The following is a 123,795-nucleotide window of genomic DNA, read 5'->3' as shown; positions in this document are numbered from 1 at the left end:
TTTGGAAGTGGTCATACAGACAAAGGGACCCCCGGGTGCTAAATTCCTTGTTTCCTCTAACCTTGTTCCACGTCCCTCCAGGCTCTGCGTTTTCAACAGTATACACTCTAAAGTGTACGAATTCACACCGTTCACTTCGGCATTTCCCTACGTCACTGCTAGGCGGGGAGGGGGAGAAAAAACACAGTCTTGAATGACCCCCAGTGAAACAATGTGACAAATCCTGAGCGCAGGCCGTTCTGCAATTAGAACGATTGGCCCGGCCTCTCCGGAAAGTCTGTGTCGTGAAACTAAAAAGGTGGGGAGGCCGTCCTAAAAGCAGCTGTATGCGTAACAACTAAACGCGATGTCTGAACCCTGACCAGTTCCTGGGTGGCTAAAAAAACGGCATTTGGGGTCAACTCCCTGAAATTGTCACTTTGCATGCTTCGACCAAGTCTGAAGTTACCTCCTCAGCACATTTCAACTCTTGTCGCGCCAAGGTGCCGGCCCAGGATTTAACTTGTACCTTTTTACTTTTTCAAAATCCCATGCAGTAAACATTCCTCGGCAGTGAGATCTTTGGCGTGGATTCAGGGCTCACCATGATGTCCTGGCGTCATGATGCATCTTGACATACGTTTTTCTTTTTTTTAACCCCTACACGGGATTCGTTAGGCTGCGTGAATCTGTAGTGGGAAATGCTGAGCCCTTAGTACTTTAAATACTGCTCTGCCTCAATTTCTCCCTCTCCTTCTTCTAGAATACTAAGGAGGCATAGGTTACTACTTCATTGTTCTACATACCTTAACCTTTCTCGCAGTCTTTTAACCTCTTTGTCTCTCTGAGCAGGGTTCCAGAAAATTCTTTCTGACATACCTTCGAGTTCATCGAATCTCTCCCTGATTGCGTCTCACCCACTTTTAAACCCATCCACGGAGTTTCCGGTGTCTCATTTTATGGCATTTTTCGTTTCAGAAGTTCCACTTGGTTTTTATTCCAATGATCTGTATCATTTTCCATTCTCTGCTCCTCACTTTCTATTTTCCGCTTTGACAATCCATCATGGACAGACAAGGGCCGAAATCTCTCTCCTGACGGTAGACCTGTCAGTTTCTCCCTGTGGCCCTACCAAGTTTTGCTTCCAGTTTTTTGAAGCTAGTTGATTCACTGTATTCAACTTTGAAAATGTCACATGTTGCCAGTGATAGATGTCCTTTCTGTCACTCATAACACTTTTTGGTTTCGAGTCTGTTTTGTCTGATGCAACCCAGCTCTCCGTGACTTTCTTTTGAATGATGTTTTCCTGGTATCTCCCCTTCACCCATTTACTATAAGTTTTTCTGTTATGTGTAGTGTGTGTCTTATAAATGAACTTTTTACTCCCGTCTTTCACCCGGCCCATTTACTCCATTTATATTTACGATAATTACGGACACATTTGGACTTCTTTCCCCATTTTACTTCTTGCTTGCCATTTGTTCTGAATTGGTACTAATGCTCCCCCTCCCCCGTTGTTTTGTTTTGTTTTTGTTTGTTGGTTCGTTTGTTTTTTACTTTCACCAGACCACGTGAGAATATAAAGCCACCAGAAGTCCAGGCTGCTGTAGAGTTTTGACACATACACACGAATTGGCAGCAACCATTCTAAGGTTCATCTACCCAAGTTAAAAATACACACGCCTCTGTTTCAGCAAATCCACCCACAGAAACGCTTGTCCACACGCCCATAGGACACACGTACCTGAATGCCCAACAGCCTTCTTCGTAAGAGCCAAATCCAAAAATAATCCAAATGTGGATTATTGTGATCTGCAGTTACAATCATACAGAAAATACAACTGAGTGGCCAGAAAAAAAAAAAGGAATTAAGTACAGCTACACATACCAACTTGGAGGAAACTGAAAATAATAATGTGATGTGAAAAGAAATCAAACACCGAAGAATAGCCATTATATTTTTTCCTGATACAAAGTTTAAACCCAGACAAAACAGAACTGGAATCGGATTCACGCCCGGGGCGTAAAACCATACAGGAAAGCAAGACGGTGTCAGCACGGGGTCACTTCTGCCGGGAGGGCGCGGGTGCGACGCGCAGGGTCGGTGAAGGGACCGCTGGGGCGCTGGCCATCCCTTTCGTGACCTGGGTGAGACGGTCATTTCTGAGCCGTGTATCTTCGCGTGCAGTTGTCTGAATGGGTATTATATTTCGCTGTGAAAAGAGGGAAGAAAAGGAATATCGTTCATCAGTAGCTCTTTTTTCTTTTTTAATGTTTATTTATTTTTGAGACAGAGAGAGACAGAGCATGAACGGGGGAGGGTCAGAGAGAGAGGGAGACACAGAATCGGAAACAGGCTCCAGGCTCTGAGCTGTCAGCACAGAGCCCGACACAGGGCTCGAACTCACGGACCGTGAGATCATGACCTGGGCTGAAGTCGGACGCTCAACCGACTGAGCCACCCAGGTGCCCCAGTAGCTTTTTTTTCTACTCACTCACCATCATCTCCCAAACCTCCGCTTTCACTGCCACAGTGACATCCTTTCACTGAGTCATCTAGTCTTCAAAGTTGCTGTATCCTCGGTGTGGGTCTGGGCACGGGAGGTCACAGGGGGAGCTGGGCGCGCACACAGTCCTGGCGCTGGAGGGGGCTTAGCGAGGAGGAGGGGTCTCCATCATCACAGGGGGAAAGCGGAAGGGATGGACCCGGCGGGCTCAGTATAATTTAGGTGGCACATCATTCCCTTGTAAGAGGTGAAGGAGAAAAGCTATTTGCCACGTTGGGCAGCCCGGCTCCGGACCCCTCCTCTAAAACAGAGGCGTGGGCTTGGGGGGCGCCTGGGGGGCTCGGTCGGTTCAGCGTCCGACTCTTGATTTCGGCTCAGGTCTTGATCTCATGGTTTCTGGGATCGAGCCCCGCATCGGGCTGAGCGTCAAACCTGCTTGGGATTGTCTCTCTCTCTCTCTCTCTACCCGCCTCTCTCTGCTCCTCCCCGCCTCGTGCTCGCTCGCTCTCTCTCAAAATCAGTAGACGTTAAAAAAAAAAAATTATTTAAAAATAAAAAAACCAGTGTTTTAAAGGCATGGGCTTGGCAGTGGGGCTCTAGAACTTTCTTCGGACCTTAACTCTTTTGCCAGAGTTCGGCACGGACACCCAATATATAGAAACATCATGGCGGGGCGGCTCCATTCGGGGTCCCACTCCTGCTTCCCAAGCCCTGGACACATGTCCTCAGCGTTCTGGGGCTGTGTGGGCACAGAGTGTGGGCAAGGTCCGTGGCGCCCCCACCCCCCCACCCCGCCACCATGGCACACATAGCACTGGGAAGACACGAAGACTTTTACAACCTTAATTATCAGCTTCTGTCAAAATGCATGAGGAAAGCCCCTGCTTTGCCTGTAAGGGCAATGATATAAAGCTTCATTTATTTTTTTTTATTTTTTTTTTTTAAATTTTTTTTTTCAATGTTTATTTATTTTTGGGACAGAGAGAGACAGAGCATGAACGGGGGAGGGGCAGAGTGAGAGGGAGACACAGAATCGGAAACAGGCTCCAGGCTCCGAGCCATCAGCCCGGAGCCTGACGCGGGGCTCGAACTCACGGACCGCAAGATCGTGACCTGGGTGAAGTCGGACGCTCAACCGACTGCGCCACCCAGGCGCCCCTAAAGCTTCATTTAAAAAAAAAATTTTTTTTAATGTTTATTTACTTTTGGGAGAGACAGAGACAGAATGCGAGTGGGTTAGGGGCAGAGAGGGAGGGAGACATGGAATCCGAAGCAGGCTCCAGGCTCCGAGCTGTCAGCCCAGAGCCCGACGCGGGGCTCGAACTCATGGACCGTGAGATCATGACCTGAGCTGAAGTCGGACACTCAGCCGACTGAGCCACCCAGGCGCCCCAAGACCTGCATTTTAACGATAACCCAGGGCATCTGTGGGCACATGGGTGCTTGCAGAGCACAGTCGAAGGGGCTGGCTGCGCTGAGAGTCCAGGGGTCGAGCCCAGGAGCTCCCTTTGCAGCCAGGAAAGGCTCAGGTCTCATGGGAATTCCTGCCTCTTCAACACGACGCGCACACACACAAGCACACACACACACTCCCCCCCCCCCACATAGAGGCATGTGCACACACATACACATGCATGCGCACGCTCAGCCCAGAGGCAGGGGCTCCCCCCAGATCTCGAGGTGCGTGTCTCTGTGCCGCCCCAGGGACAACGAGCAGGTACCTTGGGCAGCAGGGAGGGGGCGCCGTCCCATCCAGAGCCGTGCCTCCAGTCCCCAAGCCGAGCGGGCCCCTGGCACGCCATAGGGGAGCCATAAAAGCTCGAATGTCTGAAGAAACTTCCTGAAATGTGGGCGCCCGGGCTGTCGATTATGGACTGACACCGAAGTGCCCAGATTCTGTGGCAGCCTTTTCACGTATCAGCGAACCTTTACTGAGACTCAAGCACGCACCTGGGCTGGGGAGAAAACGGTGGGTAAGACGTGACCCAGCCACGGAGCAGAGGGGACACATATCTTGCGTTCTTCGTGACAGGGCCACGCGGAGAGCATTAGAAACCAGATGTGCGCCCCAGGCTGGGAGCAGGAAACAGAGAGCAACAGAGTCTGGCCAGGGCTGGGGTGCTGGGCTTCCCAGAAACGGTAGTGTTACACCTGGGTCAAGAAGCAGGGGGAGGCTTTTTCCCAGGTCAAGAAGGGGGAAGGTGTTCCTGGTCGAGGGAACTGCCCACGGGTATAAAAAAGCACATTATATTCCAGAAGGTGAAAAGCCTAGTTTCTCTGGAACCTAGGTGAGCAAGGATCAAATTCCTCTTGGCCCCATTAAAAAATAAATTCCTCAGGGCCTTACAGAACAGGCTGAGGAGTTTGGACTTTATCTCGTGGGGAACCGGGGACTGGAGGGGGTAAGTAACAGCATTATCGCTGGGGTGAGCACATGATTGAAAGTGGCCTGGCTGCGATCGGTGGGGTAAGAATCTGGAATCCTGGAAATCTGTGACCACACCTATGCAACTGAGTCAGGACCGCCCCTTCCTTCTCCACCCTCTTCCCTGAGCCAGATAATTCTGGTAGGCTGGCCTTCTCTCCTTCTGAAGCCTCATTGACACGTGGCAGGCTAAGACGGGACAGGTCCTCTGGTCAGAGGGGAAGATTTCTTCCATTCTGTCAGGGAGCACTGGGGAGCACTCAGGGCAGGGCTTCACCGAGCCTAGAACCTTGTTGCCCTTGGGCACTTGAACTCGCTCTCGGTGACACAGAGGTTGCCCCCCCAGCCCCAAGAACCTATGGGGTGCTGGAGCCAGGTCCCACGGGCTTGCGAGTGCCAGCTGGTACCTTTTCCAGAATTTTATGAGCTGATTTTTTTTTTTAAAGTTTACTTATTTTTGAGAGAGAGACAGAGACAGAGTGCAAGCAGGGAAGGGGCAGAGAGAGAGAGAGAGAGAGAGACACAGAATCCGAAGCAGGCTCCAGGCCCGGAGCTGTCAGCACAGAGCCCGACCCGGGGCTCGAACCCGCGGACTGCGAGACCATGAGCTGATTGCCAAACAGAACCCTTGTCGGGGTGTCTGGGTGGCTCAGTTGGTTAAACATCTGACTCTTTTTTTTTTTTTAAATTTTTTTCAACGTTTATTTATTTTTGGGACAGAGAGAGACAGAGCATGAACGGGGGAGGGGCAGAGAGAGAGGGAGACACAGAATCAGAAACAGGCTCCAGGCTCTGAGCCATCAGCCCAGAGCCTGACGCGGGGCTCGAACTCACGGACCGCGAGATCGTGACCTGGCTGAAGTCGGACGCTTAACCGACTGCGCCACCCAGGCGCCCCTAAACATCTGACTCTTGATCTTGGCTCAGGTCATGATCTCACGGTTCGTGGGTTCGAGCCCCACGTCAGGCTCTGCACTGAAGCCAGGGAGCCTGCTTGGGCCTCTCTCTCTGTCTCTTTCTCCAAATAAATAAATAAACATTAAAAAAAAAGCACAGAGCCATTATTAAAACTTAAGTTATATAAACTACAGTTAAATGATCTAAAACAGAAATAACAAATACTCAACCCCCCCCCGCCCCCGCTTCCTAATGATCTACTGCCCCTCCATCATGCCGTTGAGGCCGTGTGCACCGCGTGTGGAGAATGGAGAGCCCTCCAACAGTGCGCTCCTGCACGTCCCCGCGAAGCGCCACGTTCAGCGGCCCCCCCCGTGGGAAGCCTGGAATCGGCCCCGGTGGGAGTACTGACAACAGCGAGATCGGCGAGGGCCGCAAGCCAGGGTTCGCAGAGAGCTGGGTGTGAAGCATTTGCCATCGCTACACCACTAACCTCCACCCCACCCCCCCCTTCGCTGGCTCCCATGAAAGCACACCCCGCCCCCCTCAGGCCTGTTCTTCACCCTTCTAGCAACACAACTACTCTTGGCAGATTAGCTCGCAGGTGGGTGTCGGGAAGGTGTGGGGACCCTGGCGGGAGTCCTGAACGTCCGCCCCTGAAGAGTCACTCAGTCCTGCTGTGGGGCATCTCCCCGTGCTTCCCACAAACCCCACCCAGGACCTCGCACCCCGGACGGCCTCCCGGGGCGTCTGGCAGTGTGAGTGCCCGAGCCCTGGAAGCGGGAAATGGCAGAGGGGCCTTGCCTGGTCAAGCCAACAACCCGCAAACAGCACAGCCTCACATTCTAGGTGGCAGGCGACCGTGCTGGGCGTCCCTCCAGGGTGCCCGGTTCCTGAATGCCACCGTGCGGCCGGGAACCCTCCAGGGAAAACTCCTTTCCAAGGACAAGACCGCGCCAAGCAGACAGCTGGAGGCGGCAACGTGCCTTCTGTCTAAACCAGTCAGCAACACTAAAAAGGCGGCCCCGTCTACAGACCGCCGAGACTCCTCTTGCCACAGATTTAAATTCTCAGGAATACCTTCGTGACCTTGGAGTTGCCAAGGGAGACGTGTCTCAAACAGGACATTTGTTTAAAACAAAACAAAAGAAAACCAAAACCAAAAACTAACAGAGAACCCCGAAAGGGGAGGATTGGCCAATTGCACTTTGCTAAATTCAAGGACGTCTGTTCATCAGAAGACAGCACCGATGGAAGAAAAAGGCAGCTCGCAGACGGAGGGAAGAAATCTGTCCCGCATAAAACTGACAGGGGGCTCGTATCCAGAATGTGCAGGGAACCCTGGGTCAGAAGGAAAAGACAGACAAGTGAATTGCAGAGCAGCAAAGGCACGTGCGCTTCGCGAAAGAGGTTCTCCAGATGACCCAGTTCGCCTGTGGAAAGGTATGCAGCCTCATTAGTATCCGGGAAGTGACAATTAAAAGTCACGGTGAACTATCACCACACGCCCACAAAGCCGGGTAGCACTTTGAGAACAGAATGACAGACGTTGGTGAGGACCCAGGACAACCGAAACTCTCGTGGGAGTATAAACTGGTACCACCTCTCTAGAAAAGAGTTTGGCAACACCTGCCAAGGCCGCGCACACACTTGCCGTCCGGCCCGGAAGTTCCCAGCGTTGCGTGTATTCGCCTGCCTGAGGGCAAGTACTAGAATGTTCCTCACTGCTTTATTCACAGCAGCCCCAAACGTCCTGCGGTCATTGACTAGGGTATGTTTACTGCATAGAATACTATGTAGCCGTGAGAAAGAACAGCCTTAGAACCACACGCTGCCGCGGACTGAATCCCACAAGGAAGCCAGGCACCATAGAGCGCATGCCGCACGAGTCCACGTGTGTGATGTAGTTCACGTGCAAAAGCAGCGGAAACTAGCCTGGGCTGGCGGGTCCCTCTGGGGAGGAGGCCAGTTGTAGAAAAAACACTCACCAGAATCCAAAGTTTAAAAACCAAAATGGTCCCCCGCCCCTTGCCGCACTGTGGACTTTTCCTGCTCTGCCTTTTGGAGACAGAGACTTCAAGGACGGGTAGCACGTCCGAGAAGCCCCTACCTTCCTGACCACACTGCCCTTTGTCAGCCACCGGCCGGGCAGGAGCGCTGGGGACACCAGAGTAATGATTTCATTTTGGCTTCAAGGAAGATTTCCACTGGCGACTCCACCTTTCATCTCTTTTTAATTTTAATCATATATCAAGAATTTTCATAGCACTCACTGTGTACCAGGCACTGTTCAAAGTATAATATTAATGAACTGATTTAGCGTGTTACGCATTCATTCATCCAGACCCCTGGGGACTTATAACAGTGGCCCCTGTATCGAGCACTTACTATAATGCCACTTAGTAAGCTATCAATTAATTCTCACATGGGCCCTCGGGAGGGGGAGAGGTTTGTTTCAATTGTTTCAATGAGGCAACAGTGGTTCAGAGAGGTTAAGTGACTTGTCCAAGGTCACACAGCTAAGTCAGTGACAGAAGCATTTCTCCAAAGCACCATGCTTAGACAGGTCTAGTGACCACCGTGAACCAAATAAACTTTCCAGACTGGTCTCTTAGGCCTCAATGCCAGTGTCATGAATCAGAATCACAGAGGTTGTTCAAAACCGGATTCCTGGCCCCACCCTGCACCACAGAGCCGGACTCCCCACCCTACACACAGTAGGCAAGTAGGGCCTGTCTGCAGATGGAGGGAAACCTGGCCGCCTGGGTGGCTCTTCCTCCAAGAAGTGTGTGTCTTTGGACGGTGGAGGAGGGTGGAAAGTGCCTCCCTCCCTCGCTCGCTTCCTCCCAGTTTCTGGGCAATGTTACATCTCCTCCTCTGGGAAGCCCTCCCTGACCACCCCAGCCTATACCCCAGTACTGCTCACCCTTTTCCTTTGCCTTAGTTGTCTTCTTCGTGCCTCAGGCTTTTATATGGACTAAAATGAACCATATGAAATTGCCCTTTCAATTTCAACGGTAGTTGAAAATGGGACATTTTATCCTGTCCAATGAATGTAAGCCTTTCTCTGCGGGGAATGCCCGAACACCCGGTCCCGGAGGGAGGGTCGGGGATGTCTGTTGTTCACAGCCTCATCCGCAGCCCAAGCCCAGCACCCAGCAGGCACCCAGGAAACGACGGGTAGGTGGGCTGGGAGAACCCGACGGCTCCCAAGAGCCGCCGCGCAGCAACACACCCCGGGCGCCGCCCCCGTGCCGCGCAATCCCGGGCACCTTCCCGGCCGCGGCGGCCCCGGGCGGGGTGGGGCCCGCCGTCATCCATTTACCAGCCTCGCCCCTCGGCGGGCGCGCGTTAATGAGATTAGCAATTAAAAAGCGAGCGAGCCTGTGGCGGCGGCGGCGGCGGCGGCGGCGGCGCCACCACAGGGCCGAGCGGGCGGGACGCGCGCGGCAGCCGCGCTCCGAAGCAGCCCCACGCCGAGCCCGCGGCCATGGAGAAGGCGCGGCCGCTGTGGGCCAACCCGCTGCAGTTCGTCTTTGCCTGCATCTCGTACGCCGTGGGCCTGGGCAACGTGTGGCGCTTCCCCTACCTGTGCCAGATGTACGGCGGAGGTGAGTGCGCCGGAGGGGGTGCGCGCCAGCCGGCGCTGGGCCCGTGCTCCCGGCCGGTAAACTGAGGCGCGCCGCTGCCCAGCTCTTCCCCCAGAGCCGCCCTCGTGGCGGGGGGGATGCTCTCTGCAAGCCCCCAATCCCATCCCAGGGGCGGCCCAGCGCCTCACACCCTTGCTGAGAGCCCTAGGAGGGCCGGGGAGCGTTTTCTCCCTGGGGCAGTAGTCTGAGCAAGCCTTCCCTTTACCTGGGAACAGTGAGCAGGAAATTGGCTTGCTCGACAGAAACTCCTGACACCAGTTTTCAAATCAGAAGCGTATTCCCAGCAGCGCGATTTGAAACTCCGGGTCAAAGGGTCTTCAGCCAGCTGTTTAAATCTTTTTGTTACAGCATTGGTTTGGGTTTGGAACCGCAGGTGACAGGACAGGCAAGTCATTGCAATTCTGTTGTTTCGGGTTTGGTTTGATTTGACAAGTGCTTCCTCTGACGCATCATGCACACTCACCAGCCAGACCAACACACGCACCTCATTTTCCCTTAACGTTACAGAGCGCCGGGGACACCTTCGTGACATGCCACGGAGCCTCTGTGCATGCGGTTGTCGCTTTGGAAGGCAGTGTGTCAAGAGGGGTTCAAGCCTCAGCATTGAACAGTTTTTCCTCCTCGGTTCCATTTCTAGAATTCTACCTGAAGGAAATGATCAGAGTTCTGACCGAGGGTGGAAGGATGGTCTCGATCTTTTTTTTTTTTTTTTTCACATTTTATTTATTTTTGAGAGAGAGACAGAGACAGAGTCAGAGCACAAGTGGAGGAGGGGCAGAGAGAGAGAGGAAGACACAGAATCCGAAGCAGGCTCCAGGCTCCGAGCTGTCAGCACAGAGCCCGATGCTGGGCCCGAAGCCATGAATCGCAAGGTCGTGACCTGAGCCGAGGTCAGTTGCTTAACCGACTGAGCCACCCACGTGCCCCTGGTCTCCATCTTTTAATAAGAGTAAAATGTTGGAAACTTCCTAAGCCCTTGGGGCACCTGGGCGGGATCTCACGGGTTGTGGGTTTGAGCCCCGCATCGGGTTCTGTGCTGACAGCTCAGAGCCTGCTTGGGATTCTCTCTCTCTCTCTCACTCAAAAATAAATAAACTTAAAAAAAGAAGAAGAAGATGAAGAAAAGAAACTTCCGAGCTGTCAACTAAAGGGGTTGGTTCAGTAAATTATGGAACATCCATGTAATGGTGTTCTTTGCAGCCACTAAGAAGGAGTTTTCAGAACTTTCGTGTAAGTTTTCTCCTGTCATATTCAGTGGAGGGAGGGGAAGCCAGAATCAAAATTGTGTAAAAGGGATGATCTCAGTTATGTTGAAAAATATGCCAAGAAAAGAGACGAGGAAAAAAACACTCCAAAATATTAATAATAGTTATCTCAGAGTGATTTTTCTCTGCTTTGTACTGTGTGTGTGCATGTGAGTGTGTGTGTGTGTGTGTGTGTGTGTGCACGTGTGCGTGTGTGTGATGCCTTCTATAATCAGAAATGTTTTTCACCATGAAGGACAATAAGAGATGTTAGACCAAAGGATTCACAAAGCGTAACCCGTGTAAGAAGGACCAAGACATAAAACACTGCTCCCCCTCCCCTTTCCCCACCAGCTCAAAAACAAAACAAAAACCCAAAACTTGACAAAAAGTCAATCCATGGAGTTGTTTGGTTTTTTTTTTTTTTTTTTACATAGCGAATCTTAACTCTCTGATTCCTTTATTAAAATTTTTTAATGTTTACTTATTTATTTATTTTTAATTAAAACAATTTTTAAAACATTTTTAACGTTTACTTTTTATTTTTGAGAGAGAGAGGGAGACAGAGTGTGAACAGGGGAGGGTCAGAGAGAGAGGGAGACACAGAATCCGAAGCAGGCTCCAGGCTCTGAGCCGTCAGCACAGAGCCCGACGCGGGGGCTCGAACTCACAGACCTCGAGATCGTGACCTGAGCCGAAGTCGGCCGCTCAAGTGACTGAGCCACCCAGGTGCCCTTCTCTGATTCCTTTATTCATTTGAAGGACATAAATACATTATAATTCTTCGAAGGGCCTGTGTTGCCATATGTTGTAACAGCTTCATAACTGACTTTTCAAAGAATTGTCAGCATGAGGTTTCCTCGTCCTGCTGTGCTCGGTACACCCAGCCATGAGACCTCTTTCCTGGCTGCGTGTTTTCCAGCCATCGGCCCAGGTGAGCCTTGCTGTCACATGGCTGTTTAATTCCTTGTTAATAACAACACCGTCCCCTGAATCGTCTGCAGGTGACACAGGTAGGCTGGAGTCGTTCTGGAACAGAATATATGGAGGGAGTTGCTGGGGACACCTCAAGCCCTCCGGGACCCAGAAAAGGAAAGAAGAAGAAACCCTAGGGGCGCCTGGGTGGCTCAGTCAGTTGAGCCTCTGACTCTTGATTTCGGCTCAGGTCATGATCTCACGGTTCATGAGTTCGAGCCCCGTGTCGGGCTCTGTGCTGACAGTGCAGAGCAGAGCCTACTTGGGATTCTCTGCGTGTCCCTCTCCCTCTCTGCCCCTCTCTCGCTCGCTCTCTCTTTCTTTCAACATAAATGAATAAATTAAAAAAAAAAAAAGGGAAGAAGAAATCCTGGGTCTGGTACATAGTGTATACTTGGGCTGGATGGGTGGATGGATAAATGCTGGCTGATGGATGGGCGGGCACGGAGGAGAGGACGGGTGGGTGGCCGGCTGGAGGCGTCCGAGGTGGGCAGGTACAGGCTGGGCCGGTGACACCCCCTTAAGCATAAGTGTCTACAGAATAAAAGACGAAACAGCTTATCCAGGCACAGTTAGGACTTCGACACCCGACACCGGCCCCTATTTCCACCCCATCGTCTGCTATCCGTTCATCTTCTAGTCCCGCCAACTATTCTGGACCACTTCTCTGTCCAGAGAATGGGTATTCCCTGCCTCTACACTTTGCACGAGGTTATTTCCTCCCCCTGGGAAGCCGCCGTTAGCCTGGAGCCCCCTTTCCCGGTCTCCCCCCCAGCCCCACGCTGTGAAGAAGCAGGGTCAGAAGAGGCGCCGGTGAGTATTTGTTGGACGGATGAGCAAGCTCTGTTAGGAAAAGCGCAGGAGACGCGAGGTGGGGTTGCCGGTGGTTTTCCCCAAGCCTTGCCCTGCCCGGCAGTGTCACCTGCTGATAGGTGACATATGTGGCCCCAAATCCAGGCCGTTTGCAGACCCGCTGTCTTCCCTAAAGCTAAAAGGGAAGTCAAGCACCTCATGAGAGTCTCCAGAGGAGTGTTTAACCTTCTAAATGACCCACCACCTCCCGCCAACAAAGAGCTTGTTTATAAACTACAGAGCCAGGCTGTGCCGAAATACTTCCCGGAATAAAACGGATTACGGGTCCGTGCGCCCTTCCACAGGGCTGTGCCTGTGACCCGGAGGCTTGTTCCCGTCCTGCCCTTCCGAGCCAGGCCCAGCACGAGGAATGTTAATTCGGAAGATTACATTCCGGGTACCAACCCCCGCCGTTCAGCGCCCCGGCGCTTGGCAGACGTAAAAGACAGCACAAAACCCCACCTTGAGCGAGTCCCCTGGCCTCGGCGACCGTGTCAGGGTGGGAGACCGTGTGGTTCCAGAACGGAGCCGGGACACGAACGCGCTGCGCACACCCGTGGGGAAACTAGATACCCCAGCGCCTGATTTGTACGTAAAGGCGCTCGAGTCGCGAAAGAAACAGGGACGCCTGAGAACAGTGGTGTGGCTGGTGGCAACGTGGACGTTTTTCCCCTAAGTCTTCTATTATATTTGAACCGTGAAGAGGAAGAAATCGGAGGACACCTGCCTGTGTTGTGGTTGGATGACACCCAGACTGGATGTCCCATGTCCCCCCGAAGCCCCTCCTGCACCTCCCTTCCCTCCTCTCTGGTCCTTAGAGCTGTGCGTCTCCAACTGTAGCCTCCCTGGGGAGCCCCATAAAGTGCAGGTCTGTGGCCCCTGCCCCCTGAGACCCTGACTCAGACCTGCGGTGAGGCAGGGACGGGATCTGCCTTTCTAACCAGCGCCTAAGGGGTACGGATGCTGCGGGGCCACGGAGCACAACTTGGATGAAGGTCAGGGTTGCTCCTGTGCCCCCCAGGGCCACCAGCTGCTGGGAGCCAGGTAGTCGGGTGCTGGGAAATGTTGATCAGCTGCCGGGGACAGGGTGGGGGGGGAGGGGCGGGGGGGAAGTAAGACCTCAAGTGTAGCATTTGATGATAATCGCAGTGCAAACGCTCCCTCCAGGGCTGATTTCACACTGTGATGGTCCCAGCAGGTGGCAGTGGCAGAGATGTGGGCAGCTGGCTCTCGTGCGTGAGCTGGCCCCAGCGGCCCCGCGCGCCCCTGCAGCCGCAGCCCTCCAGGCCAGCGCCTGGTCTGGGACCGAGCCACACGTATGTGCGCGCATGTGGGTGCCCGCGTGGGGCGGGAAGCTGAGTTTCAGGGCTTTGTCGTCTGTCGAACACATGAAGGTTCCAAGGTCGGCTCCCGAGGCTGGGTTCCGGCCGTGAGGCAGTGTGGTCAGCGAGTCCCTTGAGGAGCCACGTCTGGTGCCCGGGCTGGGGTTTCGGGACTCGGTGCCCCGGGAGACAGCAGCGTGCGAAGCGTTTCCGGCGGTCGGTGCTGTCACCCCCACTTAGAGGTGGGGGACAAGTCCAGAGAAGAAAAAGGGGCTCCTGGAGGTGTAGCTGGGGCTCAGGCCACTCCTGCACCCGAGCCAGGGCTCTCTCTAGGCCCCCCACGTCGGGGTCTCATCTTCTGATCCGAGCAGGCCAAGAGTGACTGCGGTAGATGGGAGTCCCAGGCCTGGACTCGCCGTGACTCAGGGCACTTTACTTTCCCGCACGGTCTGCTGTGCACGGAGGGGGCCTGGCCCAGCACCTGCTGTCTGCAGTGTCCCCAGGGGAAGCCCTAGGGGCCATAGGTGGCTGTCAGGCCAACCCCCTCTGCGCCTCTGCCCTCCCCCCAAATGTCTGCTGCCCTCCCTCTGCTGGGCGTACCCTGTACTCCTCATCCTCTCCAGGAGACCTCCTCCTCCCTCGGTTAAAAGGGACTCTGAAGCCATGTCTTACCGTGCACAGCACCTGGCACGTGGCTCAGACACAGCTCACCCCCGTCCCCCACGGTGGGGAGGAACAGCCAGGATACAGTGCCCACCTGCCCGTGGAGAAGCCTCAAACCCGTCTACACGTTAGCATCACCCGGGAGCTGTGAAACACGCCGACGTCTGTCCCTCCCCAGATCCTGATTGAGCCGGTCTCATGTGTGGCCTGAACATTAGTTTTAAAGCTCCCCAGGGGATCCTACTGTGCACGGGGATGAGAACCGCCGTCGTCTATCCTGTTCCAAACAGGAAGGAGAATAGAGAAGTACACGCTCAGCGATATAAACGTCCTAGGAATTAATTTCAGTCCTTCAACAAGTATTGAGTATCTGCTGCAAGCCAGGGGCAAAGGTGGTCATCGCCCTTAAGGGGGCGGCACCGTGGAAATGGCCCTTCGACAGGGGGGGCAGCAAGAGCTTCCGCGGACGGTTCTTTGGGAGGCTTCACTGAAATGACTCGAGGAAGGACTCACTGCCCGAGAGAACCCAGGAAGGCTCCCGGCCGTGGTGGCATTTCATCTAGGCCTTGACAGAGGAGTCCGAGCTCATCAGGTAGATTTAGGGACAAAAACCTTCCAGGCAGAAGAAACCCCCGTGCGCCAAAGACACAGAAGGGTATGCATCTGAGGGGAATGGCTGGAAACTCTACGTGGCCCGGACGTATGGGGTGGGTGCCGGGGCAAAGGCGGGAGGGGAGAGCAGGAAGGCGAGGAAGGTTCCAGCATGAACCCAAACCAAAGAACCCTCAATAGCTTCGCTGGGAAGTTAGAACTTCCCTTGGGGAGCAGAACCAGGATCTCAGGTGGGGAGCGGTACCCTCAGAGCCATAGTTTACAGAGACGGGGCCAGGGGCCGGGCCATGCTGGCACAGGGGGTGGGCAAGGAGGGGTGGGGGCAGACGAGCAAGTTTTAGACCAAGGCGTCAGGCAGGGTAAGGGCGGGGGCGGGGGGTGGGTACTTTTCATTTTTCTTACTTGTGTCTTCCTTCTCCGTTTCCCAAAAGTTGACTGGTGTCGACTCCAAATAACAAACTTTTGGGGGAAAGCCAAGATGGAAGGGGTCAATGAGGAGGAGGAGAAGGCCTTGGGGTGGAGGGGCGCAGAGGATAGGACAGCGCTCCTCAAAGTGTGGTCCCCACGCCAGCAGCTTCAGCCTCCCCTGGGGATGTGTGATCCGTGCCCCTTAAACTGAACACGTACACACCCCAAGAAGAAAAAAAAAAAAATCAGGTTAAAAAGTCCTCGTGTGGTTTGGTAGAGACCAAGGTGTCTAAGTAGGAAGAGAGCATGCGTCCGAGCAAACCTTCCCCTGAAAGTGGCTGCATCTGATTGTTTGGGTCTTTGTTGGTCTCAAAGGCCAGAGCGAGATTCGCGGACATAAATGCCATACAGAGAGAGGATTTTCTCTTTGTCGTGAGCCTCTTGGGAGCAGCAAACAGATACGGCGCTGGCCGTGATAATTAGAAAAATAAGCAGCAACGTGTTCTAGAAGGACATACGCGCGTGTGTGTGTGTTGGGGGGGGTCCCAAATGTGATACGTGTTCATGGTAGAACATTTGGAAAATTAGAGAAATATACAAAGAAAGAAAATACAAAACCGTCCCCAATTCCAGTACCCAAGGTCATGCCGTTACACTTTTTTTTCTTAAAAAAAATTAAGAGCATGTTTTGTATGTAATTTAGTGTCTTGCTATTTCTTACCTCACCTCTGACCATCATATCCAAAACCGTTCGATACTCTTTGAAGCTATGAACTTAAAACGGCTCCGTGCGGGTCCGTGGACATACGGAACAGCTTATGTACCCATTCTCCAGTGTGGAACTTCGTCTCGCACAACTTGCAAGCTGTATGTCTAGGTGGGAAATACATTTGCATCAGTGGTGCCTCGGGACCGTATGGCTCCTAGCACGAAGGGGGAGAGGGCCAGCTAGAGACCCTCCCCCATGTCCTCTGCTGATTACAAATGTCTTGAGCCTGCTCTTGACCCCCCGGAGGGTGCACCAGAGGTCTTTCTGGGAAGTAAGTACTTTTTGTAGATATCAGCCAACTTGTCCTTGTGAATGGCCGCTGGGGCTGCCCGACGCGGTGAAACCCCCACCTCAGGGGGGTGGGCTTCCCTGGCGAGAGGGACAGGCGTCCACCCTGCTAGAAAGGGCTGCTCTGTCCCCTGGGGTGCCCTTCTCCTCTCAGGGTGCCTCTCTCCTCCCCCTGCCCGATTTTCCCTCGGATTCTGGGAGATGGGCATAAACTTCCCGCAGTTGGCCACTCTGTCAGGTCTAACTTCTCAGCTGCAGGTGGGGCTGAACGACCGTCGTGTTCCGTGGGGCGAATCTTCCAGGCTGGAACACTCAGACCTGTGTCTCCGGACCTCCAGACAGCCCACCGTTTTTGCTCCCTGGTGCATAGGACACGAGAGCTCACAAAACTCAATTTTTCTTTTTTTTTTTTAACCTGGGACTAGTGGGGCCTTTCAGGAACGCAGCCAGGGAAGCGTCTGGTAGAATTTGTTACTGTTCCGGATGCTGTCTTGGCAGCCTTCTGTCCTGCGTGGTTCTCCCTAGAGACACAGGAAGTGCTTGGGCTTGCCATCCGTGCCTCATCGCCTGTCCTTTCCACTTTCTCCTTTCTCCTTGAGCTACAGGGTAATTTCTAAAGGTTGTGGGGTTTTGTTGTTGTTGTTTGTTGGGTTTTTTTGTTTTGTTTTTGCTTGTTTTTTGTTTGTTTTGCTTATTGCCTCCATTGGCTTTAAATTCACCTGCCGTATGTTTTTCATCTTCAGACATTTCTTCTTCTTCTTAGATTATCCTTCATCATCGTCCAGTGCTGTTCCATAAACACGGGGTCCTCTCGGCTCTCCTAAGAGAAGGTACTAGAAATTTGCTAACACATTTCTTCTGTTTCTCATGGCAAATCAATTTCAGAGGAAGACAATTGCTCTGATGCCTTAGAGTGGCCCTTGTATTTTGATCTACAGTGTATTATCGTAGGTGCAAAGGTTTCCTTCTGAAGGCTCAGCCTTTCTGAGGGAGGTGCAGGCCAATACAGACTTGCCCAAGGTCTATATTAATACAGCCACAAAACAAAGCGAGAGTTCAGAGGAATCTTGGATGAAATCTTAGCAACATGATGAACTGTACCAGGCCTGTCAACTCTCTCTGGTAATAGCTTCCCATATTGCCCACCCAAGTAGAACCACCATCAGAGAGCCACTTACCATCAAGCAGTCACTCAGCAAACACTTACTGACCCCCTACTCCATATCCGGCCCTGTTAGGGGCTGGAGATCCAACTGTGAGCCAGGCAGACCCCGTCTCTGCACTTGGAAGCTGTTTAGGGAAGTAGGGGTGGAGAGAGCGGTAGACAGTGAGCAGGGACTGTGAGGGGGGCACCCCACTTACCTTTGGGTGACCTGCAAAGGTTTCTGGAGGAAGTGATGTGCGTGGAAGTTCTGGTGAGGCCTGAAGGATTCTGTCCTGCCTCCAACAAATATTCCCGGGGCTCTGTTCTCTGCCCAGCGCCGCTCACTCTGTTCTGCACAGACCAGGGAGCAAGAACATCCGTGCTAAGGGGAGACAGACACCAACTAGTCAAAGTCACAGCAGAATTTCACGTGGGTAACTGCTCAGAAGGAAGGTCCAGCGGGGTGAGGGGTTGAAGGCTCACTGTGGCGTGGGGACTGTTGTCACTGAGGCAGACCGGGAAGGCCCCTCTGAGGAAGGCAGGTTCGGCAGAGAAATGAGAGAAGGCAGAGAGCGGTCCAGGCTGAGGGAACAGCCAGGGCGAGCGTGCAGAGGCCGGCCCCACAGGAAGGGCCCCGTGGCTGCAGCGGCGTGAGGGAGGCCACCAGCCCCATGCCGCAGAGGCCAGGGGCGGGAGTGCGGGTGTTATTCTAGGTGTGAGGAGAAGCCAAAGACGGTTTGCCCAAGTGGGAGGGCAGGGGGCTTCTCTGACAATAAGCTGTTGCGGGCAGCTGTAGAGCGGACGCGAGAAAACCACCAAGAGGACTGCGGCCGAGACATCATGGCGGGTGCTGGGGAGTTGGCCGTGAGCAAGAGTTCTCCAGGCTCAGAACTGTCTTTATATCCTCGGAATATGTGTCCTCAGTGACTGTGAACATCCACCTCACCCAGAGTGATGCAGACGCCCACGGGGCCGGGCCACCCGCTTGTCGTGACCCATCTCGGCTCAACAGGCCACCCTAGAACTTAAGGACTTAGAAGGAAGGATGGAATTAGAAAGTCGCCGAGCGGCAACCAACACGGAGACTGTTGTTCCCGGCAAGATTCCAGCTAAATCTAGAGGGCACAGGTCTGGTGGGCAATAGGATGGCTATCTCATCTCAGAATATCTCCCGGCAAGACACGGAATCGTTTCTAAGGGGCACACAGGAACTTTCCCCAGAGATACCTGGCAGACCCCACCTTGGCCAAGTGAGCAAAGTTAACCTGGCCGGGAATGGGGCGAAGCAGCATCACGTGCCTCTGCACAAAGACCCAGATCGCTTCAGGGTTCCTGCCAAAACCCAAAGTGAGGGACGTTCCACAGAATAACTGGCTAGTACCGTCCAACAGGTCAAGGTCATGAGAGACAAAGAGAGCCTGGGAGGCCGTCCTGTCGAAGCCGACAGACGAGATGTGACCTTAGATGCCATGCGTGATGGTGAGACCAGAGGGAGGGCAGGGGTGGGGTCGTTGGTCAAATTGCAATAGGGGTGGGGGGGGAGTAGTGGCTGAAACAGTGAATTCTTTCTCACAGTTCTGTGGGTGCCTGGGAAGTTCTCTGCCGGCTTCATCAGGCCTGGCTCTCATGGTGGCATCCACTGGCGGCTGGAAAGCCCTCACACGCGCGCGCTTGGTGCTGAGTTGGATGGGCCCTCGGTTCTCCTCCAGTGGGGCTTTTCATCCCCGGGTCCCCTGGACCGGCTTCCAAACGTATCAGCCTCAGGGCACGCACTCCAAGAGGTGGTGGTGAGGCTGTAGGGCGTCCTGAGGCCCAGGCTCTGGAACCATCATGGCGTCCTTTCCCCCACATCCTGTTGGACAGAGCTGGTCCCAAGAGCAGCCCAGATTCACGGGCGGGGGAGACAGGAATCCGTTCACAGGAGCAGCTTCAGGGAATGTGCGGCCATATTGAATCTCTCACAACGTGCCCCATCCAGACACATGGGAGTGAAGGCCTTTGCCTCTCCCTGATGATAGGGTCTCCTCATGCTAAGGCAGTGTCAGAGGTTTTATTTTATAATTTAATTAAATTAAATTAAATTTAATTTAATTTAATCTAATTTAATATAGTAAGCTTCACACCCAGTGCAGAGCCCAACACAGGGCTTGAACTCACAACCCTGAGATCAAGAGTCAGACGCTTAACCGACTGAGCCACCCAGGTGCCCCTCAGAGGTTTTACATCAAAGGAGCATGGGGAGCACTCCAGTGGGAAGAGGGTTGGTTAGTGGGCTTGTTTTCCAACTGATCACAAAAGTGATTTTTCTCTTAGCGAGATATATTTACGTGCGGAAAAATACTTTTGTTGGTGTAGTTTTATGAATTTTTTTTTTAATTTTTTTTTCAACGTTTATTTATTTTTGGGACAGAGAGAGACAGAGCTTGAACGGGGGAGGGGCAGAGAGAGAGGGAGACACAGAATCGGAAGCAGGCTCCAGGCTCTGAGCCATCAGCCCAGAGCCCGACGCGGGGCTCGAACTCCCGGACCGCGAGATCGTGACCTGGCTGAAGTCGGACGCTTAACCGACTGCGCCACCCAGGCACCCCTAGTTTTATGAATTTTGATGAACGTATGGTTGTATTCCCACCACCGAGTAACACCCCTTACTGTCAGCCCTCCCATTCCCAACGGCCCGCGGCCACAGGTCTGTTTTCTGTCCCCCCAGGCTTGCCTTTCCCAGAATGTCACATAAATGGAGTCGTACAGCCTGTAGCCTTTTTTTCTTTTTTTAACATTTATTTATTTTTGAGACAGAGACAGAGCATGAACGGGGGAGGGTCAGAGAGAGGGAGACACAGAATCCGAAACAGGCTCCAGGCTCCGAGCGGTCAGCACAGAGCCCTACGCGGGGCTCGAACTCACGGACCGTGAGAACATGACCTGAGCCGAAGTCGGCCGCTTAACCGACTGAGCCACCCAGGCGCCCCAGTCTGTAGCCTTTTGAATCTGGCATCTTTAACTCGGCATCATGCTTCTCAGAGTCTCCGATGTTGCGGGAATTAGTAGTCTGTTCCTTTGTACTGGCTGAGTAGTATTTCATCGTGTGGATGTCCCAGAATTTACTTATCCACTGACCCGCTGGATGCCAATTAAGTTGTTTCCGGTTTCCAACAACTCTGAAGGGAGCTGCTGTAAACATTCACATACAGGTTTTTGTGTGAGCATACGTTGTCATTTTTCTAAACACGCTGGAGTCAACTCGCTGAGCTGTAGGGTCGGTGAGTGAGTGCTTAGCCTCACAAGAAACTGCCAAACCGCTTCCCAGAGTGTCTACACCATTTTAAGCATTCCACTAGCGACGCGCGGGTGGGTTCCCCCCGGGGCCTCGCCAGCACTTTGTGCTTTCAGCCTTTTCTTACTTTAGCCGTTTCATCCCAAGAGGTATGTGGTGGCGCCTCATTTGGTTGACATTTGCTCGTTTTCAGAATACAAGCTGGTGTTGAGCATCTTTTCATGGGCTAATTTGCCATGCGTGTATTTTTTTGTACCTTCTTTGAACGGGTTTCTTTTTTTCTTTTTCATCATTGTTGAGTTTTGAGAGTCCTTTATAAATTCTAGGCACCAAGTCCTTTCCAGACACGTGTTTTGCAGAAGTCCCTCCCAGCCTTTGAGCTTGCCTTTTTCACTTTCTTAACCGTGCCTTTCACGGAACACCATTTTCAAATGAGATCTAACTCATCAGTACTTTTCTTTCATAGACAGTGCTTTCGACGTGGTAGCCAAGAGATCTTTGCCTCGCCTTACGGTCAGAGGGATGTTCTCCTGGGCTATCTTCTAGAAGCTTTATAGTTTTGAGCTGTGCACATAGGTCTGTGATCCATTTTGAGATTTGGGGGAGGAGGTATAAAATGGGAGATGGGGGTGGAGATTCGTTTTTTTCTGCATGTGGGCGTTCAGTTGTTCTGACATCACTCGTTAAGAAAATAGTGGCCGAGCAGATTCGCTGGGATCGTGCGTTTGGATACTCGGAGGATGGATAATGGAAATGACCGATGGGCAGGCCTCAAGAGCCCCCATGCTACCACCTGGGCACGGGCCTTGGATTTCCAGCTTCCCGTGGGCACTGGGCCATCAGCCTGGCCCTGTCAAAGACCTTGCCAGGCCTCCTGTGGTTACTGTTTAACGCCTTGGGGGAAAATGAGCTTTTTCTTAGAACCACTGAGGGTTTGAATGTTGCTGGGTTTGTAGGTGGCAGCCCCCTTCCAGTCCGAGAGCAGCCGGCCTCTTGGACTCTCTGTTGCTGAGAGGCACCTGGTAAGACGTCCAAACACGTTTCCCTGGGGCAGGAAGGGGGCGGGGCCTGGCAGTCATCAGAACAGAGTCCAGAAGTGAGAGGGTAGCGCTTGTCGTAGGCCCCCGTGTGAGCAGGGAGGACGAGGCCGGGAATGTGAGGCCCGGTGGTGCCACGCGCACGGCCGTGGCTTTCTCTCCACGGTGGGAGCTGACTCTGCCTGATCTCTGCGTGGCCCTGGTGCCAGCTACTCTCCTTCTGGGATCTCTGTCCCGAGGAGAGAACCGAACACGTGGACCAAGCTTGGTCCCACTGCTCTGTTGAGGATGGCAGGGACCCGGGCACTTGGGTGGCTCAGTCGGTTAAGCGACCGATTTCAGCTCAGGTCATGATCTCACGGTTCATGAGTTCAAGCCCGGCGTCGGGCTCTGTGCTGACAGCTCGGAGCCTGGAACCTGCTTCGGATTCTGTGTCTCCCTCTCTCTCTGGTCTTTCCCCGCTCATGCTCTGTCTCTCTCTCCTTCAAAAATAAATAAAAACATTTAAAACAAATTTTTTTTACATGATAGCAGGGACCTAGCTACAGCCCAGTGTCCGAGGACCAATGAAATGAATCTGGGTGTGTTTTCCAAGTGGGATGACGTACAGCTACACGAGGGTGACACAAATGGTCGTGTTGTGGTCGGGGGAGGAAAGCAGGCTCTGGGGCAACACGTAAGCACGACGGAGGCATTTTCGTAAATATTCGATGTTCACGGAAGCATACGTATTTCATTCTTTACCTGAACACTTTTGGAACCAGTTCCTTCTGTAACCTGCCCTTAATCCCTGCAGCTGTAATGTCAGGGTTTTATTTTAATCAGGAGTCCTGCCCTCTTCTCCTCTGGGACCTTTTCCCGGGTTCTCTGCCAAGTTGCTGGGAGCAGGGGGGAGGGATGAGCAGGACTTCAGGGAAGGAGGGGCGGGGCCCACAGGAGAAGCTTTGGGCAGAGCTGTGCAGGGCAGGGGTGTGGGGAGCCCCCAGCAGGCTGCCCGCCTCTGTCCAGGTGCCAGCAGTGGGGAGGGCTTCCATACTCCATCCACACCCCCTGGCTCCGTACTATCACCACAGGCTCTTATCTGCAGACGGCCCCGAGGAACTGGTGGGTTTTAAATTTGCGTTAGCCATAGTACTCTTTATTAAAACAAAATGTTAAGCTGAGGGCCACTGTATAAAACAGATACACATACAGTGGAGGTGCTCTGTAAAAGGAGATGGTGGCCTAGGCTCTGTCTGTTGAGGACCGCTTGTCTCCCCATGCGTAGACACCAAGCCCCTGCCTCTGCCATTGGTTGCTACCACAGAAGATGGAATAGGGTTTCTGGCAGAGGGGCTGGGGCAGCTGAGGCATTGAGGGAGGCACTCAAGGGGCTTGGGACAATGGCAGTTTACCACCCAGGATGGAAGTATTTAAAGTTTTTAACTGACAAGTCTGCATGTTATCACAGATAGATGGATGAACAGCTGGATGGAGAAAGAGAAAGATAGAAAGGATAGAAGGATGGATGGATGGACGGATGGGTGGATGGGTGGGTAGATGGATGGATGGATGGTTGGATGGTGAATGGATGGATGGATGGTTGGATGGTGGGTGGATGGTTGAATGGGTGGGTGGGTGGGTGGGTGGATGGATGGTTGGGTGGTGGATGGATGCTTGGATGGGTGGATGGATGGATAGGTGGGTGGGTAGATGGGTGAATGGGCAGATAGATGGGTGGGTAAGTGGATGGGTGGATGGATACTTGGATAGCTGGATGGATGGATGGATGGTGGGTGGACGGACAGATGGTTGGATGGTGGGTGGGTGGTTGAATGGGTGCATGGGTAGGTGGATAGATGGATGGGTGGGTAGATGGATGGATGCTTGGATGGGTGGAGGGATGGATGGGTGGGTGGGTAGATGGGTGGATGGATGGTTGGTTGGGTGGATGGGTGAATGGGTGGATGGATGGGTGGGGGGTGGGTGGATGGGTGAATGGGTAGATGGGTGGGGGTAAGTGGATGGGTGGATGGAATTGGATAGCGGGATGGATGGAGGGATGGATGGGTGGGTGGGTGGGTGGTTGAATGGGTGCATGGGTAGGTGGATAGATGGATGGGTGGGGGGATGGATGGATGCTTGGGTGGGTGGGTGGGTGGGTGGATGAATGGATGGGTGGGTGGATGGATGGGTGAATGGGTGGATGTATAGGTGGGTGGATGGATGCTTGGATGGGTGGATGGTTGGATGGGTGGTGGATGGTTGGTTGGATGGGTGGGTGGCTGGGTGGATGACGGATGGATGGATGGTGGCTGGGTGGTTGAATGGGTGGGTGGATGGATGGATGGTTGGTGGATGGTTGGTTGGATGGATGGGTGGCTGGGTGGCTGGATGGATGGATGGTTGGATGGTGGGTGGATGGGTGGGTGGATGGATGGATGCTTGGATGGGTGATGGATGAATAGAAGAAAATGGATACGTGACGTACGAGCGAGGGGAATGAAAGAACAGTGGGTTGTGGAAAAGGTGTGAGAGAGTGAGGGCAGAAGGATGGAGGATGAGTGGAGATGTGGGAGGATGAGTGGGTGGAAAGGTAGAAAGATGAATGGACAAGTGGAAAGACGGAAGGAAGGGAGGGAGGGTGGATGTGCATGGAGGTCAGGTGGGCTCCAGAGTTAAACTCATCGGTGATGGCCTGGTGTTGGCTCTGGACACCCGCAGGTAGTTTCCTGGTGCCCTACTTCGTCATGCTTGTTGTAGAGGGCATGCCCCTCCTGTACCTGGAGCTGGCAGTGGGCCAGCGCATGCGGCAGGGCAGCATCGGTGCCTGGAGGACCATCAGCCCCTACCTTGGTGGTGTTGGTAAGTGGGCACTCTCCTGGATCCTGGACAGCAGGGGGTGTGGGTGGGAGCCCGTTGTCTGGCAGGGCAGCCGGAGAAAGGGGCGAGCGCAAGGCCCAAGAGAGAGCCCTGGAGGGGGTGCCGCGGGATGTCGGCCGACGGGGGCTGGATCCCTTACCCGCAGGTCGGTGAAGAAGGGGGGGAGGCACACCCTCTGGGGGGGCCGATACCACACTGCTTCTCTTCCGTGAGCCACACCTGGCTCTTCTGTAAAAGGAAATAGCTGCCCAGCCAAGGAGCTGCAACTCAGTCTCCCAGCAACTACCGCTCTGGGAGCTCTAACTGCTCCTTGCTAATGATTAATAATGGCTCCTTCTCGGGAGCACCTACTACGTGCCGGGTGCCAGCCTGTATGATACCTGCACACGAGCTCGTGTTATCTTTGTCGCACCACCGAGGGCCCGTGGGGTGGCCCGTTAATGTCTCCGGTGCGGGGAAGCAGAGGGGCACATGGGTGGCGCGCTGGGCGTGCTGTGCATCCCGTGTCCCCTGAGTTCCTCCGAGCTGGTGCGTCCCCGGCGCCTCTCGGCGATGGTTAGTTAACCCGCCCTGCACAACCCTCACGTTCCAGGGCTGCCTGTGGGCGGGAGGAACTTTGGCCAGCCCTTGGCCACGGTCTCTTCCGCTCAGCCCGCCCGCCTCCAGCCGGGTAGGCAGGGAAGCAGAGCGGTGTTTCAGGAGCAAGGAGGGTGTGTGCTTGGCGTGGCATGTAGTCTCGGAGGCAGAAGAAGTGTGTCCGTGGCCTCGGGCATCATCTCTGAATCCGAACTGCCTCCTCATCGCGAAGGGCTGTTACTTTTTAACAAGGAGGTGTGTGGTTTTACGATCCGCCCGAGTGATCAATCGCGGAGGGCTTCTCAGAGGTGGCATTTGCTGCCTAATAGGAAAGATACCGGATGTGTGTGCCAAGCAGCGGCGCTGGTGAATGTTTAACGGCCAGCTCTCTGGGTGGGCGGGGGAGGGGAGGCCTGTTTGCGGCATCCCCTGATACCCGTGGTGTAAACACTTCCGCCCCGGCCAGTTTCAGACGGCCAACCAGATGTCCCCGAGGGTGGGGGTGGGCGGAGATGCGCCCGGTGGCTCTGGGTTGGCGGGCGGGGGGGGGGGGGCCGGTGTGGGCTCCAGGCCCCTCCACTCCAGACACCCCTCCACGTACCCCCGTCCCCAGCCACCGCGAAGCAAGGTTTGGCACAAGTGACTCAGCGTCAGGGAAGCCAAGGGGGGAGCACCTGTGACGTCTAGCATCAGGGTGGCACTTGTCAATGACGGCCTGCCTCTCATGCTAAGTTTGCTATTTTAATGCTTTTTTATTATGTATTTTTGAGAGAGAGAGAGAGAAACAGAGACAGAGGGCGAGCCGGGGAGGGGCAGAGAGAGAGGCGGACGCGGGAGTCCTCAGCGCGCGTCTGCCCCCTCCCAGGCCTCGCCAGCGTGGTGGTGTCTTTCTTTCTCTCCACGTACTACAATATCATCAACGCCTGGGCCTTCTGGTACCTCTTCCACTCCTTCCAGGTGAGCGAGCCCGTGCCAGAGCGGGCGCCGGGAGCGGGGCAGGGAGAGGAGAGCAAGGCCACGCCCCGAGGCGGGGGCGGGGGGGGCAGGGGTGAGGATGGGGGGGCGGCGGCCTCAGGGGCTTGGGGAGGCTGAGCACCCCACGCGAGCGGAGGGCTCCCGAGCCAGGCATCCACGGGACCCTGCCATTGTGGGTGTGTGCGCGCGTGTGTGCGCGTTTCTGGGGAGCGGGTTTCTGGCTTGCGTCACGTTCTGAAAGATGTGACCCCCCCCCCCTAAAGTATGAAGCACCGTCAGATGCTCCAGGGGAGGATGTGTGGATGGAGAGAGCCACCGAACCAGTAAGAGCAGGAGGACTTCCCCTGCCACGCCCCTCACCCCCACTCATGCCCCCTTCCCCTCCTCCTCCCCCTTCCAGCTCTGGTCGCTTGTCCTCCCAGCCTCCTGGCTCCAGGCGGAGCCCCCACATTTCCCTGCAGACCAAAGTTCTTCTAGAACGAGCGTCGGCACCCCTGTAACACAGCAGGGGCTACTCCCAAAGAGGAACACTTTAAACCTTATTTCTGATTCACGGCCATTGCTGACGCTCGTGGCAGAAAATGGGAAGGGGCCGAACATCGTAGAGAAGCGAGAACCCTAACTCCTCACTGAGAGGCGCTCTTTGTGTCCAAGCCGAGAGGAGTCTTCCCTTCTGCCGCCCGTGCTCACGGCTCTTCCTCGGCACCTGCCTTTCACTCTCGGGGACCCCCTCCCCGCTGCCCCCGGCTTGCCTTCCAGCAGCCTCCTCCGTCTCAGACAGAAGCTCCCCGGGGAAGACGCCACGCCCTTTGCCACCGAACCGGCCTTTGCAGGACAGACACTGTCCCCAGGGTCCAAAAGCAAGGCAGGGCCGACCAGGGACTGTGGATTAACCCCAACTTGTGGGGCCACACTCTGGAGCACTTGGGCACAGCCGTGAGCCTTTGGCGCCCCAAGGAATGCCCGGGTGAATGACTTCAGGAATCAGAACGTGGCATCTACACTCGGAAGATGCTACATCCACGCCCCACTCTGGCCACCCGGTCAACCCTACCCGGGTCGCCCCATGGGGAAATGCCTCGTGTGCATCCCTGACAGGAAGGGCTCTCTGCTCTGAGCTTAATTGCAGCCCCCATCTTCTCCCTGACTCCATGAAGACTGGCCACAGCCCTGCCTCTCCTCTACCTTCTGGGTGGAAACAGCAGCTCCTCTGACTCTCCCCCCTGGTGGCCACTCCTCCTCCTCTGTGCAGAGGTATCATGTACAGTTGGGCGGGTGGTGCACTGCACAATGGAACTCCAACTGAAGAGTTGCCATATGCATTGCCAGCATTATGCCTCTGTATACTTATAGAAACAGTTTTCCAAAGGTAGAAGCAACATGTCCTGTTCTAACAAAATCAGGAATATTTGACCATCTTCCCAGGGTGAAAATAAGGTTGTCTCAAGAAATGAGACACGTTTTCCTAAGTCTCAGAAGTGCAAGGACCAGCAACGCCTGAAAATCACTCGACTATCCATTCGGTCTGTCCTTCCCAGGCCCCGTGGACTTCTCCCCTTCCCAGGCCCCGTGGACTTCTCCTTTAGTTCCCCCACTCTGGAGCCCTCCTCCGTGGTCACGTAATAATAGTACCCGAAGCAGCGGTCGCTCCCTCAAAGCCAGCTCAGGGCCCTGCACAGTTGCAAGCACTTTAGAGGTAATCACCCAGGAACCGTCACCACATCCCTGCGATGTGGGGTGCCCCGCATCAGCGAAGGGGAACTGAGTAGCTGTGAGACTGGACGCCAGCAGCCTGGCCTCAGGGGCTGAAGCCCGTCCATCCCCCTACCAGGCTTCCCAGCCTCCTGTCTAGGACCTTGCCCACAAGGAGCACCGGGGGCTGTTAGAAAACCAGATACAAAACGCGAGCCTGACCCACTGATTCCGAGGAGGGGAGGCTGGCTGCTGGGAAATGGTCAGTTTCGTAAGTCCTTGCACTCGCTTAAATTCCTCCCCCTGGGGGAGCTTTCAAACCTCCAAGGCCTGGGCCCCACCCAGACCGATGCAGTCAGAGTCACTGGGGGTGCAGCCTGGGCACCGTATTTTTGTTAAAGCCTCCCTTCTCCCCGGGATTCAGTCACGTAGCCGAGGCTGGGAACCACGCCAGCCCAGGCTGGCTCAGCAGTGGTCCAGTGGACGGACCAGTGGCCCAAGGGGCTGTGGGCTGGGTAGCTCCACCAGACTCCAAGCCCACGAGGGACCCTCCCACCTGCCTGGGGCATGGCGCTGGTTTGCCGCCGAGCATCTCAGTTGGCTCTACGTGGCCATTCTCTCCATGAGTCTCTGTTGCCCAGCGGTATGGCCAAAGGTCTTTACACATCAGCTGGTTTCCAGGAGCGTGGCAATGAGGGCTGCGAGGCCCCAGGAAGCCCTGGCTGGGAAGGGGCACTGCGTCACGTCACTGCATTCTGTCACAGGCCAGCCCAGATTCACGGGGAGGGGCCGCAAATGCCGCCCTTCCATGGAAGGAACTGCTGGGGACCATCTTCAGAACTATTCTGGTCAAAGCTAGAAACGGACTCGAATTTCAACAGGCCAGGGGTCCACCCCCGACCCCTGCACAGGTCCCGAGCATTTTCCAGGTGGACAAAGCTGGACTCCAGGTGCTCATCGGTAGAGTGGCCCTGGCCCATGAGGTGACATCTGTTTCCCCTGAAACACGCAGATGGAACCCAGTGGGCCAGGACTTGCTTCTGTCAGTGGAGAACTTTTGTCTAATGACATCTGAGCTTACGGGACCCAGAAACAAGCAAAAGTGATGGATGTGGGGCTTGGCAGAGTGGAGGTGGGACTCCTAACCCCTGCCCCCTGCCCCCAGAGCCAGAATTAAATCCACCGCCCCCCCCTTCCTCAGCTCCCACTTCTATCCTGTTCATTGTGCACACATCTCTCGGCTCTTTTGTTCCTGAGTGACAGACAACCCAGTTCAAACTGGCTGAAGCAGAAGAGGCTCTTCTTGACTCTATCTACAAAGTCCAGGAGGGGAACTGCTTCAGGTATAGCTTGACCCAGGCTCCACTGAAGTCAGGGAGGCTGAACCTCACCCCTGCCTGACTTCGAAACCCAGCGTCTGTCCTGGGAGAAGCCAGTCCCCACCGCCTGTTAGTGAGGGAAGGACCTGAGTCTCGTTCAAGCCAGGACTTGCTAGGAATGTGTGAAAATAAGCCAAGTCCACCCAAATGAGAACAGACTGAAGCAATTTATCCAGAGCTTGCGATCGTTGCCTTCGGCGGAGACCCCAGGGCAGGCAGAGGAATGGGGAAGGTGTGTCAGTGGGAAAAAAGGCACGGCTTCCGGTGTGCCCGGACTGGGGTGGGGGGGGCTATCTGTGCGGTGAGGGGAGCAGATTGGGCTTTCTCCGGTTGGTCTGGGGTCGGGGAGCACGTGAGTTAGGGACACTGGCTGTCACTGCCCAGGTCCTGCCCACCCCACTCCAGGCCACTCCCTACAAGATGCTGTGGCTGGAGTCCGTGGGCTCATTGCTGCAGAGGTTGTGGGTTCTATTCTCGTAGACGGTCTGGCCGTCGTCTGTCTGGTCCAGTGTCTTGGACCCACGGCAGAGCCAGGTGATCCTCAACAAACTCCCGTGGGGTTGCAAGGTGCGCAAAGCCCTCTCCCCGCCTCTCTCCTCCCCCCAAGCCCGTCTGTGCCCCTGACCGGCCCTCCTGGTCCCTGTCTGCCTTCGGATGCTCCTGTCCTTTGGGGACCAGGCACCTTTCCCGTCAGGCCCACTCCCGTCCTTCCCCGCTCTGCCCTTCGGCCCCAGCCCTCACCTGGCCGTGTGCTTGTTCTGATCCCCAAGGATCCCCTGCCGTGGTCCGTGTGCCCGCTGAACGGCAACCGCACAGGCTACGACGAGGAGTGCGAGAAGGCGTCCTCGACGCAGTACTTCTGGTACCGGAAGACCCTCAACATCTCGCCGTCCATCCAGGACAGCGGGGGCGTGCAGTGGGAGCAGGCGCTCTGCCTCCTCCTGGCCTGGCTCGTGGTGTACCTCTGCATCCTGCGGGGCACCGAGTCCACCGGCAAGGTGGGTCCGCACAGCGCCCCCCGCCCGGCACCTGGGCGGTGCTCGCGAGGGCGCAGAAGCCGTGCTGGGGGGGGGGGGGGGGGGGGCAGCGGCGACGTCACCGGCACGAATCCCCTGCGAGGCGACCGTGAACGTGGCCGGAGGTGCTCGAAGTTGCGGTCTTGAAGTGGGGGCGTTCCCGGTCCCTACACGGATGAGCATGTCTGTGCCAGGCAGCTGTCCCCAAAGCCACACCACCCGAGCGGCACCGAGCACCTCGACAGTGAGTCTTCCCTTCTTTAAAAGCCTTAAGTGACTGCGCACGTCCCCCAGACACCCTGGCCGCTGGCTCTCAAACTGGACGGCACATCCGGGTCACCTGGAGAGCTTCTAGAACTCTGGTATCTCAGGTCCTCCCCCAAGAGGCCCTGGAGTGACTTGAGCCTCGGGATGTTAAAAGCTTCCCCCCGGAGGGTTCTAATCTGCTGCTGAGTCTGAGAACCTTTGCTCTGAGCTGCTTGTCAGGTCTGATTTCCAAACCTTCTCTCCTTGGTGCACCCCCAGCTTTATATTCCTTCCGGGGGCGCGGGAGGGGGCTGAGATGCTCTTGAACTCTAATCTGCCCCAGGTAGAAAGTTTTTCCTGCAGTGTTTCCAGCACCTGCCATCTTTCTCAAGCTGCGGCAGGCGCCCTGGACCCCCGGTGACACCCGCCTCATTCATACCCATTCACTCCTAGCCGGTCCCCTGCGGGCTGGGCGTGCGCCTTGCCTCAGTCTTGCAAAAGCCCTTCGGAGTGGATTTCATTATCCCACTCACCCGAGGTGTGGAGGGGCAAAGGAGCCTGCCCCGGGGCACCAACCAGTGAGGGCAGAGCTGGGACACACCCAGCTTTGTCCCTAAGACTCCCCATCCTCTTGTCCGGTGAATCGCCTCCTGTTTGCTCTCTCCATACCTTTGGTGACTTGATCCATCCCAACTTTTCCCTTCAGAAGTTCCTAAGAGGCCACCTGCCCTCACCGTCTTGACCGCCTGCGTCGCCTCCTCCAGCCCCACAGTGTTTCTCTTGAGGCAGCAGGACCAGAATGACCCATAGTATCTTAGGCACCCTGCGACGAGCCCAGTACTGTGCCTGGCGTCTTCTGTTGGTCTCCAAGACTCCGTGACGGCCAGCATCGTAGCCCCAACAGCGCCCCGTCCCACGGCCAAGCTAAAAGACTAGTGAACCTTCTCTGGAAGAACTTAGAGCCCGCAGCTACCCACTCTGTCCCATCTCGAAGCTTGGCTAGTATTTTATGCTCATAAAAACATGGGTTTTGCCATTTGTCTCCGCCAGATGATTATGAGCGTGATACAGAAGATCCGAGGGCAGTATCTGTCAACTCTTTCCCAGATCATTTATGCAAGTGCCGCATGAGGTCATGCCATGCCACGAACACTTATTCCATTGCCTCTGCTCAAGCCACACCCCGTCTCCATGACAGAGCGCCCCCACCGCTTTATTTATGGGGATTAATTCTGTTAAAAACGGTGTACATTTCCTGGCCTCTTCTCTTGGAATCTCCTTTTTTTCCCCTCCAATGAATTGTTGCAGACTGGTCAGAAATGGTTTCTCCCGGTGGTGTAGGCTGGGCCACATGCCCAGCTTCCCTGATGAGGGAGGAGGGAGCCCGGAGAGCCCCTCCCCCCCCCCAGGACACTTGTTTACCTGAGGGGAAGGAGGGAAGTTCCAGGGACCTGCCTTCCGTGTCCTCAAAGTGTCCCCTGGCTGTGAACATCGGTCACCCCTCCTCTCTTGCCCTTGATGTCCTTCAGCGCGCTGGCCGATGCCCTCGCCCTCATCTGTCTCCGCCCCATACCCGTCATCCCAGCTGGGTTGATGACTTCTCAAGTCCCGATGACCTCAGTGAGGGATCAGTGATAAAAGACACGCCCCACCTCTGCTTGCCGGGCACAAACTGTTCCTCTGGTGGCCTCGGGAGTGGCCGGGAAGGTGGCACCAATGCCTCAGCGGGAGGGGAGGGCCCAGTGCGATCCGGGCCCATCTGGACATGGGCCCCCAGTCACATTTCTCACCGGAGGACCCACACCTTAAGCAAAAACCGCCTTCGCAAGATTCTTTTTGCGAAGTACTTCTGGGCTTTAAGTAAAGGGGCTCTGGGGCGCATACGCAGTCGATAGGGAGGAAAAGCGCCAGTTCCCGGACGGGCATCCAGGCACCAGCAGATCCCTGTTCGAAGCCGTGTAAGAGTCAGCAGGACCAGAGCGTGAGGCGGTCGCCCAAGCCACCACGAACACCACCGGACTCGTGATACGTGTCGTGTCCGCAGGATCACGATTAGGTCGACCAGAAATGCCATTCACGTCCAGCGTTCAACCCCGCGACAGCGAAGCCGCTCATAAAATATCAGCTCATCGAATTTGTGTCATATTCCTGATGGGGACACGCTCCCCATGCCCACGTCATCACGTTTCCCTTACAAGCTCCTCTCAGGGCCAAGTTTCTCTCGGGGCTCCGTTCTGGAGAGACGTGCCTTGCTCCCAGCCCCCGGGTTTTTTGGGGGTTTCTCTTGGTTTTGTTTTTTCTTTTAAAGACAATGTAAAGCAGGGCGCCTCAGTCGGTTAAGCGTCTGACTTAGGTCGGCTTAGGTCATGATCTCCCGGTTCGTGAGTTCGAGCCCCGGGGAGAGCTCTGTGCTGACTGTGGAGCCTGCTTGGGACTCTCTCTCTGTCTCTCTGTCTCTCTCTCTGCCCCTCCCCTCGCTCTCTCTCTCAAAATAAATAAATAAACTTAAAAAAAATAACATTTTTTTAATGTTAATGTGCTAGGTATATTTTTGTGGGCTGCCTCAAATCCTTTCTTTCCTGTTTTAACTTTTTATGTTTATTTGGAGAGAGAGAGAGAATGAGTGGGGGAGGAGCAGAGAGAGAGGGAGACACAGAATCCGAAGCAGGCTCCAGGCTCCGAGGTGTCAGCCCAGAGCCCGACGCGGGGCTCGAACTCCTAAACCGTGAGACCGTGACCCGAGCCGAAGTCGGATGCTTAACTGACCGAACCCCCCAGGCGCCCCGGCCTCAAATCCTTTCTGGAATAAGGTCCGGTTGAAGGGAGAGTGGCAGGCAGAGGTCTCCTGTTTCTCCTGAAGCAGATTGCCCGGCAGTTACGGAGGTGGGCAAATGCATCCCACCTCCCCACTTTCTCCGCCGGCCCAAACTCAAACCCAGCCCCCCTGCACTGATGCCTTGCCAGCCGGACAGTGTAACAGTGTGGTACTTCGTGAGGCCTTCAGGTCTGTCGCAGGGACAAGAGGGGCACTGTGGGCACCGTGTCTCCAGGACGCTGACTCTGCCCTCTGGCGCCCGCAGGTGGTGTATTTTACCGCGCTGCTGCCCTACTGTGTGCTCATCATCTACCTGGTCAGGGGCCTCACGCTCCACGGAGCCACCAACGGCCTGGCGTACATGTTCACCCCCAAGGTACGGGCTGGAGGGAAGGGGACCTCCGATCTTCCAGGATGGGTGGAAAGAGGGGAAGACCCAGGGAGGTGGGTGGGGGCGGTGTGGATTACCTACGGGCACTGGGTCACCTCCTCAGCCAGGCCGACCCCAAGCCCTGTTCATTCTGGGACACTGAGTCTTTGGTCCACCCACCTTCCTCCTCTTCAGCACCCCCCCCACCCCGAGTGACTGCTACCCCAGCCCCGCATCTGGCCTCCCGGCCCCCACTCGCACCCCACACCCTCCTGGCAGTCTACGGATTTACCACCCAGCCACCTCTCTCCCTCCCGCACACCTGCCCGCACCCCTTCCCTTACAGAGGTGAATCCACACCCCGCAGGGTTTTCTGTGATCCCTCCCTAGCCCCCCGCTGCCCGACGCCCCACAGCCAACGCTCATCAGTCGCCAGAGGGTGGGGGGGGGCACTATCGCCTTTGGGACAAGTTCATTTGGCAAATCAGGCGCCTGGAAACAAGATGGCTGTGGTAGCCCCCCCCCCCGCCCCCGCAAATGCCCCCCACATTCCAAATGACCCCCCACCGTCATCCCAGACCTAGAGCTCCAGCCCCAGCCCACACCGCCTCCATCTCGTGGGGGCCCGGGCCCGCACAGTGCCTGGTCATGGGTCAGGGGCTCCTTTTACATATCACTCCCCCTCCCCGGGCCTCCCGCCCTCTGCCGGTCGTCGGTGGGTTTACGGGGCGGGGGAGCGCCACCCGGCCGGGTCCCCCAGCCCCGTCCCTGCCGGCTTTGCAGTTGGAGCAGCTGGCCAACCCCAAGGCCTGGATCAACGCGGCCACCCAGATCTTCTTCTCCCTCGGCCTGGGCTTCGGCAGCCTGATCGCCTTTGCCAGCTACAACCAGCCCTCCACCAACTGCCAGCAGCACGCCATCATCGTGTCCCTCATCAACAGCTCGACCTCCATCTTTGCCAGCATCGTGACCTTCTCCATCTACGGCTTCAAGGCCACCTTCAACTACGAGAGCTGCTTGAACAAGTAAGCCGCCCCGTGAGCCCCGGGGCCTCGGGTTGGGGGTGCGTCCCGCCGTCCCCCAAGCTCTGAGAGCCGCCTGGGAAGAGATGGCACAGGGAAGTCAAGGGGCGTGGGACAGAGGACACCGGCTTTGCGGCTCTCCACCCGGGCCCAACCCCGGGCACCCCGCCGGAGGGCTGAGGGCAGCCTCGTACGTCCAAAGCTCTTAGCACAGGGAGGCACTGAACAGCCAAACCTCGGTTTCTTCTGCCCCGTCTCCCTGACCTTGGAAGTAACCCAGAGCCCTCTGGGTGAGCCAGGGCCATTACAGAATCTCCTGTCTGCCCCCCACCCACCCCCACCCTCCCGCCTTATCCAACGTATAATAAACATCATCCAGATTAGGCTGTCCTATTCGGCAGTCACTAGCCCCAAGGGGCCACCTACAGATTTAAATGTGGACTGGTTTAATTAATGTTAGTTACATCCAATCAGTTCATTGCACTTTTGTTTAAACCGGTTTCCACTGAAATGTAAATGAATTTAAGTCGGTCTCTCATCACAGCCGCCGCCTTCAAGGCTTCAGCCGCCACGTGGGACGGCACAGACGCGGAACGGTCCCATCATCGCAAAATTTCTGTCGGACAATGCGGGCCCAGAGGTTTAAGTGGCCTAGCTGTGTGGGTTGGTTTCTCATCTCTGGTCCTCTTTCAGGCTCCCTCAAAGCCATTCAAGGTCACCCCGGACTTTATTTTTTTTTTTTAATTATTTTTTTTTTCAACGTTTTTTTTTATTTTTGGGACAGAGAGAGACAGAGCATGAACAGGGGAGGGGCAGAGAGAGAGGGAGACACAGAATCGGAAACAGGCTCCAGGCTCTGAGCCATCAGCCCAGAGCCCGACGCGGGGCTCAAACTCACGGACCGCGAGATCGTGACCTGGCTGAAGTCGGACGCTTTAACCGACTGTGCCACCCAGGCGCCCCACGGTCACCCCGGACTTTAAAAGGTCACCAACCGGGGTGTCTGGGTGACATGGTCAGGGGTCCGACTCTTGATTTCGGCTCGCGGTTTGTGGATGGAGCCCTGCGTCAGGCTCTATGCTGACAGCGCGAGCCTGCTTGGGATTCTCTCTCTCTCCCCCTCTCTGCCCCTCCCCTGCTTGCTTGCTCTCTTCTTCTCAAAAGTAAATAAACTTTTTAAAAACATCAAAAAATTAAAAAAAAGAAAAAAAGGTCACCCATCAACAGATTCCCTTTGTTGGAGAGACCTTGCCCAATCCGAGGGGAGGGAACCCCAGCACCCCGGCTTCCGAGAGAGGGGTTGGCCACCGTGGCCTTTCTACTCAGTGAAGGTCAACCTGGCATTCCGCTCTGCAGGGTGATTCTGCTGCTGACCAACTCCTTTGACCTTGAAGATGGCTTTCTGACAACCAGCAACCTGGAGCAGGTGAAGGGCTACCTAGCCTCGGCCTTCCCCGGCAAATACAGCGAGGTGCTCCCACAAATTAGGAACTGCAGCTTGGAATCAGAGCTGGCCACGGTAAGGCAGGATCTCGGCCCGCTTCTCTCCTCTGAGAGAAGCCAAGGAAGATTCTCCGGTCAGCCTTTGGTGTCAGACCTGTGCGTCACCTCCCAGATGCCGCCTGTTCGGTTCGGCAGCCACTCCCCCCGGGGGGCGGGGGGGGGGGGGGGGGGGACCTACTGGTTCTGACCCAGCGAGAGGCCTTTGTTACTAACTTTCCTCCCCCCCCCAAGTCCATCCACGGGGGCCCTGTTTGAGGATCCCGGGCCTAGAGTGGTTTCTATCGCCTTCACGCCGGGATCATGTGCATTCTTCCCTTAAGACGTGGCTCACGATGTCTGGTTCCTCAACCAAAGATGTAGCTCAAGAGCTTAAACAGCTCGTCATGAGGCCCCCAGAGCTACTTTTCCACGGCTCAGGAGCTTCAAAGGCCAGTCCCCACCGCACCTGCATTTGGTGGCTTGTCCACTGGCACCAACTTCCCGGGGAACGTTGGCTCTGGTTCTGGAATCCGGCTTGCATCGCGTTCGCTTATCAGGTCATTTCACGGGTGGGGCCACGCTTAGTCTTTCCCGGCTCCCTGCTCACACCGGCCTGTGGCCTGACCCCCTCCTGGGCGGGTGTCACAGCCCCAGCCCTCAAGCCGCAGCCCTCAAGGCCTTGATCGGTTCCGTGGGCTTCGGTTCCTGTTCCGTGAACTCATTTCAAATTTCCTTTTTGTTTTGGACACTTGGGGGTTTTCCTGACTTACTTTGAAGCTTGGTTCAGCGTCCAAGAATTACGTGGTTATTCCTTTATTCAACCTGGGGCTTTTTTCTCCCCCCATTGTGTTTGTTCTTGTTCGTCTCTCCCCCTCGTTCCGCTTTATTCTCTACTGTTTGGAAGGGACACAGTGTATTTCTCCTTCCGAATTTTTCCTGTGCGTATTTAACTTAACAAAATCTGAAATTTAACAATATCGTGACTTCCCACCCAAACAGAAAGAACAAGGATTTTTAGAACGCTTTCACCTTGTCCACCCAATTTTATTTATTTATTTTTTTATAAATAAAATACACTTTTTTAAATGCGTGTTTGAGAGACAGAGAGCAAGCAGGGGAGGGGCAGAGGGAGAGAGGGAGAGAGAGAATTCCAAGCAGCCCCTTAAAATGCCTTCCTTTATGGGGCGCCTGGGTGGTGCGGTCGGTTAAGTGTCCGACTTCAGCCAGGTCACGATCTCGCGGTCCGTGAGTTCGAGCCCCGCGTCGGGCTCTGTGCTGATGGCTCAGAGCCTGGAGCCTGTTTCCGATTCTGTGTCTCCCTCTCTCTCTCTGCCCCTCCCCCGTTCATGCTCTGTCTCTCTCTGTCCCAAAAATAAATAAACGTTGAAAAAAAATTAAAAAAAAAATGCCTTCCTTTAGGGGCGCCTGGGTGGCTCAGTCGTTAAGCATCTGACTTTGGCTCAGGTCATGATCTCGCCATTCGTGGGTTCGAGCCCCATGTTGGGCTCTGTGCTGACCGTTCAGAGCCTGGAGCCTGCCTGGGATTTGGCGTCTCCCTCCCTCTCTGCCCCTCCCCGCTCATACTCGTTCTGTCTCTCTGTTAAAATACATAAACTTTTTTTTGCTTTTAATTTTAATCTCAGTATAATTAACATACAGTGTCATATTAGTTCCAGGTGTACAGCTCTTTTCTTTTGACACATTGGAGATCTTTGCCTTGTGATTCTGGCTTCCATCGCTGCTCTTCGAAAGTCCTTCTTCAAAGGACCCGGCTTCCCTCCGATTTCTCTGTCATCTTCTCTTGGACTTTGGCCTCTGCAATCCAAGCGTGGATGCATTTTTATTTATCCAGTGTGGGCTTGGGTGACCTTGGGCTTCCTGGATCCACGGACCCGTGTATCTTACCAGTTCTGGAACATTCATACCTATGTCCTCGTAATCATCGCCTTGACTTCCGCCTGTCTTCCCCGTTCGGAATTCCAGCTGGACCTTCTCATCCCACCCTGCAAGGCCACTCTTTGATGTTTTCCCACCTTCTTATCTTTTTTTTTTCCCTTCATTATGGATTCCTCCCTGGGATATATTTCCAAGTCCACTAATTTTCTCTTCAGGTGCAAGCAGTCCTTAGCTGTCAGTGGTCTTTTCATCCAGTATGTTTTTAGATGCTATTTACTCTCAAATTTGCTTTTCATTCCAATGGTTTCTTATCATACATTTATCTTGGTCATTATATCTTCTGTTTCTTTAAAAATGTCATGCATAGGGGCGCCTGGGTGGCGCAGTCGGTTAAGCGTCTGACTTCAGCCAGGTCACCATCTCGCGGTCCGTGAGTTCGAGCCCCGCGTCGGGCTCTGGGCTGATGGCTCAGAGCCTGGAGCCTGTTTCCGATTCTGTGTCTCCCTCTCTCTCTGCCCCTCCCCCGTTCATGCTCTGTCTCTCTCTGTCCCAAAAATAAATAAACGTTGAAAAAAAAAAAATTAAAAAAAAAAAAAATGTCATGCATAGGGGTGCCCGGGTGGGTCAGTCAGTTGAGCGCCCAACTCTTGATTTCGGCTCAGGTCACGATCTCAAGATTTGTGGGACGGGGCCCTACGGCGGGCCCCGCACTAACAGCGTGGAGCCTGCTGGGGATTCTCTCTCGCTCCTTGTCTCTCTGCCCCTTCCCTGCTCTTTCTCTGTCTCTCTCCGAGAAAAACACGTCATACATAGCTGATCCACTGGTGGCCTCGGACAGGAGAGTGGAAGGCAGTCTGTCCTCAAGGGGAGGACTGTTTGATCACTGTTGAGAATGTGTTGGCTCATAGTAACGATAAAAAGCCAACCTGAGTAATTTCGTTACTGTTTGTAAATTCCCTACGAGCGATCACCCCCTCTCGTCTGCACCCAGCGCTGGCGAATCCCACTGTGCTCACCGGTTTGCCATGGAGCTGACCTATGTTCTGAATCTGCTGCCCCAGCGTCTGCCATTCTTGGGGAAGGGCGTTCTAAACCTTAGTCCCGCTGACTACTTATGGTGGCTTGTCTTCTCGTGGGTTTACAAACCCGTTTGCAAGCTCGCCGCTTGATCAACTCCGGTGGTCCTGCGGGTCTAAATCGGGGGAGGTGTCCCCCAGAGAGGGTTTGCTTCTGCTGCCGGTAGCCAGGGGGCACCCCAGCTCATGACCTCTTTCGACCCCTTCTGGGGTTTGTCTTTAAGCAGGGAGCTCTAGGTTCTGTCTCCGTGGTTCAGTATCCCCACAACGGTGTTGTCGCGGCGGGGATCTGGCCACGGGACAACTGCCCTCCGGGTCGCCTGCTGGCCAGGCCAGCTCCCCACCTTACGGGCTCCTCTTGCTCTGACTCCCCCCTCCCACCTCAGCTCCCAGCCACCGAGGCCTCGGAGCACCTAGTCAGTCATGATACCGGGAGCAGAAATTATCTTTGTTGTATTTCATCCCGAACAGACGTGCGGGAACCCAGTGCTCCTCGCGCTTTGCAAATACGGACTCCCGACGACTCACGTTTCTATCCAGCCCAGCTAAGCCCGAGGGGCTGGTCTGCAGACGGAAAGCCCAGCCTCAGCATGTGGCTTCTCGTGGCCAGTCCCCAGGTCCCCCCAGGATGCTTAGCACTGGGCGTGCTCAAGGAGCCGTAAGTCCGCTGGGGTGTCTAACTGGTGTCTTCTCACACGGGCAGGCGGTCCAGGGCACTGGCCTGTCCTTCATCGTCTACACCGAGGCCATTAAGAACATGGCGGCATCCCAGCTGTGGTCGGTCCTCTATTTCTTCATGTTGTTGATGCTGGGCATCGGGAGCATGCTGGGGAACACGGCGGCCATCCTCACGCCCCTGACCGACAGCAAGGTCATCTCCAGCCACCTGCCCAAGGAGGCCATCTCCGGTGAGTGGGCCAATCTGCAGAGGACATGGGGGTCGGGGAGGGCGGGGCGTGGGCTGCGAGCAAACGTACAAGCTGCCGCGGGGCCTGTGTGCTGGTGGAGGTGGCGACCTCCTAGCGGTCCTGCCGTGGCTCTCGCCGCCTCTCGGGCAGTCGGGACCTGGCACGTGTGCGTCTCGCCCGCGCATCTGGTTCTCCCTCACGAGGCAGCGCAGTGGCCGCCCCAGCGCCAGGAGAGGCCGGACTCACCGACCTGGCGCTCAGAACTCTCCAGGCCAGGAGAGAACCTGCTTCTGCCTTTGTTCCCACTGCCGTGTTAACAAACGTGTACATTTCTTAAACACAAACTCAATCATTTTCACACGTTCCCGCTCAAGTAACCACCGCCTAGGTCAAGACACAGAACATTTCCAGCCCCTGCCCCTGCCCCGAGAGCCCCTTCCCACCCCTTCCCATCAGTACGTGGCCACCCCCCCCCCCCACCGCCTAGGCCCCCACCCTACCCACGATGGCGCCATCCCACTGCATCCGGGACATCCCCTCTCCCAGCCCAAATCCAATCCAGTTCCCACCCCATCGCCTTAAAGCCCTGACCGCCTGGGCGGAGCTGCCCACCCTTCGTCGGAACCTTCTAGCACTTAGCATCTCCCCTTGCACCTGGTCTCTGTAGCAGCAGCACCCTGTGTGCCGTTAGCTCCCGGCCAGCACGTAGCCCCTTCTCCTTGTGTGTCCCCTCAAGATGGCACTGGGGTTTGGTGAGTGACGGCACATGGTATGATGGCGGGACGGGCAGGTGGGAGGTGGGAACTTGCGAGTCAGGTACTTTGTGGAGCGCCCGAGGGAGTCAGCCAAAGGAGACCGGGACAAGGGCCCGGGTTCTGGAGGCAGAAGGGCCAGTGTCTGAGCCCAGAGTCCGCCGCTGACCTGCTGTGGGATGTTGGGAAATTTACTCTGTATCTCTGAGCCCTTGGCTTTCCCATCTGTAAAGGGGGCTCCTGAGGCTTTTGGATCCAATGCCTGACAGGTGCCTGGGGTGCACGTAGTGGGAGCTGGGTAAACATTCCCATCTGCCCCTCCTCTCCCTCCTCCCTCTTCCCGCCACACGGGAGTCCTCGGGATGCCCTGCAGGGCAAACCCTCTGCCCCGACTCACCTCCCGGGAGCTCAGGGGCTGAGTTGGGATAAACAGAATCACCAGACCCACAGGCTGGGTGGGCCCCCCCCCCCCCCCCCGCAGATAGCCGTGCCCACAACTTTCTTTCCCCCTCGAGTTTGAGGGCCCCCCTGCAGGACAGCGCCGAGAATTAACGTCAGTGACATCTGACACACATTCCCCGGGACACCTTTGCTGTCCCCCACCCCTCCCGGAACACACGCGCCCGTGGGAAACACGCAGAGAGGCCGGTCCCCCGGCAGAGTCCCCTCGGGGTCGGCGGCTCTGCGGCCACCCAGGAAACTGGATGAGCGGGGGGGCGTGGCAGGCAGGTGAGCGTGCGTCTCGTGGCCCCAGGTCTGGTGTGCCTCGTCAACTGCGTCATCGGCTTGGTGTTCACCATGGAGGCCGGCAATTACTGGTTCGACATATTCAACGACTACGCTGCCACGCTGCCCCTGCTGCTCATAGTCCTGGTGGAGATCGTCGCCGTGTGTTACGTGTTCGGGCTGAGGCGGTGAGGAGGCCCCGCCCCCAACGCCTGCAGGGGGTGGGGATGCCCCGAAGGCCATGCCCCACCCGGAAAGCAGCCCCTTCCCACGTGCACTTGGCCTTCCCCTTTCTACTTGGCATCGCTTTTCCCTCTGCCCTCATCTCTCAGCTCATTCTCGGCCTCGCTCGACCTGCCGCAAACACCTCCTCTCCCCATTTCCCGTGGTTTTACTTTTTATTATAGGACGTTCGCCTGCTGATCGTGCCGGGCCCCAGCGGCTTAGGGGGGCAGGGATCCGTTACCTCCAGGCACCACATACTCTGACCCTCGGTGAACATCAGTATTTTTCGGGCACGCTGACCAGAGTCCAGTTGATAACTTAAAACCAAAAAAAAAACGTGGCCGATTCAGGATGTCAGGCTCTCGATCCCGGAGCACGGCCGGGCACTGGAATGTTGTAGATCCCCCCCCTGGGTGACGGGCTGTGCCGCCGGGCTGAGGCCACTGGTTTAGAGAGACTTGCTCCTCCGCGTGGGCCCAGGGGGGAGCCTCACCGTACATGCGGGACCTCGGGCCCTCCCAGGCCCGGTGAGTCAGATCCTACACGTTCACACGGGAGGGGTCCACATGAGCATTTGGGAAGCACTGCTCAGATATGAGCCGATCAGACAGGTGAGCCAAGTTGTGCCCCCCCATCCTCAGTCTTTTCCCACCCTCCACGTTGGTTTGCAGGGGGGTGGGGGTAGGGAGCAGCACCAGCCATGACATTCTAGAAACCAGACCCCTTTGAGCCACGTTTCCCACTGTGTCCCCAGAAGCACTGGGGTCCCGTGCCATGCTGAAGGACGTCCATGATCAAATAACTTGCAAGACATAAGTTAAACAGAGTCAGAATTTCTTTCCTCTAGGACTTCCTGGAGCCATGAAGACGATTGCGAATCTCAAAGACGGGGTATAAATGGTAGCCTTGCCAAAACCGTTTTGGTCAAGGAAGCCTTTTTTCAGCCTACCTCCCATTTGCTACCTACTGGGGACATTCGAGCTAGAGTGACCCACTCTACTTTCCCAGGACCGAGGGCTTTCCCAGGGTGCAGGCTGTCCAGTGCTAACACTGGGGAAGTCCTGGGTAAACTGGGACAAGTTGGTCACCCGGGAAATGCCAGTCTAGAGGGAGAAACAGATGGGTCACCTGAGAGGGTAGGTGTTTCCCAGGAAGGGAGAAGGCGGAGGAAAGAGGAACAGAACCCAGGGCCCACTGGAGGTGCTGGAGAAAGGGCACAAGTCCATGCAAAGGGGTGGTGCTAAGTGGTGAGGCTGGAGGGAGGGAGAACCAAAAAGGCGTCTCCTATAGAGTGTGGAAGTGGCAGGATCCGGGAGTGACGGGGAGGGAGACAGCGCCATCTAGTGAACATCTAGCAACAGCGCCATGTCAGGTGGGAGCTCAGGACAAGCCCCAGGCCCCAGTGTGGCAGGTGGCTGCGGTTGCAGCTGGTGACCGTCTCACCCCACCCCACCCCCGCCCCTCTTCAGGGCCACTTCTGCTTTGGGTGCGGTTTCAAGGCCCTGGACGGGAGACAGCAGGCCAAGCCGGGTCTGGGCCTGGGTCTGCCGCTACCCGGGTGCCCTGGGGCAAGTGACCTCACGTCCCGGGCCTCGGTGCCTGCTGCCGTTAAATGGGGGTGATGATGGCTGGGTCAGTATTTCCCAAAGTGCCGAAGACACTTTCCATACTTGAGTCTGTGTTAAGAAACGTGATTAGCTCTTTAAAAGCGGGGGGGGGGGGGGGGGAGACGTAGTGTGCAGACACGATCGAAATCCCAGAGCAGCCACCTTTGGGGGGCACTGCTCTGGCTTCTCTCTACGCCCGCTCCGGGGGGTCTTGGCCAGAGTGCTGCATTCCCAGGTTTGGCTCTCCCTCTGTCCCAGAACCTGCTGTGGCTCCAGGGTACAAAAGAGATTCCTCTCTTAGGGGCGTTTTCATGGGCAGTAGAGTCGCTGATACCAGGATGGGAGGGGTGGGGGCAGAGCTGCTCCTCGGGGTCCCCGAGCGTGGAGGTCTGGCTTGATAAGTGACCCTCGAGGCTGTTGGCTTCTGCTATCTCCGGGAACTGCCCTCTGGTCCACACCGGCAGCCTTCATCTGGAGGTGGCCCCGGGAAGATTATCTCCTGACGTGCACCTGACTCTGGGGGGACTGTTCTGCTCCCCTGCTCTGTGGTGGCCTCGGCTCCTCCCCCTGCCCCACCCCACACCCCCTCTGCCCAGGAGGGGTCAGAGAGACACCCCGGAGGGGTCGTGCCCAAGGCTCAGTGGCGCTCAGAACAGAATCTTCCTAAACAAACAGGGATGTGGACGCCGGGGGCCCCCCCCCCCCCCGCCCAGCCCCGACGGCGTGCATAATCCAGACTTTCTCCCCGTTTCCCAAATAGATTTGAAAGTGACCTCCAGGCCATGACTGGCCGCACCCTGAACTGGTACTGGAAGGCCATGTGGGCCGGCGTGAGCCCGCTCCTCATCATCAGCCTCTTTGTTTTCTACCTGAGTGACTACATCCTCACGGGGACGCTGCAATACCAAGCCTGGGACGCTTCCCAGGTACTCCCTGTCTCGGGGCCCCCCGGGCTCACTCTCCAGAAGCGGCTTTAAGTTTCCTGAAACCAAAGATCCGCTTCCGCGGTGTGGGCAGGTTATTTGTCGCGGCATGGAAACACCACCCGGGTATTTAAAAACAGCCCAGGAGAGCAGACCTGGGCTTTGAGTTTTGCGACGACGTGCGCTCCTGTAAAGAGTAAGATTCCTCCTAGAACTTCCCAGGGGGCCTTTCCCGGGGGTTGGGAGAAAGCCCCCTGCAGAGGCGCTGGTTCCTGCCCCCGGGGCTGCGCCCTCCTCCCTCCTCCTCAGCCTCAGGCCCTCCGACCTCTGTCCACTTAGCCTCCTGGGGAAAGGCAGAGCCAGCCTCCGGGGCATGATCCCTGAGCCCCGGCAGGCGCCCGAGAGGACCCGTCTTAGCGCTCGAGTCACCGCATCCCGGGAGGGTCTGGCTCTGGGTGTGTGTGTGGCTGGGACGCAACAGGCTCACTCAGGCCACAGGCAACTGCCATTCACCGACCAGAAGCGCCGTGTGTCTGCATTTTGACAACCAGGGCGGCCGTGTCAATGCACTTGGCCTCAGGGCCAGCCTTGGCTGCCCTTACATACAGGCAGACTCTCACAGCGAACATTTACGCTGGGAGGAAAGTAATCCTGCAGGCCAGTTGGCATTTGCTTTCCTATGGGTAGAAGACGCTGTCCCTTAGCACCCAGCGTGCATGGTGGCCGTGAAGGACGCCGCTCCAAGTGAGCAGGTGACTGATGGCGGCTGCGAGGCGCCCCCGCACCTGCCTCCCGGCAGGAGAAGGACCGGGGTGTCTTCTCCAACCCAGAGCAGACTGACGCTTCTGTCAAAAGCGGTAGCAGTGAATCCCTTGAAAAGGGAGAATGTACACGCAAAACCACGTATGGACTACAAGCTCCCATTATTTCTTGTATCAACAGATACGAGACGAAGCTGTCACATTGCTAAAACAGCTTCTAAACGCTTCCCCCGGTTTCTGTACCGGTCAGTACAGAACAACAATAGCAACCACAAGTCATAGGACGAGTAACAGGAAGTCTGTGGGCTGGTTCCCACACCTCACTCCGAGCGCGTTTTGGTTTACAAGCCACGCGCGGTTGGCCTGTGATCCCTCGGCCGTAGCTGTTCGGCGGCCCCCTCGTGGAAAGGTGGCATTTATTGGCTTTTTGGCCTCCTTTCTCATCAGCTTTAACGCATCTGCATTCAGGGAAGCATCCCCCAACTCAATCCAGACGTCCGCCAAGCCTCCTCCCAAGACTAGGGCTGTGCCGTTCAAGATGGCGGCCAACCACCACAGGTGGTGATTAATATTTCAATTCGTGAATATTCAGTACAATGTAAAGTTCCGTGCTTCACGCCCACTGGCCACGTTTCAAGGGCTCAGCAGCCACCTGTGTCTGTTAGCTACCATGTCGGACAGCGCCCAGATGGAGCTTTCTATCGTCATACAAGGTCCTGTTGGGCAGCACGGGGCTGAGGTTAAGCCCCCTCCATTTAGGTGGCCCCAGATGTAAGGATGCCCAGCCCCAGATGCTCTCCGCCAAGCGGGGCTCTGCCTGTGGTGGCTCTTCCCGCTGACCCTCGGCTTCTCCTTTCAGGGTCAGCTTGTGACCAAGGATTACCCCCTCTACGCACTGGCCATCATCGGCCTGCTCGTGGCCTCTTCCACCATGTGTATCCCCCTGGTGGCCCTGGGGACCTTCATCGTGCGCCGCCTCAAGAGGGGAGACACGCCTCCCGTGGCCTGAGGACTGGGCTTCCCAGAGACTCCGGTCGGCCGCTCACTGTTCTGCGGCTGTATTTATAGGTGGAATCTCCTTGGCTGCCTTTAAACATATTTACTCCAGAAATACTCAACCCGTCATCTTCCTGAGCCCATCAAGAAGAATTAGGAGGGTGTGGAGGAAGAAGGCTCCCTCGGGAGGACCCACGCCCATCCACGGAGCGGCCCCTGCTCCCCTCTGCCTGCCCCCAAGGTCGCACCGAGCTGGCTCCTTTCCGCCAAAGACACGGGCTTTTCAAGGCCAGTCTTGAAGACCATTGCTTTCTCGATCCTAGGGAAGCCCCAGAATCCGGGCACACCGTGGGCTGAAATTCGACTATAATTTTTATGGAATAAAATTTAAGCAATTTTTTTTTTCCTGAAGAAATCCCAACATAACAGAGGGCAGGTGCTTTTAGATCAGTGTGAAGAGAGGTTTTTTAAGCGCCCTGAGATGAGCCATCTGAATGTCACTGGTGCAAAATCAGTTCTCTTTTTTCAGTCATACTGAATACGCCAGGACTGTGTTTCTCACTAAGAGGACTGGCTGGCCACGAAGAAGGGAGGCCTTTGTTTGGGGTCGCTCCTGTGATCTGAGGTCTCTCACAGCGGGTCGAGGACCCGTCACCCCAACCACAGGGTGCGACCCCAAAGCCCCGGGCGTGGTCCCGTGAGCAGTCCGTGCAGCCGGCCCCTGCCCCAGTGCCTTATGCGTTAGGAAAGGTGCCAGAGCCGCTTTGAGGGTGAAAGTAGATCTAACGTTCCCACAGATGACGTTATACCTGGACACGGTGGCCAACTCTTTATAGCAAAGACCACGAGCATCACTTACAATCGATTTTAAAATATTTGTACATTTTGTAAAGTTTATCCGTTTATTTTGAGAGAGAGAGAAAGAGAGAGAGAGAACATGAGCAGGGGAGGGGCAGAGAGAGAGGGAGAGAAAGAATCCCAAGCAGGCTGCACACTGTCAGCGCAGAGACCGATGCGGGGCCCGAACCCTCGGAACCATGGGATCATGACCTGAGTCAGATGCTTAACCGACTGAGCCACCCAGGCGCCCCTGTACGGAAGTTTTCTAAAGCGTATATATATGTAACTCAAACAGAGCATCTTGTAACTGAAGGCACTGTATTTATGATGCAGCATTAGTCTACCCGGCTAGGGTCTCCTGTCTTTTTTCACGGCAATCAGCAGGTCAAGGTTATTCCTGAGGGGGAGGGCCCCCCCACAAACCTTCTGTGCTTCACCGACATACAGAATTCACGAGTTTCTTTGGGTAAGATTTGTACAGACATCTTCGAAGACACTGAAACACTCCCCTGGGACGTCGGCTGGAGTGTTTTGTTTTGTTTTGACTTCTTTTTCATGTATTTATAAATGCCCAGGTAACAAACATAGGCACCAGAAAGGTCTTCTGCTTTTACAAGCCGTCTTGTCACTGCTTCCCCGTTTCACCTGATGGCCACTTATGAGGAGGTCATCACTAGCCTTCAAAATGCACCAGCATTTATCAAGCACAAATACTCAGCCTTCGGACTTCTCAGCAGAGGGTCTAGCGTTGAAAAACTGTAGATGTCAAGGCTTGAAGAGTAGGTACACTCAGTGGCAAACACACAGCCCTCCGTTCCTGAATCCTTGCGGAGCGGGTCCCCCTCGGGCCCCAGTCATGGTCACGGTCTTACAACATGGGCCGCCCCTCCTGGGGTCCGTCATCAGCAGGGTGCCTCAGCCCCAACTGCCAAGTATCCTCAGGACCGTGGAGACAAATGTTGTCCTAAATCATTCCTTTATTCTGTGTTTCCACACCTCGCCTCCCATTCGAACAGCCTGTGAGCATGTAAAACTCCCAACGCCCCACCCGGGCCACACCCGGAGGACCAGGGCTCCGTAATGTGTCACACATGTAGGAACATTTACGTCCAAAGTGACCTTTAGGGGCACCTGTGTGGCTCAGTCGGTTAAGCGTCTGACTTCACCTCAGGTCACGATCTCACAGTTCGTGAGTTCAAGCCCCGCGTCGGGCTCCGTGCGCTGACGGCTCGGAGCGTGGAGCCTGCTTCGGATTCTGTGTCTCCCTCTCTTTCCGCCCCTCGCCCACTCACACTCTTTCTCTGTCTCTCAACAATAAGTAAAAGTTAAAAAAAATTTTTTCAAAACGTTTGAAAGTATTTTTGTGCACTTCCAATTGCATGGAAGTCGGATGGATGAGGTCACAGTGTTCTAGAATAATGTGCTCCAGGTGAAAATGCCTCAGGTTTCCCATTCAGTTTTATTCGGTTTCTGTGAACTTCATGAAGAACAGAGCACTCTTCAATAGTCCTCTTGAACCAGGAATGAGTCGTGTCTCAAAAAAATTCTTTGTTGACTGTTTTCTCGGTGCTGCACCAAAGTGGTCATCTGACACCTGTCCACCTTCCTCCATTAGGCTGGAGAGAGAAAGGGATGTGCCACCCACATCCACGTAACAGTCACCATGACGTCGTGGCCAGATCACGGACTCCAGAGAGTTTTCTATTTATGCTGGAGACATAACGGTCCTTGACTTAGCTCTAAGAAATCAGGGAGGGAGATGGTTGGGTGCTCAGCAATTGTTGTCATAGATAAAACCTTTGACAAGTGTCTCTGTAGGTTTTTGTCACGTACTGGCTGTAGTTTTGAGCCCCCTCTCGTAACACGAGATATGCCCACATTATGTAAATAGATGAGCTAATTTTGAAAACATGGCAAATAAAAGAGAATCCACCCAGTCTCTCGTTTCTGTCACCTTCCCCACGTTTCCCTCCTCAGGCAGCCAGAGAAGCCACACTGACGCAGTGTGACCCTCACGGGAGGTGATGGTTAGAGTCCGTAAGAAAAATCAGAAAAGGGCGCCTGGGTGGCTCAGTCAGTTAAGCGCCTGACTCTTGGTTTCGGCTCAGGTCATGACCGCACGGTTCCTGAGTTCAAGCCCCACACTGGGCTCTTCGCTGACAGTGTAGAGCCTGCTTGGGATTCTCTCTCTCCCCACCCCCCCCTCAAAAAATAAACTATAAAAAAAATTAAGAAAAAAAGAGAAAAATCATAAAGGTCTAATTCGACGGGTTTAAAACAGGGTATAAGCCCTTCTAAATTGCTGCAGAAAAAAACCATCATTGACGAATGGGAAATTCTTTTTTTTTTTTTTTTTTTTTTTTTGGGTTTGAGAGAAAGCTCGTGAGTGGGGAGGGGCAGAGAGAGGGAGAGAGAGAATCCCACACAGGCTCCGCACTGTCGGCTCAGAGCCCCTCGTGGGCCTCAAGCCTGTGGACCGTGAGATCATGGCCTGAGCCGAAATCAAGAGTTGAATGCTAACTGACTGAGCTGCCCAGGTGCCCCGACAAGTAGGAAATTCTTAACCAGAATGTCTCGACCAGCCTCTGACATGGGAATCACTTCTCTTCTATTGCCCACGTGGACAGGATCAGCCTTTATTGAGATCTTACAAGTCGGTCCGGAGGCAGGTGCTGGGGACAGTGCTGAACAGGACAGACACGGTCCCTGGACTTTATGGCACTTACATTCTGGGGGGTGGGGGTGGGGAGAGTCAGAGTGAAGGTAACAAACGAGATGACTACAGATGGTGACCGTTTCTAAGAAGCCAATACATGGGTCAAGTGGTGGTGTGGCAGGGACAGTGCGTCAGTCCGGTGGTTGAGGAGCTTTGCGGACCGAATGTCTGTCCGGGAGGAGGCAACAGCATGTGCAAAGGCCCGGAGGTGGGAAAGGGCAGGAAGGAGGCCTGTGGTTGTGATGGGGAGAGTGATCGGGGGTGGGAGTGAGCAGGGTCTGGTCAGAAAGACCTTGTGGGCCAGGCAAGGAGCTTAGATGGTCTTCAAAGAGCACCGGAACCCCACTGAGGGGTGAACACGGGGGCCCTCCCTGCATGAGCTGCCGGGAGAAGACGTAAGTGTGTAGCACGTAAAACCAACAAAGAACTACTCTCTAGAATATAAAGAACGTCCACAAATCAGTAAGGACAAACAACCTAACAGCAGCCGGCAAGAGACCCCAACAAGGCGCAGAACAGGAACAGCAACGACCCAACAAAGAATTATGAAAAGATGCTCCCGTCTCACCAGTGATGGGAGAGATGCCGGAATGGGATGCCGTTTTATACCCGGTGGATTAAAAAGTCAGGAAGTCTGGCTTCCCGAGCATTGGTAGTCACGGGAGCCGCTAGGCCTCTAAACGGCACAGCCGGTTTAGAGAACAATTCCGTGTTACCTTGTACCTTCACGGCTCGTGATTCTCCTACTGGCAGAGGGAAGGCGGACGGGAGCTATGGGGAGCAGGGACGACGGGGACATCTTTGCACCCTCCTCCCTCCACCTCCTAGCTCCCCTCTCCCCTCCCCTCCTCCCAGGTGAGAGCCAGCTGCGGGCCCCAGGGGCTACCCAGCTGAGATGAGGGATGCCTACGAGGCCCTGCCCAAACCGCAGGGTCTTGTGAGCAAAGCCCATGTCACCCGGGTGCTGTGCCACTCAGGGCGCTGGTCTGCTCTGCAGAATGAGCTTGCCAGAACTGCTGCAGAGAATACGGCAGACACGACGTCCGAGATTAGGTCACGGAAGCCTGGCACTTCGGTCTTGCTGGCTTTGATGAGCCAGGCTGCCATGTCGGGAGAGCCTCCCGAGGCAAGGAGCAGATTTTAAAAACCTACCATAACTTATCTGTATTAGGATGCTTTCTTCTGACATCAGGACCCTTGGATGATAAAACCCCAAGACCCTAATTTGTTTAAGTCGCTTCCCCAGGCTGCCTGGGTGGCTCAGTCCGTTGAGCCTCTGACTTCGGCTTGGGTCATGATCTCCTGGTTCGTGGGTTCGAGGCCCGCGTCAGGCTCTGTGCTGACAGCTCAGAGCCTGGAGCCTGCTTCGGATTCTGTGTCTCTCTCTCAAAGATAGATAAACATTTTTTTAAAAGGCTATTAAGCCACCCCTCTGTACACACACCCCTACATTCTTCTTGCCCTCTTATCCAGGCTCTGGGTTTGGCACACCTCCAATTCCAATCTTGATACCAAAAGTAAATCCCATTCCATCAGGACTGAGGAATCTGCATCACATAACTTTGGGGACCTTCCCCGCCTCTCCCCACCCCCACCCGTGGTCCCTGAATCCCGAATGGGACAGAGCTTGTCATTCTGTAGCTACAAATAAGACAGAGCACAGATTCCTTGGGTAACACACTACGAAATCTCTCTCGTACTGAAGTACAATCAGAAGCATACCCTTTTTCTTCGCCCCACGGAAGGAAGGAGCTAGAGATTACCAGGCACGAAACACCGGCTGGGGTATCAGGGAAGGACAGAAGGTCACAGGGAACAGGTGGGAGAGATTCTTGAAAGCCCCTTTGCAGGAAGCCACAGGGACAGCTGTCTTCACCCGTATGTGCGGGGAAGGGGCCGCAGTAGCCCACGCAGAGAGCCGACCCCAGGGACGGCCTGGCGCAGCCTGAGGCAGCTCTGCTCGGTTCAGAGGGGGACGGCGTACCCACGTAACATCCCCAGGGACTCCTGCCTCGCTCCCGTGCGCAAGGGCCTCCTAGGCGCCGAGGTGTTTCCCGCCTCATTCAGACACATCCCCAGCCCCAGAGACCACTTTCTAATAAGCAACACAGTCCTACTTCCCAGCTGAGACCTGTATCATTTTGAAAAACAGACCACAACTCAAGAGGTGGGGGGGCGGGCAGGGAACACCTTTTTACGGACATCATACGTTACTAAATTATTTCCCTGTTTGGTTTTTTTTTTTTTTAACATTTATTCATTTTTGAGAGACAGAGCACACGCGGGGGAGGGGCAGAGAGAGGAGGAGACACAGAATCCCAAGCAGGCTCCAGGTGCCGAGCTGTCAGCACAGAGCCCGACGTGGGGCTCGAACTCACCAGCCACGGGTTCATAACCTGAGCCCAGATCAGACGCTCGACTGACTGAACCACCCAGGTGCCCCAATGTTTCCCTGTTTTTATCTGTAACTAAAAAATAAGGAGGAGCACAATTTCTCAAGCGACCACTGAAAAGCCAGATTTCAGAAGCCATTAATTTTCTTGCTCACTTGCATTGCCCCGATTTTCTATGAAGCCCAAGCACGCGCTGCCTGGCATGATTTAAAAGTTCTCCGGTAAAAAAGAACACCCCTTTCGAGACCAAGTGTGGGAACGACAGCAACGGTGGCTAGAAAAGAATAGGACGTTTATTTTCACGTATGGGTGCACAGTACACGAATTCAGAAATGCAATCGCCGCAGGCTTCTGGAACACGGACGCCTTCAGATCGGACACGCCAGCATCAGTCCGTGGGCACCGGCGGCTCTCAGGTGGTCTCTGCTGTGGTCGTGGGAGGAAGTCCTTCCCGTGAAATGCCCGGTAGCACTCGAGTCATGGAACACAGTAGACACGAACCAAGTTTCACACATTCCATCTTTGGAACAGATTACGGTTATGTACGTGTCAGGAATAGGTAGTTCTAAGAAGTACTTGCCCTACTGTGAATTTTAGTGACTGAGTTTTAAGCTAGAGAGGGTTTCCAGCTATTATCTCTTTTAGAGTTTCTAGAAGCCACGTCTCTTATTAATGTTTATAAAAGATAACGGGGGGGGGAAAAAGTCATGTTGAAATCAAGGCGCTTTGAGAGATATTTAAGGACAACATAAGGTATTACTATTGAAGTTGAAATAAACTGTACATATTTTCAAGCACAACACAAATACCGTAGCCGTATTTAATTGAACTGCCTTAAAATAGTGGCGATTATACTACCCTACATACTTTTCTAATATTTAAACCTCATAATTACAGTTTGAATACACAGTCCAACTTATAATTAGAACTATGCACAGCTTCTAAAGCAGATTTTTCAGGTTTGTTTTTGCACAAAAATTAACACTGAAATTGGTCCTTGATCTGGAGAACGCTAACTTAACTACCAGAAGCGCAAAACTGCAGACACACTTATTGATCGGGAGCTAACAAAACCTTGACGGAGAGGAGAGCGCGGGTGGTGCCATGCGTGGGAAGCAGCTGCGGCCTCCAAGGGCAACCCCAAGTCCAGCACGAGCACCTCTCGGAGGCCTGCGTGTCTCGACGAACGACCCCCGAAGAAACCAGCACGCCCGGGAGGGACCGCTGGCCAGTCGAGGGGTATCCTCCACACGGAGGCAAATCCTGAAAACAGAGGCGGCTTTGGACCTTTAGCGTAAGACACAGGCTTTACATTCTTTGATTTCATTTACACCTTTAACAAAAGATAAAGTACTATCTGGACTTCTTCTTCATACGCAAGTTCAAGCTGAACTCAGAGGACAGCCCAACTGAAACTTCAGAAGAACGCCAGACCCGACTCCTTGAAGTCTCAGGCTGTTCCGTCAAACTGCGCGACGGCTGCGAAAGACGTGCTCTGCACCAACAGTCGAGCTAGCGGATTCTCAAACTCTGAAGAAAGTCCAAAGAGGTGTGGCGAAGTCCGCTTGCTAACAGCGACGGCCTCTACAACGACCATAAGGAAACTGAGCTAGAAAAATAATTTTACCATTTTAAATAACGAAAGAAGCTAGATTTCTTAAATATATTACTTATCCTGCAAAAGTTGATCGAATCGACAAGGAATAGATTCCTTCCATTCCAGGAGCTGAATTCGGGTCACCCCTTAATTACAGAAGAGCTTCAAATTATAAACAGAGCCATCCCAGTAGTGAAGAGGTCGCCGAGGCAGGAACGTCAGGCTGATTCTAGGTCACCCCCCCTCCCCCCACACGGAGCACAAGGTGTGCTTCTGGAGAGAGGCTTTAAAAGGACCTCGGGCTGATGTGGAAAGCGGGTCAGTAAAGACTCCAGTTCTGCATGATGGAATCTTCTAAGCCGAGCCGCTTTCCACAGACACAAATTCAGTCCATCTTTTCTTTCTGGACCAATCTGGGAGCATCGACAAAATCTTTGCCATTATAAAGAATAATAAAAAATGTTCCAATGCTTGCGACTCCCCAGAAGAGCACATAGGCCAGTGTTTCTGTCCAAGTGTCACCTGTTGATATAAACAAACAGAGTTGATAAATAAAAGCCATGTTACTGATCGCACGTCATTAAAGTTTATGAGCACATCTACAGGAAAAATACAAGAACCTCTCAACTAAGGTTTGAACCGGCGGTTCTCGAACTCTGGCTGGCATCAGAGTCCCGGCGGGGGCCCCGTAAGGCATCAGCTGCTGGGCCCAACCGCGATTCCGACTCAGCAGGTCTGGGCCAGGGCCCAAGAATCTGCATTTCTAACAAGTTCCCAGATAACGCTGATGCCGCTGGTCCAGGAGCTACACCTTGAGAAGAAGCACCTGACTAAACTATTCCACGTTACATCACGCAAATAATTATCCCTTTTAGATTATATACTTTATATCACAAGAAGCCATTACTAATACATTCGCTACAATCAAAACACCTGCACGAAAAGTAACCTCACAAACACATACACGCTTCAGAAAACGTGTCAAAGCGTATAAAGCAAAACTCCGCAATATCACGTTAAGGACGTATTTCACACAACTCTCCTGGTACAACGCATAGAATTCACGAAGGTTGGCAGCAGTGGGAAAAGACCTACTGTGTGCTCTCCAACTTGACCTGAACCCGGTGTTGTTTCTCCCCTGCAATAGGACCGTCGGCACCTGCGGGCGGGGAGGCGCGGGCGCAGGCCGAGGGACGGGGAGAGGGCGCCAGGGAAGAAACACAGGCTCCTAGTGAGCGGTCAGGGGTCCCGCTCACTTACTTCCCATTCATGGGCTAGAAACCAGACACAATGCCCATGATTTTTTTTTTTTAACGTTTATTTTTGAGACAGAGAGAGAGACAGAGCACGAACGGGGGAGGGTCAGAGAGAGGGAGACACAGAATCCGAAGCAGGCTCCAGGCTCTGAGCTGTCAGAACAGAGCCCGACACGGGGCTCGAACCCACGGACCGCGAGATCATGACCTGAGCCGAAGTCGGACGCTTAACCGACCGAGCCACCCAGGTGCACCAACCCACGATTTTATAGCGATGAACTGCCGGGAGTCGTTGCCAACCATAGCAGCAGTCTCTTTTTACTCAAAAACATGCGCAAACTGATACACTTGCTAATTTTCACCCCTCTGAGTTTGAACATTCTTCTTGGACAAAGAAGAAAGGCAGGTCCTCCCGAGCCCGCCTCGGGACATTCCCCAAAGGACCTGTCCGTCTGTGCAGGCCGAGCTCGCTGAGGTTCTACGGGGACACGCGGGTGTAGAGGCAAGAAGACACAGAACAGATCAAAGCAACAAAACGAATTCAACAGCGGACTGACTGGCTCCCAGAAAGGGGCATCCGCGAGGCGGTGCTTTAAAGCCAGCGCGTAGGGAGTGAAGAGGGTGGGCGTCTGAGGACTCGTGGGACGCACGTGCTGGCCGACCCCAGCCTCGTCCTTCCTGCCCCCGAACCGGACACGGGAGCCAAGTTATGCCGCACGGCACTCCCTGTGCTCTGGAGCCCGCAGCCTGTTTTCGTGCCATGAACAAGAACGGTTTTTACATTTTTAAAATTTTTTTTTTTTTCAACGTTTATTTATTTTTGGGACAGAGAGAGACAGAGCATGAACGGAGGACGGGCAGAGAGAGAGGGAGACACAGAATCGGAAACAGGCTCCAGGCTCCGAGCCATCAGCCCAGAGCCTGACGCGGGGCTCGAACTCACGGACCGCGAGATCGTGACCTGGCTGAAGTCGGACGCTTAACCGACTGCGCCACCCAGGCGCCCCTTTACATTTTTAAAGAGTGGTAACATGCGACGTGCCCCAGAGACCCCATGTAGTTTGGGAAGTCTAAACTATTCACTATCTTGCTCTTACAGAAAACGCTTGCTAACCCCTGCCCTAGAGTAACAAGAGGGGCTCCCTCCCCCACGTCGGGACCGTGCACGGTGCCGAACACAGAGGGGATTACAGGGACCACACCAGCAAGAAGGTGTGCGTGTGCGTGTAAGGGGGCTGGCGGTTAAGGGTCCTCAGCTCACAGACTTCTGCCGTGATCTGAGACGGCGGTGAGGAGGGGACGTCCAGGCGGCGTCCCGACAAGCCGGCCCGCAGACCCGGACGGAGGAGGAAGGCCGGAGGAGGCCCGCCTCCAGAGCCGCCGAGGCCGCCCCTCAGAGCCCAGTGCAACCGAGTCCCAGCCTCCAACTGCCACAGCACCGCACCACACTCGACGGAGACACTTTAGTCCCAAGTGCTCATCAGCTTCAGTGACACAGGAAAATAATGAGAGAAGAGAAAAACAGCAAAGATGCCTAAGCACAAGTTCTTGGGGAATTCTGCTCACCATGTGATAAAATTTAGTGATAGTGTATTAACTTATTAACATTTATTTGTCTACTAGTAGGTGGTTGTTTGAATAAACTACGTACCCATAAATGGGTTTCTTTTCTTTCCTTCCTCCCTCCCTTTTGTTTTAATTTTAGGCAGAGACAGAGTGCGAGCAGGGAGAGAATCTTACACAGGCTCCACGCCCCGTGCTGAGCCCAACGTGGGGCTCGATCCCACGACGCTGGGATTACGACCTGAGCCAAAATCAAGAGTCAGACACTCAACCGGCTGAGCCACCAGGGCGCCCTCATAAATGGATTTTAATGCAGCCATTAAAAATATGGGGCGCCTGGGTGGCTCAGTCGGTTAAGCGTCCGACTTCGGCTCAGGTCACGATCTCGCGGCCCGTGAGTTCGAGCCCCGCGTCCGGCTCTGGGCTGATGGCTCGGAGCCTGGAGCCTGCTTCCGATTCTGTGTCTCCCTCTCTCTCTGCCCCTCCCCCGTTCATGCTCTGTCTCTGTCTCAAAAATAAATAAACATTAAAAAAAAAATTTTTTTTTAAATAAAAAACCAACAAAAAAATAAAGAATGCAGGGAAATGTTTACATTGCTCAGTGAAAAAAAAAAAAAGGTTACAAAAAAGGTATAATATTTCACTTGTGAAAAAAAATCACACACAGTTGTGAAGATTAAAACATCAGGGGCACCCGGGTGGATCAGTCAATCAAGCGTCCAACTTGAGCTCAGGTCATGACCTCACAGTTTGTGAGTTCGAGCCCTGCATCCGGCTCTGTGCTGACGCTCAGAGCCTGGAGCCTGCTTCGGATTCTCTCTCCCTCTCTCTGCCCCTCCCCCGCTCGCACGTACACGTGTGTGCACTTGCTCACTCTCTCTCTCAAAATAAACTTAAAAAAAAAAAAAAAAAAAGAAAAATATTTTAAAATCTTAAATAAATCAACACCAATTATCAGTAAAAGCGAGTATGTGTTTTTCCTCCGTCACATGTAAGGACCAGTCACAGCTGCTCGCTCGGCTCACTGAACCCAGCAGGGGACATCAAGGGCTGAGCAGACTCACAATCTCAAGATGCCGTACAAGGAAGCCCCACGTTCTCAGAAGTTAATGCAAGAATGTGAAATAAGGGCAGACTCACCAGCCATCAGCAAACAGATAATGCACATCGAGAAGGCAACAACCATGATAATAGGCAACTGGAAAGGCAAACGGAGAGAGAGAGAGAGACCATCAGGCGAGAATTCTGCTCGACCGGCGGGGGTCTTCGTTTGAAAAAGGGTAAGTAAGACTCTTCTGCAATCTAACACACAAAGTATCTTTTTCTAGCAAAACATCATTACTTAGGCGGTGGGACCCCAACTGCCCAAGTCGCCAGCCAGACTGTCAGGTCACAAGAGCTGAAGAAGCGTGGCGATGGCCCTGACAAGTGAGGGAGGCGCCAGCCCCCTCCATTCCGGGACCCTCTGCCCACTGGAGGAGACCCCAGAGAAGCCCCAGCTAAGTCTGGTGAACAGAGGAGTCACAAAGGGGACAAGCGTCAAAAACATACCCTGCCTTCCACATGTCAGGTGTGCCTCCCACAACCCCCCAGCGTAAAGGGGAGTAGAATCTTCCTGGAACTAGAGACCCTCCACCCTCCCTCGGGCTCGTGTGCTCTCAGGAAGGCAGTCGAGTGTGCAGGAACACAGACACCAAAGTTATTTTACTCCTCTCCCTCGTCTTCTCCTCAGGGAAACCGAGTATCTACAGTCCCTTTAGGACCACACATTAGGTTTCAAATCAAATCAGACACAGTGCTTTTGCAAACTTGAAAAACAGAAAGGTTTCTTACAGCCAGGAATTTCAAATCCCGTGGAACACTTAAAGGACTATGAGATTCTAATTCGTCCACTGAGTAGTTCCCAAGAAATAAGTCTATGGAATCCTAGAACAGAAAACAGGAGATTAAGAACTCCCCACTTGGATGTAGTTACATTACTCAGGGACAGTACAAAGACGCAGCGGCCGGATGAGCAAAGACGATCAGCAAATACAGACTTACCTGCCTGAAGCCATCGGAGAAGTTGTTCTTGTAATAGCGGATTAGCGAGTTCCAGCCGTCCATGACCAGTCCCAGCTGCGTTCTCTTCCCGGTTCTGGTCAAAAGAGGTGAATCTCAAATTACAGATTTGTATATTACGTTCTTCCCCAGTTTCATGGCTGGAAAGTATGTGGTACGGGCGTAAAGTGAATTACGGAGATTTTAAAAATCACCCCGGGGCGCCTGGGTGGTTCAGCCGGTTAAGCGTCCGACTTCGGCTCAGGTCATGATCTCGCGGTCTGTGGGTTCGAGCCACACGTCGGGCTCTGTGCTGACGGCTCAGAGCCTGGAGCCTGCTTCAAAATTCTATGTCTCCCTCTCTCTCTCTGCTCCTCCCCCGCTCATGCTCTGTCTCTCTCTCCTTCAAAAATAAAAACATTAAAGAAAAAAAAAAAAATCATCCCTGAGGGGCACTGGTGGCTCAGTGCGTTAAGTGTCCGACTCTTGATTTCAGCTCAGGTCATGATCTTAGGGTTCGGGAGACGGAGTCCCGTGTCGGGCTCCGTGCTGACAGCGCAGAGCCTGCTTGGGGTTCTGTGTCTCCCTGTCTCTCTGCCCCTCCCCCGCTCATGCTCTCTTTCAAAATAAATAAACATTAAAGAAGAAAAAAAAAAAGAAAGAAAAAAATGAGATGAGAGGCCCAGGTGAGGTGGTTAGAACAGCAGAGTCTAGGAATCTTCACTTGTTCCCAGAGAATCCGTCTGGCAGAAAACCAAACTCACCAGGTCTTAACCTCTCACTGGCAGCGTGGCCCTTGAACGTGGCATCGGCATCCCCGGCCGCTTCCCTGAGGCACAGAACCTCAGGCCCCGCCCCGCCCCTGCCGAGTCAGACCCCACTGACCCAGGGGCTCCGCAGGGCTCGGGAAGGGCCGAGGGGCCGCCGTTCGCTCTCCACGCAGCAGAACCACAGGCAGGCCGGGAAGCCACCGGCGCCTGGGCCTCACCTCCCCACCGAGCCCGACTTGACTGCTGTGAACCGAGGCCCCGGGCGCTGGGCTTTGGCCACCGTCCCAAAGCTGCCGGGTGATCCTAACGTGTGCACCAGACTCGAGAGCCGCGGGTCTGAAGTGCTAGCTGAAAAGCACGGCTTGCCTGGTGAAGTCCGTCTTCAAGGCGCCAGTGCCCGCGTACTGCTTGGCACACGCATTTGCGTTGTCGGCCCAGGCTGTGAGAACAAGGAAAAGTCAACTGACGATGGCGAACGTGAGAGCCAGAGTCTCTAAATCCAAATTATTCATCTATTTCACAACGTGAGTAACCCGGCCCCTATTAAAGAAGTTACCTACCGTTTTTGTAAATCTTCTCAAAATCGTGTTGTTCTTCAAGCTTCTGTCCCACGTGCAACACTCCCAGTCTCTGGAATAAGAAGCACACCGTGGTCAAGCGTAACGGGTTTCGCACACACAGCTCGGGAAGAAGAGCAGACAGTCCCGGCTGGTAGCACGTGGTTCCCGGCTGCAGGTAGAGATGCTGTCCTTGCACACAGGGGGCGCTCCAGTTCCCTACGTCCCCCCACCCGTGCCCCAGGCCAGACCACAGGGTCTCTGAGGGCTCCTTGTCCCGCAGCCCCCACTCACCCCGGGCCCCAGCACTCGCCCGGCCCTGCAGGAAGAGGGGCAGAGGGAAAGGGGGAGGGAAAGGGAAGGCAGCGGCAGCATCCCAGCCATCACCTCGTCCTTCCCTGCCAACCCCCACCTCCCACCGCCTGCACCCTCTAGCCTCCCTGCTGTTCCCGTCACCTCCAGCCTTCCCTTTCCTCCCCACAGACTCAGAGGACCTCAGAGGATTCCCTGGCATCCCGAATCCTGCCTGCCGCGGACCCCCCTTCAGGGGTCACTGACCACAGATCAGGACCCCCTGCCCTGGTCTTTGTCTTGGACCTCAGCCCTCTCAGAACCCCCATCTTCACTGTTCACCTGAGACCACACCTCCCCATTTCTACCCCAGAATGGCCTTTCCACCTGCCCTCCATGACCTTTAGCTGGTGGTGGCGGGGGCGGGGGGGGGGGGGGGAGGTATGCCCGGAGTCCCCACCAGAGCCGAACTGATGCGTAGAGTCTTGGAAATGTTGCTTAGGTTGTTTAGTACTGCATTTAGCATGTGAAATAGTTAAGTACCGATTATAGAACCTATTAAATAGGTTTTTGTTTATCGGACTTGGAAACAACCACTGTTACTATTGTTTCTTTTTCTTTCCTTGCTACCATTGTTTCCATCAAGAAATACACTCTGAAGTAAATCCATCAGATGAACGAGGACAAGGTACAATACAAAGTAGATCATGTTCCAACAGGGAAACCGCTCCTCTGGCCTGTGTTACCTACTAGGAGTCAAGGACAATTCGTTTTAAATTTTTTTTTTTCAACGTTTATTTATTTTTGGGACAGAGAGAGACAGAGCATGAACGGGGGAGGGGCAGAGAGAGAGGGAGACACAGAATCGGAAACAGGCTCCAGGCTCTGAGCCATCAGCCCAGAGCCTGACGCGGGGCTCGAACTCACGGACCGCGAGATCGTGACCTGGCTGAAGTCGGACGCTTAACCGACTGCGCCACCCAGGCGCCCCGACAATTCGTTTTAAAGGAGGTGTTTTGCTTCCACAATTCCTGGTATCATAAAATTACCATAAACGAAGTTGGACTGTCATAAACAAAGCTTACCATCGGGGGCAGGAAGCCATTTGGCATGCATTGTGTTTGCCCCCTCATAATAAATGCCAATGTTATCTGAACTCTGAGCTTCAGTAATAAAAGAGATGCAAACGAAAACTTAACCTTGAGGCACCACTCTGACTATTAAAACAGAAAACAAAGTTTTAAATAAGAACACGTAAGGCCGGCAAGAGTTCCGTGAACCGGATTCACCAACCATGCTGAGCAGTTTACCAGGGTAAAGTGCCATGACCCTCTCGGAGAGCGTATTCTCTTTGACGCAGCAAATTCTACTTCTAGGAATGAACCCCAAGGGAAGCATTCGAGCTAAAAATAACACACCAAGATATATTCTCTGCAGTGTTACTTATAAGCCGAAAATGCAACAACCTAGTAAGTGCAACTCTTAAAAACGATGGCTGTGTATAACGCTGGAGCTGGAGGAAAAGGAAATATCAGAAACTGTACGGGGCGCCTGGCTGGCTCAGCAGGTGGAGCCTGCGACTCTTGACCTCCGGGTTGTGGGTTCGAGCCCCATGTCGGGTGTAGAGCTGACTTAAAAACAAAATCTGAACGCACAAACGACACCATGTACACACGTACCGACCGCAGGTACAGAAATGTGCACGCCCACAGGTGGAAAGACACAAAACCGAAAACAGGTGGTTTAGGGTGGGGAGCAAGGTGAAATGTTTTCTGTTGTTTGTTTTGGCTGGTAACGATTTCGTCAATGTAGCTTCGCTACTTCGGGGCTGCACTGTTGACTTAACAGAAGGAAAAAAGCGTTTGCACCTGGAGCTGGGCCTGGAGCGAGCGGCGGGCCAGCAGGCTCTGGATCACGTTGGTCCTGTCCAGACAGTCCATGCAGTTGCTGCGGAACACGCCCTCCTGGCTGGCCACCACCATGCCGGCGGAGTCCACTAGAAAATAACTACAACATATTTGTATAAACACCCTCATAGCAAAGGCAGTCCGACGCACGAGCGCCCTGCTGCTGATGGTCTGCAACATTGTGGACAACTGGCAAATGAGAAGTTCGGAAGGGCAACGTGTGGCCAGGGGGGTATTTGATTAGTACAGAGCAAAAAAAAAAAAAAAACACGTCTGAAAAGCCGAGGCGAGACAGCCCCTGTCCAAACACGCCCCGCGGCACTGGAGGTCAGCTCGCCGAGACACGAACCGGCAGGGCCGAGGGGCGTCCCCGAGGCCAGAGCAGGCCCCCTCCGACACAGCTGTTCATCTACATCCTGTAGATCAGACTTCTCGAAGCACGGTCCCTACACCGTCTGTATCGGAATTCCCTGAGCTTTTTTTTTTTTTAAAACCGAACGCACTCGGCCTCGAGATGAACTCAAGTCAGCATCTCTCAAGCAAAGGCTGGAAACTGTGCGTTAAGAATCCTGGGTTAAATATGCAAAAGTACGGAGTTTATAAAGTTCAAAAGGGTGTTACTTGAAAAATGAGGTTCCCTTTCTCCCCTTCACCACCCACATGTCCACCCCGGAGCCAATCACGGTTCTCAGTTCCTGTGTCTCATTCATTTTTAACAATTTCCTCAGATAATGCTCTGAACTCAAACTCTGGACAACGCGCAGCGTAGCGGGGAAGAGCGTGGACTCTGGCAGCGAGCAACGAGCTCCGCTTAGGCCACTCACTGGCTGTATAACTTCAAGTCATTGCCCTGATCTCTCAGAACCAAAGTTCTCACCCACAGGGTGGAGGGGACGGCACCCTGTCTCGCCGCTCCCGGTCCCCACGGGAATGCGTAACACATGCAGCGCTGAACAGAGCGTGTGGGACCGAGCAAACGATGAACACCACGAAGTAATCTCGTTGTAATTACTCCCCCCAAATCCAAATGGAGCAGGGAAACACAACAGACTCACCACAGGCCAAATACAAATTATGACCTTAAAAATAAAGGCCTAAAAGAATGCGTTTAAGCTAAAAATCTGCATGAGATTCACGCAGACTTGGTGAGGTTCGTTTAGAGCTGGTGTATATACACAGGTGTGCATGAGTGCACGTGGGTGTTAGCATGCTGTTAGTACTTACAGAGTATGTCCTGGGTGTTTGATAAATATCGTTTCTTAAACTACACACTAAGTCTATGAGGTAGGTATTATTATCTGCACTTTACAAACGGAGAAACCAAGGTTTGAAGACAACTGTCTTGGTCGCATGGCTGATCAGAAGCAAACATTTCAAAACGAGACAGGTCATACCCCAAAGCCCAGATTCTTTCCACCTTCCCCAAAACCCCAGGAGAAAGTGTCCAGAGAGGCCCTGTGCAGGGCACTGGGGAAAGTTCCACTGTCCCTGTGGGACACAGAGCGCGGTGGGGGACAGACTCTGGCGTCTTTTCTCACGCTCTTGTGGGGCAGTGATTCATGGGCGAACCCCAGGAGCCACCTCCTCCGATAGCGTCCCAGGTCCGGTCAGTGTCACTGCAGCCCAATAATGGTGCACGTCAACTGCCCTTCACTAGCTGCTCATGACAAAACCGCACAGAAAAAGAGCAGATTTAACTAACCGTCGCCGACTACTTAATAGGCATAAGAAACATTTTTAAAAACTGAGAAATGCCTACACAACAGGTTTTACTGTGTTACTGTGGAACTGACACGAAAAAACGCCGGGGGTTGCCAGGGTCAGAAATATGCCCAGGCGGAACAAAATGACAGAGCGACTTAGAGATCCCTTCTTCTGTCTTTAGAATCAGTAAAGACTGACCTATGCTTAGAGGACAGTAAACCCGTAGGCCAACACGTCAAATAACTTGCCAAACACGTTCGGAAAGTACCATGAAGTTATTCGGACCCTTTGAACTATTAGCCCTGCTCTCAAGACTTTATTTTAGGGAATCACCGAACAGAAGTGAGAATAGACACGCCCAGAGTGATTCGCTGCAGCACATGTTTTGTGGGGGGAAGAGACAAGGAAACAAGCCAGGATGCCTAGGATGAAAAAGAACACTTAGCTGAGCCTGTAGGGTGACGCGGGGGAGTACAGAAAAGCCGTTAAACACCATCATTACGAAGACCAGGCAGGGTAACGACGAAATATCAAAGTATCCGTGATGGAATGTTTAGTCAAAACAACGGAATATAAAATAGTAGTACGCTAGCTCCAATTAGGGAAACTTTGTAAATGTGGAAGCGGATTCATAAAAATGTGAAAATACCTGGCCTTGGGTTGTTTTTAAGAACCTAAAAATATTTTTAAGCCACTAAGTCTCATCTTTCCAATAAAAAAAGGACTAAAAACTGAGAGTCCAAACCAGCGCGGTCAACCCGGCACGCTGTGTTCGTAAGCCCACTAGACAAGCTCCATCTACACGCGGACCTCCTCCCTCGACCTCCACAGGAAAAGATACAGCTTACCTTAGCTCATCCTGCATTTCTGCTACCTGGTCCATCAGAATACTCAGTCGGTCCCATCTCATATTTTTACATTCTTTATGGAAGTCGAAGGCAACATATCTGCCGAAAGAAAAGATCCGCAGGTAATGAGCAAAGAGGAGCCATTTTTCCTTCCGCCGTTACTGTGTTCATAAGCTGACTTTCCTCTCTCTGTCGGAGCAGAGTGCTCCTCCTTCTCTCTCTCTCTCTCTCTCTCTCTCTCTCTCTCTCTCTCTCTCACACACACACACACACACACACACACACACACACACACGTATCTTCACATGTTCTTCTAGGGGCCCTCCGACAGGAATATAGAAGTCCTGCAAATGCAGAAGTGAGCTCAGGCACAGCATCGGGTATATAGTATAAGGGAGCCTTGTCCAAATGAGCATGGAGTACCCACTGTATATTTATTCTCTACCCCGATGTACAAAGAATAGGGTCCTTTTTTAATCATTTTTCAAACAGATTAAAATGTTCAAAATGGTCCAGCTCAATTCCGCCCAAGGAGGATCAGACGGAGTGTCGGACTTGCCCTAGGGGTTGTGAGAAGAACACAGGAAGCATGGTCCCCAGGCTGGTTAGTTTCTGTTCATCGCTTTAACAAATCAAACCATTCACATCCTTTATCAGTATCTATACATCTCGCATAGATGTGGTAGAGAGAACCTTCTGTCAATGCGTCACGGGTCGTTTTCGCTTCTCTGATATTTAATAGGCACAATTCTTAAAGTCAGAACACTCTGACGGTGAAGGTGTCCTACCACGAGCTGGAAAATGTTGCCAACTGAGAGGGGGCAAAAAATCACGGACTAGTTCCTGAAAGTCAAGGGAGCCAGGAATCAAGTCAAGCCATAAAGCAAGAGGCCTGGAAGGGCGTAATGTTCTGGTCCAGAGAGTGAAATTCAGACGAGGCATATCCGCTCTCATGTGACCCCCGCTAAGTCCCAACAGACCAAAGGAGCGTCGGCGGAGCGTGGGCTTGTCCACACATCCAGGGAGGCTCCCACCCCGGGGCGGTGTGGTTTCTTACTGCTTCAGTGGTTCTCCCACCGAGCGGAGAACGGCATCCTTAGGAATCAGTACAGTAACAGGGGCTAGCAAACCAAGAGGCCACACTCTGAGAAGACTGGGCGGGGGGGGGGGAAGGGGGGTGTTTCCGAAGGCAGCTCTCACAAGAGCGGCAGTGTGACAGTCACCTTTGGAGTGCTCCCACCCAGTGCTTGCTCCCACAAGCGACGGCCCTGGACCGGCTTCCAGGACTGAAGCAGCTCGCCAGCACCTCAATGCATTTGGATTCTTAAGCTTCTATCCTTCTAAAATCACATTTCTATCTTCTAAGAATGAGCTGCACAGTTGTAGTTGGACAGTGAACGGTTTTAAATACATCATTTTGGGGCGCCTGGGTGGCTCAGTCGGTTAAGCGTCCGACTTCGGCTCAGGTCACGATCTCGCGGTCTGTGAGTTCGAGCCCCGCGTCGGGCTCTGTGCTGACGGCTCAGAGCCTGGAGCCTGTTTCAGATTCTGTGTCTCCCTCTCTCTCTCTGCCCCTCCCCTGTTCATTCTCTGTCTCTCTCTGTCTCAAAAATAAATAAATGTTAAAAAAAAATTTTTTTTTAAATAAAAAAAAATATATATATATAAATAAATAAATACATCATTTTGCTTCTGACCCAGACAGTCCAGCGGTTCTACCTCTTTCAAAGTTCTAGGAAGAAACCCTTAGAGACACATTACCTCGCACGGCTCATTTTTTCCCACCCAGTTCCCGAAAGAAAAACTTCCCACTGCTAACGAGGCCCACCATTCCTCAGCAGGGCAACTGTATGACCTTTCTCCTTGGGTCACTCACAAATCCACCAACTTAATTTACTTAATTTACTCAAAGCAACAATCATTAAACAACTCAAAAGTGAGTAAGTCCAACAGACAAATGAGAGAGGACAGAAAGTCTACCATTTAATTTCACTTTGTAACAGACTGCTCTTCTCTCCCTGCCAGAATACTTATCTACTAAATAAAAACTATATATATATGGCTTTTAATCTTTAATGTTTATTTTTGAGAGAGAGAGAGAGAGAGAGAGAGAGAAAGAGAGAGAGAATGTGAGCAGGCAAGGGGTAGAGAGGTAGACACAGAATCCGAAGCAGGCTCCAGGCTCTGAGCTGTCAGCACAGAGCCTGATGTGGGACTCGAACCCACGAATCTATGATATACATATGTATGTATGTATATGTGTATATATATATATATGCATGTGTACATATATATGTGCGTGTGTGTGTATACATAAGTATTATAAAATTTTATGTTTCCTAAATTATATACTTATATACTTTTTAACATGTTCCTCTGTCTGGTGGTGTTTAGCGCTCACGGGAGGGAAAAGACAATAGCTCTGGGTGTTCCCTCTTCAGGTGCGGGCAGTAGGTGCCCTCCAAGTTCCCCAGAACACCAAGGGCATAACCTAAGACTCTGACTTATGCCTCAAGTTCCCCAAGTTAGCCGCTGCTACGAACTCACGGAGGCAAGCAGGCCTGTGGAGGCCCTCTGGGGCAGAGGGCCCGAACAAGGGGTGTGCCCAGGAGCCAGAAGTCAAACTTTTCCCAGAATATGCATGTTGGACTCCAAACCCAGAGACTATAATTGTCCAGGTCTAAGGTATGTTTGAGTAAGTTCCTCTGAGGGCTCTGAGGCACACCCTGCTTAGGAACCCTCCTCGGAGTCCTCTGAAGGGGGTTTAAGAAAGTTCTACTGTGAGAAGGCAGAAGTGTACGTGGAGTGTGTGTGTGGTGGGGGGAGGGAGGTCTGATGAATTTGCCAGAGCTTTTGAGCTGGACAAAGTACACTGAAAATCTTCCCCAAAGGTTCACTGTATCATTTTTGTATCATTTGTATCATTCACTGTATCTATTTTTGTGCATGTTTAAAACTGCTCATAGGTTAGGGGCGCCCTGGGTGGCTCAATCGGTTAAGCATCCAACTTTGGCTCAGGTCATGATCTCGCAGTTTGTGAGTTTGAGCCCCACACCCGGCCCTGTGCTGACAGCTCAGAGCCTGGAGCTGCTTCGGATTCTGTGTCTCACCCCCCCCCCCCCCCGCCCACCCCTTCCCCACTCATGCACGCATGCTCTCTCCCTCAAAAAAAATAAACAAACATTGATGAAAATTACGAAAATATTTCTCTTAGGCTAAAGACATTTCTCCCCAAATAACCCAATTCCATTTCTTTGGGAAGTCTCCCCTCCCCACCCCATGCCTGTGACCATCTGCTACCACAGTACACGCCCCCCCTCCGGCCCAGTTTCTTGCTGCAGAAAAGCTCCAAATGGGCTCACCACCTTGCACCTTCCCACAGGGCAACTGCTGATGTTTCAGGACCCCCTCTTTGGACAAGGCTGCACAGAGTCTGCAACCGCTGTCTGGTGACCTGCAGAGGCAAAGCCACTGCTCCGGACGAGGCCACCATGCAAGTGGACGTTTCTTCAACTCGGGTGGCGCTCAGGACCACAGACACCACACCAAGCAATCACGAGGAACTGAAATTCACGACCTCGTGGCCAGGCAACACAAAGCCTCAAGGAGGGGATTGTGATCAGGGACTAAACTTTCACAGAAGTACATTAAAATCTGACCGTTAGGAAGTTACTCTGCAATATCAATTATGCCAGAGAAAATTTCAAGCCAACGTAATCATGCTTTGATCTAGCATCGGAAAAAAAAAAAAAAGGCAGAAATATGGAATACAGGTTTCCCCTGCCATCCAGAAGAAGGCTTCCTATGAAGGAGCCTAAAGTAGCAAAGGGCAGCCCCTGCTTTCCAGAAGTTCACCTTATGCCCCAGGCCACGCTGTTTTACGGAAGACTTTCATCAGTACGGTCGTGACTTCCTTGTAAAAGGGAAAACTCGTCTTGGGATTTCTTTCTGTTGGCGAGCACAGGTACTAACAGGGCTCTTGTAAAAGCGAGATGGTGTAAAGCCAACTTCTGGGGGGCGGGGGACACCCGTGTGTCCAGTGAGAGCTACGAACTCGTGGATACAGTAGTCTCCTCTCATCCACGGTTTCACTTTCCACGCGTTTAGTCCCCTGCAACCGATGGCCCTCCTTCTGACACTTGGTCAGGTCGGCACAACCTTCAGGGCCCTTCATCACGTGGGCACCTGGCATCTCACGGCGTCACAAGGAGCACGACCACAGCACCGCCAGATGTTCTGAGAGAGGCCACGTTCACGCAGCTTTTATGACAGCATATTGTTTTAACGATCTATTACTCGTTACTGGCATTTTCTGCTCTTAGTTAATCTCCTACCGTGCTATGTTACGTATCCAACTTTATCACAGGTATGCATATGTAAGTACCCACAGGCTTCGGTGCCGCGTGCGGGTTCAGGCATCCACTGGGGGGGGGGGGGCGGGGGTGGGGGGGGATGGGGAGGGGCTGCAGGCCATGTATGTGCACATCTGATCTGAAAAGACCTGCACAGATTTCTAGGGAGGTACCTGATCATTCCGCTCGCCAAGGAAGACACCATTGTTGCAAATGCCTGTTCCAGCGGTTTCTCTGAGCCCTTCTGGTTAACCTGTAAAAAAAACAAAAACACCACAGCGTTCTTTTAAGTTCCTTTAAAAGGGGAGAGTGAGATCGGCAAAACGGAAGACCGGGAAGCTCCAAGCTTCCGTACTCTCACAGAAATGCTGACACAACAGAAGCCGTCTGAGCCAACTTTGTAGGAGCTCTGGAAAACCAAACGTTTAAGAGGCAACTGAGCAAATGCCCAATCAGAAAGAAGCTCTCTTCAAAACTGTGGGACGGTTTTGTGCCATTTTTCCTTGCCCTCACCCCACCCCATCCCTGGAGCAGTGAGGGTCTCGATCTTAAATGTTAAGAAATGGCAACCAGGGGACGCCTGGGCGGCTCAGTCAGCTAAGCGTCCAGCTCTTGGTTTCCACTCTGCTCATGATCTCGCAGTTCATGAGTTCGAGTCCTGCGTTGGGCTCTGCACTGACGGTGTGAAGCCTGCTTGGGATTCTCTCTCTCCCTGTCTCTGCCCCTCCCCTGCTGCACTGTCTCTGCCTCTTTCAAGATAAATAAAAATAAATAAACTTCAAAAAAACGGCAACCAGGTTCTCAGTTCCCCTCCTCCAACCGGAGAGAGGGCCAGCCCTTGTTTGCAAATCGCCCTGTGCGTTTTGTTCTGACCTGAAGGACTGGCCTGTTTGTCTCTGTCTCACGTAACCAGGAACACAAGCAGGAGGGAGGCGGAGGCTACAAGAACGCCACAGGCCATCAGATGCCTCGAGCAGGGAGTTTTGGGAAACATAAGAGACCATCTACAGCCTGAGAAAGAAGCTGGGGTGACGCTTTTTGAGAAATTAGGACCTTCCAAAGCAGCCAGGTAGGGGGAGGATTTTAGAGAGCCACGTGTACACCCAGGTGAGATGCACACTCACAAAGGCCCGTGAAGACCTAGGGACAGCCCTCCCCTCAGACTGACCCCCCTGCGCTCGAGCAAGCCTGGGCAGCCAGCGGAAAACTGTTCCAGCACAGAACCAGTCTGCACAGTCCGGGAAACGGGCTGTTCTCTCTTTTTTGTTTTATTCTTTGTTTCAGTTCCCGGCATTCAAAGCAATCTCTGTCAAAACACTAGCTGAACACGAGCTAAAAGAACAGAGGCTTCAGTGAGCACACACAACAAGGGGATAGTCTTTTCAAAAATGGTTTGGACAGGTCTCAAAACAAATGGATTGCTACAGCCTTCAACAACTGAAAGGAAAACGAAAACAAAAACACCATAAAACCCTGGGAGAGGAGAACCTGACTTCCAGAGTTACCACATTACAACCCACCCGGGGCCCAACTTTCAACAACAAAAATATCCAGGCACACACAAAAAATAGAAAAACAAGGCTTAGTCAGTGGAAAAGGATAAACTGACAGAAATCACCCCTGCAGAAGACTTATCAGAAAAAAGGTTAAAACCAGTGTCTTAAATATGCTCAGAATTCAAGGAAAAGAGGGAATGAAAGGAAACCAGGAAAACAGTATATGAATAAAATAAGATAACCAGTGAAGAAACAAAAATTTTGAAGGAGCTAAACAGTAAGTCTAGAGCTGAAAAGTACAAAACGGAGACCAAACATTCACGAGAGGAGTTCAAGAGCACATTTGCACGGGAGGAAAATCAAATCGCACACTGGAAGACGAGACGTGGATGGAATAACCGAGTCTGAGCTGCAGACAGAGAAATGAATGGGGAAAGGTGAACAGTGCCCAGGAGATGTCTGGGGACCGCCAGGGATAACACACCCATTATGGGGGTCCCAGAAGGAAAAGACAGAGAGAAAGGAGTAAAGATCTTTTTTAAAGAGAAAAAATGGCCCCACATCTCCCAAATTTGATGAAAGACATAAATCTTCAAATCCAAGAAGATCACACAATTCCAAGTATGCTAAGCCCAAAGAAACCCACGCTAAGCACGTTATAATCAAACTACTGAAACACAGAGCGAGACCTGGAAAGCAACAAGAGGGAAGAGATGCATCCCAGACACGGGATTCTCAATATGATTACAGGTCAGTCTCTCTTCAGAAACCCTGGGGGCCACAAGGCAGGGGGATTAATATGTTTAAAGTACTGAAAGACGGGCTCCCGGTGGCTCAGTCGGTTAAGTGTCCGACTCTTGATCTCCGCTCAGGTCTTGAGCTCACGGTCCAGGAGTCTGAGCTCCTCCTAGGACTCCTCACTGACAGCACGCTGACAGAGTGGAGCTTGCTTGGGATTCTCTCTCTCCCTTTCTCTCTGCCCCTCCCCCACCACTTGTGCTCACGTACTCGCTCTCAAAATAAATAAACTTTTATAAAGTACTGGAAGAAGAGACCCAGAGACCAAAAATTCTCTATGTGGCAAAACTGTCCTTCAAGAAATGCTAAAGGCGTCCCCTACAGGTTGAAATGAAAAAAACGTACAGAGCGGCCGGAAGCCACGGGAAGGTATTTAGATTTCCCACAAAGGTAAAGACAAAGACAAATATAAAAGACAGCCTTAATGGTCTGTATGTCTGGTTTTGTTTTGTTTTTTATATTCTACAGAACTCAGAAGTCAAATGCGTTAAAAGAAATTTATAAATCTATGTTACTGGGAACAAAAAGGAAACAGATGTAATGTGAGACATTAATAACATAAAGCGGAGGAACAAAGCTTTACAGAAGTGGAGTTTTGTAAGCAAACTGAAGTCAGGTTGGTATCAACCTGAACCTTTAATTCAAATTAAATATTATAACTTCATGACATTATATGTAATCCTCACGGTAACCGAAAAGAAAGTATCTGCAGAATATACACAAAAGAAAACGAGAAGGTAATCGAAATACAGAAGTACAAAACATTTCAACACAAAAGAAGACAGTAATGGAGGGAGACAAGGGATAAAAAAAGACATACAGAAAACAGAGAGCAAAATGGCAGAAATAAGTCTTTACAAATAAGTAATTACTTTAAATATAAATGGGTTAACTCTCTAATCAAAAGGCACAGACAGAATGAATTAAAAAATTTGATCCAACCATATGCTGTACAAGACACTCACTTTAGATCAAAAGACACAAATTAGTTGAAAAGGAGAGGATGGAAAGATGGTCCGTGCAAATAGTAATCAAAACAGTGCAGGGGTGGCTCTATCAACATCAGATGAAATAGACTTTAAGTCAAAACCTGTTATAAGGACAAAGAAGAACACTATATAGTGATAAAAGAGTCAATTCACCAAAAAGCTCAAACACACGAGATATATATGCACCAAACATCAGAGCCCAAAAACATGAAGGAACACTGAAAGAACTGAAGAGAGAAATAAACATGTCTACAATAACACTTAGAGATTTCAACAGCTCCCTTTCAACAATGGAGAGCACAACCAGACGGAAGATCGACAAGAAAACAGAGAAGCTAAACACCACAGACGAATCAGACCCAGCAAACAAACACTCCACCCAAAACACCACCGAAGATACATTTTTCTCAAGTGTGCATGCATGAACAGTTTCCAAGATAGATTATGTTTAGGCCACAAAACAAGTCTTAACTATGTTTAAAATAACTGTCATACAAAGTATGTTTTCTGATCACGGTGGAATGAAGCTAACCCTCATAACAAGGAAAACCAGAAATTTCATAAATACGTGGAAATTAAACAGCACACTCTTAAACACTACGTTAAGGAAGAAATCACAAGAGAAACTAAAAAATAACTGGAGACAACTGAAAATATACCAAAACTTATGAAATACAGCAAAAGCAGTACACCAAAGGAAATTTACAACTATAAACATACACGTTAAAAAAATAAGACCTTAAATCAAGGACTTCACCTTAAAGAACCAGAAAGAGATGAGCAAATGAAACTCAAAGCTAGCAAAGGGAAGCAAATGAAGATTAGAGCAGAGATAAATACAATAAAGTACAGAAAACCAGAGAGACACCATTGAAACCAAAATTTGGTTCTTTGAAAAGATCAACAACATTGACAAACTTTTAGCTATGATGACCAAGAAAAAAAAGAGAGACTCAACTTACTAAAATCAGGAATGATTCTAGTACATTACTACCAATTCTGAAGAAATAAAAAGGTTTATAAGAGAATTCTATGAGCATTTGTATGTCAATGAACCGGACAACTACATGAAATGGACACATTTCTAGAAACAATCTACCAAAACATTAATCTTGAAAAAACAAAATCTGGATAGACCTACAACTAGCAGTTCTCAAAAACAACCCAAAGAATGGGAGAAAATATTTGCAAAGCATCTCTACGAAGGGATTCGTTCCAGAATATATAAAGAACTACCGTAACTCAACAAAACAACAAAAACAACAACCTGATTAAAAGTGAGCAAAGTACTCGAGAAGATGCTTCTCCTAAGACCTACAAATGTCCAAAATGCACATGAAAAGGTGCTCAATGTCATTAGTCACCAGAGAAATGCCAATCAAAACCACTATGACACAGCACTCCACCCCCATAAAGACGGTTATAATCAAAAAAACAAAACAAATCCTGAAAAATCCAAGTGTTGGCAAGGATGTGGAGAAACTGGAATGCGGGTGCACTGCCGGTGGGAATGTAAAACGTGTAGCCACGGTCAAGAACAGGACGGCGGTTCCTTAAAACGTTAAACCTAGAACTATCATACAATCCGGCAATTCCACTTCTAGGTGTAGCCCTAAAAGGACTGAAAGCAGGAACTCAACTACATACTTGCACACCAGGGTTCAGAGCAGCATTATTCACAACAGCTAAAATGCAGAAACAACCCCATGTCCATCCACAGACAAATGGGTAAACGATATATGGTACATACAATGGAGTGTCATTCAGTCTTGAAAAGGAATGAAATTTTGATACGTGCTGTAACATGGACAGACCTTAAAAACATTAAGTCGGTAAAAGAAACAAGAGCCAAAGGAATAAATATTCTATGATCCACCTACGTGGGGTACCTAGAATAGGAAAATATACAGACAGCAGGTAGAACAATTACCAGGGGCTGACGGGAGAAGGATCATAGGAAGTTACTGTTTAATGGATACTGAGTTTCTGTTTGGTATGATGAAAACTTCTGGCAACGGTCAATTGTGATGGTTGCACAACACTGTAAAACACATTATACCACTGAACTGCACACTTAAAACCAGTTATAATGATAGATGTTACGTATTTTAAGACGTTTTTTGTTTTGTTCCCCCAAGAAACATATAAGACACATACCAGATTGATTATTACTTGTTTTCCATAAATAATAACTTGTGAATCAAAATGCCTTTGGAAACCATCCATCTAGAAAGAAAAAAGGGTTACACACTTTACCAGATTATACTATAAGAACATTTATAAAAACTTTAAAGGATCTCCTTAAACGTCCTATTTGTATATTCAAGAGAATGGCACTACGATTGAGACCAGGTCCCCTAAATACCGTGTGATAAACTAACTCCAAGCCATTCAATTTTGAGCTGCAATACTATACTTTCGTTCTGTGCACAACGTCAAACAGAATACACTAGGTACTCGGAACAGCACGAAGCGGCAAATGTTACGAGAGCTCAAAAATCTAAATTTGCCATCCCGTTCGATCAGCTTGTTCTCTGCATTTCCAACAGGCCGTCCCTACAGCCCGTGGGTCAGAGGTTCACTGGGCGCCAGAACCCAGGAAAGAGGCGGCAGAGATGCTGAATTCCGACGTGCAAGAAATAAACATGTGCTCCACATGCAAACTATGATGCCACTCAGCTCCTATTTTTAGCCAATGAAAAAAGCACAGAAGATACTCACATGATTTGCTACTTTGTTGATCAGCGGCAGCGGTTTGTACTTGAGATTTGGTCTTTGAGACCAGAAAAGTGGTATTGATCCTCGAGTCTAAAAGAAAAGAGAGAGAAATATGAAAATATGAAAATACACACACACACCTGTCTCAGCTAACTTACTGTCTCAGCTAACTTACTGTCAGGGGCGCGTGTGTGTCACTGACTACAAAGGAAAAAAAATTAAATACAACCTACAACCATGAAAGAGTCTGTGAACTTGCCTACTCCCCAAGTTCCTATTTTGTAGGAACGTATTCGGAAAGGACTTTTTCTCCTTGGTTTTATGTACCTGGTCCCTGGGCAACAAACAGTTCTGTTTCCCCTAAACTCTAAGATAAATCAATTTATCTACAAGTAAAACTTAGCAAGTTATGTCTTACAGAATATGATATTATGATAAAACCAGAAAACTGCTTTATTCATTCCCGAATGAGTAGTTCATGAACCTGTGAATAGCCTGAGCCACTGCTGTTCCTCTGGGGCAGCAAATGACCCATGACCCCACAAGGAGACAACAAGAGACAGGCTGTCCCACGAAGAAGTGCAGGGTGGGAAAAGCCATCACACGGGCAGGGGCCCCATCACCAGCGCCTTGAAGTCTGGAGGGTGGGGCAGGCAGGCGGCTCCCCTTCCGTAACCTTTGAATCTCCTCCCCTCCCCTCTCCTTCGGGATTCAATTCGAGGGCAGGTGAGTGCCAGGTTAATGGAGTAGCTTGTACTGAGTGAACTTTTTCCACATTGCAGACGGTGCCGCTTTAAAAAGCAGCAAGGAGGAGGGCAATTTCAACAACAGCGCAGATTACGATCCAAGCAAAAGCAGCAGCTGGCGGGCTGCCTCACAGACACATCCACTTGCCACTTGCCTGCACAAAAGAAGCCCTGCTCCCGTTGTAGTGCACAATTTGCTCTGTTTCTACAAAGTTGGCTGCATGGCCTTCAGAATCAATTCCTGAATTGGAAAAAAGTTAAAGTTAACGATATTTATGACGTAAGAAACACATCCAGTTTCACTTGGAAGGAATTAAGTCGACTCTAGTTAGTGAGAAAGTACTTGTAAAAATAAATTTCAGACATACACATGGTCCATGATCAGAAAGCTACCAGCGGCTCACTCCGTTGAACAGGCTTAAGGGGGGTATTAACGACCGATCGATAAACAGGTGAAGTGGGTCACTAATGTGTCAGTTGTTTGTACATACACAATTCCTCTAAAACAGCGTCCTTCAAACTTCAGAAATACTTTCAAGAAAAAACAAATTCTCTGGGGCACCTGGGTGGCTCAGTTGAGTGTCCAGCTTCGGCTCAGGTCATGATCTCACAGTTCGTGAGTTCGAGCCCCATGTCGGATTCTGTGCTGACAGCTCAGAGTCCGAAGCCTGCTTCAGATTCTGTGTCTCTCCCTCTCTCCCTGTCCTTCCCCTGCTTACACTGTCTCTCTCTCTCAAAAATAAATAAATGTTAAAAAAAATTTTTTTAAGAGTCAAATTTTCAAGGACCCCTGAAAGTATGTCCATAGATCCCAGTTTGAAAAAAACTACTTTGAAAGTTAAAATAGCAAATGCAAATGTGGGTCATCAGGTTGACAGTATTTCATTATAATAATGCAAATGGTCCAACAAACATTTACAATGATTTTAATTATCAAAATGAAAACACAAAACCTGTATGGTGCTAAAACCCCTGTAACTTCATGAACATATCCACAAAGCCTAGTTTGAAAAGCATTGCTCCAAAGCGTTTAGTCTTGACATTAGTCCATCCGATGACCTGAAACCTTCCTGTACAATCCTGTTTACATACACTATTTTCATTATGAAAAGCTTGTAAAGGCAACTTTCAAGCTAGTCTTGAACTCAAATTACCAAGTTATCATTAAGAAATCAATAGATTTGGGGAGCCTGGGTGGCTCCGTCGGTTGGGCGTCCGACTTCGGCTCAGGTCATGATCTCACGGTTGGTGAGTTCGAGCCCCACGTCGGGCTCTGTGCTGACAGCTCAGAGCCTGGAGCCTGCTTCAGATTCTGTGTTTCCCGCTCTCTCTGCCCCTCCCCTGCTCATGCTCAGTTCCTATCTCTCAATAATGAATAAACATTAAAAAAAAATTTTTTTTTAATCAATAGATTTTTAACCACCTCAGATACTTCTTAATATCCTATCGGATCTATTTTTAACCACCTCAGATATTTCTTGATGTCCTTTCTATTTGATCTATTTATCAAACAACATTTTGAGGTGAGGTAGCTGTTTTTGTTAATATTGATGGGGACAAAATTACTGAATCAAATTAGCAGTGAAGTGCTTTCTCAACACTTTTTCTTTTTCCTAAGATTTTATTTTTCAGTAATCTCTACACCCAACACGGGGCTCGAACTCATGACCCCAAGATTAAGAGTCGCTTGCTCGGGGCGCCTGGGTGGCGCAGTCGGTTAGGCGTCCGACTTCAGCCAGGTCACGATCTCGCGGTCCGTGAGTTCGAGCCCCGCGTCAGGCTCTGGGCTGATGGCTCGGAGCCTGGAGCCTGTTTCCGATTCTGTGCCTCCCTCTCTCTCTGCCCCTCCCCCATTCATGCTCTGTCTCTCTCTGTCCCAAAAATAAATAAAAAAACGTTGAAAAAAAAAAAAATTTAAGAGTCGCTTGCTCCACCGATGAGCCAGCCAGGCGTGCCTCTCGGCTTTTTAATTTTTTTTTTTTTTTTTTTTTTTAAGAACTCAATACCTGCTAAAATTACTTGTCAGAAGCATCGTATGCTTGGTTCTTTCCGTAATTCCCATTAAGGAATATTTTTAGAAATGAGAGTGAGGTCGGTGTGCATGGAGGGGGTAGGGTGCAGGGAGGGAGGTAGAGAGACAGAAAAGGAGGCAGACCTTTATGAAAAGATTTCTAAGATATATGGATTTAAAAAACAGAAAAAAACAAGGTGCAAGAAAATGGGCAGAGCACACAATCAATGTCTGTAAGAGGAGAAGGAGAACATACAACCGTAACAGCGTAAAAATGATCTGGAAGGATAAACAGGAACTAACAACTGATTGGCTGGTAGTGGAGGAACATCGAGTGCATGGGCTCAAAAAACGAGAAATGTTTTTTGCTGCATATATGCATATACTTTTTGGTACCTGAACTATGTGAATACATTACTTACTCAAAAATTTTAATTCAACATATGTCTCCATCCGAAACAATCTACTCAGGAAGGAGTCGCTAACTCCAATTCTGGTTCTGCGATCTTGGCCAGGTCACTTACTAAGTGCCTTTCTTCTGCTATTTCACCCGTAATAAGGGAAGAACCTTGACAACTTCCTGGCCTAAAACTTCTACAATTTATCTAATGGTCCATAGGATTTCATTCTGATATAGCCTGGCCTATAAAAAAAAATAAATAAATAAGACGAGTCAGAGAAACTCCTTTTCATAATGTCCCTAATTTTCAAGGCAGCTTTTAAAAGCTTGGTTTAAGCAAATTAGCATGTTGCTAGTACAAACCCTAGGGGCTAAATGCTCAAAACGTAAATCTTTAAAGTTGCAGGCATAAGGTCAAAGGTCTAGCTTTATGCATGCAAAGGAGCCAAAAGCAATTAAGAGAAAATACTTTCTGACCTGAGTTTAGGTTACTGAGAACTACTCAGAGTCCAGCTGGCTTTCAGACATCCAGCAAATAACACGAACAATTCCTCTCAAAGCGGTAAGAAGCAGCCTACAGGGTCTCATTAACATCTCCGCTGTAACTACAGTAGCTGGGTTAAAGCACAGAAGACCTACCTAATTATTATAATGAAGCAGGAGATAAATATTTAGTGAGGCTATCAAATGATAATGGAAACAGAATACGAAAGGTTACATTCGAGTCACCGTAGGACAAAACATGGATGACGGATAGAGACCACCCGGTACTGAATCACGCTGACAAAGTTAACCTCACCTCTTACATAATAGCGCACACCAGCTCTGAAACAACTCCTCCTCGAGATGAGAATCCAATCAAAGTATTTTCCGTTAATAGAACACGAGTGCATAGTAATAACTTCGCTCCATTAAGAAAAATATAACATTTATAGAAATCGTATGCATTATTTCCAGGTGACATTTGAGTCTATTTACCCCAGCCAGAACGACTCCATCTTTAGGGAGAAAAAAGGGTGAAAAATATGCATTCTTTTGGCGTTCTTCGTGAGTATTCACGAGCCTTTAGCACTGTGCTATTCAATTGTGAAGTTTGGTCAAGTCAGCAAGCCTATATACAAGGACATACAGACAGTATGTTTAAGTGGTTCATTACACTGTTTCTATTTAAATAATATGATTTCCTTTCCCTGCTAGCCTCAGCCGCTTTCTAAAAGTAAAGTATTACCCACATCACCAAAAAACCTACCCTGAATGAAAAACATAACTTTAAAACAGTTTTGCCTTCAAGTAAGAAATGGGGAAAAAAAAAGGGGGGGGGAGGGGGGACCTGGCTACTGCAATTTGAAAAACAAAAATACGTCATATTCGTTAATTACGAATATAAAGTACCCACAACGGTAAGCGCGTGAAGATTTACAGATCAAACTGTGAATTAAGGATTATCCACCAACACACTTGACTCTACTTTTTCCCTGAAACAGGAAAAGTGAAACTGAAGATGGAAAAAGAGCAGCTCCCTCAAAAGCTTTTCCTAACATAAAAACTGTGTCCCCAACAGACCCGGCAATGGCACGTGCTGGACACTCGCTCGCTCCCGCTCGGCCGTGCAGAGGCCTCCACCCCTGCAAACTCCCGAGGCACGGGCCTCTCCACCTCATGGCCAGGGTGAAGGAGCTTCTGGAGAGGGCGGACCTCTTCCGTTAAAACGGTGTTATTAGGAGATACCATAAAGAGAAAAAAATACACAGTGTATCGAAGTATTTACAAAAACAGCCACGTCTGGGGAGCTACTGCTTCAGGGACAGAGGACTTGCGGTTGGGCTGAAGGAGACAGTCTGATGCTCTTCGTGCCTCATTATGAATGAAATGCCACCTACTGAACCGTATGCTTAGAACTGGCCAACACGGCCGATCGCAGTGAAGGATGTCTGAGCGTCACAAAAACCATCACATACACGCACACGCCCACCCACGCGTGTGCCCCCAGCACCCCCAAGCACCCAGAGCGGTCAGTCACCCCCCTGCATCTAGCTCCCCTGCGTCCCGCCCTCCAAGTGAGGACCACCACCCACTCAGCCCCATCACTCCCTCGCTGGTCTTTCTAGCTCTGCACCGAGCAATCTGTGGTCGAGGCGGATCGTTTTTAACCCTTCTCACATAAAAGGAACTCTCCTGCGCATGCGCTCCGGGCTCGCCGTGACTGTTCCACGACACGCGTGCGGCTCGCCTGCTGCTACGGCCGTGTTCTATCCACCGCGTGCCTACTGGCTGCACTGGCTTGTCCGTCCTACTGTCCAGGCTGCTTCCGGTTCTAGCTGGCATCGGTGGAGCGGCAAACGTCCCTGCACCCAGACGTGGGGACGGCACTGCCAGGCCACGGGCTATACTTGTCATCTGATTGTATCAGGAAGTGCCAAGTTCTCTAAAGGACGACTCTGACTCTTGGTCTCTACCAATGCTTCATCTGTCTGTACGGGTAACAGAAAGACAGGCTTCTTTCATCGTCCCAACAGCCTTATCTTCCTTCCTTCCTCGTTTATTTGGGTTTGCCCCATGCTTCTTTTTTATAGGTAACACTTTAACATGTAACTTGACTCAAATTATCTACGAACTTACTGTCCGACTTCAGAACAGTACCGAAACCCTGAGTCTAATTATCTGTTCCTTCTCCAACTCATCCAAGTATCTTCTTGCCCAGAAGTAAGCAGGCTCCGCGCTGCCAGCACAGACGTGAGACATGTCTAGCCTGACGTGGGGCTCGATCTCACGAACCACGAGCTCATGACCTGAGCTGAAATCAGGAGTTGGACACCTGAGACACCCAGGCACCCCTTCATCCTGCCTTTTTAATTTCACCACCCGCGACTGTGACTTAAGAACACATGGCCTGCTTATATTTGAATTTCATAAAAAAGCACCACATTCTTGATAAACTTCAGCCCTTATTTCCACCAGTAGGTTCCCGAGATTCACGCTGGGACCGCGTGAGCCAGTAGTCCCCTCCTCCTCAGTGCCCTGCGCCATCTGTAAGGACCACACTGCAAAAGCCCTAACTCTTCTTTGACGGAACTCACGTTAGGTTAGTAAGTGGTGCTGTGAACATTCCCGTAAACACCTCCTGGTATAAACCTACTGGGTAGGCACAGGGGAAGTTCTGGTAAGTTCACAAGAGAATGCCAAGTCACTTTCAAAATGATGGTACTGAGGGACACGAGCGGTATGAATTCCTAATGATTCATCCCTCTCTTTGACCTGACACCATCAGACGTAACATTGACTCATCCTGAGCTCCCAATTCACTTTTCCTTAGAACCCACAGCACCGAAGAAGAATCCGAGGCAGTATTTATTCTTTCCCTCATTCACCCATTCCCTATTTCGGGCCAGGGCACAAAGATGAGTCAGACAGGAGCCTGCCCTTAGAGAACTAAGCGTAGCATAGAATATGACTGACTGCTTTATGAATCATTTCCTCTGATTACAAGACAAATCTACATACACTTTAGAAAATCCAGAGAGCACGGAAGAAATGAGAAAGTAAAAATCATATGGCATCTCATCACCATGATGTAACTTCTACCACGTGAGTACATTTACTTCCTTCCGGTCTTTACCAGTGAGTTCCGCCCAGGGCCATCCACTGCCACTCGGGTGCCCGTGCCACACTTTCTCAGCCTGCAACAATCCTCCCTCGTTCCACTCACACCACTGTTTCCTGTTCCTCTGGGGGAATGAGAGCCAGGCCCACATGCTCCCACCACACCTGTCTGCCAACTAGCATCCGCATACACACGTCTGCTTCCCATCCACAATGGCAGAGGGCCCGGGCACTAGCCTCCACCTGTCACACGCTCACAGACATCACTGCAGCGTGTGACTGTGCTCTCACCTTCCGTTTTCCCCTTCTCCAAATCCTTCTCATCGGCATCTGGTAACATCTCCCATTTGGGGAGGAGGGTGGGGGAAGCAGGTACGTAAGGTCCCTCTCGAATGCCCGTATTTGACCAACCAGCACCCGATGACCCCCGTGCCTGCAGACGGTCTTCTCACTTGCTTCGGGGACCTCGCGCTCACTTGCGTGGTCCCCTCTTCCTCACTGGCCTTGGCTGCTTCATTTTCATTTCTCCCGCCCTTCGCGCTCCCTCACCCTGACGCCCCCACTCCACAGGCCCTTTGTCCTCACTGAGGCCTACAGTCCGTGGCTCTAGCATTTCCTCACTCTCTAGAACTCCCTTCAGGCCACCTTCTCTGTTTCTCCAAGACCTTTTCTCTTCTCTACGCGTAGTCCTTCGATCAGCTCATCAGCTTTGTGGCTTTTTAAATGACGTCTGTGCCCAGAGGACTGTCAAATTTACATCTCCAATGTGAACTTCCCTCGCAGAGGCCAGTCCCTGAATCCATCTGCTTCCATGACACCCCTACTTAGAAGCCACACAGACCTCAAGCTCAGCGCGTCCCAATGGGACTCCGGACCCTCTGGCCTCCCTCCCGCCTCCAGGCTCTTCCACACTCCAGAGGAGGGCTCCCTTCCACTTACTCTGGCCATGGACCTCGGATTCATGCTAAACCCCCTTCTTGCATTCCCCACGTACAATTTGTCAGAAGGTTCTAGAACCTGGCCACCTCCACCAGTGTCACTGCTACCGTCCTGGTCCCGGGTACCACGACCTCTCACACCTGGATTACTGCAACTGTCTCCCAATTATCCCCTGTATCCTCCCATGGCCGCCTTTGGCCTGTTCTCTGTCTCCGTCACAGTGACCGTCTCACCATGCCAGTCCTCTCGGCGAATCCCAAGTTTCTTGTCACGGTTACAGTGCAGACAAAGCCCACAAGGCCGGGCATAACCTGGACTCGGCTCCTCCCCCGAGTGGCTCCCACCTCTCCCTTTCCTGCCTCCAGGCCTCTGTTCCCGCCTATCTCTCTCCATGCATGTCAAACACTGAAACTGCGTTAAACAAAGGCGAATTTAAGGCTTTAGATTTAAAGCTAAACAAACGGATAGGCTGTTTCTAAAATCACCCAGAAAAAGTAATCTCATCTGATACTGCTGTCCATCTGTCCATTCAGTCTCATTTTAGAAACACACACACACACACACACACCTGTCCCAACCCCTAAAAGCACTACCTAGATATGTTGTTTATTTTAGTTTTAGGAGAACTTAGAAATATTCCGGGGAAGGGGAAGGGGCACAGACACCGAGTGAACAAGAGCTTTTATCCCCAGAGTTTCTGATTTTTATTCTCCCACAACTGTGAAAAATGTTTCCTCCAAACTTTTTCTGCTTTTCTTTAAGTATAACAAGAATAATTTAAAGACATCATGTTAACGTAATGAGCATATAAACCACAGACTGTTTCCTTAGTAAACTTCTTGGGGGTACCTGATACAAAGATCACCTCCGTTTCTGCAGGGAAATCACAGTGCTGACTATGGGCACTCAGTGGCAGACTTCTCCTTTAACGGCAGCTCACTCTGCTTCCCTATTTTAATCCTGATGTCGCTGGTAAGTTTTTAAAGTGAACCAACAGGGTGTCCGGTGGCGCAGTCGGTTAAGAGTTAAGCCGACTCTTGATCTTGGCTCAGGGCATGATTTTGCTCTTCCTGCTACTGAACCCTACATCGGGCTGTGCGCTGACAGTGCGGGGCCTGCTTGGGCTCCTCTCTCTCTCTCTCTCTCTCTCTCTGCCCTTGCCCCATGAGCACACACTCGCTCTCTTGCAAAATAAGTAAATATTAAAAAAATATAAAATGAACTTACAATTGGATAATCATGATTAATTCTGCATGTGCGCAGACCTTCCCCGGTGAGCATTATTCTTTGTGTAGCATCTATTCTCACAGAGTCGTTATTTCGCATAACCAATATAATTTTTCATGTTCGTTCTCCTCTCCACATCGCTGGTCACCCTAGTTCCTCAATCTAACTTTTTTAAGGGGAAGGGGAAGTCTTCCTTTTAACAGCCAGGCTCAAACTACTCTTTGAACTACTTTGTTTATTGGGACAAAATCAAATGAAGACAAAACAAAGTGTGCGTACTCCTTCTTTAAACCGCCAGCCCCAGAATTCTTGAACAGAGAGAATAATTCAGTCCAAAGAGCTCATTTAAAAAAAAAAAAAAGGAAGGGGACCCATGTATAACCACTATTCTAAGATTTTTTTATGTTAATGGCGGTTTGATCTTGTTATCAAAAGCAATTTCGATTAATTCGAAAATGCTTTCCTCATACAACTGGGATTGTTCCTAAATCTGCCCCATGAAAAATACTGACATAAAGACTGCCACATTAACCGAGGAGCGACGCTATGTAAGGATACAGCCATGTAACACGGGAAGAGCAAACCGGTGGACCTGAAATGAAGAGACACATTACATTTAGGAATAAATATGCTTTCAAAATAAACAAAAAGGTGCTACATAAAATATTTTCACACTATACAAAAATATTTGCACGTCACGGAGGTAACATGCAAATACAACCAGGTATGAAGCTTATGGATAACTTTCTATTTAAAGAAAAAAAAAATGTCTCTAATGTCCCCTTGTCTTTTCAATTAAAAACGTTTAAGAACATGATACGATCATTTGGGCCTAAGTGTTCAGATTCTGGAACGCTAACAAAGCTACGTGAAGCTGCAAGAGGTTTATCCCCCTTCCCATCCTCTTTGCTGAGGACGACTCGACTGCTCCAGGGAAAAGAGACACCCCTGCTAACTGCTGGAAGCTCATATGCCTCTTCCAAAAAAGCACAGCAAATGCCAAGAAGTAAAGACACTGGGCAAACCTATGTACCCAGATTCAATATGCTACGCTTCCTGGCTGGGCTTCCCTGTTCACGCCGCATTTGCACGAACGAAGGACAGAGGAAGGTGACATCTGTGCGTGTCTCTCCTGGATGACTGAAGACCAACACAGAGCTCTCACTTTCCCAGGGACTTCCTGGGGCCCCTCACTTCCCATCACTCACCCACCGAGGCCCATTCTCTCTCTCTCTCTCTCTCTCTCTCTCTCTCTCTCTCCTTACTCATAGGAAGCAATGCATTTTTATGCAAGTATTTTTTCTCTTTTAAGCCTTCTGTAGGAGATCAGAGTAAATTAACTGGGCTTCTTCAAACCAGAAAATGGGAGGGGGTAGACCTGTCAAAGGTTGTGAGTTATAAAGTGAGTTCAATGAGAAGTGTTTACTAAAATCCCTGGTGATTAGGCAGCCATTTTGTAATACGTATTCAATTAAAACTTGGACTACGACAAGCAGCTTTTATCTAGCAGACCTCACCTCTGGCTGTGCAGAAAGTTCTCTTAGAAGATGACCATTCCATACAAACCGCTGATCTGCCTGAGAGAGAAGATTTAAAATTAATAAAATGTCTCCTGCCAACCTGAGTTTCTACGGAGAGAAAACTATGAAACGATCTATGTCTCCACCTGGTGGCTACACGCAGGTCTCGTTGACCGGCCAAGCAGAACCTCCCCTCAAATCCACCCCTCCTCGGGGTATCTCGGGTCTCCCCGGCTCAGGCCAGTGATGAGGGCCCAGAGAAAAACCCATGAGTCCTCTGGAATCTGTCCTTCTCTTATCTGTAGTCAACTGCCAAGTCCTCCTAAATCTCCTTCCAAATCCACCCTATCTCCTGCATCTCTGCTCCCACTGCCCTGGCCAACACTTGACTCCAATCTAACTACTACAACAGCCTCCCCCACCCCACCTCCAGCCTCAGCCTTGCCCTCCCCACCCTTCCCTCTGCATGCTGCCGGGCAGGAGCTCTCAAATGGGACCCGTCTCCTGGCTGCTGAGAATCCTTCAGTGGCTTGCTGTCCCCTGAAGAACAAACCTCTGCCAGCCCCTCCGTCAACTCCCTGAGGGCATCTCCAGCCACTCTTTCAAACGATAAATGCAGAGGAAAGAGGTCCCCTCAGCAACACCGTGGATTAACTGATTCTCTCCATTCTCTTTACAAAACACAGCACTGGCACTGTCCCTGCCCCTCTACAACCGAGTCCCCGGGAGGTGGGGGGTGGGGGTGGGGGGCTCTGGCAGTCAGCCGCACCCAGCCTCGCTCAGCACACACCTCCCAGGTTCAGGCGTGTGCCCCCATCGCCGTGTGCCCGCTGTACCTGTTATTCATCGTTACAAAATTAAATGTCTTACACATCAAGGAAATAGGGCTTAAGAACAAACTACTTTTTACATATGTACAGCTGAACGATATGGAATTGAAAGTGGTAAAAGGCAAGCTGCTAAAATAATGCTGCTGTTGGATCCAGAGGAGCGGCAGGTAGAGAAACAGAATCTACAGGATTCTGCCAACAGATCACTCTGCGGGAATCTTTACAGACTCAAATTGGAAAGTGTTAAGGATGTACTTGATGCGGGAATCGAGGAACCCCAAATGAAGAAAAGCTTATAGTCCTATATCAAAAAATCGACCAGGGTAAAATTTTATGCTTTAAGTTAGATACAATGTTTAAGGTCTACATGGCTCATTTGTCACTTTCACCATTTCCTGCGTTGACTTTAACGGACTCTGAGTAGCTGACAAGTTCACGTCCCAACACGTGAGATGGCTTCCCTCTCAGTTTCGCAACAGTACCGCCACCATCCCCGCCTGGAACCCTCCCTCTCCCGCTGTCCCCTGACCAACAAGGCCTATTCAGCAATTCAGCGTCCGCTCAAGAGTACCTTCCTTTGCAGTCCTCCCCAACTCCCCCAGACCCAGGGAGACCCACGTTTCCCTCGGAAGCCACCCCATTTTGGTACATGGCTCCATGACAGCTATGGTTCCTTGTTCTGTGACTGCCCGGACTTGTGCTTCCCCAGGAGACTGCAGGCTCCTACGAGGGGCCGTCCTTTTCCCTCTGTGTCCCCACTGGCTGGTACAGTGCCTGGTACACAGCAGGCATCCCAAGACATTTGATAAACAGATGGAGAACGTGACAGAGCAACTCCTTCTAAAAGCAACAGCTTCTGTGGTTAAAAGCCAAATTTCACGATTGCTTAGCTTACATCTAAATTTGCATCCAAGCCCACATACGATTTTACTAGATCAGAATATAATATCTTAGAAGAGCCAACTAAAATACTGATTTAGGCTGAACTATATGAAATTGTCGTTTTTATTGGTCAAAAATGATCAATTACTGGCAATTTCATATGGTCTAACCTAACAGGTAAGACAGCAACCTTTTAAATTCTGTCTGCTCTCTAAACACATCTAAGGTTTATTAATAAAAAAAAAAATCAAGGCAGCAATTATCCAGGTTCCTGAAGAACAGGAATTTTAAGTTGATATCATTTGAGACCTACTTTTAAAGATACACTCAGGTTAAAAAATTAAAGGCAGGGCGCGCCTGGGTGGCTCAGTCGGTTAAGTGTCTGACTCTTGATTCTGGCTCAGGTCATGACCTCATGATTCGTGGGATCAAGCCCCACGTCAGGCTCTATGTGGAAAGCACAGAGCCTGCTTGGGATTCTCTCTCTCTCTCTCTCTCTCTCTCTCTCTCTCTCTCTCTGTCCCCCCCATGTACGCACTCTCAAAACAAACATTAAAAAAGAATTTTTTGGGGGCGCCTGGGTGGCACAGTCGGTTAAGCGTCCGACATCAGCCAGGTCACGATCTCGCGGTCCGTGAGTTCGAGCCCCGCGTCGGGCTCTGGGCTGATGGCTCAGAGGCTGGAGCCTGTTTCCGATTCTGTGTCTCCCTCTCTCTCTGCCCCTCCCCCGTTCATGCTCTGTCTCTCTCTGTCCCAAAAATAAATTAAAAAAAAAAAGTTGAAAAAAAAAAAAAGAATTTTTTTAAAAAAGGCAAAACAACAAAAAAACTCCACCTTAAAAAGGTATTTTTCAAGCTCTTAAATCAGTAAGTTCTTACTTTTCTAGTTGCAAAAACTGCAAATGACACCACTGCAGAAAGAACGCTGCCTGCTGGAACGTTAACTTTATAATATAATTATGTTGTTAACATGAACAACCGTTCTGCTACCCAACACTGAGAGCCAGGAAACTACCAACATGTCTGTTTAGACTGGATTTCTGAATACTTTACACCGGTGGTTCTCAATCCTGTCTGCGTAACACGTTCAGATTCTGGGAGCCCGACTTTGCTATTGTGATGGATACTGAGAACGTGGTATGTTTTCAACCCCACACAGGATCCTGACACAGCCAGGATTGAGAAAAATCGATAAACATTTTTATGGATGAAATAGAGATATGCCCCTTAAAAAAAAAAACACCCCAAGGGGCACCTGAGTGACTCAGCTGGTTGAGCATCTGGCTCTTGATTTCGGCTCAGGCCACGATCCCAGGATCATGGGACCTAGCCCTCTGTGGGGCTCTGCACTGTTAGCTGGAAGTTTCTCTCTCTCTCTCTCTCTCTCTCTCTCTCTCTCTCTCTGCCCCTCCCCCACTTGTGCTCACTTTCTCTCTCTCAAACATTTTTTAAAAAAGAAAAGAACGCAAGGGGCGCCTGGGTGGCGCAGTCGGTTAAGCATCCGACTTCAGCCAGGTCACGATCTCGCGGTCCGGGAGTTCGAGCCCCGCGTCGGGCTCTGGGCTGATGGCTCAGAGCCTGGAGCCTGTTTCCGATTCTGTGTCTCCCTCTCTCTCTGCCCCTCCCCCGTTCATGCTCTGTCTCTCTCTGTCCCAAAATAAATAAACGTTGAAAAAAAAAAAATTTAAAAAAAAAAAAAAAGAAAAGAACGCAAGAAATAAAAACACATTTTTAAGAACCCTAAAATAAGTAAAAATAACTGAAGACAAAGCTTACCCTTTCCAAAAGACTCATTTCTTGGAATTCTGGGCTCGTGTTGGACAGCCGCTGCAAGGTGTGGGTCAAATCATATGTCGTTGAGAAGTAAAACCCATCCACATTCAGGACATGGTTTAACATCGCTAGGAAAGTTTTATTATCTTGTAACTATAAACAAAAGGGAGAAATATATCAGTCTGTCTCATACTTGAAAAGGAATCTGCCAGAAACATTAAGTGCGGCCCTGTTAACCGTCACCGGCATAAGGACTGGCAGGGAGGACGACGCTCACCGTCCCCCAGGACTGAGGCCACTTCCTGACACGGAGGAAGTTCGATAAACAGCGTAGGGTGTTGTTACCTTAGATGACTGGGTCGAACTCCTGCCCTCGGTATCCTTCAGTCTTTACTCTAAAGGGCACAAGTTATTTTAACACAACACCACCGCCTCAGGTTATGACCTCCTGCCAGACTTTTTGGAGACAGATTCTTTCCTCTTCGTAACACCCCTGCTGGGCTAGTGTTATTACCCTCATTTGACAAATGAAAAACATAAACTCACGAGAGGCCAAATAACACAGCGAATAAATAACAAGGGAATAATACCGTCCTCGTTCCTATGAAACTTCACTGGGCTCGAAGGGAATTAAATTCTTTTTTTTTTAATGCAAAGATTTGAAAAAGAAATGTCCGGTAAAAATAATACTGATCTTTACTTTCTGATAATTATTTTAGCTGGCTTTCCCAATGAATATCCAGACTGACGTTTATTTTTATCCTTGTTTTACAAAACAACTGATGTTTGGTAATGTTTGAGGACTATCAAACGATTAACACGTTAATGTGCATGTTACAAACCTACATACTACAAAATTTTTAATTTGGGCTCATATCTTTTTTTTTTTAAGAACAAAAGTTATAAGCCAATTATATGCAGTGAACAATGTGAAAATTAGTTGCACAGCCTGACAACCAAGTACAGCAACAAGAAAAAAATTGTTCAAGTCAATGGTATTGGGCTATTAAACAAATACAACCATTTTTATTGCCTTAAATACCATGCCTTACAGGAAACGAATACGTCAATATATATTAACATATTTAGTAAAAAAGAAATTTTAAGTTTACAGTATAGGAGCATATCCTACAGTCTGATTTAGCCAACAAGGCAAGTGCTGGGGCTCATTTTTAGAAACGTCTACTATGGAAGAGTTACGTGTTACATGTTTTAGGATCCTACGTTTTCTTTTAGAAGCCAATATTTTTGTAATCTTGGGACTAAAAACACAAGTTAAAATTTTGAAAAAGTAAACACTGTAAATAAAATCATAGTTAGAAAACAAACACTCAGTGTCAATCTCTAAACATAGCACTGACTTAAAAAAGTAATTTTCAAGAACTAGAACAGGGTGATGCCACTCATGTAATTTTTAAAAAAGACTTCAAGCAAAAATACTGTTTGAATATGAATACAGGTGATCTTGATTTTGCATGAGAGGGTGGGACTGTGAATGACCATGCGATCTTAAAGTTGATCACCTTATTAACCATCTTTAATAATCAATGAGAAAAATTGTAATTGTGATGTGAGCTTTAAAAATTTTTTACCAAAACATTAAAAACTCTCTTTCTCTAAGTTATAAATGTACAGGGAAATGAAAAAGTATTGAAGCTAATATTTATTTAGTACACTGTAATTTATTTATTTTTAACTTTTTAGTTTTACTTCCAGTAGAGTGGACACACAATGTTACGGTAATTTCAGGGACACGACACGGTGAGTTAGTTACCCTGTAACTTAAAACATTAGAAACGCTGCAAATTAAAAATGTTTTCCTTCTTGTAAACCATTTATCAAGAGTAGCTTGAAGGGTGCTTACCTTCTCCGCATAAACCTATGACGCAGAGTCTCTCCTCTACCCCCGGTCAACCGTCCTACACCTTTCCAAGTCTGAGCCCGCTCCCCAGGCCTCATCCCTGCGCTCCCAACGTCACGGGACACCCGGAGAGTTCCTTCCGGGTGAAGTTTCTCGCCGGCATCGCTTCCTCTGGGTCATCCTCAACCTTTTCTTCACAACAGCTTCCCCGTGAACATGGAGAAGTTCACGTTCACTAAGACTTCTGGCCGAGCGCCGAGAGCCTCCTCAAGGGCCGGTGTTCCCAGGGTCAGCCACATCCTCTCCACCCCTCTTATGTTCAACCCGAAATTCACCTCTAGAGTCGCCGCTTTTTGTTTCTTTGCACTCCCATCTTTGCCGGACGAATCTGTTCGTTCATATACCAAGGTAACTGAAATGTATACCGCACTGTTGGGGGCTGTATTCCTACGCCACAGTAACTGCAATCCGGGCATACGGGAATCGCGCAAAGGGGGGCTCTTTGGGCATATACACACACACACTTCTATTCACGTGTGTTAAAAGCAAAGAAAGCTTTCTCCGGACAAAGAGGGAATGAAATGGAGTGAGCGGAACTTCAAAGGCATCTCATATTTTATTTCTTGGCAGAAAGGATATGAAGTTAAATCTGGCTGTTGGATAGAGATTCGTTTTCTGTTTGTCCTTTTCTATACATATGAAAGGTCATAATTTAAGAGCTTGAGTCAGTTAAAAAAAAAAAAAAGACCAATAAAACATACAAAGGACTTTTAAAAAGTACATTTTATGGCTACGTATAAAGGTATGTAGGGGAACCTCGCTCTCTGCGCTGCTTAAATAATTAGGCTTAACAGAAATCCATCAAAATCCTTTGTTCTGCCCTCCCCTCCCCTCCCTCCCCCCCCACGGTACTGCTTCCGGTTCTGCAATTAGTGAGTCCAGTTCTTACCTGAATATCAGTTAAGTGCAACATTGTCTTCTTATAAGAAAGGACGTCAAAATCTGTTGCTTTCCAGATTACATGATTGAAAAATTCACCTATTTTTGTCTTTTTGGTAATGACAATTAGATAATTACCTGCAAAAAGCAGAGCCAAACACACAGAAGTATAAAATAGGCAACTCTAAAGCCAAAAGTAGCCTAACTCCTTACTGTTTAAACTCTAAAGGCTGGCAGGGCGAGACCTCACTGTGCCATACAGATAAAAAAGCCCATACTTTTTTAAAAAGGGATCTTATGATTTGTGACTAGAAAGAACAGCACATTATTTAGAAAAGTTCCTACTGAAAGGTCAAACTGTTTCTCAAAAAAATAAAAGCAAAGGCAGGGATCTTAACAGATGGAGAGTAAAAGACTTCTTTCTCTCTCTCGCCATCCCCAAGGCATAGAGGCTTCTGTTAATGCATTTCCTGGTCCGTAGCTAAACATCATGGGTCATGAGATCTGACCACAGCAGGATAGATAACGTCCCGTCTATACCACCCCTATCTCCTTGAAGTCATTATAAATGGCAGAGAAACGTACTGGGGCAATATAATCAGTCACTGCAACATCACAAAGGTGAACCGTCCAGAATTAAGAAGCCATCGCAGCACCGTGAACCCCAGCCGTGATCCTGGCCACCTCCTCCTCCCGCAAATAAAACAAACTAAGCTTTTACCATGAAATTAATTTTGAAGCCCTGTTCAAGGCTCTACCCACAAATGCCCTTCCTGAAGTCTTCCTTGTACAACTCTCTCCCAGAACCAGTCACGCTGTACTGTGGTAATTCCCTACTTACATGCATCTCTCACTAGACTGTAAACTGTGGGACAAAAGGGCCCAGCATCTTCTCTAACTCAACCTCTAGCACGCTTCCTGACAGTATAGGAGTTTTTTTTTAAGTTCAATGAAACGACATTTAGGTAAACAAAATCACTTTCCTTAGTAACTCAGAACCAAGTAATATTCTCCAACATCATGCACTATGTCATGTTCAACCTCGATATGGGACCGATGGTATAGAATACTCTGGTCCATCAGCACATGAAAATGTTTATTTAAGTACTCTTAGAATTTACGAGGAAAGGTCTAGTTGACTAAGGATTTCAACTCTAGTTGAAATAAAACCAAAAACAAAACCGGTGGGTTGTTTTGTTTTGTTTTGTTTAGCAGAACCTCAGGCTGATAAACGTAACCACCTGTCATTTGGAATATGTCACTTCTCGAAATTAATGACAAATACCTGACCTACATTATTGCCTAGAGCACAACGGGACTGTGCCTTCGTCTTCTACCGTGTCAGTTTAATTACCTTCTCCGCCCGTCTTAGCTTATGTTCTTACCTGCCACCAGATGGATTGTGCCCAGGATACCAAATATTGGTCTTGTGACAGCTGAAGGAGGAATATCTTTCTTGACTTTAAAAGAAAAAAAAAGAAAAGAAAAACCACAAAGAAAAAGCTCACTGATAGAAAAGGAAATTTAATCTGATTTCAGAAGTTACTTCACAATCAATATTGTGCTAAGGATTCCTAAGCACAATGATTTGTGCTAAGGAAGCAGGAGTCCTTCATCGGTGTTAGACCTCTATTTTGGCAAAATATGAAATCATATGTCCACGTGACATGTAAAGGCCTCTGCTGTCTAGAGGCAGGTGCCCAAAGTAACATGCTTCAGGATCCCCATCAGGTAAATCGTGGGATACTTCTACGGTCATTTTTCGACCAAATTTATTCAACCTCTTGCCAGAAACTTAAGTCCCTGTCTATTTAAGAGAGTTAGAGGGGCGCCTGGGTGGCGCAGTCGGTTAAGCATCCGACTTCAGCCAGGTCACGATCTCGCGGTCCGTGAGTTCAAGCCCCGCGTCGGGCTCTGGGCTGATGGCTCAGAGCCTGGAGCCTGTTTCCGATTCTGTGTCTCCCTCTCTCTCTGCCCCTCCCCCGTTCATGCTCTGTCTCTCTCTGTCCCAAAAATAAATAAACGTTGAAAAAAAAAAATTTAAAAAAAAAAAAAAAAAGAGAGTTAGAAAGTTAATGGGGGGGGGCATGAATTTAATCTCAACATGAAACTAATGGGAGGCACAGACCTGTCCCATCCGCCTCTACAAATGTGGAAAATGGGAGACGAGACCCAAGGGACAAGGGGACAAGGGAGGAAGGAAACACAGGTGCACAGGGAGGCACCACCATTAACCGTGACTTTACCGATAACGCCCTTATTAGTAAAAGAGCATCTTCGATGATAGGGTTCATTTCATGATTATTCAACTTTCAGCCTGGGTGTTTCACAAAACACACCTGTAGAAGTCTAGGGAACAATGCCCCCGAAGCGGGGAAGGCCGGGCCTCCCCATCAAAGGACTGACTTTGCCACATCCACCTCTCTTCCCTCTGCCAGACTCACACCTCAGGGGCGAACAGAGGAGGCGAGACCTACAGGGAAACACAGCTGTTCCCAGCTTCCTTCAGGGCCGGCCATGGGGGGGCTGCCCAATGTTTCCTCCAGTCCTAGTTTCATTACCATCCTAGAACTAACTCATTCTGAGACACCGCTGCCGATCCGCGTCCTGTTATCCTGAACAAAGTAACTCTGAATAAGGTCTGAGATTCACCTCTGTTTCTCTGTGATTCAATTTACTCAGCAGTGCCACAACGACCAAACATGACAAATGGGGCAGCGCACCGAAAAGCTTAGAGAAAATCCTGAATATACAGAGATCATCTGATAAACTTAAGGTACTATTGATTGCTGGAGCTCTAAGTTACATTAACTGGAGTACAAAAGCAATAAAACAGGTAATTCCCAAGAATACACGTTAGTTTTTCATGGAGGGAAAAAACAAACAAACCCCTCTTTTCATGGCAATGGTCTGGATTCCCGAAAGTTAAAAAAAAGAAAACAAAACAACAGGAAACAACTAGCAGAGCGAGCGTGAGTGAGTCAGCCCCTCATCACCACTGGCTTCAGGTCCTAGTATCTCCTCATGTCTACTGACGACCGCTTGGTGTCCTTCCTACGTCCAAGCTATTCATGACCTTCAGCTTTGACCCCTCAAATGGGTCTGTGGTCTCTACCTACAAAGAAATGTCACTGAAAGGTCAAAAATAATTGAAGGGAGACTGGCTGGCTCAGTCAGTTGTGTATCTGACTCTTGGTTTTAGCTCAGGTCATGATGCCAGGGTCATGGGATCGAGCCCCACATCGGGCTCCGTGCTGACTGTGGAGCCTGCTTAAGATTCTCTTTCTCTCTCTCCCTCCCTCCCTCCCTCCCTCCCTCCCTCTCCCCCTCTGCCTCTCTCCCCTGCTCACACTCTCTCAAGAAAGCAGCTACTAGCTAATAGATATAGGTAATGCCAAATTATCAAGCGAAAACAGACCTCTAATTCCATCTGGTCAAAGAAAAACTATGGATGATACTTATCAAAATAACCAGGTAACCAAGGAAATAGAAATTTATGGCCATCTCCTTCTTATACTTTACTATCCTCTGTATTTTCATATTTCACTTTCTCCACTCAAAGGATATATACTGTTTACTGAACACTTACTCTTTGGTTACCCAAATATCACACTTAAAAAACATAGAGGACTCTGTCTAGAGGTGAATATTTAAACAACTGAAATATGACATTCTAAATGTGATACCACCTGGTACATTAGTCACCAAAATTATTTCGCATGTAATCAGAAATCAGTGTTCCATACAATCGGGAAAAAAAATTGTTTTCAGCACCCCAGACAACCAAAACCAAAATATAACTGGAGAGACAGACAAGATATAGACAGATAGAGCTTAGGAACACTACTTGCCTAAAATGTGAGTTTTAGTCAGTGACACATATCTAGGCATATATATATATATATATATATATATATATATATATATATATATAATTTTCCACTTACTGAATTATCCTCATAGTCATGAATATTGTCAAAATCAAAAGCAGCTGTTAAAATTCCACACACTTAATGTTCAAACAACTTTCTTACACTCAAATACCCTAAATCTTACAGCTAGAAAGGAAGTAAGACATCAACAAAACCAATCCTGTTAGAGCACAGAAGAGGGAACGGGTCAAGAGATAATTATGTTTTTAAAGCCTTACAGATGGGAAAATTTTCAAGCCCATTCCTCCTTTTTCATGAAATGGAGGAAGCCCGAGATGAATACATAAAAATCAAACGAGGTGGCAGGGGTTAAAATGTGAGACGCCGCTGCAGCTCCGGGAGCCACACCCCTGCGGCGTTTACTTTAATGACCACACGGGCAACTTCGGTACAAAGTCCTGCCGGCCGCCTCTGCCCCTGGCTGTGAAATACCTGACAGGGTGACTTCTGTGGACACGCGATCGATGACAAGTACGTCATCTGCTCCGTCATCACAAGCTTCCACATAAAATTTTTCAGGTGTGATGTGCCTAAAAAGAAACGTAAAGCCATAAATACCTAAACCAGACAAAATGGAGACTTCTAAAAATAGGAATACTTTTTAAAAAGCTACTTATTGTAAGAATTTCAGCAGTGCTTACATCCGACATCACACTGATTTCCCGGCTACCAAAGAACAGTTCTGCTGTCCTCACACATAAGGTGTAACTCTTTTCCCTTGTGTATTATGCTCAGGAGGTTTGGGGGGGGGGAACCCCTGTTTGACTCCCACAAGAAAATCATAATAAATTCTTATTTATTATATCCAACACGGTGCAGAATGTAGCACGGTAGTCAGGACCAGTCTACAGAACCAGACTGTGTGCTGTGTGACCTCAGGCAAGTTACTCACCCTCTGTTCTTCGGTTCCCTTATTCATAAAATAGGGATCCTATCCGACAGCAAACAACACTGGGGTGAGGATAAAATGAGCTTCTGTGAGAGGCACTTAGAATTACATCTGACACCTAGCAAGCAAGACGTATTAGCTAAAAATACTAAGAAACACATTAAAAAAAATTTTTTTAATGTTTATTTTTGACAGAGAGAGAGACACAGCATAAATGGGGGAGGGGCAGAGAGAGAGGGGGACACAGAATCCGAAGCAGGCTCCAGGCTCCGAGCCGTCAGCACAGAGCCCGACATTGGGCTCTGTGCTTGAACCCGTGAACCGTGAGATCCCGACCTGAGCCAAAGCCGGATGCCTAACCGACTGAGCCACCCAGGCACCCCTTTTCCTTTCCTTTTAAATTCTACTTCCTCTATTCCACTTGCCCTGCCCATGAAAAATCTTATACAAATGCATGCAACCATCACTGACATCGTCTCTCATACACAGATGGTGTGTAAACTATGTGGGATTACAGAAATGCCTCAGTGGTTCAGTTGGTAAAGCATCTAACTCTTGATAGCAACTCAGGTCATGATCTCGCGGTTGTGGGTTTGCGCCCCGCATTGGATTGCGATTCTCTCTCTCACTCTCCCTGCATCTCCCCTGTTCTCATGCTCCCTCTCTCAAAATAAATAAACATTAAATGGGGTGCCTGGGTGGCTCAGTCAGTTAAGCATCCAACTTCGGCTCAGGTCATGATCTCGAGGTTTGTGAGTTCGAGCCTCGCATCAGGCTCTGTGCTGACAGCTCGGAGCCTGGAGCCTGGAACCTGCTTCGGAGTCTGTGTCTCCCTCTCTCCCTGCCCCTCCCCTGCTCACGGCTCTGACTCTCTCTGACTTTCAATAATAAACATTAAAAAAAAAATGTATATATAAAAAAAAAAAAAGCTATGTGGGATTACAGAAACTGTACTGACCATTACTGACTACAAGTTCTCAACCTTTAAGTAGCCAAACACAACTTACATCCTTTTATACTTCATCTATAACCAACTTTTTAATATTAGGCTAGTTTCCTCCATTGGATGGGGGGGGTGGGGGGAAGTTGCTAAGGGAATGAAAATCAATCAATTTCAATACAGATTAAGCAAAATGCAACAAAGAAGACAAATCTGCCTTAAAAACGGCAGTCTTCAACTCAAACGAAATACAGCAGTTCCTTCCTTGGACTGATGCTGAAGAGCGTTCCAGTGGATGGACACATCACAGCTTCTTTACCCATTCACTTGCTGGTGGACATCTGAGCTGCTTCCAGTTTGGGATATTAACAAAGGTTCCATGAACATCCTACTACAAGTCTAAGGCAGACGTATCCTCCCCTCCGTTTCTCCTGGGTGACCGCCTAGAGGTGAAATGTGGCTGGGTCTCAGGGGAGTTGTGGGTTTGACTCGTAAGGAGGGGGAAAGGAAGGCGGAGCCGGCACGAGGAAAACTTTCCAGGGTGAGGGAGGTGTCCATTATCTTCAGACTGGGGATGGTTTTGTGGGTGTAAAAATACGTCCAAACGGATCAAACTGTACTCCTGAAATATATGGAATTTACTCTATATGTCAGGAAACTTTGTACTTCCGATAAAGCTATTAAAAAGAAAAAAAACTAAGAGTCCTGAAGCCAACCAACAGGACTATGACAAAGTTCCGGACAACCTACTCACAGGGTAGTCACCTAGTCTTAAATCATTGAAACTAAACCAAACAAAACCAACACACCAGTCGTTACCTGCAGATGTTTTGTGCAAATGTAAGTCACCCTCTAAGAGTAATTCAAGAACTTTACTGAAGACCTAACCATGTGGTAAGTATTACACAAGCACGAGTGACTAGGATGTGGGTAACAGAGTAAAAATAATAAATAGGAAAAAAATTAATAAAAAAACAGACCTCAAAAGCAAGACTTCTTTATAAAAGCTTTCAAAGAGGGGCGCCTGGGTGGCTCAGTTGGTTAAGCATCCGACTTCGGCTCAGGTTATGATCTCACGGTTCGCGAGTTCGAAATCCGCATTGGGCTCTGTGCTGACAGCTCAGAGCCTGGAGCCTGTTTCAGATTCTGTGTCTCCTCCCTCTCTCTGTCCCTCCCCTGCTCGCTCTCTCTCTCTCTCTCTCTCAAAAATAAATAAACATTAGAAAAAGAAGAAAAAAAGCTTTCAAAGAAAGTTCTGTCTGCAAAGCAGATGCCTTTCTGCGGAGCCTCACTCTTAAGAGTCCCCAATCTCCACCCACTAAACCTTGTGACTCCCCGTGCAGCACGGGTGTTCTACCGCATTCTTTGAGGCTTAAACAGGCTTAGGACCTGAGAGAGCCCCGTGAAATACTTTCATACAATTGCTGGCGCTATCCTGAGACCTCCTGTCCCACCTCCAGTATCTGAGGAACAACAAAGAATCTCTCCTCTGTGGTCTTAACTTTTAAAACAATGATTCCAGCACCGATAAGGAGCAGTCTGTTGCCAATGCTGCCTCCCCATCAAGTGAACTACGTGTGACTTGTTCTCGTCCCAGTAGTGGCAAAGCAACCCCCCAGAAGCACGGTCAGTCAACACACACATGGAGGCCTCATCGGGATGGGAAATCAAAAACCAGCACTCACATAACTGACCATAAGCCTCTGATCGAAACACTACCTTCAACACTTTAGAAGAGCACTGTGTTAGGAGCATCGCACTGAAAAGGCCTCAAGATCTGCAGTCAAAAATACAGCGGTTCTGCCCCTGACCCTGCCCGCTACCAGCGACGTAATGCTGGCCAAGTTCCGAGTGTCCACCTCCTGCCAGCCCTTGTTCTGGGTACCAGTCCAGAGTCCCTGACTCACAGAGCCTACATTCTAATGGGAGACAATCAGTGCGCAAGGAAGTAATTCGGTGATTTGGAGGGAACTGCTATAAAAAATAAATTAATAAATCTAGGGTGACTTGGCCAAGGTGGGGATGCGGGGCAGATGATCAATCCTCCTGAGGATTAAATGAAACGTGAAAACGCTCCTGGCGGCTGTGAACAAAGACAAGGGATCTCTGTCAACAGGACATCTCCGTCCGGGCCGGGCTGCTTTCAGGCCACAGGCTTGAGCAAGGGGCACCTGACAGGGCAAAAGGGCCCACAGAGACCAGCAGCGGAAGGCGGACGGGTGGTGCAAACAGGTTTATGAAGCCACCCACCTGGAAAGAGCCGTAGGCCCTCAGTAACCGACGGGCTACTTACAACCAGGCACAGTGCCTAAGGTCACGGAAAAACGGAAAATTCCACACATCCCCGTACGCCCCCAAGTCGCCCTGTAACTATGGCCCCTCACCACCGTCTCCTGGCAGACGGCCTCTCCTCTGCTGTCCTGCCCACGTGGGTCTCAGTAACTCCCATCGTCACTGTTCCGCCTGGGGTGAATGCCGCCAGCCCCCTGCCCCCACCCATCGCCACCCCGCGACATCAACCCTTCATCCAGCCTGGGGACGCAAACGCTGACCCTCACTACCTCACAGAACAGCCAGAATTAAGCGGGCATTTGCGAAGTACTTTTGCAAAGAATAAAAGGGCTGACTCACAGAGACGACAACTTTTTACTATTAACAAGACAACTTTTTACTATTAACAAAAACATCGTTTAAGAGGGAAGGGAGAAAAGTTGCAAACTTTCTTGACAGGATGGTGACACAGGCCCAGAAAAGGTATTCAATTCACACTTTAAAGACATAATACAACGGAAGGTACTGATATCTTTGCCACATGTACCCCATCTGAACAATTTAGCCTTGATAGGTAGATGCTGGAATCAAAGTACATTCTACTAAATATATACCCCCAAATATGAAGACCACATAAACAGACCTCTGATTTATCAAACATTCCAGAATACAGAATGAGAATAAAAATTATGAATGTCTTTCTTATTTGTAGATATGAGTCTATAACAAGAAAAAAGCTCTTAGTACAAAAGACAATGTTGGCTTTAAGATAGCATGAAGTGCTGGTTACACCTTGCTACTTGACAATTCTTATAAGAATATGAAAAATATCATATATAACATTTCCAGTCTAGACAGACACATCTGAAATGAGATCAACAAATTAAAATTTTAACTGAAGTACAGTGAAATGAATTTCCAAGAGTGAAAACCCTCCATTAAAAAAAAGCCCAGATAGGGGCGCCCGAGTGGCTCAGTCGGTTAAGCGTCCGACTTCAGCTCAGGTCACGATCTCGCGGTCCGTGAGTTCGAGCCCCGCGTCGGGCTCTGTGCTGACTGCTCAGAGCCTGGAGCCTGTTTCACATTCTGTGTCTCCCTCTCTCTCTGACCCTCCCCCATTCATGTTCTGTCTCTCTCTGTCTCAAAAATAAATAAACGTTAAAAAAAAAAAATTAAAAAAAAAAAAAAAAGCCCAGATATTCTTTGAGAACACGGAGTCCAAGGGTTACCAACAGGTGGGTGCAGGCCGTGGGGCAGACACTAGCCATTCAAATGCAGGTCTGGAAGACAGACAGTGCTTGGAAATGGCCTGACTCACCAATCAGCAGAGTCCAATCACCTATGGGCCGAGAGCCAACAAAGCAGGCGGACTCCAGCAGCAGAATGCTGAAAAGCCTCAAGCGCAGGAAGGAAAAGGTAGTGAGGACTAGGGTGGGGTGAGGTGGTTCCTGGGGGGTGTAAGAAGCACTCAGACCCCCACCCAAACCTACAGCAGGCGCCTGCCCTCCCCGACCCTGGGACTGAATGCTTAGAACAGTTAACGGAAGGTGCTCTCCGGCCTCCACACATCAGGCACAGCTGAGGACCAGGGTGAGACAGCCAGATGAAACGAGGAGACGTGGACAGGGCCCACCCACAGACTGGGAACATCATCCAACCCTCTTCCTCTGTCAGACTCCCAGAGAGCCGGTGGACCAGTTCGCATCACCCCTCTCCCTGAGCCCCCACAGGAGCTTTGCCACCACCTCTAAATCAACTTGTCCCGAAAGCACAGACCAGCAGCTGCGACCTGTGGCTTCATCAAAGAGCTGAGTTCCTGTGCGATCACTCTACAGCGAAGGCCACCAGTTGAAATGTCCTGACCCACAAGCAGACCCTCCGATCAATTTCCTTCTTCAACATGAAATGACAACCAAGGGTCGTCAGATACTAGGAAAAGCTTCCATCACATAAGACAGAGCCCAAAACAAACAGAAAAGTAACACTGGATAAACAAACTATGCCGGGAACAGACTGTAACTTCAAAACACGTTTCTAGGCGAGAGCCTCAGAGAGGGACCAAAAAAAAGCACGTTCAGAAAGGGAGAACAGGGGCACCTGGGTGGCTCAGTCAGTTAAGCGTCCGACTCCTGATCTGGGCTCAGTTCATGAACGCACGGTTCATGAGTTGGAGCCCTGCGTCGGGTTCTGCACCGACAGTTTGGAGCTCTCTCTCCCTCTCTCTGCCCCTCCCCTGTTCATGCTCTTTCTCTCAAAATAAATAAATAAACATTAAAAAAAAAAAAAAAAGAAAAGAAAGAAAAGCCCAGATAAATTGTTATTCAAAAATAAAAAAAAAAAAGCAAGAACATATTCTTGGACCGAGAGCAGAAAGAATAATTTGAGTATTCAGCAGAAAGGCTGGAAGATAAAACTGAAGAACTCTCCATGAGAACAGAATAAAAAGATAAGAGCTATAAAACAGGAAAGCACAGGAAGGAAGAAGGGGGTGAGGGAGGAAGGGGGAGGAAGGAGGGGGGGAGGGAAGGGGAAAGAGAGAGGAGCCTGATCCAGGATATCCAACGTACATTCACGGCAGGAATTCCAAAAGAGGACACAAGAAAAAGAAGCAAGAAAATATTTCAAAGAAAAAAAAAAAATAAATAAACCCCAAACGGAAACACACACACACACACACACACACACACACACACACACACACACACACACAAAGGCACGGTAAGCATCAAACTTCTAAACACCATAGAGACAATCCAAACGTTACCAGAAAAAAAAAATTAAGAGAAAGAGAAGCATGGAAATATTCAACAGCCACAATACCGGATTATCCAGCAACAGCACACTCACTGGACTATCAACAGCAGGTCTTTAAAATTCTACAGGATATGGGCTCTGTGCTGACGGCTCAGAGCCTGGAGCCTGCTTCAGATTCTGCCCTCTCTCTCTGCCCCTCCCCTGCTCACACTTTGTCTCTCTCTCATAAATAAACATTAAAAAAAAAATTAAAAAAAAAGGGGGCGCCTGGGTGGCTCAGTCGGTTAAACGTCCGACTTCGGCTCAGGTCATGATCTCACGGTTCGTGGGTTCGAGCCCCGCGTCGGGCTCTGTGCTGACAGCTCGGAGCCTGGAGCCTGCTTTGGATTCCGTGTCTTCCTCTCTCTGCCCCTCCCCTGCTCACAACTTTGTCTCTCTCTCATAAATAAATAAACATTAAAAAAACAAAATAAAATTCTACAGGATAATAATTTCTGACTGAGAATTCTATACTCACCCACACTGTCGAACAAGCATGAGGACAGAATGAAAACATTTTGATGTGCAACATCTCAAAAGATTCCTTTCATTCACTCTTAGAAAGAAGGGAAAGTTTGTTTCACCAAAATGGAATGAGTTAGACTGAGAATCCGAAACAGGAAAGAAGCAAAAGAAGTTCTCTGAACAAAGGTATTGTCCAGAACAACAGCTATGCAACAGGCCTAAAGAAAAACTAGTCCACAGATTACAGCAGAGGGTACTGGGCTCCCAGAGGTAAATCTCAGAGAAGAAACCGAGTTCATAGTTACCCAGCGTGTTTGAGAGGAATCTTATTGCTGTCACAGGGAGTGAAGATTAATTAGCAACAGGCACATTAAAAAAAAAAAAAAAAAAAAAAAAAAAGTCATGTGGGACGCCTGGGTGGCTCCGTCGGTTAAGTGTCTGACTCCTGATTGGCTCAGGTCATGATCTTGGGGTTTGGAGATCGAGCCCCACACCAGGCTCCCCACTGGACACGGAACCTACCTGAGGTTCTCTCTTGCCCTCTGCCTCTCCCCATCCCCAAAATAAAATCTTGAAAAAAAAAATGTGGAGTAAAATACCAAAAGAGAGAGATTAAAACGTTGAAAGTCGAGGTCTCTGGGACAGTGGGAATTAGAAGTGCAGAAGGGTGCTCTCTTTTTTATTATAAGCTCTGTGTACTGTTTACTTTTGAGCCATAGACAGGTATTACATTAAAATAAAAATTTAAGTTTAAAAATGTGTTAAAATAGCAAAAACAAAAATAAGAGTTATGTGGATCAAGACAGAGAGTTCTGGCCCAATGGTGCTCGGACCGTTGCTGGATCTTGCCTCTCGGAGGATGCTGCTAGAATCCAAGCCGCCGGTGCTGCCACCAGCCTGCTCGGACAATGTTCTTGAGAACGGCTTACGAACTGCAGCGATGAAGGTATGAACAGTGACCGCCAGCTGGTGGGCATTTCCAAGAGTAAGGATGCGTGGGGACTCAGAACCCCACCGAGGATCCCAGCAGGTGTCGTCTTAACTCAGAGAGGTCTACACGTTCCTCTGCTGTCTTCCTCTTCTTTGCCTCTTCCCGCCCTTCTCTCACTGGTCTTGACACTGACCTGAAGTATCTGAGCTTTACCCAGTAAATTGTATTTGGTAAGTTTTATGCTCCAGGGGTTTCATTTCAAAAGCTAGTGAAATTAACTGCGGCTCTCCAGCACTAACCACCAGAAACACTGGAGTAAAGCATCCGGTGGGCAATTTTTGCTGACGTGCGCGGTTTCATTATCATTTTTCCTTTTAGAGTTCCACCAAACAGACCACCAAGTCTCTGCAGACAAGGACTCTGCTTGTCCATTCCCCGTGGTATTTCGCACAAGAAGACAGCAGAAGCTCCCTCGGTATTCTTAGAGAATGTAACATAATTAGTCAGCAAATACCTACATTAGGTTGGGGTTTTTTCTATGGTGCTTAACTCATGTTTTCTTTGCCTCGGGGTGGGGGGGGGGAAGTAAAAAGGATTTAAAAAACTGTTTTCCTTTCTCCTAGCTAAGGAAAGATCTTGACAGGTCAAATGTTAACTGGATTGGAGGGCACAGTATCACTAACGGGAGGACAAAGAGGGAGCAAAAGCGGTGGCTCTCGGATCAGAAAGTCCACAAAGCATCGCCGCTGACCATCTCGCCCGGAGCTTTTCCAAATTAACCAGTCGACAGGCTACACTGAGTTCTCAACCTAATAAATATATGGACGCCGAGACAGAAGACTCCATGATAACCGAAAATCTGGGAGACGGTCCTCTCTCTACAGCCAAAAGAATGGCCCTCAATTGCTGTGAAGTCTCTCATTTCATTAAACTCTCTCACGTTACTTTTTCTACGAACTAGATTTTGCAAGTCAAGGCAAGAAGACTCCATCCAAGAAGGTTATCTGGTCATTAACTATGCTGATGGTAGGAGATGTCTGAAGTTCACAGTAATATCATACACTCAAAATTGCTCTGGTCCGATATACGCTGTCTGGTGAGGTGGTCCGGATCCCACAGGCATGAACCAAAAACTCTAACTGAACAAGGCAACTACCTCGGTTCTTTCCACCCTGAGTTCTGCTCTCTAGTAAGATGATACGTATTCTGGAAGATCCATCGAAAAAGCAGAATACTTTATAAATAATAATTACTTCCTCTTTTGACTACTTTCATTTGGCTGACCGTTTTGCTTTCATAGATTGCTGCCCACATATGAGATAAAAAGGAAAATTCAGAGGACTACAAGCTGAACTCAACGAAGGCAATTCTATTATACTTAATAGAAATGCATTTAATCTTATAGCCAACTGGGATTCACGAGCTCTTAAGAGTGCTTTTTAAAAACTACCCTTGTCAAATTTTAAAAGCAACAGATTTAATTATAATATAAACACAAAATTTTTTTTTCAGAGTTGGCAATATGATTTTCTCGTGTCTGAAAACATCCCCCTTTCCCCCCGTAACAGTGACATTTCCAGGCAACGACTAACCTTTTCAAAATCCTGTCACAACCAGAGGGTAAAATTAACCCACTTCCAAAATATTACCATTTGCTGACCTCACACCCATTACAATAGCTAGTACGAGAAACAAAACAAGCGTTGGTGAGGATGTAGAGAAACTGGAACAGTGTGCGCTGCTGGTGGGAACATGAAGCGGTGTGGCCACTGTGGGAAAACAGCACGGCGATCTCAGAAAGATTAAAAAGAGAAGTATCTTATGACCCGGCAATTCCACTGCTGGGTATGCAGTCAAAGAGACTGAAAGCAAGGTGTGGCAGAGATATTTATACACCCATGCTCCCAGTAGTAGTATTCGTAACAGCCAAAAAGGTGGAAGCAACCCCAGCGTCCATCCACGGATGAGTGGGAAGCAAAACGTAGTAGATACATAAAATGGAGTATTGTTGAGCCTCAGAAAGGAAATTCTGACACACACTATAACATGGAGGAACGCTGAGTACGTTACGCCAAGTGGAAATAAGCCAGTCTCAAAGGGACAAACACTGGACGGTTCCACCGTACTTACAGGGGCCAAACTCACACACATACAAAGTAGAACAGTGGCTGCCACAGCCCAGGGGAGGAGGAATGGAGAGCTGTTTAATGAGTGCAGAGTTTTAGCTCTGCAAGATGAAGAGTTCTGGAGATGGGTGGCTGGAATGGTTGAACGATGTGAATGCCACTGACCCGTGTATACCTACAAATGGTTAAGACGATAAATCCTACGTATGTTTTAGCACAATTTAAAATAACGTTACTATTTCCGCAGAAGCATGTCAACTGTCATGTCACAAAACTGTAGCAAAAAAACATATTCTCAAAAATCTTATATAAAGAAATCAAAATCCTCATAATCAAAATTACCCCATCTCTCGTTCCAAACATACAGGAGTAACATTTTACTAGATCTGGCTGGCGAGAAGTAAGAACTCAGACAGTAAAGAGGGTCGGTCCTCTGAGCCCACTACGCATACACCCAGAAGGTGTTCCCACCACCCCTCATCCATCTGCCCTTTGGCCCCGGGGTTTCCTCCTCACTGAGCCACTGCTCAGGACCTCTCTTAGAACCCAGGTTCATCCCAGACAACCCAGGAGCCCAACACGATCCCAAAGAGTTGATATTTCCAGGAAGCTAATTCATTTTAGTTCCATCTTCTTCCTCAGAACCTTGAGGTCCCTCCTATTTTCTGCACATCCTAAAACCCATTATCTCCCCAAACTGGACTCCTTCACAGGCCCAGGTCTAACTGCCGCCTAATCTGAAGCTCTAATCTACTGCAAAGCTCTGATCTACAGCAAAATCTTCCAGGGCCCCAAGCCTCCCAAAGAATGCTGTTCTACTCACCAACCGGTATGCTTTAGTTCTCACTCTGCTTCACACGGCCCCAAAATACCCTGTAGTGTGCGTAAGAACCACTGGGACAGCTAGTTAAACACGCAGATTCCCAGACCCCACATTCAGAGAGTTTTCACTCAGTAGGCTCGATGTGAGGCTCTGAAATACGCAGTTAAAACAAGCAGCAAGTGATCTGACGCAGCCTAGCACTAACTTAGACACTCTAGCCTGAACCCCAACCCAACTAATACCTTGGAAAGAAGCTCCGCTTACCCGTGCCCAAATTTATAACCTTCCCTTCCCTCCATCCCTCCTTACAAAAAGATGTGTGAATATGCTGATGGTTCCTTGTATTGCACAGACCGCCTGTGTCTTCGTCGCCGTGCAGCTTAGTTCATATCTGTTCACGGTTGCATCACATCTGCCCCACTGACCTCACAACCGTGGCCAACTTTTCAGAAGAAAGGGGACCTGCTAACCAAGGCAACAGTGTTTCTCCAGAGGCAAGCTGCAGCCGAATTCACTTTCTAAAGGATTTCCTGTCTTACACCTGTTTCAGTTGACCTCTTAAAGGGCGGGGGGCAGGGAGTGCCTTAAATGTTTCCAAGAGTGGATTTCTGTTGTAATCATGTCGTAATTTCACATTTTTCATTGCTTGACGTTACTCATGTTCACACCAGTAACTTGAAAAGAAAAAGGAGTCACAAGGTAGATTATTTAGAATGGCCTGGATGTTTAAAAAGAATTTTAGGGGTGCCTGGGTGGCTCAGTCGGTTAAGGGTCCTAATCTGGCTCAGGTTTCAAGGGTACCCGAATTTGGCTCAGGTCATGATCTCACAGTTCAACAAGAATTCAAGCCCCACATCCAGCTCTCTGCTGTCAGCACGGAGCCTGCTTCAGATCCTCTGCCCCCTGCTCCCTCTGCTCCTCCCTGGCTTGCTCTCTCTGTCTCTCTCTCTCTCTGTCTCTCTCTCTGTCTCTCTCTCAAAAATAACATTAAAAGGGGCACCTGGGTGATCAGCCGGTTGGGTGTCCAACTTCGGCTCAGGTCATGATCTCACAGTTTGTGGGTTTGAGCCCCGCGTTGGGCTCTATGCTGACAGTTCAGAACTTGGAGCCTGCTTTGGATTCTGTACCTCCCTCTCTCTCTTTGTCCCTTCCCCGCTTGCACTCTCTCTCTCTCTCTCTCTCTCTCAAAAATAAACATTAAAAAAATTTGTTTTAATTAATAACATTTAAAAAAAGAATTTTAAATTCTGAATATATCAACATTCTGTTTTCTATATTAAAAATCCAAATGGACACGTCAGCTGTTTTCAAACCTAAGTGACTCGCTTCTGTACCAGGCACATCCAAGGACTAAAGTGAAAGCAATCTGATAAGAAAAAAAAGGTAATTTGAATAATGCAGTGTAATGGAAAGATCTCTGGACTCTGAGCCTGCTGTGTTCCAAGGCCAGTTCTGCCGTGGCATGGCTCGCCAAGGGCAATGATCTCCATCTCCAACGATGACAGAAGATATACATCAACCTATGACTTCAGAGGCACTGGAAAGACCATCATATACATGGAATGACCTCAGCTGCTGCTACTTCAACAGAACACATCCCAAATTACCCCAGGCTGGGTTTTTTTTGAATGCTGGTGACGTCTCCCTCTTACATCGTACATCTACTCTTACATCTACACTCTACACTGCCAAGTTCATGTACTCAGGTGATCCAAGGAGGGTCTCTCTGCACAAGGCTTTATGCTTGGTACCGAGGACTAGCCAAGAATCAACATTAAGGCATTTCTAATATGTTCTACCTATTTGCAACAAAGAATATGCACTATAGTGATTTCATCATTTCCAGGTGGCAGTGAGAGGTTCAAACAGCGTGACAGACTTATTCTACTTTCAGCCCTCCCGTCCGTGAGATAATAATATACCGCTTGTCAATCCTAACAGGTAGAAGGTGCAAACCAGATGCACATTTGGCATCCGGTCTCTATGACAGCAGACTGTCATGGGAGCTCCGTGAAGGGGAAGACGCGGGGAAAGCCTTCTTAGAGAAAGTGAGTCTCTGTTAATTACATTTACACTCTTTCAGTCTTTATGATAATCCTGTGAGGTAGTTCTGTGCTCATTTTACAGATGAAAAACTGATCCAGAGATTAAGTAACGTGGCCATAACATAGAGCATGTGAACAAGGTCAGCATTTGATTCTCAGTCTCTTCTGACTAACACAGTCTGTCATCTCTCAGCCCTACCATGGGCCCATGGATGTGATCAGCATAGAAAGAGGGGAGAGAGGAAGAAGGCATTTGGGTAGAAGGATCAAAATAAATAAGCCCAACCCTGAGGCTAAACGAGGGTGGCCAAGTGTGGTGGAAGGGGGAAAAATGCATTGGGCAATTAGGGGACATAAGGTTAAGGGACAGCTTGGGAAGAGACCAGACCCAGATGACTAGGAAATGTGGGCTCAGCCCTATAGGCAAGATGGAACTGGAGACTGTAAGCAGGGGAGCAGAGGATAAAATCAGGGCAAGGTGAACGTCATAGCAGGACAGAGACAGACTGCAAACGGGTGAGATACTTGCAGAACAAATTATTATTTAAAATCCCCAGCACTTCAATACTGTAACAGACTGAGCAGTAACAGCAGTTTTGTAATAAATAATCAAACCACCTCTTGTACGGATCTTTCTTGAAACATCTATAGGTATGTTTTTAAAAATGGCTATTATGTCTGGGATGCCTGGGTGGCTGAGTCGGTTAAGCCTGCGACTTCGGCTCAGGTCATGATCTCACTGTTCATGGGTTCAAGCCCTGCGTCCAGCTCTGTGCTGACAGCTTGGAGCCTGGAGCCTGCCTCGGATTCTGTGCCTCCCTCTTTCTGTCCCCTCCCCTGCTTGTGTTCTCTCTCTCTCTCAAAAATAAACATTAGGGGCGCCTGGGTGGCTCTGTCGGTTAAGTGTCCGACTTCAGCTCAGGTCATGATCTCACGGTCCGTGAGTTCGAGCCCCGCGTGGGGCTCTGTGCTGACAGCTCAGAGCCTGGAGCCTGCTTCGGATTCTGTGTCTCCCTCTCTCTCTGACCCTCCCCCGTTCACGCTCCGTCTCTCTCTGTCTCGAAAATAAATAAATGTTAAAAAAAATTTTTTTTAAATAAACATTAAAAAAATTAAAATAATTTTTAAATAAAAATGGCTATTATGTTCTACTAATTCTTACATGGGTCAGAAACTACTGCCACTCCCAAATGCATCTAAAAAAACCATCCCTTAGGTCAGAGGCCACATTTAAAAACCCTGAACAGCATGCCTTGGAGCAGAAAGGGCCAAAAAGAAGGATTAAGAGCAAAGACTCCAACTCACGAACTTCTTGGTAAGAAATGCAAAAATCACACACACAAAAAATGGTGGCCTCACATTGACACAAGCGCTCAAAACTTTTGTTGGGGGGGAGGGAGGTATAACGTTGAGGTCCAACAGATCAAGGAGTGACTTTCACATAACCCCAGATTTACTTTTTCACTCAAATTCATAGTTTCCACTTCTATAAAAATCAATACAAAAGCACCATCCCCACCACTTAAGGGCCAAATTTCCTTTCTCTTTTATGGATATAGAGCCTTTTTTTTTTTTTTTTTGAAGATCGTACTGGTGACTTTAGTGCCTCCTTGACAACACATAAGCAATCATCAGAGTTCTCCAGTTCTCCGTCCCATTCAATCTTTGCCACAAACTCAACTGCACTCCCTGACCTAACCCTGAGCTGCAACAAGCCAAGGCTCCCTATTGCTTGAACACATTTGAGACCTGCTGTAGGATCATATTAAACCTTTAGTGACTTTCAGATAGTCAACAATAGCCTAGTTAGCCAGCCGAGAACACGTGACACCCGCCCAGCCAGTACCGGAGTCAAAGACATTTCAGACATTTCGCTGGATTCATTCACCAGCAAGGTGATCACCTTGCAAAGGGGCAACTGGGAGAGAATAAGGAAACCTGGCAAGGAGAATGTGGAGGGAAGTGTGCAGCTGAGGTTTTCAAAGAGAATTACAGTACCCAAAAGGGGCAAAGGGAGCGGGCTGAGGAGAAAGGAATCACCTTTTCTGCAAAATACCTCATGTCGAGTAGATGATCTCACTCCCACTTTTGTATCCCTAACTTTAAATTGAACCTTCCAGAAAGTTATGTGAGTTTGAGGTTCCAGGGAGCAGAGGAAGTGCCCAAACCACATTTGGATGTCCTCCTATCCCTACAAAGGAAATGTGATATCTCTGCCTAAGTCCCAAGGTATTTTAACTCATTTAGGGATAGGTAAGCTTCCTCAAAATGGCATTAGCTTCTGAGGCCAAGGACATTCTCACACTAGGGTAAGTGGACTTTCAGTCTAGAGGGAAAGCATGAAGCACAAAGTAGAAGAAAGTTATTCAGACGCAAGAGAACCAAAGAGCTCACGGTAATGCTAAGGGAAATGTGTTTTTATTTATCCAGGACAAGCCAAAAGAACCTACAAACACTTAATTTACAACCTTAACAACCAGAGCCTATTTCTCAAAGCCTCAAGAACTTGGCTTTACGGAAAAGTCCACCTGCACTGCCAAAATTCTCGAGAACAGCCTTTGGCTGTCAACACGAACTTAACCTGCTTCGTGCTTGAGTTGCATAATAGCTGAAACCAGGTAAACCCTTTAGGATCTCAAGAGTATTTGACGGTTCTTTTTTTCCTGCATCCTGAAGGCTGGTCGGGCGGGCTTTGATGCCCAGTTAAAGGTTTGTCCATTTGCGTGTGGACTCTAACGTGCTGTCATGGGTCCATTAAACAAGGAAAAAAAAAAACAACAACAACACAAAAAACTTCTCTCTTCCTCTACTAAGCGATAAAGATAAATTTAGCCGCCACCTCTCCCACAAACAAAGTGGGTGGGGTGCAGCACGCCCCGAGCTTGTCGCATCACAACGCCGACCCGGGCTCGCTGGAAGCCGGTCTGCAGCTTCGCCCTCCCGCCGTGGGCGCTGAGGCCGAGCGGGGCGAAGAAAGGCCGGCGAGACTGTCATCCTCGGGCTCCCGGGCCTGTGGCGACTCCAGCGGGGCCTTCGGGCGGCCGCAAGCTACAAGCTCCAGGACGGGCCGCGCCGGGCAGGGAAGGCGAGGGGTGCCAGGGGCTCCCACACCCGGCCCGCAGCCCCGGGACTCCGGAGCCCTGCCCGAGGCGGCGGCCCGCACCTGCCGCCCCGCCCGCCACCCCTCAGGCCCCTTCGGTCCGCGGGACTCACAGCTTCAGCCGCTCGTAGGTCGTCGCCGCCATCGCGCACCACTAGCTCCTTCTTCCTCTTTCCGCCCGCTCCGCCCCGCGCCGCCGCCTCTTCCACCGCGCTACCGTTCACCCAGTTCCGCGGCCGCAGCGCCCGGCTCGCCCCACCCCTTTCCCCGCCCCATTCGACCCGAGCGGACGGGAGGCGGCCGCGGACAAACTTGTGCGCACGCCCGCGCCCGCTAGAGAAGCTGTACGGCGCGCGGATTGGAGGGCGCCGGAGAGCGCCGTGACGTTGCGGCTGTGGATTGGCGGAGGGCGCTTGCTGGGGAAAGGAGGCGCGGTGAGAGCCGTGGGCGGGCGCCGCGTCCCCGGGGGCGGAAATGCTGCGCCAGTGCTGGGGAACCTGTGGAAGCTGCGCAGGGGGTGATCTACATCACAGGGAGGGTTGGGCTGCTGCAGGGCCAGTGGCGCAATGGATAACGCGTCTGACTACGGATCAGAAGATTCTAGGTTCGACTCCTGGCTGGCTCGAGGTGCACTTTTTGCCCCTTTTGGGCTTGATCAAGTTACAGGGTGTCCCTACAAAGGTCCCTGGCTAGAGTGTGAGGGTAAATATCTTGACTTTTACCGCCACTTTGCCCGAAACGTCATCTTTTCAGCTGTGTTGGGAACCAGGAGTCGAGGTGGTTTGTAAAGTGCACGGCTTCCCATTGGTGATGCAGGAGCCCCTGGAAAAGGGGTACATAAAGGAAGATACACCTGGAAAGGTGGCAGCTTGGAGTGGGGGGACGCGCTGTGGCCGGAGGTTAGCCACCTGATGACACCAAAGCGCATTCGAGGCACGGTTCTGGCCTCTCTCCCCGGGGCGGAGAGCCCCGAAGTGACGTGGGAAACGGGCCCGCTTGGCCTCCGGCGCTCTCACGCCGCGGGGACGGGACGCTTGTAGTGCGGCTGCGCGCGGGCCGCAGCGCGCTGACCACGCAGCGGTCCGCGTGCACAGGCCACCTGCCATCAGATTCCCCCGGGAAGCCCCGAGGCAGGCGTGTTTTTACAGTGAGATGACCCCAGGTGACCTAGCAGAGTGCATTATTATGCCTGCCTTAAAGACCTGAGGTCTGGAAATCTCTGTGGAGGAAAGCGGACCCGAACCAGTGGACTGGCCAAGACATAGGACATCGGTCAATGAAAGCTCTCCAATATCACTTTTTTCCCCCTTTTGAAGAAGTTACAGAAAATTTGTGAAATACAGAAAACTATTTTGGAATAAAAATAATTCCCATCCCAAGATCATAACTGTTAATATGATTTTTTCCTTTTAGATGGTTTTTTTCCCATGCTTTTTAATATGGATATACCTACCCATGTATTTTTCCAAATTTGAGCGTGTACTAGGTATGTCTTTGTGTTCCCGTTTGGGCCCCTTAGCTTTCTGAGGTTTAAGGTCATTAAATACACTTGGAAGCTATCCCATCCAAGAACTAGATAATTTTAAGCATTACCCTCTGGTTGGGAATTTGGGTTATCACCTTAGCGCTTTTTATTTTTTTTTATTGTTTTTTTTCCAGCGTTTATTTATTTTTGGGACAGAGAGAGACAGAGCATGAACGGGGGAGGGGCAGAGAGAGAGGGAGACACAGAATCGGAAACAGGCTCCAGGCTCCCAGCCATCAGCCCAGAGCCCGACGCGGGGCTCGAACTCACGGACCGCGAGATCGTGACCTGGCTGAAGTCGGACGCTTAACCGACTGCGCCACCCAGGCGCCCCAGCCTTAGCGCTTTTTAGAGATAATGCTGTGTTATTTCTCATATGTCTTCTAAAGTTTCTGGATGTGGAATGATACTTGGAACATATTTTGAAATTGCCTCCAAAAAAATTAAACCAACACACTTCCATTAATAGCAAGTTTTCTTGTTTGCTAACCAACACTAAATATTACAGATTTCACCATGATTTCTTTGCAATCTTTGTAAGAAAAAAACAGACCTTCCTTTTACATGCATTACTTGATATATCTATTTTCTCTTGATGTATGCATTCAGTGTTTTTAGACTTTTTAATATATGAAGGATATTCTTTCCCTCTCAAACACATTGCAAACTTCCAGTTTATCATTTACCTTTTCCTTATACTGTTTTTGAACCTAAAGTACTGTAAATCCACTACTGTATATTCGAATTTACCAATATTTTACTTTATGGTTTTTTTATTGCATACGTGGCCTTTTCACCTTCTTTTATGTTTGTATTGTTTTTTTCCATTTAATCCATTTGTAATTTATTTTTCGCTCTTCCCGATGGAAAGATCAACTAAGTCCTAAAGCCTCTCACCCTTATTAGCAACTAAAAGCTCTAAGCTCTTTACTCGGACTAATTCGATCAATCCTGCAACAAGCCTATAAGGCAAGTTCAGTCGTGATCCCCATTTTTACGTGTGCGGGAGGTCATTGGGCAATTAAGTGGTGGAGCCCGAGTTAGAACTTGGGTCTGGGCTCTTGACCCCAAAGCCATCCTGGCCTTGCGCTTACTATGCACCAGAGGGCTACTACATGCGTGGACTCAGGGTCATTCCCTATCTGGGCATGAAATGGCGATCACGTATGCACCCCAGCCTTTCTCCCTTGCTAGTTAGCAGTCAGATCTCGTCTCTAATCCTGATGACGCTTCCTCTCGCCAGCTGTGAGCCTATCGGCAGCCTACCTCTTCAGGCTCCACGAAAAGAAGGAACAGCCATCGCCCCGCAGAGAGCTCCTCCCTGGACCCGAAACACGTCATCGCTGGAAGTTCCGTTCACCACAGAACACAGACACAAAGCTCGGCCTTTCTTTGCCAGTTGTATAAGACAAGCCAAGGCCTTTATGAACACTCGGCGAGGATGGAAAATGGAAACGAATCCAGGCAGAAACACTTTCTTCTGGGGGTTTTAAATGCCTAACCGGCCCAAATCAGATTCTAGAGAGAACCATGTTCAGAATAAGAAATCAGGCAAGGATAAATAATATAAATTGACGTCTTCAGCTAAGTTTTCCCCGTAGTGAGATTATATGTGTAAACGCAAAGGTCCCGTGGGCAACTCGGGGCCCACAGCCGCCTGTCCTCGAGGGCCGGGATCAGTTGGAGGGGCATGAATATAACCAAGTGATGGAAGTGCCTCAGGCTGCCGGGACCATCCAGGTAACCAGGGCTTCTCCTACAAGTGTCACAGACCTGGGACTTCTCCTGGCCCGGACCACTGACTTACTTTTCTCCCACAGAGTACGACCAATTCTGGTGTGTTTCTACACCCAGGATCCGTGGGCCACGTCACTTTTTTTTAAATGTTTATTCATTTTTCAGAGACAGAGACAGAGCATGAGTGGGGAAGGGGCAGAGAGAGGGAGACCCGGAATCCGAAGCAGGCTCCAGGCTCCGAGCTGTCGGCACAGGGCCCGACGCGGGGCTCGAACTCACAAACTGTGAGATCATGACCTGAGCCGCAGTCAGATGCTCAACTGACTGAGCCACCCGGGCGCCCTGGCCACGTCGTTTTTATATATGAAGCACTTCCGTTTTCAATCCAGGGGAAATGCAAAGCCCACTTTTAGCAATGCTTGAAGAAACTGCACCTAATGATCCCCTGATATTGTCATTCCATCCGAAAAGTTTGTTGGGCTCTGTAGTAAGCTGAGTCGTGCTCCCCCACCAAGATGTCCATGGCCTAATCCCCAGAACCTATGAATAGTTTATCCTATAAGCAGAAGAAGCTTTGCAGATGTGGTGAAGGGTCTCCAGACCAGGGGATTATCCTACACCCCATGGGCGTGCCCAGTGTAATCCTACATGGGGCCGAACAAGAAAGAAGTAGGGAGGGGTGGGGAGAGAGGAGGTGTGACAACAGACTTCAGAGAACGGAGCCACAAGCCAAGGAGTGTGGGCGGCCTCTAGAAGCTGAAGAAGGGCAAGGGGCAAGATTCTCCCCTAGCGCCTCTGGAAGGAACTCGGCTCTGCTGACACCCTGATTTGAGCTCCATAAAGCCCATTTCTCCTGAACCGTAGGATGATGGATTTGTGTGTGTGTGTGTTTTCTTACACTCAAGGGAGAGAAAGAGCGTGTGTGCGCACAAGCAGGAGAGGGGCAGAGAGAGAGAGAATCCCAAGCAGGTTCCTCCCTGTCAGTGCAGAGCCCAATGCGGGGCTCGACCTCACCAACCGTGAGATTGTGACCCGAGCCGAGATCAAGAATCAGACACTTAACCAACTGAGCCACCCAGACGCCCCCAGATTTGTGTTGTTTTAGGCCGCTACGTTTGGTTATTCCAGAACAATAAGAAACCCATACAGACTCCAGCAGAGAGCAGCGGCAGGCCCCTCCTGCCCCTCGCAATGAGTGCTTCCGGCCAAGTGGCTCTCCTGAACAAAGCCACTGAAAGGCAAGTTCTTGCTCCCAGCAGCCACAGTGATGCAACAGCTCCCGCTGGGTGAGACTCGGCCTGGGGTGAAGTCTTGCCTCAGTTTTCTGGGTACTTCACGTCTGGAGAGTTACTTCACCCTTCCGTGACTCCGTTGCCTTGTCCATAAAACGGAAGGTTATAAAGAATACGGTCCTTGGAACAGCACCTAGTACATGGCGAGCACACGATAAATGTCAGCTGTTCCTGTTGTTACTGCTTCGATCACAGAGCCGAAAACCGAGCCAGATTTCCCCAGCGCTTCAGCCCCACGTGGCCCAGGAGGCCGGAGTCATTTGTTCATGACCTTGCCATCACCTCCCAACTCCAGAGGCAGGGATGTCATGTTGATAGCCTGAAGTTGGCCGTGACGGGGAGTCTGGACAGCACAGAAACCAGAAACCACCACAAATCCCCACGGCTGGGGCACCGGCACACCTTGGCCCAAACCACCTTGTTCCCTGATGATAGTTTCATCCCTTGTAGCATCAGGGTCATAAGAAAATGGCAGCCCGTGTTTGTAAAATCAGTATACGTGCTCTCTCATCACGTAAAAAGGGGTTTTATTTCCCAGTAAGACACCAGGACGGTCAGCACTCGTTCTCAGCCTCCCCGTGTCCCCGGCACATCAGACCTGGTGGCCACGAGAACTCACCCGAAGCCTGAAGCAGCCCGGGAACTGAGCCATGAAAGGCAAGTCCAGGGCCGTCTCTCCCACCCCAAGGACTACAGGCGCACATGCAGCCCTTCACTCTGCCTTCCTGTGCTTCCTGTGCAGGCTTGCCTCACACCCAGAGGGCCACTCACCTCTGGGATGCTTTGATCAGTACCTCCTCCGAAAGAAACATTCACAGGAGACAAAGTCACCACCACTGCACCACGACATCCAGTCTCAAGACTAAGGACCCAGGTAAAGAAACTGCCAATTCTTCATTCTCCAAGGGTCGCTTGGATTCCAGTACGTCCTGTGAGCTAGGCACGCCCTCAATTCCAGATGTCTTTTCAAGGATGTTGGTGTGGTAAATGGTCTTGGGTGGTAGACACAGTGTCTCTGTTTGGAGCCAAAGTCAGGCAGGCTTACCAGTCATCGTAAGACTCAGGTTTCCTGAGCCTGGGTTTCCTCTTGCAATGCAGCCTGCTGCCCGTGCAGGGACCACCTGGCCCTCTTCATGGGGCCCTAGAGGTACGAGGGCCCAGGGAGTCCGCGTAAATGCTGATAAAGTAAAATGCCACTGGGGCACCTGGGTGGCTCAGTCGGTTAAGCGTCTCACTCTTGATTTCGGCTCAGGTCATGATCCCAGGGTCTTGGGATGCAGCCCTGTGTTGGGCTCCACACCGAGCGTAGAGCCTGCTTAAGATTCTCTCTCTCTCTCTCTCTCTCTCTCTCTCTCTCTCTCTCTCGGGGCACCTGGGGTGGCTCAGTTGGTTAAACATCTGACTCTTGGTTTCGGCTCAGGTCATGATCTCACAGTTCGTGAGTTCAAGCCCCGCGTTGGGCTCTGTGCTGAAGGCGCAGAGCCTGCTGAAGATTCTCTCTCCCTCTCTCTCTGTCCCTCCCCTGCTCATGCTCTCTCTCTAAATAAATAAATTAATGAAAAAAGATTCTCTGACCCTTTTCCCTGTTCACTTACACTCTCTCTCTCAAAAAAAACAAAAACAAAAAAACAAACAAAAAACGCTCCTGCTGGTGCTGAATTAACCTGTCGTTTGTCTCTGACCTAGGAGTCTCGTAACTTCCAGCAGGATCCATGACATCACCTCATGTCATGCTACCTTATTAGCTTTTGGACCTTTCTTTTTTTTTTTTTTAATTTTTTTTTCAACGTTTATTTATTTTTGGGACAGAGAGAGACAGAGCATGAACGGGGGAGGGGCAGAGAGAGAGGGAGACACAGAATCGGAAACAGGCTCCAGGCTCCGAGCCATCAGCCCAGAGCCTGACGCGGGGCTCGAACTCACGGACCGCGAGATCGTGACCTGGCTGAAGTCGGACGCTTAACCGACTGCGCCACCCAGGCGCCCCTGGACCTTTCATAGTTTTGACACATACGTTCCTTTAAGGAACCAGAGCTCCAAAAGAAGACCAAACCCAGTTTGCGAAAAGCACTGTCTGCACACTCCACACACACAAAAGAAAACCCATTAACCACCATCATGTTGGAGGGCACTTTAATAGGCTACAAATTGATGCAGTTTATTGTCATGATATTTTGAATCATTTTACAGTAACGGTACAATTTTGAAGAAGGATTCTGCAGTAACAATATTTTGAATCATCTTACAGCAACAGTACAATTTTGAAGAATTTTTTTTTTTATCGTAGAAGACGAGATACAGTGGAAAATCATTTCCCCGCACGGTGAAATTTTCATACGCTATACGGAAATTTCCCACACCTGTCCAGCTCCGGCTCAGAACAAATAGCTACTGTATTTTACTCATTTTAGCCTATTACTTTTAAGACTGACTTCAAATCACCTGGAAGTTAGAACGTATTCCTGGCACAAAGGCGGACAGAGCCACGACAGGCGCATCCAGCAACAAGGCGGATTTGGGGTCAAGTCTTGCACACGTGGTTTTGAGGGAACCGGCAGGCATCACGGCTGCCAGACTTCCCCACGCACGGGAAATGGCCCGCACAAACCAGCCTGCCAAGCATGGGGGGGTTCCAAGTCATTCTCTTAGGTCCTGACATTTTTCCTCGTGTGAGCGTGGCTGCAGCCCACGGCCACAGGGCGATGGCGGCGGGTGACGGCGATCAGAACTCCTTACTGCATTCGCCGCCCAGGACTCAACAGCACAACCTCGGTGGATTCGGCTGAGCGAGGTTTGCACCGGAGCACTGCCCTCGGAGAAAGGGGGACACCCCGCTGCCGCGTACAGGCGATTACCCAGACGGGATGAGACGCGCTTCCGCGATGAGGGAGGAACAAAGCACTCTTCACCCACCGACAGGTGGGAGAGTAACCGCGAGGGGGAACAGCAGGCCAAACTACGTTCTTGGCTTTTCTCGGAGCACCCTGGCGGTTTCTGAATGGCCCTCGCTGGGGAAGGGGCAGGGGGTGGGGAAGAAAACAACTAACGGCAAAATGAGGCAGGGGAGGAGGCCGGAGGCTGGCTTTGGGGTCTGGGATCAAACCTTAATTCTCCTGGTTTATCTGAAGCCCAAGAGCTATCTAGGGAACTCAGGAAGGGCTACGCGCTCTACCTGTTCAAACGAATGGATTCATCCTGGTTTACCAGGTGCTTGTGTCTTCTTTCTAGGTGCCTATAAATACAACCCCATTACAACTCTGTTTGGCTAACAGCTTACAGAACCACGTAGAGATAACCGCCTAGGCGACCATCTCTTCACGGCTCTCGCGCAAGAGCCCGAGAAGCGGAACCGGTGCGAGATTCCTACCCGCGCCCCCCCCCCCACCCCGGGGCCCCGGACCACAAGAGAACTTGCTGCTCGGACTTCTAGGGTACCTGGAAATTCTCTTACTGTCCTTCCTTAACACTATAAAACCCCGTTTTGGCAGATGTCCCAATCACGTCCATCAAGGCCACTTAAAACATCCCAATTAAAAAATTTAATCCCGAGACTTTTTTTATAAAACTAACCTAGTTACCCACTTTGCACACACATCCCTGCTTTTGACAGTCGCTCTCAGGCAGTTTTCTTCACTTTCTGCCCGACTTGCAATCAGAGCAAAGGGGTGTCAGCAAGGCCAGAGACGTTCCTCGGTTGGCAAAGACGAGACACATCGGCTGGCTTCCTGGGCCCAGCTGGGAAGAGAGGGGTTCTCTCCCCACCCCCAGCCCCACGCGGCGCCAGGCTTCTGGAGGCTTGGCCTGTGGGATGGGATCGATGAGAGCACGCAGCCTGGGCTGAAGGGACATCTGGCCAAAGGATTCTAGCAGAACGAACCGAATAAACATAGGAGGCAACTCACGGTGCCCATTCTGTGCCTCCTGTAGCAACTGCCCCCGAAACGGGTCAAAACACGGCGCAGAACTGGAGCCGGGCCCACCGTAAAGTCTGCGAGTCCCGTGGGCCTCGGGCTCCGGTGACCGCCCTCCGTGGCCCCTGCTGCCCTGGGTGCGAGGCGGGGAGGCGGTGGTGAGCGGGTGCCAGGGCGATACTCCCAGACCAGCTGGCAGCAGTGACGTGACCCCCGACCTCCGGCAACAACACCGAGGCCAGGGGGCCCTCCCCACGGGCCGAGAGGGCGAACGGCAGGCAACCTCCTTTTTTAAGTCTTTTACACCGCCTCTTCATTGAAATACCGGGCGTACTGACGTCTGGCCTCAGAAGTGTGACATGTCCGCGCACAGGTGGCCCTGAAATCCTGCCTGGGTGCGGCCCTCCCTTAGCCCCTCGCCACCCTGGGGAACCGACATGATGAAACACGTCAGGCAACAGCACCCACGTTCAACTAGATCCACTCTCAGCTGACCTTCAGCTGATATCACAGCGCCCTGACCCGCGGGAGTCTGGCCCGCGTGGAGGCCGAGACCCCTCACGCACCCACGGAGGCATCTCTGAGTTCAGCGTGACGGCCGAGTTCCTCCCGACGTACGATTTGGTGAAGCCCTGACCTGTGAGGTATTTTTGTGCGCGTGGAAGACCGCAAGCGGAGGAAAACAACGAAAAACAAGAAAAGAAACAGACCAAAGCAGTGTACCTTCTGCGGGTTTCTTCGCAGGCCACGCCCGAGCCAAGCACTGGGCCAGAGACAGATGAGACACGGTGGAAAACGAACATGGTGATTTTTCCTGAGGCTCTCCGTCTCGTGCTGGCTGGAGATGTCACTGTCACACACACACACACACACACACACACACACACACACACATACACACAGTCTCCTCGTGTATGCGCCAGCTCTCAGCACATGGGCAAGGCTTCCCCAAAGCCCGTGGTTAGATAAGCTACGACAGGCACAGAGATGTCCCCACACGGGATCCTGAGACTTGCCTCTGTGGGAGTGACTCCAAAGTCCCAGACTCTCGAGAGCTCCAGAGGAGGACGGTGCAAACAGGAGGGCAAAGGACGCCTGGTACCCGCACCCAAGTTCTCGTCCCAAACACGCCTCGCTATCGAACGGGGCAAACCTCCGCCCGGGCTCCCAGCTGCCTGTCAGGGAGTGAAGATTTGCAGGAACAGGCAAGACGTTGTCAGCGTACGAGGAGGAAACCCCGGCTCGCTCAGTCCACAACTCGGCTCCGGTTTACCAAGCAGTTCTTCCTCGGACACAGAGTACGGGCACAGCTCCCCTCTTGCCACAATGCGGTTAAAATCTGCAGCCATCCGACAGAAGAGCGGAGTCTCTGGGGCGGAGAGACGTCTCCCATAACGCTGCGTGTGCGTGTCGAGGGTGCAGTCTCAAATCATGTCGTGTGCGTGGCGGCGGGGGGGGGCGGGGGGCCACCGGGGGTAATGTCTGATGCGGGTGCTTTCCTAAAGGGACAGGGAGGGGCTGAAGGTATCGGCAGCTGAGCCCTCCTCAGAGGACACCGAGAAGTACGCTCAGCGCAAACTTTTCCCTCTAAAGCATGAGCTGTTCCCAGAGGGGCCCGGAGGGCTCCTTGGGGTGTCACACGCCATGCACCTGCTAGAGTTATCTTCCTGAGTAATCCGATGAGGGCGGGGCGGCGGAGAAAGGCACTTGGAAAGTAACACCTACCAGACAGGGAGGTTGAAGGGGCCGCGCCCCACGCGTATACAGAAACTTACCTGCCTGGCCCCCCTCCCCACCCCCCCATCCCCGCGACCACCCCGTGGGGCCACTGGAATTAGCAGGCAGATATCTGGCTTTGCGACGCTGGCTTCTGGTCGCCAACGCGAGGTCTGGAAGAGGCTCCGGCTAGAAGCGGTGCTGGTGGAGAGCTGCAGGGGCGGGGCTCTTCTCCAGTCTCTTGACGTGGCAGGAGTGACAGAACAGGTGGTCTTCCAGGGGGTAGCAGCGGTGGCCGTCTTCGTCGTTGAGTTCCAGGCCGCAGTCCTGGGGGGATGGGGGGGAGGCAAAAATGTCCAGGGGGTAGCAGAACAGAACAAAAGGATTGCAAGACCGACCCCAAGGCCAGCGGCCCCGGGGAACCAGCAGAGGGCGCTGCGTGGTCGTGAGGTCCAGCAGAGGGGAGGTGCGGCAGGTCGCTATGGAGCACTTGAAACGGGGCGGTCAGAACCAAGAAGGGCGTCTGCAAATGCATACCCCGCACTCCCAAGACTTAGGGCAGGACATGAATGTAAGGCAGTTCATGAAAAACCCTTGTATCGATTACACATTGAAATAACGTTTTGGATACACTGGTTGAATACAATATTGCAAGAATGAATCCCACCTGTTTCTTTTTTCTTCTTTTTTAATTTGAGAGAGAGAGAAAGTGGGGGAGTAGGGCAGAGGGAGAGGGAGAGAATCTCAAGCAGGATCCACATGCTCAGCACGGAGCCTGATGCGGGGCTCGATCCCACGACCCCGGGATCAGGGCCTGACCCCAAATCAAGAGTCAGACGCTCAACCGACTGAGCCACCCAGGCGCCCCCTTTTTCCTTTTTTAAGGCGGCTACTAGAAAACGCAAGTACACACACGACTTGAATTTGGGGCTCCCGGGTTCCTACGGGACAGCATGGCACTGAACGTGTGGAGAGGACGATGAGCAAATGTCCCAAGGGCTGGCAGTGAACTGGAGCCTCCCGCTGTCACCTCACCCGCTTCCCGTTCACCCCACCCACGGCGTCACACGCTAACTCTACTCTCGTCCCATGGCTGAATCCGCTTAATCCTGGCTGAACCTCCGCGGGCGCTTCAAGCGTTTGCACCCTTCACAAGGGCTGGCGAGGGGGCGAGCCCTGGCCTGCCTGATGGTCCCGGGGTGCCCGTGGCTTCTTTAGCCCGGGCGTGACACGAGATAAGAGAGGGGGCAGATGGGCCCCACACGCACGCACTCCACACCAACCAGGGACGTGCCTGTTTCCAAGGAGGGGTGGGATTCTTCGTGATCTCCAGGGCTCAGCTCAGAAACGGGCTCTTGGCAGACAGACCAGCCTACAAGCTGGAGG

The 123,795-nt window shown here is 50.7% G+C and overlaps 3 protein-coding genes and 1 non-coding gene across 9 annotated transcripts in view; 2 read left to right on the top strand and 2 right to left on the bottom strand.

The window, feature by feature from the left end:
* The first annotated feature begins 9,289 nt into the window (after positions 1-9,289).
* On the top strand, positions 9,290-47,266 carry SLC6A20 (solute carrier family 6 member 20). Its single transcript, XM_030305768.1, has 11 exons — positions 9,290-9,419; positions 24,750-24,890; positions 26,350-26,441; positions 30,301-30,528; positions 33,873-33,983; positions 34,761-35,002; positions 36,356-36,518; positions 40,157-40,361; positions 41,868-42,027; positions 44,432-44,597; positions 46,215-47,266. The coding sequence occupies exons 1-11, from the start codon at positions 9,299-9,301 to the stop codon at positions 46,362-46,364; spliced, it is 1,779 nt and encodes a 592-aa protein (XP_030161628.1). The 5' UTR covers positions 9,290-9,298; the 3' UTR covers positions 46,365-47,266.
* Positions 47,267-52,571: 5,305 nt separating this feature from the next.
* SACM1L (SAC1 like phosphatidylinositide phosphatase) lies at positions 52,572-112,449 on the bottom strand. Of its 4 annotated transcripts, XM_030305725.1 has the most exons (20): positions 112,342-112,449; positions 96,278-96,375; positions 93,299-93,373; positions 91,924-92,051; positions 89,117-89,266; positions 85,627-85,686; positions 84,668-84,701; positions 79,143-79,244; positions 76,088-76,173; positions 75,190-75,276; positions 74,626-74,694; positions 69,359-69,438; positions 64,834-64,932; positions 62,243-62,381; positions 60,087-60,156; positions 59,893-59,965; positions 58,760-58,853; positions 58,550-58,642; positions 57,857-57,914; positions 52,572-54,419 (listed from the first exon to the last, which is right to left on the bottom strand). In XM_030305725.1, exons 1-20 carry the CDS (start codon positions 112,371-112,373, stop codon positions 54,283-54,285), a joined length of 1,764 nt encoding a protein of 587 aa, XP_030161585.1. In that variant the 5' UTR covers positions 112,374-112,449; the 3' UTR covers positions 52,572-54,282. The 4 variants fall into 4 exon arrangements, with proteins under 4 accessions (XP_030161585.1, XP_030161594.1, XP_030161601.1 ...); XM_030305734.1 differs by lacking the exon at positions 57,857-57,914; XM_030305741.1 differs by lacking the exons at positions 57,857-57,914; positions 58,550-58,642.
* Positions 112,450-112,780: 331 nt separating this feature from the next.
* Positions 112,781-112,853, top strand: TRNAR-ACG. The gene has a single exon. It is a non-coding gene; the product is annotated as a tRNA-Arg (tRNA).
* A 6,045-nt stretch (positions 112,854-118,898) lies between these two features.
* Positions 118,899-123,795, bottom strand: part of LIMD1 (LIM domains containing 1) — a 69,594-nt gene continuing 64,697 nt past the window's right edge. Inside the window, exons 8-9 of one of the 3 annotated variants that reach the window (XR_003966640.1) lie at positions 120,353-122,736; positions 118,899-120,014 (exon numbers count right to left, since the gene is read on the bottom strand). Coding sequence is in view for 1 of the 3 variants with exons in the window: in XM_030305712.1 (XP_030161572.1) it covers positions 122,599-122,736 (138 nt within the window). In the remaining 2 variants the exon portion in view is untranslated. Of the gene's footprint in view, positions 122,737-123,795 lie in introns of all 3 variants that reach the window. The other 2 variants (XR_003966641.1, XM_030305712.1) reach the window with 2 other exon arrangements.

The sequence above is a fragment of the Lynx canadensis genome, chromosome A2, assembly GCF_007474595.2.
Source record: "Lynx canadensis isolate LIC74 chromosome A2, mLynCan4.pri.v2, whole genome shotgun sequence".
Taxonomy (NCBI): Eukaryota; Metazoa; Chordata; class Mammalia; order Carnivora; family Felidae; genus Lynx; species Lynx canadensis.
This window is presented reverse-complemented; position numbering and strand designations above follow the sequence as displayed.

What these genes read in the sequence shown, in the direction of transcription:
- SLC6A20 (XM_030305768.1), top strand. Translation starts at nt 9,299, where the DNA reads ATGGAGAAGGCGCGGCCGCTGTGGGCCAACCCGCTGCAGTTCGTCTTT. An exon ending in GTGCCAGATGTACGGCGGAG is followed by an intron (nt 9,420 to 24,749) that starts GTGAGTGCGCCG and finishes GGACACCCGCAG; the next exon opens with GTAGTTTCCTGGTGCCCTAC. An exon ending in TACGTGTTCGGGCTGAGGCG is followed by an intron (nt 42,028 to 44,431) that starts GTGAGGAGGCCC and finishes TTTCCCAAATAG; the next exon opens with ATTTGAAAGTGACCTCCAGG.
- SACM1L (XM_030305725.1), bottom strand. Translation starts at nt 112,373, where the DNA reads ATGGCGGCGACGACCTACGAGCGGCTGAAGCT. An exon ending in AACTTTCTGCACAGCCAGAG is followed by an intron (nt 84,702 to 85,626) that starts GTGAGGTCTGCT and finishes TCTTCATTTCAG; the next exon opens with GTCCACCGGTTTGCTCTTCC. An exon ending in TGAGAAGATTTACAAAAACG is followed by an intron (nt 59,966 to 60,086) that starts GTAGGTAACTTC and finishes TTGTTCTCACAG; the next exon opens with CCTGGGCCGACAACGCAAAT.